The 144,179-nt window shown below is 40.5% G+C and overlaps 3 protein-coding genes across 3 annotated transcripts; 2 read left to right on the forward strand and 1 right to left on the reverse strand.

Moving 5' to 3' along the window:
* Positions 1 to 569: 569 nt before the first annotated feature.
* FAM3B (FAM3 metabolism regulating signaling molecule B) lies at positions 570 to 18,295 on the forward strand. The gene is made up of 8 exons (XM_032219329.1): positions 570 to 911; positions 6,762 to 6,890; positions 9,301 to 9,424; positions 9,786 to 9,844; positions 12,743 to 12,793; positions 14,835 to 14,922; positions 15,708 to 15,840; positions 16,376 to 18,295. Exons 1-8 carry the CDS (start codon positions 887 to 889, stop codon positions 16,466 to 16,468), a joined length of 702 nt encoding a protein of 233 aa, XP_032075220.1. The 5' UTR covers positions 570 to 886; the 3' UTR covers positions 16,469 to 18,295.
* A 1,902-nt stretch (positions 18,296 to 20,197) lies between these two features.
* MX1 (MX dynamin like GTPase 1) lies at positions 20,198 to 54,226 on the forward strand. The gene is made up of 15 exons (XM_032220376.1): positions 20,198 to 20,216; positions 21,873 to 21,904; positions 24,275 to 24,446; positions 25,664 to 25,752; positions 27,676 to 27,868; positions 29,266 to 29,403; positions 30,974 to 31,128; positions 37,227 to 37,365; positions 39,645 to 39,843; positions 40,202 to 40,280; positions 40,728 to 40,850; positions 45,418 to 45,586; positions 49,782 to 49,858; positions 50,165 to 50,386; positions 53,380 to 54,226. The coding sequence occupies exons 1-15, from the start codon at positions 20,198 to 20,200 to the stop codon at positions 53,608 to 53,610; spliced, it is 2,037 nt and encodes a 678-aa protein (XP_032076267.1). The 3' UTR covers positions 53,611 to 54,226.
* Positions 54,227 to 63,515: 9,289 nt separating this feature from the next.
* On the reverse strand, positions 63,516 to 100,266 carry TMPRSS2 (transmembrane serine protease 2). Its single transcript, XM_032220285.1, is given in 15 exon segments — positions 63,516 to 64,764; positions 66,124 to 66,276; positions 67,065 to 67,207; positions 67,950 to 68,045; positions 70,661 to 70,836; positions 72,123 to 72,297; positions 73,399 to 73,442; positions 73,936 to 73,992; positions 73,994 to 74,044; positions 75,331 to 75,460; positions 78,088 to 78,207; positions 78,683 to 78,766; positions 79,633 to 79,831; positions 80,138 to 80,194; positions 99,920 to 100,266. Coding segments are annotated over 14 exon segments (1,455 nt in total). The 5' UTR covers positions 80,153 to 80,194; positions 99,920 to 100,266; the 3' UTR covers positions 63,516 to 64,752.
* Positions 100,267 to 144,179: the final 43,913 nt, after the last annotated feature.

Here is a 144,179-nt window from a genome sequence, read left to right on the forward strand (position 1 = left end):
ACCCATCTGAAAGTTCCTATATAAAGTGCTGTCAGACAACAAATGTAGTTGTTGCTGGTTCGGGGGCTTGTCTTGCAATTTGCCTTGTTAACTGTTAGAATAAAGGTTGTTTTGTGGTACAACCTGCCTAGCTTCAGTTCCTTCCCACCTAGTTCTCCATACAGAGCATATATAGCATCAATACATTATAAAGAGTAAAATAAATTAGCTGAGTTTTACAAAACCATTAACAATCCTGTCTTATTTTTGTGCTATACTCTGGGTTTTTAAAAATTATTTGTTAAGAGAGAAGAAAAATACATATTCCAATATCTTCAAAGAAAATGTGCAGTAGAGAAGCCAGAGAAATCGTCAGCTAATGTTGTATGAGTTTATACATAGCAAGTTTTTTTGTTAACAGAATGAAGAAAAAGCTTCTAAATGTTTACCAAGAAGCAAACTGCAAGCCAGAATCTATGTTTGTATTGTAATCTGAAGACCACAAGCCCTGTCATACCAGCTGGCACTTCTTTCCAAAAGTTTAGAGTGCAACAATTTCCCTTTATTTGCTCAGTTTACTTTAGAACTTGTTTTCCAGGTAGAACAGCTTGGTTTAAAAGGTTTAAAAATTTCCCAGCTAGCTGATTATGCAACATTCAGACAGTTCATTTTCTATCAATCAGCCTTCCTTCTTCACCACTTCAGAGAACTGCCCTCCCTTTGCTCACCTTCAGTTGTAAGTTAGGGCGTGACTAGGCAGTAGCCAAGTGCAGCAGTAATATGCTCCCAGCATTTTGCTTCCAGCTAAGAGAAAAAAAAGTTATATTCTGCAGTAGGCTGAAATTGCTACCAAGATCTACAGCCACGTAAAGACAGTTTTGGAGAGTCCTACACATTTACAAAAACAATGCTGAGGTGGACCAACTGCAAGAGTGAGTATTTTTTATAAACCTTTTGCCAAAAGGTTTGCCAAAACCTTTCTCTTTTTCTTGTTATTCCAAGCAGCATTCTTAAGAGAGCTGACTTTGTTTGCTGTTTTGTTTTGGGATTTTTTTTTTACAATAGAGCTTCAGTGGGGCTTTTCCTCCATGTTTACTAATATATCAAATATATTACATACATATAAAGTAAAATGGCACCCATGTGGTGGAGCACAGGCACCAAACTTGTTTCTCAATTCATAACAATTGCAGCTCAGCCAAGAACTTAGAAGCAGTCTGATCATTTATCCAATTCAGAAAAAAATCATCTGTCTCTAAATGTACTATTATCTGCATGACAGAGAAACAGTTCTAATATATTCTGTGATATATTTTGTTTATAATTATAGAACATTCCTCCTTCAAACAGATTCTCTGGTTTTTATCATGACAATTTTTGTAAGAAAGGGAAGGGCTTGTTGCCCATCTCAAAATAGTATTTTTCAGTACTATAGAAATCAGTTCCCACTTACTGTGTCTTTTATGTCTAACAAAATATAGTACCTTTACTTCATACGCTTGGTTTAATAACACTAAACACAGTCCATAGAACATACTAGTACCTTATTTTTCCAAAATTTATTCAGATATCTGGTTGCTGTCAACGTCTACTATTCCTCCACAGCGGAACAAAATATTTTAAGCCAATGAACCTAATTTGGATGGGTCTTGAATGAGTAATAGTACAATGCAGAGTAAATTGAAAATAACTGCAGTTCCTCCACAGAGATGGGTATAGCATACAATTATATTTGAGGGTTCTGAGTACTATGCTCAGTGGTTTGAGCACGTTAGCTGTGAATGGTAGGATCTGTAGTTCAAGAAGGGTGCTTTGTCATGAAAGCTGTTGTAAAATGTTGAATGCTAAATTAATGGTGATAGGCTTAATAGTATGCTTGTGTTTTAACAAAAGAGATTAAAAAGGAAAGTGAGCCAGCCAGAAAGGAAGAAAGGGTACGGAATGTAATGCTATATACAATTTGCCCAAAGTCCGTTACACAAAATGCAATATAATATTCTCCTACAACCGAGGTTGTTGTTTTTAATGCCACGTAGAGATCAAGGTCTAGATTCTGACTATACTTTAAGCTATTAATAATATATTGTGCAGCCCAAATGGCTATTTTGTAGAACAACATACTTTTCATACTAATGTAGATAACTTGTCATGAGTCAATGTTCAATTATTGATTTTTATTTCTGCTGCACTACACACTCTTTAGACTGATAGCAGGGATTGGCCACTTCCTACAGGTTTAAAGTTCAATTTCACCACGAGGATGGGGGCTGAAAATAGTGACTTTTTGCTGGGGATACAGTGGCTTTTAAGGGTAGAAATGCAACCATTTCCTTATTCAATTTTCTGGTTTGTTTCAGGTACCCCTTTCTCTTCCTTGCTCACTCCTCTTTCTCAGTTGCTTATCTTTCTGTTGCTTTTTCATTATCTTCTCTGTTCCTCAATCTATCCCTTGCTTGCTTGGTTTGTTTCTTTGTTTTTGCTCTTCTCTTTTTTCATTTCTGTCTTTGCTTGTTTTCTCTCACACAGTCTCTCTTGTGGCTTCCCAACAACTGATGGCTGTTAAGAGGCTCTGGTGGCTTCCCTTCCCTTCATTTCAGCCAGCATCATTCTGCCACATGAGATTACTAGTTTCATTTGGATAGGGGTCAAGCAGTAATTCTGTTTTGGTGCTTTGCAGATTGCCAGTCTGGCATTCAAGGCAGCCAGATATCTCATGTGTTTGGTGACCAAGCCCAAAGAAATTGCCAGGAACTAAGGGTGGCAGGGGGAGGAGACTAGGTGCTTGTAAACTGCCAAAGGCAGCCAACAGGAACTAGAAATTACTCCATTCCTAACTATATCATAGTTATTGAAGCATCAGAAATCAGGCATAAAACAAAACTTCTGTCATGAAATGATGGAGAATACCATTTTAACATTGAGAAATGCAAACTGTCTGCTAGAGATGAGGGAAATGTTATGACACACAGCCCTGTATTTAAAGAATGGCTGCTAATCATCTTCAAGGGATAGTTGTGGGGAGATGTGTAGGGAATAATGTTTGCCCACTCAAAAAATAGAAGATAGAAGGCCAGAGACATAGGAGAAAACAGCTCTGAAGTCTCAAGCTGCTATGTAGCCCCTTCAGGTTTTTCCACACTCTTTAGACTATTTAGACACTCTTAATAGGCTTGAAGAAGAGAAAGATACTGAGTTGTATATGTACCCAATATATTACCTACCCACACTTGGTGCCATTATTTACACATTGATAGGTAGAAGGGAATGAAGGTGGGGTTGGCGTCTATGCTTGGAAAAACCAGCTGTAGCCAGAAAGCCTCCCACTTTCCCAAAGCTCAGCATAGCTGATGCTTTTTGCCAAAGGACCCAGTAACTTAAGAAATGGGCTCATTTATTCATTCACAATTACATGCAAGCAATCATGCCAGCATTCTAGCTGCCTAGTTAATTGAACTATATCCTGGCATTTCCAGGAATGTGCTGATGTCAAGAGGCAGCCTCACCCCAGCCTACAAAAGAAAAAGCTAAGATTGTGGATGGGCTTAATAGAAGAGAAGCAGATAAGAAAATGGCAATCAGGTGGAAGCAGTTTCTTAAGACTGAAAGCTAATATAGACAGGCAACATGACTATCAGCCAACTGTCAGGACCATAAGCTTTTAGAATGCTCAGAAACAACACTCCTTAACTGCGGAGTTTGGATACAACCAAAAAATAAGCAACCACATTGAGGCAACATTTCATCTCAGTCAGTACAAGAACTTTTGGAGGAAGGCAGAAGTTATATGAAGGATGGAATAAAGATCAATAGTCTGTTGATGGGAAAGATGTGTGCCACAATAAAACATTGTGTACAGATTTGTTATGCCGTTAAATTAAGGTGACCAAATTTTAACATTGGTAAAGAGGGACACCATTGACCGGGGGGGGGGGGGGGTGTTCTTGATTAAAAATTTTAAAAAAAGATTTTAAAAAATCTTATCCTTCAAATTGTCTTCTGATAACATTATGGACAACAGGAACTAGAAATTACTCCATTCCTGTTTATACACTGGCAGATTATACTGTTTACATGTTATTCAGTCTCTTTTTTAAAACGGCCCGGGAGCCGCCCAAAGCCTTCCTGCCCACCACCGTTTGGAAGGCTTCGGGTGGCTCCTGGGTGGCGGGTGTCCGGGCGGGAAGAGCCGGTGAGAGGGTGGCAGTGGCATCTTCAGCAGCAGAGCAGAGGCGCAGCAGCGCCAGCAGCCAGGCAGCCTCCATCGGGCAGATGGAGATTAAAAGCGGGGCAGCTGCTGGGGCTTCGGCTGCTCCTAGCTCCTGCGCCACTTGTTGGCTGCCCTTCGCTGCCCTTGCATTGGAGACGGCCGGGATGCAGTAGGGCGCTTGTAGAGGATCTGGAACCTTTAAAAAAAATGACCGATCGGGATTTTTATTTACAAAAAAATGCTGGATTCCTTGAATGCCCACGCATGTGCGCAATGCAGCTAGGCGTGGGGAGCTCCGGGTCGTGCATGCTTGGGATGACCCGGCCATGGAGGGGTAGTGGCAGCAAGCCAGGCGGGCAACCCACTTGCTGATGGACGCGGCAGGGGCCCATGGCTGGCTGGGAGCAGAGCCAGCCACTGCTGCAGGGATCGGGTGCTGCTGGGTCCCTGCGGTGGCAGCAGCAGTTCCCAGTTGGGACCGGGTGCCCTTAGCGTAGCAACCCCACATTGCTCATAATCTTGCGGCTCCGCGTGAAAGGGCTGAACGTGGAGTCTAGTGCTTGGCAGCGTGCAGCTGCCGCGCAGCGTCCAGCCCCACAGGCCGCCCTCCCGGCGCACAGCCACTAGTCTATAGACAAAGATAGACCTGGAAAAATGAGTGAAAATGTTTGCAAGAGGAAGCCACGTGGTGGAGCCAAAAAAGGGGCGGGGCACCCTTTCTACAAATATCGGGACTTTTTAAAAACGCCATGGGATGCGGGACAAATTATTAAAAATCATGACTGTCCCGCCACAAGCGGGAGGTCTGGTCACCTTACGTTAAATCTCAAATCCTTGGAAGCAAAGAAACCTTACAATGAGCACAAGGCAGAAGTGGGTTTCTGCAGGTTCACCCTGGATCGGGCAAACTGGTAGTGGCAACAGCAGGAGGCTCGGCCCACCCACCCGGATGTTTCTGCTCGTGCGCAAACCGGTAGTAAAATAAATTGTAATCCATTACTAGCACCAGGCTTAATTAATGCAAAACAAAACCAAAGATCTGAGTTGGTGATTCCGCGGTATGTTTGTGCAGCTATTGAAAATTTTTTGGCCTTTAAAAAAAAAATATTTTCATTTCATGTGTAAAACAATTTTCTGATTGATACATAGACTGTATCAGGTGTGGGTTTCTACTGGTTCGGACCAGTTTTGCCGAACCGGTAGTAGTTTGGCGGCCTGAGTCGCTGGAACTGGCAGTGACCCAGACCTGCCATACCCAAAACCAGTTCTCCTACAGAGGTGCCATCTTGTTTTTTGCTTCTGCGCATGCCCAGAGTGATTTTAGTTGTACTGTGCATGCGTGCATAGCATGCATGAAGTGCACACAACACGTCCCTGAGTGAACCAGCAGTAGTCTCTGCCACAACCCACCCCTGGTATGTTTCTTAATTGACATCTCATTCAGTATTGGCTCAAAACATATAACGAAAATTTAAAAAAAGTATTTATGATGGATTGAAGAGGGAGGTGGTGTAAAGACCATGATGATGTGGCAGTTTCCCAGGAAGGAGGAAGCACATTTCAAGAAGGGCAAAGAGGCAACACAAACCAGAGCTGGATGCAAGAAAGAGATTTAGGATAGCTACTCCCTAGAACCATCCAGGGGTAAAATAGTATAGGCTTATTCTGGCAAGATTTTGTCTATATAGTATGAGCAAATAAAGAACTGAACTTTGGCTGGATTGTTCTATGTATGTCAATCTTGGAGTACGCCTGACAACAGCTTGCACTGTCACTAACAGCTTTGCGTATGTGTGTTGATTTTTTAGACGTTGACTTTAGTAGCGTCACAGTTTGATAATTTCTTTTTTTATGATTTTTCAGAACAATAAAAAATTAAGACCTTCATGATTCACACATTTATTATAGTAGAAACTTTGTTAATCTCTTACTTAATTCATTGTTGTGACTAGTCTCAAAAATATGAATAATTTACTGCTTTACACCTAGCTGACTTTAACATTTTGACTACTATCACAGCCCTGTTTGATGTTAAGTCTGTTTTAACTGAGAGGATACCAGCTCCACTTGCTCAGTTCCCACATTTTATATTTCAACTGCTTGGAAACTTTGGTTTTAAAAGGCCTTATGGGCATTATCTCTTTTTATTAACTAAAACTAGCATTCTAAGTATTTTATTCAGGAGCAAGAGTATAACTCTATACATAAAAGAACATTATGCTACATTTTTTAGACTTGGCCTAGATTCACATATTCACTTTTTCATATATTCAACTTTTTCACAAGAAAGTTAATAAAATGAATGCATATCTAATCAGATTGCTTGGAGCCTACATACAGCTATGTTAAATTTATTGTTTAAATCAGTTAAACAATATATGCTAATTTAAGATATTTTATACATTCTCTGCTTATAATTTAGCATACCAATAATAATAGAATACGTATTATATATCATATGCAATAGATTACAATTACATATCATTCAATATAATCATTCATCAATTAATTGCCTTTTTTTTTCTTTTTGCCTTATATGGGGTTTTTTTTAGCCTGTTTTGTTCTATTTTTTCAGATTTTATTAAATTTGGAGGTTTTATCCTTGCATCAGTCTGCGCCTGGTATTTGGGGACAATATTGGCATATCTCATACCTCAAGCATCAACATTTGACCAGTTGCTTCCAGAAAAGCCAAAAATTTCTAGTAAGTGATCACATTTTCAACATATGTTCAGGACGCACTCAGTTTTCATTTTTGCATCTACCAAAAAATGACTGTGTTCTTTTACGTTACCTAAGATTTGAATGGCTGGAATATGGATTTATGTAGGTTCGTTGTCTCCTTTTGTTTCTGAAATCTTTGAGCATTGTCTGCCACATATGCAATTCATGTTTAGTTAAAGCAAACAGATGTATAGACATAGCGTTACCCACCTTAGCTGTATTTCATTGGATGCACCTTCTCAAGGGCAAGATGCAGCAGGAAATGGAAGATAAAGGCAGGAAATGCATTTTTGCAGCTGTTGCAGCTTAACAACACTATATAATTTATATTCTTGCTAGTTTTTGATTTGCCAGGTAGCGCTTTGTTTTGCTAAAGGGGAACTTATACTTTTTAGTAAACCCACCCTGCAATGTCCAAATCCAAAGAATGTAAAATCAAGATAGCTGAAACAGTGCAGTTAAAGCTCCAATTTTGCACTGTAGCCATCTTGATTTTTGCAGTTGGGTAACAGCATGAATATTTAGGGTGGGGGGAGAATTAAATTGTAGGTGTGAGGAATACATAGTTTTCCTGGGAAGACAACAAGATAAAAAGATAAGGAAATAAATATTTATCCAAAAAGTTAAATAATTTTTTTAAAAAAAAATGTCAGTAGACAAATATTAACATTAATTGTTGAAAAGATAGAGATAAAGATTGATCAGCTGAAAATGTTCAAGAAAAATCTAAAATAAAATAAAAACTTGTGGCCCACTATCAGATAGCAATGTTAGGTATTTGAAATTAAAACTGTGAATAACAGGGCAATTTCTCAGAGAAAATTACAGTCTCCAGAATAACTTGTACTGATAAATAAGAATGTAAGACCATGAGATTTTCCATTACACAAAAAACATTCATTAAGAATCTTAGTTAAGATACTGAAATAAAATCATTTTGAAGCAAAGATCGACTTTGTTTTGAGAAACTATATGCCATGATATCTGTATCAGCTCTTGGAAATTACTTACCGTATATACTCGAGTATAGGCCGACCCGAATATAAGCCGAGGCACCTAATTTTACCACAAAAAACTGGAAAAGTTATTGACTCGAGTATAAGCCTAGGGTGGGAAATGCAGCAGCTACCGGTAAATTTCAAAAATAAAAATAGATACCAATAATGTTTTTGAATATTTATTTCAAAGAAAAACAGTAAACTAGCGGTGTATTCAATGAAATACTTCACTCACCTCATGATGCTGATGTCCCGCTGTGATGATAATGTCCCGTGCAGCCGCGGGAGCGATGTCCCGCCTCCTATGACACACGGCACAGTGATTCCTATCATTGGATCACTGTACCAGAGGAGGTGGGACATCGCTATGTGGCTGCTTGCCATAACAAGGAGGAGGTGGGACATCGTTGCAGAGCGGCAGGAGGGGGAGGAAGGGGAATCGTAAGACAGCCCTGCATTACATTAGAACGTGAGGAGGGGGGATGGTGCGGTGCGCGCTGCGCGGCAAACTGACACAGAGGGAGGGGAAACTCACAGGGGCACTGGGCCATTCACGAGTGTCACCCAGCGGCATGGCCCCGCCCCCTTTTCTCCTCCATTTCGGGCAAATTTTTCACTGACTCGAGTATAAGCCGAGGCAGCTTTTTTCAGCCCAAAAAGTGGGCTGAAAAACTAGGCTTATACTCGAGTATATACAGTAACTAGACTTTCTTCTATGCAATCTCTTCCAAACTTAGTTCCTCAGGTGTTTTAACAGTGTATTAATCACACCCATTTACTTTGATTTTTCCCAATCTTTCCCTGAATCACAGACTTATTGAGCTAGTATCCAAAATATCACAGACTTATTGAGCTGTATCCAAAATATGATACATTAGGAATTGGATATGAATTTCCATCCTGTTGAAAATTGTGTTGTTTTCCAAATTTTCTACATAGCACAGTTTGGTTTAAACCTCTACTGATCTTTATTCTGCTGCTTGCTATATTTCTGTAAATATATTTCCATCATTTCCTACAGTCTTCCAGCAATGTCTGGAGAGATGATCCAATTTTATCTTATCTTACCAAAGGTTCCATAATATATGACATCTCTATTTTATGTTTTTAATTTTTTTTAAATGTCTATTTCTTCTTTATGTTTAGAATCAATATGATTTTCTTTACAGTTCAATCACTGGTGTATTAAGTTCTAGTTGTTATATTGCACCAATAAAAATGTAAACATAATTATAGTGTCAAGATCTTGACCAATGAGGCTTTTCAAAAAGATCTACAATAATGAAAATAAAATATTGTGCAAACAAATTAATCTCTTGTTTATACTGTATCTATTAAGAATCAATTGCAAATGTGTGGCCTCCAAGATTACTTCTCTGTTCTCTATTATAGTGCCAGCCCCCAAAAGACAGAAATGTGACCACTGGTCTCCGTGTTCGCCTGGAAATTATGCTTATCGCATGCTCAGTGGAGGTGGGAAGGAGAGATTTCCCAAAATCTGTTTTGAAGATAAATTGTAAGTATTTAAGGCCATGTTGACATTGCAAATAACTAAGATACTTTGACATTCAGTAGCTATTCTCACTATGAATTCTGGAAGATAAAATCCCAGCTCTTTAGAAAGGAGATCAGAGGTAGAGCTTTATGATTCCTATACCAATGATTATTAAACCATAGTTTTAAAAAATTATGAGAATTTCATCTAGACAAGACTTTCAGAGCAAAACCTTTCTTTAAATTCATGTGATTCTGAAATTTCCATCACTCTATTAAAATAATTATCTAAAATATGAAGTCAGACAACAATTAACTTGCTATAATTGATAATATAGGAAAAGGTTTCTTATATTGATACTGCATATTTATTTCAATTTCAGACTCATAAGTGAACAATATGGAAATGCTGGGAGAGGAATAAATATTGCAATTGTAGACTGTAAGTAAAAAACCTATAACCTAAGAACTATAAGCAAATTCATGCAAGCTGTCACTACCACATGTTTTCTTCACTTCCCAAACTTCCAACTTTCTAAAGGTGTGAGATGTGCAAAGGCATTTCAGAAAGAAGAGAAATGTATTTCATTGACAGATACCATTAAATATATGTTTCTTTCATTAAAAAAAAACTAGAGCTTCTAGGGGAGGTGTGGTGATTTGATGACGGTTCTGCAAAAGCAGAACCAAAGGTTACAGCAAAAACCAAGAAACCAGTGAGTAGATCAGTTCTTTGGAACTTTTCTGGATAGAGAATGGGAGATCATCCACATTTGATCTGCACAGTTGTTCCCCGTGAAGAGACTGTAGGACAAGAGTTTTCTGTAGATTTGAGTGATCAGGGAGGCAACAGGATCTCCCAAACTCTGGTACAGACTTTTAAAAGATACTAAATTTGCAAATTTCACTTTGTAATCTCTTTCATAAATTGCTCCTTAATTACTTCTAAGGTATTAGAGGTTTTTTTGGAATGACAAGCTTGAAAACATTGAATGAGTCTGCCTTTAATCATGAGTGAAAGAAAGCTTCAATTATAAGCTTGATAATTTAAAAAATCTGAAATAAGCAGCAAAAAAACGGAAAAGATTTTGATCTTATAAATGGATTAAGGGTTCATGTAAAATTAGAATATTGAAACTTTTTTGACTTTGGAATTAATTATAAAGTACAAACAGCTTCTTGTGGGAAATAGATTATGTTTTGGTTTTTACAAGTTACAGCATAGATAAGTAGTTCCATGGTTTTAAAAAGGAGGAGCTAAAGGTTTTAGATAGAGGAAAAATATACAAACCTATAAATTAATGCAAAACCTGATAACAATTAAAAAAACTGATGGAGACTTTTGAAAAATGGAATGAGAAAATGGTAGCCATGATAGCAACAATGTCAGTAATAATATCTGCTTCTAGGGAGACTTTGTCCAAAAGATGTGAAGAAATGTTAGTTGTAGAATAATCTGATATTTTCTGATAAGATAGAGATTGTATTAAAAGAGGATTCATAACTGATATGCCAATACAATGATTTAGAAAAAGATAGTTCATTAGATCTATAAAAAATACTGGCTGAGAATTGAGAAGTTAAAAAGAAAATACAATTGACACACCAAGAGAATGACCTGGATGGTGGTTGGTTTTTTTCTACTGGATTTACAAAGAAAGCTTGTTAAACCTTGGAAGAACATTTTGCAATGGGACAAAGAAGGAATGAAGGAGAAATCAAATCTTATGACAATATTAGAATGAACAAAATATTAAGCATGTTAGAAGTAAAAGGAAGAATAAAAAGTTGTTCTTTTGATCAAGATTAAAAGAAGATACCGTGGTAGAATGTAGTCTGATTCCCAGGAGGAAGCAGCTGCATTCAAGAAGGCAAATAACAAACAAACAGCAAAGTATAGATAGTTTGGTCAGGAAAAAGAGAGTTAAGAAGGTTTCTCCCTAGCTGGTGGACATGTGATAAAGCAAATACATTTTGGAGTAAGATTCATATTATAATATAGAAAATTCTTAAAATGAAAATAAAAACAAAACCAGAAACTTTTCTTTTGGGTTTAATGGAAAAAAACTCGGAGAAAATTTTTGGAACTTTGATCTTATATATGTTGACAGCGGCAAGACTATCATATGCATAAAAATGGAAGGACCCTTCAATTCCCACTGTGGACAAATGGCTACAGAAGCTGATGGAGTTGACAGAAATGGCTTAAATTGACTGTTTTGGTTAAAGAAAAGAATATAAGTACCTTTGTTTCCACCTGGGTTTTACTGATTAGATTGATATGTTTTTATAGAAATGGCTAGTTTATATTATTATTGAAAAACAAAAAGTTGTGGTTTGATGTTAATGCTTTTTTTTTTACTATAACAGAGAGTGAGAAGTCAATGTTTCTTCTTTTCTTTTCCACAGTTTCTCTTCACTTTTCTCTCCCCCCCCCCGTGTCTTCCTATTTACTTTTGTATTTTATATTTTATCTTATAACCTAATAAAAATGGTAAACTAAAAGAAGTCCCCTTCCTAGCACTCCTCTGAGTATATCTGTAGTAATGCAAATAGTTGTTTTAGTTTGGCACAGTTTCTGTCTATAGGTGAGGAGCGATAAAGGAAACTGTTCAGGGATAATTCTAGGTGTCTTTCTTGATTGTTGAGACCTGACAGATATGTGCTCTATAATGCAGGAATCTATATAAAAATAAGGTAGACTAGGGACAAGGAACACATGACAAAAGATATATCATAGTGCAAACTCTACCCCTTATATACTGTACTAAGTTCTGACATTATGACATAATGAATAGGTCATTGTAACAGCATGAGGCACACTTTACCATTTTATGTGCTTGTCAACTCTGATTTTGTGTGTTTTGTGTATTGGGATAATGTCTGAACACCATATCCAAATGTAAACCTTTTTTCTGGTGATTGCACTAGTTATTGTGAACTGCCCTTAAAGGTTTGTTCATCAAAGGACTTGTATTTGATAAATAATAACAGTGCCAAGTGTATTTTAGTCAGACTATATATATCAGTTAGATTTTTCCATTGTTAGAGCCAAGTGGAAGATCAGCAAAATTAATACTTTGCCAACACAGGAATTGAATAACTTCTTATTAAGGTTTTCTACCAGCTCATATAAAGAAACTAAATATTTGGTTTGCAGCTTTTTGAATGTAACACTAAAATAGTTTTCGCCTCTTCCCCACACCGTTCCAAGTTGGATGAGGGGAGGTTAACTGAAGCATCATGTTACTAGCTGAGATGAGATGGCTTTGCTCCTGACTCTTTGTATTTCTCACCAGTTTATTTATATATACACATATATACATATTGTTTCTTTTAGATAAGACTGGAAAAGTTGCTGCTACAAATTATTTTGACATGTGGGAAGGAGGTAAGAAGCTTAGCTCATGTTTAGCATCAGCTTATGAGTCCAATATCTCTGTGATGAAGTACATCTGAATGATTCATGTATCATGTATTACATCTGCAACCATTTACTTTTGGTCATGATCATGGATATTTAATTTGGAGTGTTTCCTGACCATATAATCATATAAGTAACCTGCTTTACTTATGGGATATCATCATCATCATTTACTTGTAAACTGTTTTTTCTATATAGGAAAGAGATTAGTGGATTCCCGTTCACTCCCTACCCAGGGTCAGGAAATCTACCAATTGCTTCTCTGGCCTCATTACTGAGGCAAATAGAACAGATGATTGGGGCGAGCAAATTTTCCTGGCACTATTTTCCTAGGTGTACTTTCAGTGCTAATGTCCTCTCCATTAAAGAGCTCTGAGGAGGAAAATAGAAGGGTACTCACCATTTATTTCTGTACATTTGAATAGGAGCCCATGTTCCAATATATCCCAGAATGGAGCTTACTAAGCAGTGGAAACCAAGTTCACACAAGTTTTTTTCCACACTATAAAAATGAGTTGATTGGGGGGGGGGGATCAATCAGGTGTTTCGTACAGATGTAAAACTGGCCAGAGTTCAAATATTCTAAGTGGAAATAAATTGATTTCAAAATCCAGTTTGCAAACATGTTGAGGATAAATATGCTAGCCATTGTCCACATGCTAATTGGCTGTTTATTTGTGAAAAAGACATGAGAATTATTTTATGATAATACAGCACAACTAGCTATTAAAATATTATGGGCATTTTTAATAGAGCACATAAACATTATTTTCTACCAAGCAGATATTAGTCTCAATATGTTGAAAGGCAGAGAAGCGAGGAACAGGAAGAACAGAATATTGCAATGATTTTGAGCAGACTGTTTAAACTATTCTAAATTTTCTGGTAGTTGTTTGGATGTTTAACTAAAATTCCATTTTAGAAAGTATTTCCTCTGTTACTCCTTTGCCTTCAGCAGAAAAGAATTGGATGGAATGGAATATCTCTATCAATGTTATTGTTATTTTAAATTACCCACAGCTTTCCATTGTTTACAACAGGAGTAAAAACCATTTTGGTGGCCAGGGGTGTACATGAGTGGTGAGAAAGGTAAAAACAAGTCAAGGGATATGACACCTTGATCAAAACCTCTGCCCTCATTATGTGTGCAAACTTAATAAAAAGAGCAAAGATTCAATTCTGCCCGTCATCTTCAATTTTTATTACCTAAGGCACTCATGCGGCCAAAGGCCACATTTATCATTTGGGCTTAACTGAATATTTCAAAGTGAGGTGGAATGGTATGACACACATGGACATGGCTGAGGGTCTGAAAAACATCAGGTTTTATGTGGGTTTTAAAACTGTAAGCTGCCTATTTTATGGCTTACAGTACAGTATAAAGTTGATGTATTTGTCAACTGACAATAGGAGGTTCTCTAGGGAAAAGTGATTTGCTGAGGTAGCTCCTATCCAATGTTCTTGCCTAGCCTTTTAAAGTAATATCAATATTCTTAATGATATTGCGCTTTAATATTGTTATTTTATTGTTTTATGTATGCTGCCCAGAATCACTTTCTCTGAGATGGGTTGACCATATAAAAATGATTTATGAATAAATAAAAATTAGTGTAAGTGTTTTTGGGCAGGAAAGGGAGGAGCAATGACAAAAAATGGATTGTGATATCCCATCACAAGTGTATGAATCATGGTATTAGGTCCAACATTGGGATGTAAATAGAAAAAACTTGGGGCTACATTAAGCCATAATTACACATCTTTTGTCTTTTTTTGTTATTGTTATTGGTACTGAAAATATATGAAAACAAGGCCTCTCACCCATCTGTGATTTAGAGAGTATCCAAATTATCTGGAGCAGAACTACAGGCTGTGCAAGAGAAAGGAGAGGTTGCTTTTCTATCTGTGGAAATGGAAATGTGATGTCTTGGATCTCATTTCTCAGAAAGAAATATAATTGAGGCTTCATTTATAATGTATTTCTCTAAGGGTTTTCCCCTCACACCAACAGAATTCTCTGGACCAATGACAGATTTTATTAGCGAAGCTCCACAGAAATCTCTAATCTTTATGGTGACCCATGATGATGGAAGTACAAAGTAAGTAAAAGATTTACTTCTATTCAGTCTTACAAACTTACAAATACACAAAAATGATCATTTTTTTTATCAGTTTTACTCTCCAGTGTTGCCAAATACACATTGCTATGGATTTTCTGTCATAATTATGGTAGAAGCTTGTTTCTAACACAATTTTGTAATCTTTTAAACACTGCCTTTTTCTCCAAAGCCATTGCTTCAAATGGATATCTAAGACTTCCCATTTTTAAATAGTACTGACATTGTATAGTAAATTCCACAGAGATGTTTACTACATCTCCATTCACTACAAGGTTACTAACCATAGTATTTTAATTGGGTAATGTTATTAATAATGTTATTTTATTATGTAAAAAGTGTTAATATTCCAAATTATTTCTTGTATATTTTTTGTTGTATCCTTTATAATTTTTCTCATTTGCACAAGTTTGAAGGAAGGAGTTAAAAGAATGAAGCACTTGAGCTTCATGATTTCATATTTCTTGAATTTGAAAGTCTCCTATAGATCTGATGCTAGATTATAGATTGTAATATTTGATCAGGGTTTTCAAGCTGGGTTTCCTCCATACTTGTTGATTCCATGACACTAACAATTCTCAACTATAATGACCACATTTGGACAGAGTCAGTTTTGAGTAAAGCTATCCTACAACTTCTTTCTGGCCCTAGATAATCAGAAGGTGGCTCTGCCATATATATAAGCAGGAATATACGTCATAATAGCTGCTGATTTTCCTTTTGAATCACAAAAGGCCACATTCAAATTATTCTCTTATTTCTTCCAGGTTAAAACAGGACAGTAAAAAAGCAATAGCAGAATTGGGAAGTGAAGAAATATGGAACTTGAAGTTTAGGTCAGGCTGGGTGTTTTTAGCTGCAAAAGGTTTTAAATTACCAAAAAATATACAAAAGGAAAAGGTAAGAATTGTTTAAACTAATAACCTCCAGAGTACAATCCTGTGATTTTTGCATGTGATAGATGAGCCAATAATGTGAAAAAATGATTTTTAATTAATGTGTCTGTTTCCTTAACTGCCATTGAGTTTTACTTAGATCAGGCTATCAGACAGAATGATAAACTTCCAGCACCTCTGAGGGCCAGATTATCCTATCCAACACGTAGGTCCTGTTTACAAGCAGTCTCTTTTTTCCTCTATGGGTGGGATTAACAATGATATTCCTCAGAAAAGCACGACTGGGTTCTTGTTTTGTTTTGTTTTGAACAAATCAGTAATTGAAAAATCTGTGTGGAAAAACCTGTCCTCACAGTCTGTCTCCCCAAAAACAGTTAATGTGGGAATTTGATTTAATATATTTATCAGAAAGATATTTTTGTAGGGTGTTTTAAAGCTATTCTGTGTTTTTAGTTTAGTAAATAATAGAAATATTTCCTTTCTTAATGTATTATAAAGCCATACACTGAATTACAATTTGTATGTATCTTTTTAAACAGATAATTCATTCTGACAATAGTAAGAATCGATACAATGGATGGCCAGCTGAAATCCAGATTGAAGGCTGTATTCCAAGAAACCTAACAAGCTGAATTCTAATATTTGCAAAATAGCACACTGCACATTTATTTATATGGCACTATTTGCTCCAAAAAGCTGGCTGTCTAAAGCTGCGGACAAAAAAAATATTCTGGATAAAATCTATTTGAAACACTGGATTCAATTGCAGAGTTGATTTTTATCATGAAGAGTAAATAATTAGAGACACGTCCCCTTCCCCCACATCTGCTCCGTCTTCTCCTTTCAGGATATTGGGTTGCAACACCTATCATTTCCAGCCACCACAAAAGAGCTGGAATTTTTTAAAATTATGATCTCAGTCATCTGACACACCAAGCTTGGAAAAGGTGAAAAAGAAAAGTATTTTCCTATTGATGTTTTATGTTGTCACTTAGAAAAGCAATGTATTGAAAGCAAAGTAATGCCCCACCAATGTGTATTTGTAAAATTGCTCTCTCTGTGTGTGTATATGCCAGAAAGCTCACTAGAGCTAAAAGTGGCCCACCCATGCACCCAGAATCAGTACCTGTGGTTTATGAGATAGTACAAAAGTATGCCCAGGTAATTTGCCCTGTCCCAAATACTAGATCTCTACCATGAAACAAGATGAGGGCTAGTACTTTCCTGACAGCTTTCCGGTGGTGCAAAGAAATATGATGGATTTTCTAATGGTGGGGAAAATATTCACCAACTGCTGCCCCAACATAATCAGATTTTGGGGGGGGGGGGCGTTTTAAACAGATCATTAGAACTCTGGGTTTAGCATCTGTCAGAACCTGATCTGCAGGGTAAATGGAGGCTTTTTTTGTTTTTCCTGATTTACCCCCAAATCATTACTAGGTGATGATTGATCATTGACGAGATGATGAAGCATTCCATCCCATCCAACAAACTACCTTTCTCTTTCTTGGTTTCTTGCTAAAACTCTTTGCTCTCCTGGTTTTCTTCCAGGAAAAGGAAAAGAAAGTGTGACTTTTGCTCACTTATCTCTCTCCCTGTCTTGTTCTTTCTGTTTGGATTCCTCTGTTTCTCTCATATTCTGTCTCTCTGGAGCTCTGTCAAAAGCAACACATCCATCTGTGGGAGGAACTCAAAGGCAGGCAAATAGTGCAAGTAGTGTTGTGCTATTGCAATGCAAGTTCTGGCCTTTTGATGTGCACTGTGAGATTGCATGCACTTATCGAATATGTAGAGTTTATATTGCAATAGTGCAACACTGCTTTTGTCATTTGATGGTAAAACTGTGTGAATGCCCTCTGGGTCTCATTTACATTTTATCATTTGCTCTATTGCTTTGCCTCACTCTCTCTTTTGCTCATTTGCTCTTTTACTTGTTCTCTTTCTCACTATCTTGGTTACTCTATCTAAAAACAGCTGCTAGCTGGCCCTCTGATAAATAGTGACAGGCAGACTCCCCCCACTTTTTTTTAGCTTGACTTCCCTGCTGCTCCCTAACCTTAATGCAGTAAAAATGGTAGCCCTGGCCACTTTGAAAAATATTAGACTTGCATTATTCCAAATGCATGTAAATAGCATTTTTAAAGGAATAAATATTTAAATTAATTTAAATAATTTGCCAAGGGAATTCCCACTTACTCTTTTGAAAATTTCAGAGGCAGTTACCAGGACAGAAAAGTATGGATTGGTATACTGCAACAATAGGCAGCTAAGAGGAGCTGGACAGATTCCAGCCCTGACTGTGTCAATATCATAGTTGTTGCCAAAGCACCCCAAGTCATGGTAGCAAGGATTGGGTAGGGAGAAGATGGAAAACATCACATCATTTCAAATGAATGTGCAATGAGGAAACCTCTGTGATGAAGTAGGAATGAGACACAGCTGAATCATAAGGTATAACAAGCAATAAATAACCTTAAGTAATAATTACTGAAACATCTTTAAGCTGCATTTAAAGAACATCTAGATGCATCCCCAATTTAGCAATCAACAAATCAACAATGAAGCTAGTTTAGAAATCACTTTTTAAAAAATCACTATGTTTTAGTGCCCTCTTCTCACGCCTAGTTATAAGAACCTTTCATGACCACTGTTCCCTCTAAGGTGCGCGGCTGCGCGGCCGCACACGTTGCAAGAAAACCCTGCGCAGCAGTTTCTATCTGCCGCGCAGAGATTTCTGTAAAGGAAATGTGTGGAAGTCCTTTGCAGGAGGCTACAACTGGATCCGGCAGTGCTGTTGGAGGAGGAGGAGGCGAACCAGCCTGTCACCGCCGGCCACCGCCAACCCCGCCACTCTTCCCACCCCCTTCCCAGCCCCACAGTCCAGCGGTCGCAGCAGAAACAGCCCCGGGTCTCCGCTGCTGCTCCCCGCATTTTCTGGATGGGGATCCCTTGGAGAGGGGATTCCTTCCTGCGAGACCCTGTCCAGAAAATGCGGGGAGCGGCAGCGGAGACCCAGGGCTGCTTCTGCTGCGACCGCTGGACTGTGGGGCTGGGAAGGGGGCGGGAAGAGCAGCGGGGCTGGCGGTGGCCGGCGGTGGCAGGCTGGTTCGCCTCCTCCTTCTCCAACAGCACTGCCGGATTTCTGCCCAACGCTGCGGGGGCGCCAGCGGGAGCTTTGATGGCTTCACCTCAGCCGCAGCGCTGGGCAGCAAATGTGTTGGTGCTGTTGGAGGAGGAGGCGGAGGCAGCAGCAATAGCACCTGAGGACAGGACAAGAAGCAATGGAAACTTGTCAGAAGGAGACTCAAGCTGGAAATAAGGAGAAATCTGACAGTAAGAACAATTAAAATCAATGGAATCTTAATTCATTTGCTACAGGTTTTCAAAAGACTGGACGGCCATTTGTCTCAGATGATATAAAGACTCCTGCCTTGGACAAGGGGCTGGACTAGAAGACCTCCAGTATCCCTTCTGATTCTATGATTTTTAAAACCACAAGCTTTTTACAGCTCGCTTGCAACTTTACCAAATTTAATTCAGCCATTTCCTTTTGTTATTAAATGGGTATTGCTAGTTCAATGCACATGCGCTCCACTTTTAAGATGCTGAAAAAATCCCCATGACCTGCAACAAAATTCATTCTTCCACTCTTATCTTGCCCTAACTTCTGATAGGTTCCTGAAATATAGATCTATAAAATTTAGTGAAAATATTTCTATCTATTTTAATACAGACTCGTAAAACAGATTGGGACAAATGACATTAGTGCTCTGGGATAATAGCAGGTTTACTCTATTTGGATTTTCAGATAAAAGGTATCTTTGGGGCTAAGTTCTAACAATGTAGTTCTCTAATGTAACTATGAAACAGTCCAAATATATAATTCCCCTCAGGGAGGAATTCTGGGAGTTGAAGTACACAAGTCTTAAAGCTGTCACGTTTGAAGACCCCTGGGGTTTTTTTTCCCTAAAGGGTTAGGGGTGCAAGGGTCTTGTAACAACAGCTTTAAGACTTGCGTGCTTCAAATGCCAGACTTTCTGAGCCAACATTTTGGTTGCTAAGCAGGAGCGTTGTTAAGTGATACTGATATTATATAACACTTTTAATTAAGCGGGTACCTTGAATAAACATAACTTTGAGTTATAATACTGATTTCGTTGTTGTCTTAGGTGACATCTGTGAAAAAAATTCAGGTGCTCAGGCATGAAAATGTGCCGCTCAAACACTATACTTTTCTGCTCACACTGAAAAAAAATTAGAGGGAACATTGTTCATGACATCACAGTATGCTACAATATTTAATATATGCATTGCTTTAAATATGGTAAGAAGTGGTGCAGTGTCCTAGAGATGGAGTTGTCATGTCACAATCAGGAGACTGTGAGTTTGATCCTATGCAAAGGCAGATATTTCTCTGGGCACAATGAGAATATATCTGCTGTGAACTCCACATTGATGACAGGAAGGGCATCCAGCCAGTAAACACTCAACTCCATTCTGTTGCCCCAACTCCACCCCATGCAAGGGATTATTGTGGGGGGGATTAAAAGCAAAAAAACTGTTTTAAATATGTTAAGAACAATAAACTATTCATGTTCAAATTCTATTTTGTCATACATTTACTTGCGACTATCATATACAATTGATGCTAACTCAACTCCATTCTGTTGCCCCAACTCCACCCCATGCAAGGGATTATTGAGGGGGGGGGGAATTAAAAGCAAAAAAAACTGTTTTAGATATGTTAAGAACAATAAACTATTCATGTTCAAATTCTATTTTGTCATACATTTACTTGCAACTATCATATACAATTGATGCTAACAGTATTTTGAGAAGTGGCAGAATGACTTTAGGATCTTTGTAGTATTCTACTTGGTAGGATTTGGACATGAATCCCTAGCCCAATAGACTTTGGCTACATAGTAGAAATACCATATTTTTGGAGTATAAGATGCTCTGACATATAAGACTCACCTAGCTTTTGGGGAGGAAAACAAGGGGGGGGGGAATCTGCCTCTGCCTCCCAACAATTTGCCTCCTTGCAGCAAACAGCAAACAGTACAGAAGATATACATTGTGGTGTTACATTTCAGACTATACTTGTACAGATGCTGTTAAAATTGATGTGGCTTTCTGGAAGTATACATTATTCTCTGCTACTTAAAATAATATACAATAGCACGGCCTCTTCAGATCAAGCATTTATTTTAAAAAGCTGCTTCATTTTGTTAAATTGTCTAGAACAATAATAAAGCAGTCTTTAAAAATTAAGTTTAATAATTTGAACATTCTATAGCCATTTATAGTTATTGAATTACCTCCTTGCAGCAAACAACAAACAGCCTGTTTCAGTTTAGCCTGATTAGAAGAAAAAAAATATCTGCCTCTGCCTCCCAGCAATTTGCTTACTTGCAGCACTTTCCATTTCAATTTCATCACAGGCCTACTGATCACCAGCTATTTCAGGCTGCAGGGATTGCTATAGCCTATTGCCACCTCCGGAAACCCCTTTTCTCTGTTTCCTGCTAAGAGGTAAATTGCTGGGAGGCAGAGGCCAAAGGGTGGGGGCCAGTGGGTAGGCGGGGCTACATTTGGTGTATAAGATACACCCAAATGTTGTGGGGGGAGGTGTATCTTATACTCCAAAAAATATGGTAATTACATTAGTCATCAATGGGTTGTAGGAGTGACAAGAAAACAATTCATTTGAATGCGTTTTAGACTTCTAAATCAGAATAAATTTGACTGATTGCAATTACTTCTCCCTTTATGCCAGTTTTTGTCAGAATTTCTTTTGGAAAAGTCAGAGCTGGTTACAGTGGAATACATGTAGTCCTCACTTAATAACTGCAACTGGAACCAGCAACTCCTTCAATAAACTTTATGGTTATTAAGTGGAACATCACAAGACCACAGCAGATTTACTATGCAAGTTTAGCTGCAGTTGTTAAACAAAACACATTGTTAAGCACAATGTAAGATCACAACTTGCAAATTACTGCCAGCTTCTCCATTGATTTTTCTTGCATGCAGCTATCAGTGAAGCTTACAAATCTTGTGAACAGGTGAGTATGTGGACACAGCAGCCATTATAAATGCATGCTGGTTGCAAAGTACTCATACTGTGGGATACTGGGATATTGTGATGGGTGCAGATTTGAGGACCTACTTTTTCCTTTCCATCATAACTTTGGTCTCTGAATGAGCAGTTGGTAATTAAGAACTGCCATCTGTCAGAAATGATGTAGGGTCTCCTGCCTGGGCGGGGTGGTGGTGGTTGGACTAGATGACCTACGAGGTCCTTTCCAACTCTGTTAATCTGGCAATTATCTGTATTGACTGTACATCTGAAAATTAGGCTAGATAGAGATCTGCCCACAATAATGCCAAAATGATTGTAGTAAAAGTGCACTGTGATGTCACAACAACAGTTTCAACTTTTTGAATTTTCATTGTAACATTGTGTGAAAGTATCACTGACGTAAATTTTTCAGCATATGTTGATACATTTCATTATGTTTGTGGCCCCCACCTAATCCATAAGGGTGTTGTTTGGCACATGTCTAGAATAAGATCAGCTTTCACAGCAAAAGAATTTTTTTTAAACAGTAGGTAAAGCAAGACGAGTTTATAGACCAGGGAGTTGAGCAGAAGCTCCTCCAAAGGTTTGATGGATTTGTTTAAAATCTGATAGCCAAATCTGGCCCTTGGTTCTTCCTTGCTTCTTCCTTGGTTCACCTTCCCAATAAGTAACAGAGTCAGAAGGTCTTTTAAAAGCACCTCATTAGAGTACCCTGATAAAGTAGGATCTCCCCATGAAAAGGGAGAACCCCGAGGCCCATCTTACACTCCTTTTTATACCTAACACAACAAAGAAAAGGCAAGAAGAAAGTTGATTGGATAGGATAAAAGTTTACATAGGAAATCAGTTACATGTAGTCAAACATGTTTACATCTCATAATATTGCACAGGTGCATTAAAATGAGATCTGATGTCAGAAGGGGCATAAAGTGTAAGGAAAAAAGTTGTTAAAAGCTGTTCCTACATTCCAGTCTGTCATGAGCCCGAACATTTTAAGAGAGAAAACTAGTCAAATTAACATCTTAAGTAACTATGTCAGTTAACAAATTACAGAATCTCCTGGCCACGTGATTTTTGGATCTCTACCGTGCATGTGTGGGGGCAGGGGACATGCGGGAGATGCATGCACATGTGTGTAGGTGGGGGGGTCGCATGCGCATGCGAGGGGCAGGGGGGAGAGCAGGTTTGTTGCACCCCCCACAGCCCATTTTTGGTCCCAGGAGGCTTCAGGAAAGCCTGCTGGGCCCAAAATGGGGCACGGGGTGTGTGTGTCATGCATGCATGCATGGAGGGGTGCACAGGGGGTACATACACATTGCATCGTGGCTATGTGCACACACATGCACGCACTGTTGCACGTGCATGCTTTTGGCATGTGCCGACAAAAAGGTTAGCCATCACTGGACTAGAAGATGAACTACTGGAGAGAGCCAATGGACTACTGGAACTAAAATATTAATTATGCCTCTTTAAGAATTCATGGTGGACTAAACAAATGTCGTTCCCAAGTTGGGTCTGAACCTGTTGCTGAGGCCGATGAAGGACAGAAACATGAGGTGCAGCTTTTGTTTTCTTTTATTGGAGCGCTCCAAGAAAAGGGGTTCTGGCCAAAATGCCAAGAGCCCAGAATAAAGGATTAAGAAAGCTTTATAGATTTTCACTAAAGCAGAAGGCGAAACGAGGCAGAATAATGAGAAATATCATTTAATAAACATTTTAGTAATGATCTCATGATTTGTTCTATTGGCCTGTAGTCATCCCTATTCCCAAACCTTGGCTAATGAATGCTCAAGGTGTTACCCAATATACATTCTATTTACTCCAGGCCATTTCTGTTCCTAACCTTTAACTAAGCTATGCAGGATGTCTAACTCTTTGTTACTGTTATCAGTCCTCAAACCACCTACAATTGCTACAAGTGTTACACTGCATATTCTCTATGAATAAGCATTCTTTGTTCTTGCCAGACAGACTCCACGAATACCGGCTTCAAGGTCTCCTTTCAAGTGTATGCCATAACCTTGCTTTGTCCTAGCAGCCAGTCCATCACAAACTGCTCCTTTATTATTTTCACACTTCTTAATATTTAATCATTTGCTGTATTTACCTTTAGCAGTTTTTTAAACACTTTTAGAAAATACTAAACATGTGGAAAGCAAAGAAGGGGTCCTTTATTGCTAATCCTTTTGAGAGAAGGTGATTATCATTGGAGTTGAGATCGTGGGGGGGCGGGGGAGTGGTTTTGTGGTTTTGTTTTTCCCCTTCTTCGCAAGATCTCGGAAATTGATTGACATCAGCAGTCGGAAACGAAACTCGTCCTTGAAGGGAGCGAGCCCTGTTTCTCGGGAAATAGAAAGCTCTCGCTATTGTTGATTTCTTTCGTTTCGGGAGTAAGTTTCGATTTCCCTTCACCGAGAAACTGAACGGGAGGAGTCAGTCCTGTGCTGCCGATCCCGTAGTCTTCGCCCGAACTGCTCTGGGAAAGCGTCGTCTTTCTCCGACGCTCCCAGCCCCGAGCCTGAAAGGTAAGAGCGTACAGTATGAAAGAGTTTTCAAATGGCACGATTTTTCCTAGCGTTGATAGTCTCGTTCCTGGCGGAATGTAGTTCGTTTCAGTGGAGGGAATTAAATAAGACTGTCGGAGGAGTCCTAATTAACTAGGTACTTTGGGAGCCAGGGAAGGGGGTCGGGCATAATATGCTCCGAAGTGTTTGAATAAGGAGAAAAGAAAGAGAGTCCCGAAGTTGCTGGGTTTTCCCCACTGATGAGCGCAGAGATCCTTGGAGCATCAGGAACCAGACTGAATTCCCAACTAATCACTGACTTTGCAGATTGTAGAAAGGACTGCTGTGCAAGCTACGTGTCTTGTAAAACCATGGTTTGCTCAATAAATCACAATATTTCATTTCACAGAACAAGCTAAGGTAGAACCGTAGATCAAAAGTCACAGCGGTGGAGCTTACTTAGAATTAAATGTGCGAACTTTTTGGTAGTGTATAAGAGTTTCTGCTTGATCTTGAAAGCAGCAAATGGACTTTCGGAGTGGAGTTGGAGGGAAAAAATAGCAAGAAGTAAATAAATTAGAGATATATAAATGGATGGATGGATGGATGGATGGATAGATAGAATTAGATAAATTACTGATAGAGAGAGAGAGAGAGAGAGAGAGAGAGAGAGAGAGATGATGTAAATAAATTAGCGATGGATGGATGAATGATGATGTAAATAAATTAGCAGGAAGGCAGGGATTCAAGCCGTTTGAAAATAAATTATAATCTCATATAAATTGCAAGTCTGAGGATGCTTGCCTGCCATTAAATTATTGCCTGCCATTTAATTGAATGTAAGAAGGGGAAGCTGTCAGTAGGACCAATGGTTTGGAGGTGCTTTTTAGCACTTCTAAAGACATTCTTCAGAGTCCTTGTGTTGTGGCTTGTAGCTGCTTAGTTCAACAAAGATGCTTTTAGTGAAGAGAAGTTTTTAACAGGTTAGCACCACACCTGTTTTTTAGTTTGAGGCAATGTACTATTTATGCCACAATTATTGACAGATGTTTATTTAATGTTTTGATAATGCAATTTACTCTGCTAGCATACTTTCTAATTTATAATCAGCTGCTGATAAAAGCAGTTAAAAGTGGACATCAAAACCACAGAATTGTTAAGGATCAAGTGAGGATGTCACTGATATCATTGCCAAGCATGGCAGCATCTTTTATGAACTAACAATACTTTTATTCCAGGACATTTTTTTTGCTGCAGAGACACTGCAAAGTCTGCCATGAAGAAATCCAGAAATACTGAATATTCTCCGAATAAAAGGTTCAAAAAGGTACTGCTATGTCATATGTCCAGATTATATTTTATGTTGTCAATTAGGCATGAAAGTTGGTTGGGTGATTTTTGGGGCAGTTGCTCTCATTCAGCCCAAATTACACTCCCAAGGTTCTTGTCATGGGGGAAATTGGATATGACAGCAGTAGGTCTACATAGTACTTTAATATATATACAATACAATAGCAGAGTTGGAAGGGACATTGGAAGTCTTCTAGTCCAACTCCCTGACTAGGCAGGAAACCCTATATCCTTTCAGACAAATGGCTATCCAACATCTTCCAGTGTTGGGGCATTCACAACTTCTGGAGGCAAGTTGTTCCACGATTAATTGTTCTAACGGTCAGGAAATTTCTCCTCAGTTCTAAGTTGCTTCTCTCCTTGATTAGTTTCCACCCATTGCTTCTTGTTCTACCCACAGGTGCCTTAGAGAATAGTTTGACTCCCTCTTCTTTGTGGCAGCCACTGAGATATTGGAACACTGCTATAATGTCTCCCCTAGTCCTTCTTTTCATTAAACTAGACATACCTAGACATGTATATATGTATAAAATCATATTTGGGGAAAAAAACAACCCTAAGACACTAAAGACAGCAAAGCTATACCTTGGCACTAAATGGAAAATCACATGACCATAATAGATTTATTTCCCCTTGGGTGATTAAGTGAAGGGCTGTGGTTGCTAAGCAAAAAATCACATGACCATGACATGATTTTATTTATATGTTCACTATTAATTCTGCTTGTCCGTGGCACGACAAAACCGCGCGGAGATTAAATCGCGTCACTAAAGCTGTGACGTCATCACCGCGTGTCATCACCGCCGCAACAACAGCGCGGTGACAGAAGGGCGTTCTACATGCTTCGTTCTTTGCTTCCAAAGGTAGCCCTCCTCCTCCAGCTGACAGCGGCAGCGGGCACGGGGCAAAGCGGGCGGGAAGGGTCCAGCACAGCTGCGGGGGGGCAGCAGGAAGCCTGCGGGAGGGCTGAGTGGGGCCGCCGACGCCGGTGGCGGAGGAGGACGCAGCAGCGGCGGCGGCTGAGGCTCTCCCAGGGCCGGTGAAGCAGGCTTGCCCAGTGGAGGCAGGCCACCCTCTTCTTCCTCAACAACATCTCCTTGGACAGGTGGCGGCCACTGCCGGGCAAGCCCGCTTCGCCGGCCCCGGGAGAGCCTCAGCCACCGTTGCTGCCGCGTCCTCCTCCATTGCCGGCGTCGGCGGCCCCGCTCGGGCTTCCTGCTGCCCCCCGCGGCTGAGCTGGACCCTTCCCACGGGCTGCTGCTGCTGGGCAGCCCGCTTTGCCCCGTGCCCGCTGCCGCTGTCAGCTGGAGGAGGAGGGCTACCTTTGGAGGCAAAGAACGAAGCATGTAGAACGCCCTTCTGTCGCCGCACTGTTGTCGCGGCGGTAGGGTCATTTTTTTCTTAGCGCTTCAGACGCCGCGGATTTGCCTCCGTGCTTATGTCGGCGCGGATAAGGGCATCACGGTTTTCTGGTGGAACCCTGCTTGTCACAAGCCAGTTGCAAAGCATACAGATGGCAATCACATGACCATGGGGTGCTGTAGTGGTTGTAAATGCCAAGTTGTGTTCTTTTTTTGCATTGCCGTAACTTTGAACAGTTGCTACCCAAGGCAGTCAGAATCCAAGGACTATCTGTACCTTTCTTCTCAGTCATCAACTTAACTTCCTAAACAGGAATCTGTACATCAACTGAATTGACAAGAGTTATTTTTATGAAGGAAAAGAAAACTAAGGTCCAATCGTGAAGGTTTTTTTAAAGTTCATTACCTCTTCTATATTAGTAATTCTTTTCACGGGAAATTCAGTTCCAGCTCATTTGGGATGAGATTTCCAAATTAAGGAAAGGTAAATTCCAAGATCAATAGAGGAGGCAACTTTGTATTTTGTTTTGTTTCCTTAGGAGGCAGAAAATAATTTGTGTAGCCACTATGAAGAGAAGGTCCGTCCCTGCATTGACCTCATTGATTCACTGAGAGCCCTTGGAGTGGAAAAGGACTTGGCGCTGCCGGCAATTGCTGTGATTGGAGATCAGAGCTCTGGAAAAAGTTCCGTGCTAGAGGCCTTGTCTGGAGTTGCCCTTCCTAGAGGCAGTGGTGAGAATTTTCCCAAAGCTTTTCTTTGAATGCAAACAGATTTTCCCAGCCAGTACTCTTCTGATATGTTGGCCTATATGTCTTATTGCTGTACCTGGGAGAATAGGGTTTATAGTTCATCTTGAGAACCACCTGCTGTAGACAGGTTTACAATTGGAATGAAGCTTTTGAGAGATGCTCAGTTAGCTTTGTGAACTTCAGGAGCCTAGAACAAATGTGAACTTCCATATTTTTCTAATCAAAACATGTACCCTATTTTTTGGTGTATAAGACACACTTCCCCCCTCCCTCAAATGTGGGTGGAAATGTCTGTGCGTCTTATACAGCAAAAGTTGCCAAAACCCTGCCCGCCCACCATCCCCCCACCCTTCGGCCTCTGCCCCCCAGCAATTTGGCTCCTTGCAGCAAACAGCCTGGTCAGCTTCAGCACAGCCTAATTTAGCATGAGCAGCTGATTGATGGTTGGATCTGCCTCCCCAAATACTGCCAATCAGTTGTTCCAGGCAGGGATCGCCACCATCCACTGCTGCCGCCTATCACCACCACCTATCGCCACCTCCACACACACCATTTTCAGCCTCCGTGCATCCCATTTTTGGCCTTAGTATACCCTATTTTCGGCCTCTGCGCATCCCATTTTTGGCCAACTTCAGGTGGTGGGGATAGGTGGCAGTGGCAGCGCCCCTTGTCTGTAATGGGCCAAAAACGTGATGCACAGAGGCCAAAAATGGGGCATGTGGAGGGAAAACAGGACGTGCGGACGCTGAAAATGAGGCATGCAGCGGCAACAGTGGCAGTAGGCAGTGGCGATCCCCGCAGCCTGGAACAGGTGATCGGTGGTATTCTGGGAGGCAGATCCAACTGGCAATCAGCTGTTCATGCTAAAGCAACTGTGCTGAAGCTGACCAGGGTGTTTGCTGTTTGTTGCAAGGACGCAAATTGCTGGGAGGCAGAAGCAGATTTTTTTCTTGTTTTCCTGCCCAAAAGCTAGGTATGTCTTATACTCCAAAAAATACAGTAAATCAGGCCATTCTCTACTTATTTTCCTTCTTATTTTCATATTAGCTTCAACTGAATCCAAATCAGTTTGTGCTAATTTTCCAAATCTCATGGCTTCTGTGTGTATTAAAAAGAACTGTAATCATATCCCAAGATAGTTACTACCTAGCACAAAGCCGAATGTAATTCAAAATAGATTGAAATTTTAAATTTTAAAATAAAAACTATGCAAATTAAAAATGTTAAAACTATGCAAAAACAAAAAACACCAGAAACCAAGAAATGGACAGCACAATATTTAGTTGTGATTTTTCTTTCTGCTTCTGTTCTTATGTTGTTAAATATCTGATAAAATAGATGATATCTATAAAATTAAGAAAAATATTTTAACATTGCAGGGATTGTTACCAGATGCCCCTTGGAGCTCAAGATGAAAAAAAATAATAAAAATGAAGAATGGAAGGGGAAAATGGTGTATCTAGAAACAGAGGTGGAACTGAAAGATCCATCAGAGGTGGAAGATGCAGTTAGGAGAGGTAACATTCAGTAACAATAGAAAGGGTTTTATTTTCCTTTAAACGATCAGTATATATAGAATTTTAGCTTGCAATAGCTCTGTAATTGCAGTTGTAATTGTAATTGAAGGATAGAAATACAGTGGTTTCACTTCTAAATGTATTTTTGCTTGCATTTGATATTTGATTTTAATTCCCTTGACTTTTAATCTAAATATTTAATCATGTTTACTGCTGTTAGAAATTTCAAATCGTATTACATTTTCACAATCTTACTTTAAAATGTTCACTGAGAAAAGAAAGGGGAGGTATATATTTCTTTTCTACTCTCATGTTGTAAATTCTGCTTCACAGCCATGAGAGTATAAGTAATGCTTGACTCATGACAGACAACCATACTTCTATGGTTGAACATGCCACAAATTTGTTTTTTATGTCCAGAAACATCTGTGGGTCCACATAAGCATTTTCTTTTCTTTTCAAAATTAAAGATAGGTGCCATTCAGCTTTGGTTTGAAAATGGGTTGTTTAAAAAAAAAGTGCAAAGATCACTCTGGATTAAAAAGTAATCTGGAAAGCTCATGGGAGTGTCAGGAAAAATTTTCAGTCTGCCCTTGAATTCTGTTGTTTTTTTAAAAAAAATATTTTTGGCACTATTTTCTAACTAGTAGTCCCCATAGTGGCATCTCTTTTGCACCAATACCCATGTACATTTTTAGATTTTCAGAAGTTCCTACAAAATCAATCAGGTTGCCTGTGCTGCAATCATTTTTCCCTTGAAAACATTTGCTTTGAGAATGGGGTTGGGTGGGGTTAGGAAGTAACAGATTCTAGTCTATGAAATTTTTAAAATGTAAAATGAGAGATTACCAAGATTGAAATTGAGAGGATTAGAGTCAAGTTTAATCAAGCTGCCAAAAGCATGCTTAGATTGTGAGAGAGTTGTGACAGAGTATACATTTGATTAATAAATAGTTTAGATAGAATATTTTGATGTTCTATCCATTTTAGAAGATATGTTACTTTCCTTGTGTCATTCCTTTTAATTGTAGTACAATTATCCTTTGTTTTTGATTCTGCTTTTTCATTGGCCAGGCACTAATATCCTGGTTTTCAACAATAAATTAAGCTAGAGTATATTTCAGTCTTGCTATGAATCATGATAAAATAAATGCTAGCTAATATTGCTTTCCCAAATTGTTCTGTGTAGATAATCTCATTATAGCTATGAAAACAGAAGTAATACTGCAGATAAAGCTAGCATAGTAAGGAGGCCCCTCTACTAATATTTATTAAATACTTGCACAACTTTCCAGCTTGGTTTTTTAAAAATATAGTATTGCATTATCTATGTATCACATTATAAAATTTAAAAGGTCTGTGTTAGGAAATGATTTTAGCATCGTTACATTTGAATACACAGAAGTACCTACAAACTTAAAACTATTATAGGAAACAAGCCTGTTAAAAAATATATGTGTCTGTTTTCTTCAGAGGTCTTTTAGAACAAATGGTGGTTTGGTAAAACTGCTCTATATAAGGAGTTTCCCATAACTGAGTCTGTTGCTTTGTTTTGCCTCATACAACATAGCCCAGAATGCAATAGCTGGCGAAGGACTGAGTATTAGCGACAAATTAATTTCCCTGGAAATTAGTTCTCCAAATGTTCCAGATCTCACCTTAATTGATCTTCCAGGAATTACAAGAGTGGCAGTAGGTAATCAACCACAAGACATTGGCAATCAGGTAAAATAAAAAAGATTTTATAGAGTGATAGGTATCTGATTATAAACTGAATTAGGGACATGAAGATATGACAGCATTGTTTACTACTAATTTCTGTTAGTGAGATGTACATGTAATTCTGCATTACTGATTGCCTCATTTAGTTACCATTTGCAGTTACGTGATCACCATTTGTGTGCTTTGCAACTGGCTTATGACAAGCATAATTAATAGAGATGCAGAAGTAAAACAATTAAGTTGTGTTCATGTGATGTTTCACTTAGTGATTGTTCAGACAGACCAAATCAGAATCAAGGTTTTTAAGTGTTTGTGATCACATGAATTTCTGTTTAATGATGGTGGTGCTTAATGACTGAGTTACCTGTCCCAGTTGTGGTCCCTAAGTGAGGACTATCTATAGAATTTATCTTTCCTTTGGTTGATCTTTATTCAATAAATGGATTCCAGAAATTATGTTAAATTCATGCTGTCTATTTAATGCATCTTGAAATGCCAGTGGAACTGAATAATATCTCCAACCTAGTAATCATGATATCCAGATAGCAATAGTAATAAGACTTATATACCACTTCATAGTACTTTTACAGCTCTCTCTAAGTGGTTTACAGAATCAACATATTGCCTCCAACAATCTGGGTCCTCATTTTACCTACCTTGGAAGGCTGAGTCAACCTTGAGCCAGTGAGATTAGAACTGCTGAACTGCAGCTAGCAGTCAACTGAAGTAGCCTGCAGTGCTGCACTCTAACCACTGCACCACCTCGGCTCTTATACACATATGGAACCCTAGTGTTCCCCTGCTTAAGCTTACTGCTCTTGATATATAAGCCTCTGGACAGAGGATTCTCAATATCTGGATAAAGTGGACAGGCACATTGTTGCTCCTTCATAGATATTGAATGCTCCACATAGAAGCAGCATCTGAAATATAATTTGGTGGGAGGGGGTTAAAATAAGTTGCAGATTATGTGCTATACATTACATAATACTTTCATAATACACAATAATTTTATGTATAGTTATTGTGGTGGTCTCTCATGAGGAATAAGACACTCAGGCAAGATGTCTCGGGATGAGAGCTCAGAACTGATTCTGTGACTCTCTTTTATTAGCACATTCATTAGCATACAATGTTATCACTTAGGCGGCCAGAGTTGCCTATGGCCAGTTATTTTTAGGATTCATTCATCCTGTTTTCCACATTCCCATGTGCTTTCATTGTTTCGTGTACACTATGGCACATCCTGTGGGAGCATTTTTCTGTCATTATTCCCACATCTCCTTTTTTATATTCTCAACGGAGACCTCCTCTAAGTTCAGACGGGCCTCGGTTTCCATGGCCAGAGCGTCCGCCCTATTAGAGGGAAAGAGAGTTTTGCACACTTGTAGCAGGGATGGGATGCATTGGATACAACAACAAAGTAACACCAGCAATACAATGATGGTTATTATCACAGGAATCAGTGATCTCAACCAGGAACCATCAGGTAGCCAGGACCACAAAGCCCCCCATAAGTCGATGGTACCAGAACCATCACTATGCAGGGCGTTGTTACATACCAAGGATTCCATTTTTTCCACTGTGGCAGAAATATTAGGTTAATTATCATGAATGTACATACAACAATGTGAATGAATCAAAGCACAAACACCACCTTTTGCAGCCAAAATAATATCCAAAGCAAAACGATTCTGCAATGTTACACTACGTATTTCCCCCAGTTCCTGATTAATTAATTTTAGAGCAGTAATAGTTTCATTAAACATAACAACAGTCGAATTATTTAACAAATGCAAAACTCTATAATTCATTGCAACATCTAGTGGAGGGAGAACACCTCTAGAAAATTGAGTCCAGGATGATCCTCCCAATGTCAGGGGGGATTCGGAGAAGGTGTCTCATTTATTTCGAATTCTTCCACTAGGTAATTCTTTCATAGCATATATAGCCAGGGCCAACAATCCCAACGTACATACGCCTTTGCCAATTTCGTGGAGTCTGTCGGTAAGCCCTTCTACCACATATGAGCCACATATTAGGTATGTCATAAGTTCCTTTTTTCGAGGAGTTGGCAAACTGTACCATGGCCTGCATTTGACTGCAAGCCCAGTATTTATTGACTCCATCTGGCGCTGTTGTATTGATGGCATTACAACAAGTAGCCAATCCATTCCACGGAATCAGAGTCTTGCTGGAAAAACAGTAATGAGCAGGTTCCTGCACACGGGTGGCTACAGCATATGTGATGTCGAGCAAACTTTGCGTTCTAGGCCAGGTAGCTTCTTTCCATCCTGTTTCATTAAAGGGAATAGCGTGTAACACCATGCCACCTTTGCTATCAGCCGGGATATGTAAGCAAATCCAACAATTAGTTAAATTAAAAAGGTGTGAAACCTTCTTTAAGTCCTGTAAATAAGAATTGGGACCCCAAGCCCCCAAGTCATGTGTACTACACCAAGAGAACATCAGCAGGCACCATGTAAGGCCGAACACAGCGAGCAGGTGTCCAGATAATTTCACCATGGTCTTCAACTGCGGCGTAACCACGGCCCCAAGTAATGAGGGAGGCAGGACCTTTCCAGGACGGGTCCGGCAGACTTCGGTAGTACACTTCTGGATGTGGAGTGTCTGCGGGAGAAGCAGAAAAATGCCTGCTGGCAGCCTTGAGACCCGGGGTGCCAGTAACATTAAGAAAGTTGAGAGTGTAAAGAGTAAGATTTAAAACATTTTGTATTCCAGGTAAGCCGGGGTTATTTTCCCCTTTATTTTTGGAGTGTGCAGCAAGAGCAGTTTTCAAAGTTTGATTAGCTCATTCCACAATGGCTTGACCAGTGGAGTTATAAGGAATACCAAATTTATGTTTGTTTGTTGTTTGTTGTTTGTTTATTAACATTTGTAGGCCGCCCTTTTCCCTGAGGGGACTCAGGGCGGCTCACATAAAATCAGGGAGGGGAAGTACAAACAGTGACATAGACACATATAATAAAAGTAATAAGCAACATACATTCATCATTCGGGAGGGGCAACTATCCTTGTCCCCAGGCCTGACGGGCTAGCCAGTTCTTGAGGGCTGTGCGGAAGGCCTGGACGGTGGTGATAATGGATAATGGACCAGCGATGGCAAAACGCCGCAAAGGCGGAACTAGTGTAAGCCGGGCCATTATAAGTTTTCAACTCTGTTGGGTTACCCAAAATACAGAAAGTCCGAATGCAATAATTAATAACATGTTTGGTGGCCTCGCCCCATTGGGGGGTGGCCATAATAAAGCCTGAATGGGTGTCAATGGAAACATGTAAATATTTCTAAGGGGCAAATGGCAAATATTGAGTCACGTCCATTTGTCACAATTGACAACTTTGCGTCCCCCGAGGGTTGACACCTTGGGGAACTGTATGTGCTTGAAGGCTACAGGTAGGACATTGTTGAATAATAGCTGATGCCTCCTGAGCTGAAAGAGAAAATTGTTTCATAAGAGCTTTTTTATTCTGATGAAAATAGGCATGACTATCCCATGGAGTAACCGGGGAAAGGACTAAAATGGAGGAGGCTGCAGAAGCAGCTCCATCCGCCCGGGCATTGCCCTCTTGAAGCATGCCCAGAAAAGGCAAGTGGCTACGAATATGGGCGGGGAAGGAGGGACAAACACGACGTTGCAAAAGGAGTTGAAGGGTAAGAAAAAGGCTCAGGAGAGAGTTGTCCAAAGAGGGAGAAACATAGGAATTAGGCAAAGAAATAAGAACACAATACACATAAAGGCTATCCAAAATCAAATTAAAGGGTAAATGGGGAAAAGTCTGAAAAGCCAAAATCGTAGCGGCAAGTTCAGCACGTTGAGCAGAGGATTGAGGCGGGGTGATTTTTGTGTGCCAGGATCCATCCTGTTGCCACACACAAGAACCATATGTTTTTCCCCCATCCACAAAAAGCGTCAACGTATCTAAGAGAGGGGAGGTTACCAAGGAAGTAGACAGGGAAAGGGGAACGTTGAGGAAAAGTTGGAAACGGGGATCAGAAGGTAAATGACAAGACACAAAACCTGATCAATCTGCCAAGGAAAGTTGTAAGACATCAGATGTGGCCAAGAGGGGTTCCCAAACAGTAAGAGAAATGGGGACATACAAACCAGCAAGATCAAAACCAATAAGGCATTTAGCTCGAAAGCAGGCTTTATTTATTAAAAGAGCCATTAAATGAGGCTGGGAACTGATAGACTTACGTGGGTATGAGGGAGGTGTAACCATTCTACAATGTAAACTTTTTTGTCATGGCATTGTATAAGCACCCCAGTGGGTAATGGAGGAGTAGCAAAGATTGCCAATGAGAGTGGGTGGTCTGGTAGAGCTTGATCCACCCAACGGGTGGTCATTGCCTCATTTATTAAACTAAACACTTGCTCCTGGGCTGGAGTAAGAATTACAATAGAAGAGGGGCCTAAAGGTCCCTTTAATGCCATAAATAATGGGCCTAATTGCGAGGTGGTAAGAGCCAAAAAGGGTCTTACAAAATTGATGGTGCCTAAAATTTGCTGCAAGCCAACCAAAGTCAAAGGCAAGGCTATTTTGATGGAGGGTACTACTGGAGATGAGTATGAGGCCAAAACCTTATGGCCTAAGTAGGAAAAAGGTTCATGGGTCTGAATCTTATCTGGGGCTACTTGAAGACCAAACGTGGCCAATAATGTAACAAGCTCCAATAGCACAAATTGTACTGTACCCTTTGGGCCAGGAGCCGCAACCAAAATGACATCCATATAATGGTAAACCAAAAAAGTAGGATGAGATTTACGGAAAGGTTGTAATGCAAAATCCACAAAAGCCTGACACATAGTAGACCTATTAAGCATTCCCTTTTGTACTCGGACTCAAACATCACATACTGGGTTCCATTAAGCAACATCCGAGCCAAATCTTTCCAATCCTGCGGTAGCAGTTGATAGGCACCCACTAGAGAATTAAGAAGTCCTCTGGAGTAGTGACTGGTAATTCCATAATCCTTTACCGCAGTTTTTAATTCTTTAATCATTACCAGAGGCACGGGTTCCCACTCAAAAACAATACCTGCTTGTGTATTTTGGTATGTGACTGGAAACAACTCAGTATCCTGCAAATCGGAGACATCGAAACCTCCTTTTATTGCTTTTTGATAAGCTCCTCTAATAATTCCTGGCTGTTGGGCGTGGCCAGAGGGGCTGTCAGCAGTAGTCTGACAGCACGCGGGTTGGGAAAGACCCTCAGGAGCCGTGGGTTGGCAAACCCGTATGTCTGGAGCAGGAATTGTTAACATAACAGACGTTGTTGGATAAGGAGGTGGATTCAACAACGGCTGAAGAGGGGATTCAGCATGTGTCTGAATCAATGTATAGGCAATTTTCCACAGACAAAGAACATCTGGGGGAGCCCTCGGAACTTGGTGGAGGACTGCGCCAATTTTCCTCCATGTCTCAGCTTTTAAGGAACCATGTTCCGGATAAGATGGACAGTTAGCCCAAACATAAGCAAGCAATTTGACAGCCTCTGATTTAGAGAGGGGCTTGGTAGTTTTTCGATCTTGGGTGCTTAAATATTTCTTCCTGCCTAATTGCCTAAGCTCTTCAACATGAACATTCTGAGCTGCAGACATTCCACCCCCCCATACTTACGAATTAGAGTCAGTCGCCAGCGACGTCGGGTGCACTGAGCCTATTCCAGGCGGTAAGCAGAGGGTTAGCAGGGACGTATCTGTCGGCACAGGATCACGTCAGGGTCACCACGTGTGGTGGTCTCTCATGAGGAATAAGACACTCAGGCAAGATGTCTCGGGATGAGAGCTCAGAACTGATTCTGTGACTCTCTTTTATTAGCACATTCATTAGCATACAATGTTATCACTTAGGCGGCCAGAGTTGCCTATGGCCAGTTATTTTTAGGATTCATTCATCCTGTTTTCCACATTCCCATGCACTTTCATTGTTTCGTGTACACTATGGCACATCCTGTGGGAGCATTTTTCTGTCATTCCCACAAGTTATGGAAGCCTTAATAGAATAAATTATTTCTTCTTTCCAGCTTCATTGAAAATCCTCTACCTTTGCCTGACATAAAATGCAATTTAATTACAGATCCTGAAATTAATTCAAAGTTATATTACCAAACAAGAAACCATAAATTTGGTTGTGGTTCCAAGTAATGTTGATATCGCTACTACAGAGGCATTGAAAATGGCTCAAACAGTAGATCCCGAAGGACAGAGAACACTTGGTAAGTTAATGAGATTAAAAAAATATTTTTTCTACTCATGAAATACAGTAGGATGCTATTGTAAAAGATTTTTTTAAATTGGAAATGTAAGTTGTTTCTTTTTTACTTTCTTAAAAGTTATTGAAAGTCTGGTTTTACTAACTTTCTGGTTAACGATGCAGTTGTTAAGAATGAAATATTGGTAGCTACATGTCTCTTCATTTCAACTTGTCATTAGAGTAAAGGGGTGACATGTTGATTACATGGGTTAGTTGGAGAAAGGAACTTCTACAGTTCCACTGAAGTTTGTGAGAGTCTGGAAACTTTTCAAGGATGTCTTAACAGAAGAAGGCAGACGGTTCCCATAATAAAGAGAACTTGTTTACATGGTCTATGTGGAAGCATGGGGATTGGGATGGGAATTCATTGTTTAATACTGTGAACTGGTGCCTGAGAATTTCAGAGTTAGTTTTACTTTGCCATTATCATGCAATGTATTCAATAAACAATAAGCTTTTCAGAAATGACATAATCCCAGACTTTTGTTGGGGATACTCAAGCTGCATGTTGACAGCTATATATTTCATATATGCTTATATAGATTATCCTGAAATTACAACCATTTGTTTAGTGAATGCTTGAAGTTCATTTTTCTTTATCTATTTAAAACATTTACATAGCTGCCTCCTTATAACCAGCAAACCTCCCAGCAAAAGGTTAAAAGAGCATAAAAGCATATTAAAATGATAAAAACCAACAACAACAAATAACAAAAACATGGGGCTAGGTCAAACCTGATGTGCAGTCACCTCATCTTATCCCAGCACTTAGGGCAGGGGTGTCAAACTCATATTTCATTGAGAGCTCTGCCAGCGAAAATGGGCTGTTTCCAGGGTGGCCCTGTGGGTCAGATCTAAGCACCCCAGGGGCTGGATCCAGCTCCCGGGCCTTGAGTTTGACACCCTGACCTAGGGGAAAAGCTAGGGCTTCAGAGGTTTACCAAAAGCTAGGAAGATAGAGGTCTGCCGAACTTACAGGAGGCAGAATGTTCCACAGGGCTGGGGCTTAGGCACCCTTCTGAGGTCCCACAAGATGGCAATATTTATGGGAAGGGACTAGGAGCGTGCCTACCCTATTTGTTCAGGTAGAACAGGTAGGTATCATTAGGGAAAGCTGGCCCTGCAGATAACCTGGCCCTGTGCCATACAGGGTGCTAAAGGTAATGACCAGCACTTTGAATTGCATTTAGAAAGAAAATGGAAATCAAAGTAGCCCACAGAACAAAGGTGTTATGTGAGCAAACCTAGCCTCTCCCTCCCCCCCCCAATTACTGTCTGTTGCTACAAGGGTATCTATTTTCTGAGTAGTACAAGAAGCTATGACATCATTGAAAAGAATGACTTATGACCAGTTCTCATATTTACAACCATTTCAGGGTCCACGTAGTCATGTGCTCAAAATTCAAACCCTTGTCAACTGGCATCTATTTACCACAGTTGCAGTGTCTTGGGGTCATATGATCAGTATTTGCAACCATCCCAGCCAGCTTCCAACATGTAAAGTCAAGGGGGGAAACCAGATTCACTTAATAAACATTGTAAAAAAGTGCTTTACATTATTAAAAAATATCAAATATTTGGGAATTTATTTTTTTTAAAAAAATAATGAATTATTCAAAATTTACTTTTTGAGTTGGAAAAGGAAAACAGCAAATATTACTAGAGGGAAAAAACTACTGTAGTGCTTAAAAGTTTGTGAACCCTTTTTAATTTTCAATATTTCTGTATACAGGTAGTCTTTGACTTATGGTCATTTAATGACCATTCAGAGTAACAGTGGCCTTGGAAACGGTGCTTTACAGCTGGTAAAGCTACTTGAAAGCCGACTTCTTCAACGCCAGCAGTGAGGAAAGGATTAATAGCTACTTGGTGGTGTGCGTGTTAAAGCAATAGCAGTTAGACTTATATACCGCTTCATAGGGCTTTCAGCCCTCTCTAAGCGGTTTACAGAGAGTCAGCACATTGCCCCCAACAATCTGGGTCCTCATTTTACCCACCTCGGAAGGATGGAAGGCTGAGTCAACCCTGAGCGGGTGAGATTTGAACTGCTGAACTGCTGATCTAGCAGTAGCCTGCAGTGCTGCATTTAACCACTGCGCCACCTTGGCTCTTGGAGTGTTTTGGGACACTCATTTTTTCAGACTGAATGTAGTTCAGGAATGAAGCAGCCTTCATTAGATTAAGCCCCTGCCTTTCTCAAGTAATCGGGCATGTCTTACCTTTCCATCAATTATTTCATAGGTATTCTAACCAAGCCTGATTTGATTGACGAAGGAACTGAGAATGAGACCGTTGATGTTGTCCGGAATCAAAGAGTGCCTCTGAAAAAGGGATACATGATTGTTAAATGTCGTGGGCAGAGCGACCTCACTAGTAAACTGAGCTTGGAGGATGCAATCAAGAAAGAGAGAGAATTTTTTGAAGAGCACAAGTTTTTCAGGTAGGATTTAGAAAATAATTCCTGAACATGATTTAGCAAAATGTGCTCCTTTATACACCATAGTTTGTGTGTGTCTCTATGAATATGCCTGTATGCAACCTAAAGTCTGGTGAAATTTTATGCGTGAACTGGGCAAAGATATTTTTCTCTCATGAACTTTAGCATTTTTAATTAGTGACGGATGCTTACTCCCCACTTTGCTTCAAATTACCATCAAATTATTTGACCTCATAACTTACTTATAGAGCATATAATCCAAGTCCATCTGAAAGACTTTGAGGAACACTGAGATGATACAAATGATAATTTCAATATTATTGAGTAACTCTTGAATTTTATTCACTCTGATCTCCCTCAGTCTTCTTTTGGAAGAAGGCAAAGCTACAATCCCATTTCTGGCAGAAAAACTTACACATGAGCTCACTGAGCACATTCAGGTAAGGAACTCTCAATTCATTTCAGGTTGAATAAGAAAGATATCCCTGTGCTACATGTGCAATTTCATACCATGACTATGATTGTACTGCATAGAGATGCATGCATCAGAATCCCAATTAGCTCTCTCTGTAGAAAGGATGAAGGTTTTGGTGGGCAAATTTGCATCCTACTCAAGCTGCATTCTTAAGTCAATACATAATGGCTATATATGCATGCATATTTCTGTCCCTAGGCATCTGATTCATACTGTAAGAGGGATTCTTAGGACCGTGTGTGTCTGTGTATGTGTAAATATTGTTATATCACTTGGCAGCTGCTAAAATTGGTAGCTTCCTACTGCAAAAAGTGGGATGGTTCTGTCAATCTACAGTATATTTAAAGTTTCTAAACTTGCATAGGATTACAATTTTACACCTTTCCTTTAGTTAATTTTGTTGTTATTGCAGAGATCACTGCCAACTTTAGAAGGTCAAATAGAAACCAGCCTCCAGAAAATGCATCAAAAACTTCAGAAGTATGGTGACGGTGTTCCTGAATCCTTGGAGGACAAGAAATATTTTTTTGTGGAAGTAAGGTTAATTATAGATTTAAAAAATAAAGGTAGATTTGAGTTTCTATCTGATCATAAAGCAAATTGTGTCCTTGTTAATTAGTCAGTATTGTTGCTAGGCATCTTCTGTTGTGTTAGATGTATAAAATGGCCAAATTACACAACTATCATCAGGAGCTTGTCACTGAGGTTTTTCAATCAGCTGATGAGTTGAGTGACAGGGAAATGGTTTATTATTTATCTTTGCTAATTAATAAAGAGAGCTGAAGATTTAGAGATGACTTGATAGAAATTGTGGCATAGTGAAATGAAGAAGCATTGATGAGTTATTAATGAAGCCACTTTTGGACTTTTTTGCGAGAAAAATGTAATTTTGATTTTGGGATTTAATGATTAGAATTATATGAGTAATATACATAATGTAGATATTGTTAGTTGGGGTATATGAGTTGAGTATGTTTTTTATCTACTGTATATCTATACGAAAAAAGTTAGAAGCTATTTTATCATTTTTTTCTTTTTTCAGTTTGTTTTTGCTTGCTACCTGATTCTTTTTTCTACTTTTATCTGCTTGTTTCCTTTTATTCATGTTTTTGAAACTTAATAAAATTATAAATACAAAATATAGTGTTAGAAATGCTAACCAGCCACTTACCCAGGGGTGAAATGCTACTAGTTCAGACTCTGGTTCACCCGAACTGGTATTTAAAAAATGCTACCATTCGGACAAACCGGTATTTCCACGATCAGCTGTGATGCACAATTTATATTAGCTAGAATCATTAGATTTCCTGCTTTCTAGCTAGTCTAAATCATAGAGCACAGCAGATTCCCCTGCCTCCTTTTCTACTTACCTTTGCAGACTCAGAAGGTTTTCAAAATGTTCCTCTTTTAGCGCTGCACGGGTGCACCTCAGGCACACATGAGCACAAAACATGCATGAATGCCAGTGGTGGGTTGCACGCAGCATGCCCTGGTACGGGCGTACTAGTGCCTGCTGGGAGCACCACGTACCATTCCGGTACGGTGCCCCAGAGGGCACACCCGCCCGCCCGCTCTCCTTACCGGTATTTGAGCTGATCAGGGCTTCCACGCATGGTGCATACAGCGCCTGTGCAATGCTCCACCAAACAGCTGGAGCATCGCAGAGGCATCGTGGGCAGTAAGTACGCAGTTGCATGCTGTGCATGTGTGTGCACATGTTCCGCACGTTCATGCGGTGGACGGTTGCAACGTGATCTGGAACCCACCACTGATGCACGTGTCCTCACTGAACCAGTAGCAGACTTCAGAGGATTTAACTGCTGCACTTACCTGCTTGCTAGCCTTATAGCAAAGCATCTGTTCAGTTCAGTTTCAGTTTATTAAATTTCTATGCCGCACTTTTCCCCGGAAGGGGACTCAGGGTGGCTCACAACCCAAACCGGGGAGGGGGATACAGACAAAAGATTTAAAAAACAACAACATAACAATATATAATTTAAAACTCACAACAGTCATACCATTCGAGATGGGGGCAACGGCTCTTTAGCCCCAGGCCTGTCGGAACAACCAGGTTTTAAGGGCTTTGCGGAAGGCCTGGAGGGTGGTGAGGGTTCGAATCTCCACGGGGAGTTCGTTCCAGAGGGTCGGAGCAGCCACAGAAAAGGCTCTCCTCCGGGTAGTCGCCAGTCGACACTGGCCGGCAGATGGGATTCGGAGGAGGCATAATCTGTGGGATCTGATCGGTCTAGTGGAGGTAATTGGCAGCAGGCGGTCTCTCAAGTACCCAGGTCCAATACCATGAAGGGCTTTATAAGTAACGACTAGCGCCTTGAAGCGTATCTGGAGACCAATAGGCAGCCAGTGCAGCTCGCGGAGGATAGGTGTTACGTGGGTAAACCGAGGTACACTCACGATCGCTCGCGCGGCTGCATTCTGGACAAGCTGAAGTCTCCAAATACTCTTCAAGGGCTGCCCCATGTAGAGCACGTTGCAGTAGTCCAGTCTAGAGGTCACAAGGGCATGAGTGACTAGTGAGGGCCTCCTGGTTCAGGTAGGGACGCAACTGGTGCACCAGGCGAACCTGGGCAAATGCCCCCCTGGTCACAGCCGACAAGTGGTGTTCAAGAGTCAGCTGTGGGTCCAGGAGGACTCCCAAGTTGCGAACCCTGTCTGAGGGGCATACTGTTTGACCCCCCAGCCTGAGAGATGGAACACTTGGCCAATTAGTAGGAGGGAAACACACCAGCCACTCGGTCTTATCTGGATTGAGTACAAGCTTGTTAAGCCCCATCCAGTCCCTAACAGCCTCGAGCACATCACGTCAACCGCTTCATTGAGTTGGCACAGGGCGGACAGATACAGCTGCGTATCGTCCGCATACTGATGGTATTTTATCCCGTGCCGTCGAATGATCTCACCCAGCGGCTTCATGTAGATATTAAACAGGAGGGGTGACAGGACCGAACCCTGTGGCACCCCATAATTCAGGGGCCTAGGGGTCGATCTCTGCCCTCCGACTAACACCGACTGCAACCTGTCCGAGAGGTAAGAGGAGAACCACCGTAAGACAGTGCCTCCCACTCCCACCTCCCTCAGTCGTCGCAGAACGATACCATGGTCGATGGTATCGAAGGCCGCTGAGAGGTCAAGGAGCACTAGGACGGAGGCATGACCTCCATCCCTGGCTCTCCAGAGATCATCGATCAATGCGACCAAAGCGGTTTCCGTGCTGTAGCCAGGCCTAAATCCCGACTGGAAGGGATCTAGATAATCGGTTTCCTCCAAGGACCGCCAGAGTTGAAAGGCTACCACTTTCTCAACAACCTTCCCCACAAAGGGGAGGTTGGAGACTGGACGATAGTTGTTTAGGACGGCTGGATCCAAAGATGGCTTCTTCAGAAGGGGTCTCACCACCGCCGCCTTTAAAGCGGGGGGGAAGAACCCCTCCCAAAGGGAGGCGGTAACAACCGCCTGGATCCAGCCCCGTGTCACCTCCCTGCTGTTCTCAACCAGCCAGGAGGGGCATGGGTCCAGTACACATGTGGAGGCACTTACAGCTCCCATGGCCTTGTCCACGTCCTCAGGGGTAACAGCTTGAAAATCAATCCAGTGATGTCCTTCCAGATTCTCCCCTGGTGCCTCGGCTGGTTCTGCGCAATTGGAGTCCAGGTCCATCCGAAGCTGAGCTACTTTATCCGCGAGAAATTGGACGTAATCCTCAGCTCTGCCCTGCAAAGGATCGCCCGTATCCCTCCTATTTAGGAGGGAACGGGTTATCCTAAACAGGGCGGCTGGGCGTGACTCAGCGGAAGCAATCAGAGAGGCAATGTGTCTTCTTTTAGTCGTCCTAATTGCCCGGAGACTTCCCGACCTCTACGACTTCCCGACCTATTCTAATTCCTTCAGGCCTGATCTTTCAGAACTTTCTCTTAGTGGATCCTTAGTTTTAACGTGAGTAGAAGCTTGAATTTTGGATATGCTTTTATTGCTACACATTCAGGTAGGCTTGTTAGTATGAGAGGTTCTATATATATTTTTTTGTGTAAGTTTTATTGAACATCTGTAAGAAAGAAGATTAAAAACTAATACAAAGTAATATAAAGTAGGAAAAAAATCTAAGAGCTAAAAGTGCTAGAAAGAGGGGTAGGAAAAAAAGGTACAAAGAAGTAGCTGTCAATCTTCTTTACAACAGTTGCTAAGTACAATAATAAATTTACTATGTAATTACAATCTAACTTTCTTCTTTTTGAAATATATCCTTTAATCATTAAAATTATAAATCATAACTTGATTTTTTTCTGTTTTATGCAAAAAAGCCATAAGGGATTTCCAGTCAGCAATAAACATAGATATTTTTTCTCTGATCAGTCAATTTAGCCATCTCAGCAAGGCATATATTTTCCTATTGTTCAATCTGTATATGGGTAATCCTCAATTTACAACCACAATTGAGCCCAAACCTTCTGTTGTTAAGTGAGATATTTGTTAACTGAGTTTTGCCCCATTTTACGACCTTTACATTTGTTAAGTGAATCACTGCAGTTGTTAAATTCGTAACATGATTGTTAACTGAATCTGGATTCCCTATTAACTTTGCTTGTCAAAAGGTTGCAAAAGGTGATTACATACCTTGGGACATAGGTATGACGTGCGTGGATTGCGAACCGGTAGTGAAAAAGGCAGCAACCCGCCCCTGACCCCAATTGAAAGTACAAGTCACTTATGGAGCCTATATGATGCAACTGTGTAAAATTAGAGAGTTTAGAATTACTTTGCTTGTTTTGTGAGATAAACTATGAGAAGGAACATTAGGATACAGTCTTTCCTTGGGGCTATCTGAAGTCTGTGGAAGGTTTTGGTCCACAGACTTACCTAATTCCTTCGCTGCTGAAGTTCCATAAAGCAATAGAAATACTTCTTTTTCATTGGTATTTGATAATCAGAGATGGGGAAGTTGCTGTGGGACATACGTTGATTTTTATACATTGAATTGTTCGGGTTGAATTTGTGGGATGTTGAGTATTATTTCAATATGATGTTTTACACTAACATTTTAGATTTTAGAATTTTCATGTGAGTGATACAGATGTTTGTAAAATAAAGTAAAAAACTATTTTGCAGTAAATCATACAGGAATTGGGAATTTTGAGTATATATCCCGTGGCAGAGAACTTCCAGGGTTTGTCAATTTCAAAACTTTTGAGAACTCTATAAGATGGCAAATCAAACAACTAGAAGATCCAGCAATTGTAGTGTTGAAAGAAGTTGCAGGTAAGTTCTAACTCTCATGTTCTCATTTGCATGAAGTACTTTTGTGAATGACTCTTTAAGAATATTTTGTCCAGTAGTTGCAGTTTTTGGTGTGCACTGTTTAATACAAAAATAGTTTAAATAAGCCCTACTGAATATGGTGATGCAAAATCTAGTTGCTTTGGGCGGGGGGGATTAGGACTGTGAAGCAGAACCTGGGGTATCTCAGTGAATGGTGAGAGGTCTTGGGAGGCCAGAAGCAGGTGTGCTTGTGCCTGTACTATGGTCTTCCCCATCCCTCAGATGCCCCATATTCCAGTTAAGAACCTGTACATTCATTTAACAAACACATTGGGGGGGGGAGCAGGGATGGGGACTCGTTAAGTGTCTCCATCTTGAATTCCTACTGTAATGGGAAGGCTCCATTAAGGTCGTAACTGAAGAATTACCTATAGTTAAGAACAGTCATCTGAAGTGAACAGGTGGTTCCACAAAAATACTCCCTTTCTAACAACCGTCTCAGTCAGGCGGAAAGCCAGTAACCTATATAATAATTGCACCTGAAAAGGAAAGGAAAAACATGAAAATTCCCTAAAGATTTAGGGGCTATCAAGTCTCTACGATTTAGAGTCGGTGTTAAATTGAATGTGTTAGAACATTTTTGAATATTGTATTTTATGATTTTGTACAGAAGCATAACTCTTTATTCAGCATAGTTTATAACTATACCTATCCTATAACTACCGTATATACTCGAGTATAAGCCGAGTTTTTCAGCCCACTTTTTGGGCTGAAAAAAGCCGCCTCGGCTTATACTCGAGTCTACAACTGGATCCGGCAGTGCTGTTGCCTGTTGGAGGAGGAGGAGGCGAACCAGCCTGCCACCGCCGGCCACCGCCACCCCGCCGCTCTTCCCGCCCCCTTCCAAGCCCCACAGTCCAGCGGACGCAGCAGAAGCAGCCCCGGGGCTCCGCTGCCGCTCCCTGCATTTTGTGGACGGGGTCTCGCAGGAAGGAATCCCCTCTCCAAGGGATCCCTGTCCAGAAAATGCGGGGAGCGGCAGCGGAGCCCTGGGGCTGCTTCTGCTCCGTCCGCTCCTCTCTGCTCTCCTGTCGCCAGCTGGTGGGGCTGACCCTGATCCATAAACACTGCCGAATTCAGCCTTGGAGCGAGCGAGCGAGCGAAGCAGTGGGAGGGGGAAAGGATCCCTGTGAAAGCCCTGCGGCCAAGGAGCGCTGCCTGCTTTTAAAGAAAACCTGGAAGGGGAAGAGGGCGGGTTTTTTCCCCCCTCCCTTTTCTTTTCGTTCCCGTGGCTCAGCCTCTCCTTTCCTTGGGGCCGCTGACCTAGGAACCGCATACCAGCAGTTTTTTCAGGCTGCTCCCAGATGGGAAGGGAGGGGGATTGTAAACCCCTTCCACACTCTGGCTCCTTTTCTTTCCTCCAGAGTTCGGGCTCTCTTTCTTTCTTTCTTTGAAAGAGAAGCCCAAATTAGCCAAAGGGGGGAAAGTGAGCGAGCGAGCGAAGCAGTGGGAGGGGGAAAGGTCCCTGTGAAGCCCTGCGGCCAAGGAGCGCTGCCTGCTTTTAAAGAAAACCTGGAAGGGGAAGAGGGCGGGTTTTTTCCCCTCAGTTGTGAGGGCAATGCTGCTCGCGACTTTCCCCTAAATGTTGGAGAAAACTTTTCACCGCTGTCCTCCTCAGCTCATTTGGGAAGGACGATTGTAACAGGTTGAGATTTCCTTTCAAAACAAAACAAAACCAACCCCTCCCCCGGTCCCAATGTTTCAAACAACCCCCTTTCCTGCTGGGAAGAGCCCAGCCAACCCCCCGTCCCTTCCCATTCGAAAGGGAAGCTCGTATCACCTTCTAGAGAAAGTGGCAAATGCCCTCCGTGACTTCCTTGGTTTTTCTCCGGGCTCTGCTCTTCGGCATTGCCCTTGGGGAAAACTGCCGCGGTTTGTTTCCTTGAATATATTAACAGGCGCGTGGAAAGCAACTAAGCCAAGGAGCGTACGTAGTCCAGCCAAGTGAGTCTAGTTTCCTGGGGTCCCTTGCTCGCTCGCTTTCCCCCCTTTGGCTAATTTGGGCTTCTCTTTCAAAGAAAGAAAAAAAGAAAGAAAGAAAGAGAGCCTGAACTCTGGAAGAGGAGGAGCCAGGGTGTAGAAGGGGTTTACAATCCCCCTCCCTTCCCATCTGGGAGCAGCCTGAAAAACTGCTGCCGCGCCACGCCTGCGCCCCAAACAGAGCTGGGTCCAATCAGCCTTTTCCCCCCTTTTTATGCCCTGTCTCAGTGCTGCTTGCACTCTTGTATTTTCCCCTTCCTCTTACGTGCCCTCCTTGGTGCAGCGGGCTAACGCTGGTGAAAGGAGTGGGGTGGACACAACTGGTAAATTATAAACCACAGATTTTAATCCTATTTAATTTTTAATGGTATCAAATTTAGCTATAAAGAAGAGAGAAAGAAAGAGGGAGTGTGTGCACAGGAGTGTGGATTTTCTAAAAACCCCATTGAATCCAGAGGAGGGAAGAAAGAAAGAAAGAAGAAGTGTGTGCACAGGAGTGTGGATTTTCTAAAAATCCCATTGAATCCAGAGGAGGGAAGAGAGAAACGACAGCTCTGATGGTGATGACTGTGAACTCAGTGATGATGACAATGTCTATGCTGATAACCTCACACTAGCTAATGCTGAAGCTCTGTTTGGACATACAGATGATGGGGAGGAATCCAGTTTTGAAGGATTTTAACTCTTATGTTTTAGCTTGGTTGCTGAATGAGCTAAGGTTTTTGTACATTTAAAGTTATTGTTGATACCATATTGTTTTTATTGACCCTCTTTTCCACTTACAGAGCTAGTTATTTATTTATAAATAAATAATATTTATTTATTTATTCAAAAACATTATTGGTATCTATTTTTATTTTTGAAATTTACCGGTAGCTGCTGCATTTCCCACCCTAGGCTTATACTCGAGTCAATAACTTTTCCAGCTTTTTGGGGTAAAATTAGGTGCCTTGGCTTATATTCGGGTCGGCTTATACTCGAGTATATACGGTATGTTGAATACTGTCCTGTGATAGATAGGTAGACAGACAGACAGACAGACAGACAGACTTAAATCCTGGGCAGTCACTTATTCAGCACTGGGGTTGAGATGGGATGGACAATAATTAAAACTGTCAACTAACGGGAAAATGAAAATAATCAATATAGCCTAGTTTATTATTGTTCTTGTTGAGGTTGTTGTTACTGTTGTTATTGTTGTTATTATTTCTTACACACTGTAAGGAGAAAACAGGATTGCTCTATATAAAACAAGAGACTGCATTGACTTCCTTATATGTATATGTTTCTTCTTTCTAAGTGAAATTGGGATGGCTTGCTCTTCAGGCTTCCCGAAATAAAGAAAGAAGAACAAGCCATCCCATCTTTCTTTATTTTGGGAAGCCTGAAGAGCAGTTGATTTTGAAATCAACAATATGGAAAAGGGAAGAAATAGAGAAACAAAGCACTTAATGGAGAGGGCAAATGTTGAAAATGAAAAAGCTATGATGAAAGGTGGCAAGTGACCAGAGGCAAGGCTGTTGTTCCTGTACCTGCTAGCATGTCCAAAATGCATCTCTGATAATATAACAAGCCATATGACTTCTGCTCCAAAATAGCTAATAGCAAATTATTATTGATTTTGCATGCCTTGAAATTGGGTTGGTATAAGATTAAGCCAATGTCAGGTAACCAGTCAGGAAGATTGAGACAGGCTTGACAGGGCATTATAAGGCTGCTTTTAGTTATGATTGGACCTAGGATTGAGAAGACACAGGTCTCTCAATAGCTTAATATGGACAGTTCTTGGTTTTGACATAGGAACACTGGCATGTCTTTAACTTAAAATGTAAGATGTATAGTTAGTAAATCACTTTTACATTAAAACTATATTGTACAAAATTGTTCAGATTTTTCCATGGTCCCTCTCTGAAACATGTTTTATATAATATAGTGGATTTAAATAGAAATCTGCAGGAAAAAAAACTTTGTTTCATGCCTAATATCACATACTTCTCCTGATTTTAATATTTATTTATTATGATTAAAGGTGGTGTAAAGACTTTAATCCCAATATCCAAGTGTTGAATATCCAGTTATTATATGGTGTATGATTGGGATCTGCCTATATTTTTAGTTGACCCTGTCATTAAATTGTTCCCTCTTTTTTTTCCAGAACTTGTGCGGAAGGCATTTATTGGACTTGCTATCCAACACTTCAGTAGTTTCTGTGCTCTCTGCAAAGTTGCTCAGGTAATTATTAGCCATAGTTGCAATGAATTTCACAAATTATAGCCATATAGTTTAAAGTGAAAATAATAAAGCACTATAATAAACAAATTCATTATTTTGGAAGATTTAATGGATCACTGTCCACTTCAGATATAGTTGTGTATAATGAGAATAACTCTCTATTTATGTCCTAACATAAACCCTATAATAAATTCTCTGTAGATCTAGCAAAAAAAAAGAAGAAAAACCATAATAGAATACCTAAGGAACCATATAATTGTTGTAATCCCACAAATGTGTCAAACTGTGTTTTTTTTTGTTATGCAGAACAATATTGAAGATTTAAAGCTCACACAAGAAGAGAAAGCAAAAAATACGATATACACTCAGTTTAAACTTGAAAATGTGGTATACTGCCAGGACTCTGTTTATAGTGAAGATTTGAGAACAGTAAGAGAGACAAAAATCACACCAGTTCCTTATTTAGCTGATTTTACAGAAAAGTGCTCAATAGAGGAAATGCTTTACCACATGACTGCCTACTATAAAGTAAGTTCAATATTTTGTGAGTGATTTCTCTCTATTTTTAAATCCCCTTTGTGTGTTTCATTTACTTAGCCATTAATAGTATAATTTAGTAATTTTTAAAATGTATCACCTTCCCTGAGGATATATCTATGGGTCTCAAAATTCAATACTTATTATTAAATATTTCACTGAAATAAAATCTATATTTTTACTTTTATTAAGATATCCTTCCTTTACAGGTTTAAGTGAGCAAAAATACAAAGGTTTCATAAAAGTAGTTAGGGTGCAGTATTTGCACGATCAAATCATTAGCACAGGTCTAAGCAGGGCTAGTAAATGTCAGTCTAACACGTCCATATGTATCATATGACAACCTGTGGACATAGAAATATGTTGATTTATGCACAGAAACATATACCATATTTTTCAGAGTATAAGACGCACCAAGATTTTGAAGTGGCAAGTTACAATTTTTACACTCTGCAAAACTCCTCAAAATGGCCTGTTTTTCATGAAAATGGGCCCATTTGTGTCAAAAAGGGGCATGCATAACCTTTAGGAGCCTTGTAGAGTACTCCTGGCGGCTGCACCCCCCCCCCCAAAATTGAGCAAAAAAATGGGCCCTTTTTGCAAAAAACGACCCATTTTTTGTCAATCCCACTACTGTACCACATGCACACATACATACTAATATAGTGTAGCAATAACCAAGAACTGCTTTACTTGGAGCTCCTGATATGGGTGGAATGCTGCAAAGACACAGGATTTCAGCTTTTGAGGTTCTCTTCAGGTTAAATTACATTTTTATGCCACAATTTTTCCAGACACTAAAATACAGAGTGTGATGAGGAGAAGTATTTGAGCTATGGGAAATAATTCTTCCCCTCTGTTGAGACTCTATTTGGAATGCTGTTGGTGCTGGGTACCAGAGTTCAAAACAAACCATGGTGAATTAGAGCAAGGTCAGAGGGGGCTACCAATACAGGAGTGTGTCTGAAACTAGAGCTCTACGAGGAACATCAAATGATATTTGGGTATGTTTAAGGTAAAAAGGTAAAGGTTCCCTCACACATATGTGCTAGTTGTTCCTGACTCTAGTGCTCATCTTTGTTTCAAAGCTGCAGAGCCAGTGTTGTCCAAATACGTCTCCATGGTCATGTGGCCGGCATGACTAAACACCAAAGGCACATGAAATGCTGTTACCTTCCCACCAAAGATGGTCTCTATTTCTCTGTATTTTTACAAGCTTTCAAACTGGTAGGTTTGCAGAAGCTGGGACAAGTAATGGGAGCTCATTCCGTTATGCAGTGCTAGGGATTCGAACCACCGAACTGCCAACCTTTCTGATCGACAAGCCTCTTGGGCATGTTTACCCAACAACAACAAAATATGTTTACCCAGAGGGACATGCTGGCTCAGTGTCTAAGATGCTGAGCTTGTCAATCAGAAAGGTCAACAATTCGGCGGTTCAAATCCCTAGCACCGCGTAATGGAGTGAGCTCCTGTTACTTGTCCCAGCTTCTGCCAACCTAGCAGTTTGAAAGCATGTAAAAATGCAAGTAGAAAAATAGGAACCATCTTTGGTGGGAAGGTAACAGCATTCCATGCTCCTTCGGCATTTAGTCATGCTGGCCACATGACCACGGAGATGTCTTTGGACAGTGCTGCCTCTTCAGCTTTGAAACAGAGATGAGCACTGCCCCCTAGAGTCAGGAACAACTAGTACATATGTGTGAGGGGAACCTTTACCTATGTTTACCCCTAAACAACAAAAAACAATTGAAGAAAAATGTAATAATCTTTAACTGTCTGTAGAGAACATTTAAAGACAAAAGGAGCTCTACAATCTTTATATCTGCTGACAAAAACTTGCTGTGATCCATCCACTTCAGGAAAGTCCATGTAAACAAAATTGCAGCTTCTGTAAAAGTGGTACTTATAGCAATAGCACATAGACTTATATACCAAAGCTATAAAGGCTTCCTCTCTAAGTGGTTTACAGAGTCAGCCTATTGCCCCCAACAATCTGGGTCCTCATTTTACCGACCTTGGAAGGGCGGAAGGCTGAGTCAACCTTCAGCCGATGAGACCTGAACTGCCAAACTGCTGGCAGCCGGTGATCAGCAAAACTACCTTGCAGTACTGCATTCTAACCACTGCACCACCGTGGCTCTCATTTATAAATAGGATTTTAAAACATTGGGGGGGGGCTTTCTCTACCCCTCAGTATAGAAATATTGTTAAATACATTCCATATTTGCAATTTTGAAGCTGCAAGATTGCAGGGCATTTTAATGAGTATCTGCAAGAGCATTGCAGAAACTTGAGTATAACTTCCTGTTCTCTATTAAAGAGTTGAATATGGGAGAGTATAGGTAGTCCTTGACTTATGACCACAACTGTTTTGTTAAGTGAGGCAGTTGTTAAATGATTTATGATCATAATTTCTGTTGTTAAGTGAGGCAGTTATCAAGTGACTCACACCCAATTTTATGACTTTTGCCATGGTTGTTAAGCAAATCACTGCAGTTGTTAAGTGAATCACACAGTCATTAAGTGAATCCGGCTTCCCCTATTGACTTTGCTTGCCAAAAGCTAGCCGGGAACATCACAAATGGAACATCACCTTATATGACCCCAGGGCATTACAATTGTTGTAAGTACAAGCCGATTGCCAAATTTTGATCACATGACTGTGGGGATCCTGGGTTGGTTCTGTGAGGATTTCATCAGTGCCATTGAAACTTTGAATGGTCACTAAACAAACGGTTGTCAATTGTACACTAAGCAAAAGGTTGTATCTTCTGGTAGGCCTGTGCGGGGGTGGTAATAGGCATCTCCCAACAGAAACAGCTTGATTTTCATTTTGTGATATGGTACAAATTCATAGGGGACAAGGCTTTAGTTTAGTATAAACCTTAACATACTTGTGGGGAGATATTATGGGATATTGATATGTCTCCAGCCATTTATATTACCCTGGTATAATTTTCCCCCCTTAACTTTGTTTTCAGAGTGTAAAAGTCCGGCTTGGTACTCAGATTCCTATGATCATACAGTTATACATGTTCAGGGATTTTGCTGAGAAGTTACAGAATGCAATGATGCAGCTTTTGCAAAACGGAGATCAGCTGGAAGTTCTCTTTCATGAGGGAAAGGATGTTGTCAACATAAGAAATTCTTTAAAAGAAAGAATCCAACGACTTCATAAAGCTCGACTACTTTTGAAAAAGTTCTTTATTTAAATGGGATGGCTAATATTTATGTATAAAACTTCTGATAGCAGCTCTGCTTCTGTTAGATAAGTGTATTAAGGGCATTTGTAACTTACGTTTAATGTTTGTAAAATTATTCAGTGATGCTGCTCAACTTCAGTAGTGCATTTAGAACCACAATTGGCAAAGAAAACGGAAGAGAATTGTATTTGCCACTTTACATGCACATTATAAATCACTGTTAGATACTGTGGACCTTTCCCTGCTATTGAGTCAAAATGCTATCTGTCCATGTGCTACAGCTATACTAGCATAATGTCCATTGTCCCCAATGGCAATGCCTAATAACACTGTCTTCAGCACATTCCCATCATTTTTACACTCCTCCTTAGGTGTAGTCTATATACTGTATTGTAACCTAAGCTAAAGAAAAGGTAAAAGAGAGAGAGAATTAATTCATAAACTATTTAGGGTTTTTCATCCTTTTCCTTTATATAGGCAACAAATATTGATAAGCTCCTTCATGTAAATGGGAGGTGAAACAGAGATGGGATGTGGAAAAATATTGGTTCCATCAGAGGTGGTATTCAGCCAGTTGTGACCGGTTCTGGTGAACTGGTAGCAGAAATTTTGAGTAGTTCGGAGAACTGGTAAATGCCACCTCTGACTGGCCCTGCCCCCAATCTATTCACTGCCTCCCAAGACCCAGCTGATCGGAGTCCCAGCTGATCGGCTGGGTCTTCTTCTGTTGCTCTGCACAGGAGAACGGAGCTGGAAAGAAGGTTAATGGGGTGGGGAGGAAATGAATTTTACAGTATCCTTCCCCCAAAAGTGGGATAGAATGTGAGATTGTACAGTATCCTTCCCCTGGAGTGAGGTGGAAATGAAGATTTTATAGTATCCTTCCCCCCAGAAGTGGGGAGGGAATGGGGATTTTGCAGTATCCTTTTGCTGCCATGCCCACCACACCATGCCCACAAAACCAGTAGTAAAATTTTTTGAATCCCACCACTGGGTTCCATCATCCAACTTTGGAGCAGCCTCCCACTTCAAATTCAAAGGGCCCCACCCAGGGGTGGGTTCGCACCGGTTCGTGCGAACCAGTTCATCGGTGAACCTGGAAGTAATTAACTTCCGGAACGCTGGTACCACTCCTGGCCCCTGTTGCTGGGTGCCTGCAGGGTTTTTCTTTTTAAAAAACGCCTCTCCGGATGATCTTGAAAACCTGCAAGGTTGCTTTGGAAGGGGACAGATGGGCAGCATTTCCCCCTGCCCCCCTCTCTGGGTGCCTGCAGCCTTAAAGCAAGCGTTTGCACAGTAAAGAAAATCTCACGAGCGAGAGAAGTTCTTAATTGCTTTTACTGTGAAGTTGTGGAAGCTTCCGAGGCTGCAGGCAACCAGGGATGGGGTGGGGGGAATGCTGCCTGTCTTCCTCCTCCCAAAGCAACCTCGCAGGTTTTCAAGATCGTCTGCAGAGGCGTTTTAAAAAAGAAAACGGTCTTGGGAGGGGGAATGGGCTGCATTCAGAGGAGCTGGCGCTTGGGGCGCCCTGAAACAACGCAGCCCCGCCGCCTCGTTCTACTCAGCAAGCGGGGACATCCCGTCTGTGCCCGCTTCTGCTGTCGCCACCTCCGCTCCCAAATGCAACTGTCAGCTGCGAGCAGGTGTCTGAAGCTGCTGCTTGCAGTCATTTAGGGCTGCAGATAGATTGTGCCTGTAGTGGGAAGCTCTTCTCCCTGTGAGAGCTCCTCTCCAGCACTCCTAGTTTGGTAACATCAGTGCTAGAAGGGAGTGGGGTTGGGGGGGAAGGAGGAGAAAGTTAGGAAAAAAAGAAAAAGATAAGGAGGGAGAGGACTGTGTGGTCCTTTGGTGTTCTCTGAACGTGGTAGTTTTTAATTATTTTAGGGAAATTTTATTTATTTATTTATTTATTGTTTATAGAATGTTTATTACAAGAAATGTTATTCCTTTTTGCAAATGTTTTATTTGTGATGCAATATGTTGCTTTTAAGTGTTCAGACCAGTTTTATGTGTCTCAAAGTGGCTGCTTTTCTATGGGCAGGCCAGGTTTGTTGCAAGGCAGTGTGTTTCATCCTCCTTGTTTAGGTAATTCTGAGGTGGTTGATGGTTCTGTGAGCGCCTGTCCTTTATAATTTACCACATTGCCTTGATGGTTTTTATTCCAGTGACTTTGTCTTTCCTGTTCTTAGGCTTAGGAAAAAAAACCTGGTTTCATTGGCAGTCTTTTGGGGGGGGGGGATTTTTATTTTTTTTGGTGTTTTCCTAGCACTGTCATAGGGTGTGGGTGTGGGTGGGTGTGTAATGTCCTGCAGTTATCTACGCATTAATAATAATCTAGTAATATTAATAATATCTAGTAATTAATAATATCTAGTAATAACATCGACTTGGCCACTCCCACCAGGTCACATGGGTGACAGGCCACTCCCATCCAGTCACATGGGTGGCAAGCCACTCCCATCCGGTCACATGGGCAGCAAGCCACTCCCACAAAGGAGGCCACGCCCACAGAGTAGGTTCGAACAATTTTTGAAACCCATCCCTGGCCCCACCCCTTTCTAGCCTTCCTGAAGACCATAAAGATCTGGCTCTTCCTCAAGCATTGGGTTAGGTCGGAGGACATTGAGCAAGGAGGTTGATGTGGTGTCTAGTAGAAAGGGTTCATTTCATTTTATTCTGCTTTATTGTGAGCCACCTAGGATCACTATGTAAGGCAGATGGCCATATAAGTAGTTTAAATAAATAAACTATTAACCCAACCATTTAAATTACTTGTTATGCTAGTTAACCACTATGTCATTTCATATTTATCAAGTTCTGGAAAATGGATTATTTCATGAGGCACTGTGTTCTTGTATTTTAAAACAGAGTAGCAGAAGGGCAACAGGTAATGCTGACCTGAGACTGAAGGGAAGTTGGTGTATCTATTACCTGAAAGGGCAATTAGTATATCTGTGGTACAATCTGCCACTGCTCATCTCTATGTGATGACTGGTGAAGCATAGCATATTATGCAACCTGGGAGAAAATGCTACTTTTAACACTGGTATAGCTAAGAATGTCTTAACACTCACTCACTCATAGTATTGGAACTACTTGAAGCCAATATCATGAGGGGAAAGCACACTGCTGAGTCGTGCATGAATCGCAGAACCACTGGAGAAGGGCCGTAAGTTTTCATTTCTTCATAATAGATATATCCACAAGGTTGCATTATCTGCCCTAATGCATAATCTGATTTCTAAATGAAAGTATAGTAGATTATTACATTTTCTTCTTAATCTTCAGGATCTAAATTTTTTAGCTTATAGCTGGGGAAATAAATACGTAGTCGAAATGTCAATGAAGACTCAATCAATCAGGCCAAAAATATTTAAAAAGTTAAATCAGGGCAGCTAGACCAAAGTATAACTGATTTAATCTTTTAAAATCTAGGCTAAGCAGGTCAACAGGGTTCAGGTGAAACAGAATGCTGCTGTTCTCTACTTGCTTCTCTGAGGAGTCCTATTGACTTCAGTGGATCCTATCAGTACTCACATGTAGGAGTTTAAGTTACATTTGATTAGCGGATCAGCAACAATATCATTCTAGTTCTATTTACTAAATTTTATTAAGTTTCATTATAAGATCAAAATGTAGAAGGAACAAAATTAAAAAAAGGAAAAAGTACAAAGACAGAAAAGAAATGACGTCCAACTTTTTTTCTGTGCAATACTGTAGGTTGCAAAAATAATTTTAAAAAAAATCTCAATGGTTTCAGTGCCCCCTTCAGGTTGCTTGTATTCTATAATGTCACCTTAGCTCTAGTACCGCTCTGTACCTCTGATATCTCATTGCAAAAACTTACTATATGGAATGACATTTAAAGTTCATTACTGTCCTCAGATTGATAATGAAAATTCATACAGGATGAAACATTAAGCAGAATTCAATGACAAAAATCACAGATTGACATTACACCTGAGAGATGTGCTTAGGAACATATGAACATTCCAAATCAATCTTCTTTGTAATTTGAATTTGTTTATTTTAATGAGCATTCCAGTAAGATCTGCAACATACTTCCACCAAGTTTTACCTGGAACTAAACAATTTTGAAGTGGACCGAGGAATTACGAGGCAGGAGGCGCCTGAGGTAAAGTAAACAGCTTTATTGCAACAGAGGTAACAACACAACTAGTAAGTAGTGATTCAGCACCTCACCCTGCTTGACAGCTATTTATATGGAGCTGTCAAGCAGGGCAACCAATAGGCGCGCATCTGACAGCCCGCGCTCAGCCAGCCGTACCTTAGCCAATCAGGCACGGCTTGGCTGTTGCCGGCTGTCAGTCGTAAGCGTGAGGACAAAACAAATTTCTTCCATGAAATGTGCTTATTCCAGTGAAAAATAAAACCTGTACATTCATCTCATTTAAGGTTACATGAGGAGAACAAAAATAAAATACACTATGTTGAAATTGTGGAGACTTTGTAATATGCTTTGTAATTCTGAAAAGTGCATATAGAGTAGATGGTATGTATCAATAGTTCTCAAGCTGTGGTCCACGGACCCCTGGGGGGGGGCATGATGTCATCACAGGGGATCCGCAGGCTTGAAAAAAATGATTTACATCTTAAGTCTTGGGGGTCCATGGCCACAAAAAGGTATTTAAAGGGGGTCCATGGTGAAAAGGTTGAGAACCACTGGTGTATATAATTTATCATTAGCATAGTAAAAACACAGCCAGAAGTAGTCCATTTATATGACAATAAAGTGAATTAAATATGATATAATGGGAATGGCTTTGCTTGATATGGATGTGTAACTGTGATATAACTTTGTAACCAGTCAGCAATTCTTTTTGTTTTCTGTAGTAAATTGTATAAAAATAGCGCTGCTAGATTTCTGGTGTGCTCGTTGGGTGTGAAACCCAGAGGTTTCTCCCTCTTCTTCTTCAATATAGAAATAAAGTTTGTCTTTCCTAAGTCTTGTGTGGACATTGACTTCTTCGCAACAGGTTACTCTAAGTAGCCAGGCTTTTGGCCAACTGGGAATATGCACAATTATCCTTCAGATGTCCCAGCTGAATGTTGAGAACTGGAGCATAGGAAATGCACATGTTATACATATCAACCCAACATGTATTCTGCTGCGCATGTGCAAAGGAATATGTCTGCGGAGCTTCTCGCTCCGGCACTTTTGCGGGAAAAAATACCAAAAGAAGGAGAAACCGCCCCCGAAATTGAACGAGAGATAGACCAGGGCACGAGTGATCTCTTGGGGGGTTTGGTGCTGGCAGCGGACTAGAGAGATATCGCTCTCAAAGGCTGCCTTTTAAGAAAAACGCCGATGCTGTTTGGGGGGCCACCCGGAAGACCGCCGCGCCCAGCTGATCCGAGAAGCACTTTGAAGACGCCGCTCTCGGGTGCCGTTTGGAAGGCATTGCAGCCCACTTGGTTTGGAGATGTTGGGTATATGTTTGGGGTGCTTTTACGACCCTGGCTGGCCTGAGAGGCCTCGATTTTCTTCCTCTGCTGGCTGGAGACTTCCCCCCCTCCCTCTGCTATTTCTCTCTTCCACGTCGGCTTCTCTGGTCGCTGTGGCCGTTTAGAAAACCACGAATCTCCCTTTTTTTCGGTGCGGCTTGGGTAGCTGGACCTCTAACACCAAAGCAGCCAGGCTCCCACTGCAGTTCTCTCAGCCGGTGAGGGAAGAGGCTCCTGTAGGAGAACGAACTCCAGGGGGCCCGAAGAAGCAAACAGCTGGGTCGCCGTTTGGGCGGCCCTCGTATGATGCCTTTGGGTGACATTTCTCAGCTTTTTCGGCATTTTCAGCTGCGCCTTCCCGACCTTGAGGACTGTGAGGAGTTCTTAGAATTGCACTGGACTATCCATCTTTTCTCTTCCAGGGAGAAGGCGGTCAGCCGGGGACAGCACTGGGAGAGAATGGGAGGTCGTTACCATCGCTATTATTGCACCCCCCCTTCCTCTCCCCTTGGTCTGGCCTCTCCTGTTAGTGCATTCTCTCCCCCACTGGGCCCTCGCCATTGTAGGGCCTTTTACTGTGTGAGACTTGACTCCTTCCTGAGAGTGGCTTTTGGACATTTTGGATTGTATTTTCATCTGCCCTCTTATCTGCACTTCCACCTGCACTTCCATCTATTATGTCCATCACTGCCTGATGCCGCCTCGGACCTGCTACCACAGACAGCACCACTATTGGACGAGTGGAGGGCACTTACAGTTTGCAAGAAGGCCCTCCCTCTCCCTCAACCACTCTGGACTTTCTTTGGACTTTCCCAGAATTTGCAACCTTTTAAGTAACTGCGCAACTTCCCTTCTTTTCTTTTCCTCTCTTTTTCTTTTTTCTTTTCTTTCTTCCTTTGTATGGGATATGCATATTGGACTTAATTCTCATTAACAGAGATGAATGATAGAAAGGTGTTGAAGCTATACAACCTTGGGGCAAGTGATCATACTTGAGAGACCGCCTTCTGCCGATTACCTCCTTCGACCGATAAGATCGCACAGACTGGGCCTCCCTCCGAATCCCATCTGCCAGTCAATGTCAACTGGCAACTACACGAGGAGAGCCTTTTCTGTTGCAGCTCCGACCCTGTGGAACGATCTCCCCGTCGAGATACGCACCCTCACCACCGTCCAGGCCTTCCGCGCAGCCCTCAAGACCTGGCTCTCCCAACAGGCCTGGGGATAAGTCTCTAATTTGCCCCACCCGAGTGTTGAATGTTGAATGCAAGTTGTGTTTTTATTATTTTATTTTGTTTGTATATTGTTTATTTTGATTTGCACCCCCTCCCTGGTGATTGTAAGCCGCCCTGAGTCCCCTCAGGGAAAAGGGTGGCCTATAAACCCAAATAAAATGAGAAAATGAGTGTTAAAGCAAAGGAGGAACATAATCAAAACAGGTACAGGAATTGCAAATTCTGTGGTCAGTGTGACTTGTGGACTTGGCAGGCTTGTAATTGGAGCTGCACAGTGGCTAGAAGCACTGTGGCTGCCTTGTAATTAGCCTTAATTAAGCCATTTCCTCTCAACCATTCCACCCTGTCCAAATCCGCAACCTGAGAATAATAACACTGACTAAGCAAATGGCAACCAGAGAATTTTAAGTGGCAACCAGGGAGAAGACTTTCCTTTAAATGAAGCTCTGGAGTCACAGAACATCCTCCCTGGGTAATTAAGGGTTTTATCTTTAATGTAGAAGGTCAGGGGCCCTTCATCTGAACATTTATATGAATGATGCTGTCTTTATTGTGCATTCTGGTTTGATATAATTTTTACCCCATTTACTACAATATCTATTTTTAAAGCTTTTGTTTATGTGAGAACCAAGTATAAATAATACTGGGAACTTTAAACATAGAATAGCAAGAAGTTTCAAATATTCATTCATTTGTTCATTTGTATAGCCGTCCATTTTGAATTGTAATATAATAAAGATGAAGTTAGACACATAGACAGACAGAGGACGGATTGATGGATGATAGCAGTGACATGCAGTAAGGTTAGGCAAGTGAGGCACAAGCCGCACCTCTCATCATGAAAAGAAAACAAATGTAAAAGGAAAAAATAAATTAAATGCTTGTATCAGTATTTATCTACTGATCTGTACCATAAAGTTATTTTCCATTTAACTTCATCAGTTTTACATTATTTGTATTAAAATTGCAGAATTTTCACATTTACGTTCAACTAGTCAGGCGAGAGCTTGTGGTGAGGCTGCAGCAAGCTCAGCCCCTCAGGCGAGAGCTGAGGTGAGGCTAAGCTAGCTGCTGCCTCACCATGGATGACTCTGCTTAACTGTTTTACATGATCTGTAATGAGATTGTATTGCTGTCTCTCTGTATGTCACTTTGAATAGTTTAGCTGATGTATATAATGTAAAATGGAGTGTTTTTTGTCAACAACTATGTGTAGAACGTGTTTGTTGTGCTGAGCGATCATAAAACGCCTAAAAAGTCAGACTAGGTGAGGCATGCAGTTCTCCTGACTCATAGTAGTAGGCGCTTGTACTTCCTGTGACTCAGCGGCAGCAGAGTAAATGACAGCCACAGAGCACGGCGACATCAAGGATGACTTTCTTCCTTGACTGTGATCGCCATCGAGACAGAGACTTTTAAAACTAAAAGAAGACAATGAAAAATTCTACCAACAAGTTATAGATGCTTTTGTTCAGAAGGAGCGGCGGATGGACTTCATTTATAAGTAAAGGTAAGACCCATAATAACTTCAATTTTTTCAATTAAATGTGCTTTTTTGTGTGCTACAGTATGTGTAAAGAATGCTGATATGAGAGTTTAAACATAACCCGTTAACTGCTGCCAATCAAATATTGGATAAGATAATTTGTAGGATTTTAATGTTTGTAAATCTGATTGTGATGACGTCAGTGCCTCACCAGCCATAAATCTCACCGCACGTCACTGGATGATAGATGATAGGTAGGTAGGTAGGTAGGTCTGCCAAGGGAAGATGTTGCATACTGCAGGAGCAACTAAGGAAAAACCTTGTCTTCTGGTCCCTGCCAGCTGACACTCTTTGGCTGGTGGGATCTGCAGCATGCACACTCTGCTCAATCTGGTTGAATAGGTAGAGACTCTTGGAAAAAGGCAATCCCTCCAGTATAAGAATAGCTAGAAATAAAGAGTTTATGAAGGCCTTTGAACCCTCTAGAACAGTGATTGCAAACCATAATGCAATGCCCCCCCGCAGGTCCCTCCACCTGCGTATGTGTATGACCTCCATTTTGGTGCTAGCAGATAGATAGTGCGCCCCCCCCACCCCCCTTTGATGTTAGCAGGCCCCCTTGAAGCCTCCTGGGACCAAAAATGATGGGGGTTGTGGTGCACACCTCCACCCCCCAATGTGTACATGACCCTCCCATACATGTGCACACAACCCCCCCACCCCCACACACGCATGCATGTCTCCCAGCAGAGACCTGGAAATCAATTGGCCAGTGGGAAGCATGCACGCATGCGCAGTGGAACTGACCTGGATGTTGGCTCGCATGCCCAGAGATGACTCCGTGTGCCACCTGTGGCATGCTATGCCATAGGTTCGCCATCACGACTCTTGAGGTTTTCATATCTAGGTTCCCTTCATGTGTGTTGAACAGCAACCTCCCATTACTCACCTCAGGCAGCATCACTAGTTGCCCTTTTCATTGGGAAGAGTTTTACAAGAGTTGAAATCCAAAGTGCCTTCCACCCACAAAAGCCTATTGAAATGTTGAATGTGCATTTGTATGTGTATGTGCATTTGGTATGTAAGCATACCAAATGTTCAGTAATATTTAGTTTTTGTTTTAAAAACATTTTTAAGTACTATGTTGAAACATGTTACTTGAACTGAAGAGAGAGCATCACTTTTGTCCAAACAAAAAGCAGAGAATGTTATTATACAATCTGTAGGAGGCAAACATCCATCTGGAAGAAGTTCAGTCCTAGATTTCTTGTCTGGAGTCTCCCCTGCTATTCCCATGTCTGTGCAAGCATGACTACCACTGGAAATATGGGAGGCAAGACTATCCCTATCCTTGGATCTGGAGACAGTATAGTCATCTCTGTCAGCAAGTCATCACTGATGTTGGAACAGAACTGACGAATCTGGGATGAAGCATGTTTTTGACCCTGTTCTTAACATCATTTAAAATATACAATTTGCTGAAATTTTTATGCATATATTTTGTTTATTCATCTTTATTCACTCTCCTTGTTCAGTTCTCAGTCATTTCAGGGAATATCTACACTACATTAAAGAAAGAAAGAAAGAAAGAAAGAAAGAAAGAAAGAAAGAAAAGGAAAGAAAGAAAAGGAAAGAAAGAAAAGGAAAGAAAGAAAAGGAAAGAAGGAAAGAAAGACTACAAGTCATACTGTATTTGTAAAAATATTTATTTTTCAAATACTTTGTAGATTAGACAAAGAATGCTGTACTTCATTTTTGAAACTTAAAAAATCCAAATATTTACTAACTGAAATTGCGGTGATAATTAATAATTATGCATGATTTACATTGATTTCACTTTATTGAAATACATTTAATGTTTTCAATAACCATTTCAATGGCACTTCATTGTATAAAAGTATTGCACTTCCAAAACTTGAAGTGAATTTTCCCACCAACAGATATATTTGAAAAAGTGCATTTCAATAGCAGCATAATTAGTTATGTCCAAATCATAGGACTCATAGAATTAAAATTTTACTACTGCAATAGCAGCCTTTCTTAACTGCAAACAGGATTTGTAAGAAAAAAAACAGACCAATACATTTTCCTAACCCATTCCAATTTTGTTACTGTTTTACAAAATGAGTAGAACTGACAGATTCAATTCAGTAATGTAATGCACCTTCACAAATAACTCTATTCTCTGCTATTGTTTTTCAGGTTCAGCAGCTGAGGAGGACCTATCTAGCACATCCACTACCACAGCAGGAGAATTATTGACATTTTAGAATACTTATTTTGTTCATATCTGCATCAAAGATATGTGCCTAGAAATTAGCATTTCTTTTTCTAGAATAAACTGATTTTGAATCTATCTATAGCATTTGGAAGAGACTATAATTCAAATTATATAGTTTCAGAATCATTACCTATGGGATAATAAAAATAATGAATACTTGAATACAAAAGATGCATAGTAATATTCATAAGAAAAAATCTTTCACACCTTATATCAAAATATTCATGTGGTTCTTTCTCATTTTTAAAAAAATGGGCCATCCAGCAGCCCAGATATACTCAACATTAATATCCTAAATATTAAACATCACTTATAAAAAATTGAGGTGCTGCATTTGATTTCAAAAGCAAAAACATAATTTATAATTTACAAACATTATTTTTAACTTTAAAATGAATGCCAACTGGTAGAGAATCTTCAGAAATAAAGGAAACCAACAACTAGTTGGTAAAAAGAAGGTGTTCGCCTTTGATTGTTAACATCAGATTCAAGAAATCAGGTTCTTCAACTGCTTGATATGGAACAAGATGGTCCAAATGGAACCAGTTTGCAAACATTCCCATTACAGTCTGCATATGAAGTGTTAAGGACTCAGAACTCATTTTGAAAGCATAACCAACGATTTAGAAGGAACAAAAGGATTTGTTCACACCCTTGATCAAAGTGAGCCAAAGGAAGCAGTATCATCTGTTTGCCCTGTTAAGAAAAAGAAATAAGGAAGCATATTTAAGAGATTCCTTTCCAAAAATAGTCAGTTTCAGGATTGGTGACATATTCAAGGAGACAATTGGAATTATAATAAGTCATGAACATCCAGCAAAATGAAGGGCCTTTTATATCCAGATATATGAACATATTTCAGCCTTGGATGTATGAACACAGAGCCATCATTTCTACATGGAATTTTAACTCCTGGTTATAATGTTTAAATCATAACCATTATAGGCAGTAGAAAAGAGTATATTTGTATGTATGTGCATGCATACCAGTGGTGGGGATTCAAAATATTTTTAGTGCCGGTTCTGTGGGCATGGCTTGGTGGCATGGCAGGGGAAGGCTATTGCAAAATCCCCATTCTCTCCCACCCCATTAACCTGCTTTCCAGCTTCCGTTCTCCTGTTCAGGCAACAACAGAAGATCGGCTGGGAGGCAGCAGGGGCGGGGCCAGCCTATTTTGCTGGTTCACCGAACTACTCAAAATTTCCGCTACCATTCTCCAGAACTGACTGAATACCACCTCTGATGTGTACAGGCACCCTCAAGTCAATGTTGACTTCTGGCAACTGCCTGGACTAGTCCTTTATTTTTCTTGGCAAGGTTTCAGAAATGGTTTGCCATTGCTTCCTGCCTACGGCTGTGAGAAGTGACTGGCACTAGCCTAAAGTCACTTAGTGAGTTTTGTGGCGTAAGACAAGATTAGAATTCAAAGTCTCAATAGTTTCAGGCCTGTAGCCTTAACATTACACCAACTCGCTTCCCAACTTATGGTCATGTAATTGTCCATTGACAAAATTTATGTGATAAATGAAGTCAAAGGATCACATGCCAGGAAGAGGCCACATGTCAGAGAAACTGACAAATTTAATTCCTAGAGGTGGAAAGGAAGATACCAACATTTTATGGGTTTTAATATGCATGCACTTATATTTTGCCACAATAAATTAAAATAAAGTTACAGACACAGGTATAGGCATGGATATATCACTATGCAAGGACACGAATGGGAAGATATAAAGCCTGAGAAAGAGTAGCCAGACCTAGGTACCCAAAGTAAGTTCTAATTTTTGGTTAGGGAAAGTCAGCAGATAATTCTCTTGATCTTTTTCTCTAATGAGAAAGCATGGGAAAAGAAAAGTGTGAATGAGAGCAAATAGGACAAGGCAAGCAGTTGTACAAATTGCATGGAATTAAAAAATATCTTCCTCTAGACCAGCATTTTTCACCACCAAGTTTAAGATAGGTGGATTCAGATCTTTCAGTTATTATGTCATGCTTAAGAAATGAAAAACCATGAAAAGCATGTTATATGCTCTACCACATATTAGACAAGTTACCTGCATATTTCGGTAAATCCATTCTGTGAACATAGTAATGTTACCATAAACTCCAGGTCTATATTGAGTAGCACAGCCTGTTCCCCAACTTGTGTCACCCACTAGCCACCACAACATATTCTTCATGGTTACCAATGGACCACCACTATCACCCTAAAACAAAACACAAGGCATAAACATATTGTAGTATTTCTGTTTCAATGAATTGAATAAATATCCTATCTGAGGAGGTATAGGTGGTAAGAATCTGAAAATATTTCCAACTAAAATATTACAAATTAAAAAGCATTTATCAAAGGAGGCTGGGTATATATAATGAAAGGCTATCTCCTGAGTTTAGGGCAAAGATTACATGGAATGCAAAATAAATGACTGATGAAATTAATCTATATTAATAAATTATTAAGGAGAACTAAATATCAAGTGCAAGTTTCTAATCTGAAGTGGCTGAGGCTGCAGACTCTTCCAAGTAAACATTTCTACTGTAAATTGCTGAAAGACTTTTGTTGAATGACATGTCGCAAGAGGTCTTACCTCCAAATAATTAAGAATAAAAAAGCAAGATATAGACAGGAAGCTATAAAGAGGGTAGGAAATATGTTTTATATTGGCATCCATTATATTATTATTATTTATTTTTGAAGTATGCATTCTCTTAATTGTAGTAAGCTGTAACTCTTAAGGCATCCTTACTTCCTCAGCTGAGTATGATCACTGTTCGTGAGGCTGGAGCAAGAATTGTAAGATACCCAGAGATAACAGACAATAGCAATAAGAGAATTGTTACATGGATTGTTTTTTAAGTTTTTCTAATGTTCTGACTAAGAATTGTAGCCTCCCTATTTTTTATTAATGCCTACCTATTTTGAACTGTCTTATCTTGCATCTCATTACATGCCTTTGCAAACTAATATTAAAGTGCTTCACATTTCATAAGTTACCTGACAAGAATCCACCATTCCTTGTAAGTAGCCAGCACATATCATAGTAGGCAAAACAATTCCATTATAGATATATCTTCCATTACATATAGATGAGTCTATCAGAGGTACAGTTGCTGCATTCAGATCCATTGAAGTATTACCTGCAGTTGGAGAAAGACCCAAGAATTACATATGAAAAGGCAAATACTAAATTTTCTCAAAAAACTATCCACAATGATGAAAAGTTCCTGGGCAAGACACATCTTGTTTTAATTTTCCTATATATTTTATTGTTGTCCATTTTAGCCCATTCTTCTTATTTTTTTTAAAAGCAAAGTTGTTTAACGTATGTGGGCTCATTCACAGAAATATATGTGAAAATGTAAGTTGGTCATCAGTAGTTATAGATATTTCAGTTGATTTTGATGTGATTCACACTGGATCAACATTTCCCAACTTTTCCACATTAAGAACTAAGCATTTCCTTCCCCTTCTCCCTCATCCCATGTGTGAAAATATACGTAAGTACTTGAGATTGGATTGTATGAAGTTTCATGAGCTTAGTTTTGGAAATGATTACAAATTCCTCAGAAACATTGATATTTAAATTTTAATACACTTCACACATCCACTTATTTGAATTAAGCATGAAATATGTCAGGCACAAGGAGCTTAAGATCTTGTAAATGTAGCCAATTCATTTCCCCATATCATATCCCAGCATGGACTCCTCACTATTTTATGATGCTTAGAACCCTCAGTTAACTCTCTGCCTTAAACTATTTCAAAGAGTTCAAGAACATGGTGGTGTGATAATTTTTTAATGGAAAGAAAACGCCAGCTCCATAATACCAAAGAACTGGTAATAATTAACAATGAAGTTTTAATAGCAGTTCATTTTACCTCCTTGGTATTTAGCTCCCCATCCAGATATCCAACACTGTTGGTTAGTCTCAAACATCATTCCAGCATTGGGCAAACAAACTGGTCGTATAAAATCTTTGAAGCAAGGACATGTTGTTAATCAGTAACTATGACAAAAACCAGAACTTGATAGGAAACCTTTATAATTCTAAACCTGAAGATTGTAAAGTACAGTCTTGGGCATTTTAGATACACTAAAGCTCCCACAGACAAGGAATTTAGGGTTGTCTAATGTCATATCAGCAATTATACCGGCTCACTCAGAAACAGACTGCTGTGCATCGATATGTACAGTATACTAATGGAATTCCAAAAGCAGCCAAAAGCATCCCAAAACAAATTCTAAAATTTGCAGACTGTCAGACAAAGCTGCTGGTCAATGAGATGAATGCCTATAAACTACTGCCATCTCCCAATCCTCCAACTGACAGTGTGGCTTGATGGACACAACTGGGAAAGATCAGTCCCCTTCTCTTCTTCTCCATAAGAAAAGTCAGACCTCCATTTTTATCGAAAATTAAATCCTAGGCAACAAATATTTTACTAGCAATTAAGTTGGTTTTACAAAACAGAACTTTTAAATTTGGGAGCCCTCAACCTTTTCTTGGTTAAACAATATGAAAGGAAAGTAGCCAAATAAGAAATTTGCTCCCCTTTTCTTCAAAGGATCAAGCTCTCATAAGTAATATTTTATTGGTGACTCCCAAATTAGTTTAATACTATTATAATCTTAACAACTTTCACATTTCATTGTGTTAAGATCCTCTATATCATAACCGCCTATAATGCATTCTTACATATTTGTTGGGAGTGCTTTAACAGAGATTCTGGCATTGAGATCAAGTGACCAATGGAGGGACCTGATGGTTAAAATTATGGAATGCCAAGTCTACAAGCTTCCTGGTCACTTATGTTGTTGGGAAACAAAAAATCAACCTTAACTTTCTACAAAGACCAATACATAATATCTTCTCACATATCTATACATACAATTAATTAAAATTAATATGGAATAAATCTGTCCGCCTCCCTCCCATCATAAGTAGTCTCTGTGTTGTGACCTGTCAGCGGAATCAGATGAGGAGGAGGCGTGGAAGTCAGGGTGAGAATCAAGGCAATCTGAGAGGTCCGAGGGGGAAGAGGGAATGAAGCTGTCAGAGATAGAAACAGAGGCAGAGCTTGGGCCATTCATCAGCCCTCAGATGGAGAGTCAAGAGGTCTGGAGGTGGCTGATGAGGAAGAGGAGGAACAGCTGGGTCCAATGTCTGACACGTGGATGCACAGAAGGCAGAGAAGAAGAGACCAGTGGGAAGCTATGGGACAGTCCTTGGGATGGAAGAGCCACTGCGGCTAGCGAAACCCCACCCTAGCTCTGAGGATAAAAGACAGGGGGCAGAAATGAATAGGTGTGGCAGACAACTATTCACCTCCCTGCTGGTCAGCCATTGATAGCCTGACTTCAGAATCCTGTTTGGAAATTATCAGAATTCTTCTTGAAATGAGAGAGAGAGTGAGTGAGTGAGAGTGTGCGTGTTTGTGTGTGTGTGTGAGAGAGAGAGAGAAAGAGAGTGTGTGTGTGTGAGTGTGTGTGTGTGTGTGTGTGTGTGTGTGTGTGTGAGAGAGAGAGAGAGAGAGAGAGAGATGAAATATGAATTAAATGTTTTCCTTTGGTTGCTTTTCTTATCACAATCAATTAAGAAAGAAAAGATGGCAAAGCCACCCAACGGCTTCATATTAAACAAGGCAAAATAACCAATATGTTAGAATAATCCATCTTGAAGCTCTCTCTTTGCTTATATGGGGAAAAAATGGGAAAACATCCGAATCCAGAGATTATGGTAGAAATTTCAAGGCTGCCAGTATTTTCATAGCTGCATTGGTGAGATATCTGTTTAGATATGCTGGAAGGAGAGCAGAAAGGGAGAGAAGAGGGACTCCTGGTGTGTTGGGGCCATTTCAAAGGGAAAAGGAGCGAGTGTCACTTTCCATAGGACTTAGAGATTTGTTAGCCTGCTGTGAGAGAGACAGGGCTGCTGGTACTCCTAATAAAAGGCATGTTTAGTTAAATACAGAGGGCTTGTCATTCTTTGGGAGCCGGGTCACAACATTGTATCTGCACAACAGTTACACAGTTACTTAAACGTCATAAATCCACTAATCATAAAAATAATTAGGGTGCACTCTCAATATTATCAACTATTGCAGAATGTAATTGAAATAAATGTGCATCATTTTGGTCAAGATTTTATGCTGGATGTTTTCAAAGCAAGATACATCTTATTAATTTAATAAGAATACTGAGGAAAGTACTATAACAAATAACATCTAATGAATTGTTTATATATTTCTAAAGATGGGAACAAAGATAATTCTTACCATGACATAAAAATTATATATAATTTTTTTACAATTTTCTTGCAGACACAAATTGAATTATCCTGTGACATACCATCATAACATGCTCATCAGACTACATCTATCTAATCCAGCCTAAAATCTTTTATGAACATTAACTATGGACAAAAAAACTAAACAAAAATAAATCACATTTTACTTTACAAAGTACAGCAAATTACTTTGACTTGTTTTATTTAATGTAATAAGAGTTTCATGCTATGTTGATTTCCACAGCATAATTGAGTTTCTAATAGTGAGATTTATAACTTTTCATCAAGGAAATAAGTACGTACCATTAAAACTTAGAGGAGATTGTAGCTTCATAAGAGCAACATCGTTATTTTTGGAAGTTGAATCATAGTTGGGATGAGATATTATTCTGGCTACTCTAAATCCCCTTGAAGGAATCATTTCTAGCTGTTTCAGAATCCCTGCATAAACCTTCCAGTAGGATGGATCGGAATGTTTCCTAAAACCAGAATGCAGGTCAGGAGTTATGTTCTAAACACAACCTATTACTGCCCTATCAGTAACAAATGTCAAGTGATTAAGAACCTATAATATATCCAAGTTAGAATTTGAGATATAGGTAACCACAATGAACTTCCTAAAAAATTTAAGCCTTTGGAGAATATGGATAACCCATGAAGAGGAGAAAGGAGACAGTTGAGGCAATATTTAATCAAAAGGGGATATGATTTTATGGATATTTTCTAAGAAGCATTACAAATTTTTATTTCAGTAGATTTGGGCAAGTAAATTATTTATTAAATTTACATGCTATCCATATTTCCAATAAGGCAACACAGGTACATGTCCTTCATTCAAAATTTAAAAAAAACACAATTTCATCCAGACATTAAAGGCTATGAAACAAAGATATATGTTTAATCCTACCACTCTTTAATATATACTCCAATTAAAACTTTCTAAAGAGTCAACACCATGCATTCAACCTAAATGACGGCCACTTCCCAATTCTAATGTATGTCAATGATGCAGTACTTCTCTCCCTGTCCTATATAGATATGAAGTGATGATGCTACCTAGTTTGGGTAGTGAAACATCTGCAAGGATACAACCAAGCTTGGAGAGCACTAAAGACCCCTCATTTCATCCCTGAATTACAAATATTCTCCTTATTGATTGTTAAATGATAAATCGTAAGTTGAGGACTACCCATGTTTCCCTGAAAATAAAACTGGGTCTTATATTTATCTTTGGTCCAAAAGACCCATTAGTACTTATTTGGGGGGAATATCTTATCAGGACCCCTGCAGCCAGGCCACTCACACCCCGCCATCTGCTTCACCTTGTAGCAGTGGCATAGGCAGCAGCAGCCCCGTCGAGCAGGAGGCCGCACCCACTCTGTCCCACCATCTGGTTGCTCGAGCTGAAGCAGGTGGTGCGTTGTGGGTGGCCTGGCTGGGGATCCTGAGGTGTGTGGTACACGTGGGAAAGTTCCATTACCACCTGCCTCGCCTCATTTTGTGGTGCCTGCTCCGCTGCAACGGGTAACCAGACGGCATGGATGGGCTCTTAACTGGGGCTTATTTTGGGGGTAGAGCTTATATTAGGCGTACTCTAAAAATATGCTAGGGCTTATTTTTTGTTTGGGTCTTATTTTCAGAAAAATACAGTATCTATAATTTAAGTTGCAGCTAAAGTATAAAATCACAAATTATACTCTCTTTTTGCAGAATAGTGTTGAAATAATTTTTTTAAAAGTTCTGGGAGAAATTGTTTAGAACTTACCCTTCTACACAATGAGCTGCTGTTACTATCCATTCAGGGGTGATAATAGATCCTCCACAGAGATGAGTTTTCTGGATATGAAGGCTGACTTGCCACGGCCATTCTCCAGATAATGCAGCATTTCCACCCACAATTCTGTTTCTGGGACTCGTACGTTTATATGAAAGGCCACACTCTTGTAAAACATAATTAAGAAAAAAATGATCTTCTTCTAGGTACTAATTCCTGATTTCCCTATGTCTTATTTTGTATCAACAAAAATGTCAATATTCCTATTCTATCTTTTGGTGGAAGAATACATGAAATATCAATTGTAACATTTTAAAAATACAGTTACAGCACCTTTAGTTTGATTATATATATGGATGCCTTTTATTTTAGTTCAGGCAGGTATTTTCATTTCAGAAGTGTGGAAGAACAGTACCATGTTTCCCTGAAAATAACTCCTAAGCAGAAAATAGGCCCTAGACTAATTTTTAGCATGCTCCTAATATAAGCCTACCCCCAAAATAAGCCCCAATTAATGTCATCATCAGCTAGGGGTGGGTGGGCCTGGCCCGCACTGGAGATGGTGAGGGCACAGAGGCCAACTTACCTGGCAGCAGCCACAGCCCATACAGTGCAGGTAAGTTGATTACTTGTACAAGCAGAGGGAGAGATGGGGAGAGGCACACAATCCAGATGCACAGGATGAGCTGTGGGAAAGCTGAAAGATGGTGGGATGGAGTGGGCGGGTGGCTGTAGGAGCTTCATCTTCATGAATCTCAGCTTTCCTGCAGCTCATGCAGCGCCTTCCCCTGCCTCTGCCTCCGCCCTCTGCTTGGGCAGGTATACAACTCACCTACTCTGCACGGGCTATGTAACCGAGTGCTCTGAACAAGGGGCGGCGGGCTGAAGCAGGATGCCATTGGTCCCCACACACTCACCATTTGTTGTGCTCACGCTGGGCGCGGGGCAGCCATGCTAATCACCCTGATATCATGTTTCTCTGAAAATAAGCCCTAGTGCTTATTTTGGAGCCCAAAAATATAAGACCAGGTCTTATTTTCGGCAAAACATGGTAGTTTATTTTTATTTGGGGAACCACGGCTTCATATGGCAGCCATAAAAATGAAGTCTCAGAATCTCCTAGTGATGAGTACATTTTGTCTAAACCTCAACCCAAATCTGCATAATTTATAACTACATTTTTCTAAAGTTAATCACAACAAAAACAACATCTATCCAAGTAAAAAAAACAATTATTTAAATACTTAAATAGAGTTATAATACTTACCTATGCATCGCAGGGATACCACTTGCTTTGATGGACACAACTTGCTGTAGCACAAAGAAATCAAATGAAATTTGAATATATGAACTTATTGAGTATATATATTTACGTAGGCTTTTCATATTTGTCCTCAGTGGATGGGAACCATATGATGTAATCTACACATACATACAGTAATAATAACACAAGATTTGGAACAATGTCAAATAGTGTATGAATATAGTTAATAAAGGTAGATAAATGTATTGATTTCTCCTAACTTATCAGAAGATTCTTTCCTGGCAGGGTACCAATTGTATGAAATCTCCTAATCAGTCCACCTATGGATTTGTATTCATTCAAGCCCTATGCCACGAATTCAATATATATTGTGGATTCCAAATAGCACAGGTGTAAACATAAAGGGGAATCCGGATTAATTTCATCACAGGTTTTTAGTTCCACTCCCATTTTGGAATTCTAAAATTTTACTTTCCCTCACACCCCCTCTCTCTATAACATAACATAATTTATATGTATAAAAACAATAAACACGCACACCTGCTGTACAATTTCTTATACAGTCTATGTCGTCCAGCACTAGTATTGACCCTCAAATGTTTGTAGACCAGTGATAGCTGGAATTGCCGTGCTGCTGAAATAGGGTTTTCCTGCCAAAAATATAAAAATCAGTTAAATATGTCAAATCTCAACAAACTTCTAATTTCACCAAAATTGTAGGGCTTGAAAGAGGCGCCGCATGAGAGCCGCCTGGAATTAAAGTGGCGGCCCCGCCAGACGCCCGTGCGCCATTAGAAGTGTTCCGAGCCCAAATTTAGACTTCCTCGGCTGTTTGCTTCTGAAAATGGACGCCCTTGAATCTGTATACTGAGCGTGACACCCCTGCTGACCCAGGGATAGGACAGACAGCTCCCGGCCTGCGGAGGGGAGGGTGATCGCCCCACAGGGCTCTCCCCAACCGCGCGAGGCAGAATACTGTCTCTGGGGCCCCAGTAGTAAAATTCTTCAATTAGCCAATTTTTAGAATGAATTTAAAAAGAATTTAAAATCCCCAATTAGCCAAAACATCAAATTTAAACGAACCAAAGGAACAATTCCTTACCTAAATCCACTCAAACCAGTGCTTGGACCAAAAGACTGAGAGGAAACTGGGCAAGAACAGAAGGCAGGAGTAAGAAGTTTGCTCTCAGTCTTTGGACCAATCAGGCTTTGAGAATACCCACACGTGACCACTCCCTCTCTTCCACTGGAAAATTGTGCATTCTGTTTCTAGAATCAAACTTCCTCAATACATGCCAAAGTGAAAGAAACATATATTTGCAGCCTTTTAATCCAACACTGTAAAGTCCCTTTAAAGATTTTATGTATTTTGAGCGTAACTAAACTTTTAGTCTTTCAGCCAGCATATCAATGTTTGAGTGTAGAACTTCATTTTTTTGCACAGTGGCTAAACAAAACTACTTTTTCCTCTGTAATATCTGGAAATAAATTTGTAAGCTCGGTTCATTTACATTAAAGTACTCATAAATATAGTAAGGAAATCCTTTCCCAAAATAATGTACTTTAAAAATAGTCAGCATTTTTTAATGTCAGAGCTGTGCCATGATAAAAATTTTCTTTGCTCCTTAGCAGTATCAAATATAGAGGCAAGTGGTACAACTCTTATTCCAGATTCTTCTTGGATGTCTGCCACTTATCATGGCTTAAAGGGTAGGATGAAGGTAATAGGATCCTGACTTTTTGAGGTGAAAGCAATAAGGTAATGAGTCTAACCAACACAATAATTTAAACGGGGCAGTGGGGAACAGATGCATCTGCTAAACATTTAGTGGTACTCAGCTAAGGAATTTAAATTTTCTTAATATATTTCTCAATAGTAATTTATTCCCTTTATATTATTGCAAAAGAGTGAAGAAAATTCAGTATGTTTCTTACGAGTCATATCCCAAGTCTTCACATGCAGTCTTTCCATGTTTATTATTCCAATCATCATAGCATATAGAGTACCAATCTTTGTTTTCGGATGAATAGACTTCCAAGAGAAATTCTGGTCCATAAAGTCTAACTACAATAATAAAAATGAAGGAATGATGTTAAAAATGAATAACCATGATGCTAATGTTTTTGGAAGTTTTAGAACCATGCCAATATATAAATAATTGACATGTCTATGGAGATTGTCATCATCCAGGTCATAGTGCCCCTAAGGTGCTTTTTCCAAAAGGCAACTGGACTTTCTTGGTTTTTCCTTTGAAAATGTTTTGCTTCTCATCAAGGAAGAACTGAAGAAGCTTCTTGGATGAAAAGTGCAATGTTTTCAAAGAAAAAAACAAGAAAGTCCAGTTGCCTTTTGGAAAAAGCACCTTTGGGACAAAATAATTTATAGTTTCTACATATTCAAAGAGTTATATGCATCTATAATTTTGTTTCGATGAACATAGACCTGTCTTTTTTTTTTTTTGCACCACTACCATCTGCCAATCATACTAAGCTTATGAAAGAGGAACAAGGAAATTGCTGAAACACCCTTGTTCCTCCATAAAAAAAGAGAAAAATGCTGCCAGAGGCTTATTTGGAAAACCTCAGGGCAGGACATCTGTTGTCATTTCAGCATGCAGAAGGTAGGGATTGCTTATGGCTGACAGTAGTTATGGGCACCTAATAATAATGAATTATATTTTTACAAATATACATATAGTTCTCATTCAAACATAATATATAAATAGTTAATCAAGTGCTTATATTTACCATTTTAAAAACACCAGATTACATCAATGTTTAATCATGCCTAAGTATTATTCTATTTCTTGTGAATCATTTTTGCAGCCACACAGTATATTCATATCGACTCAAAATGGAAAATAAGATAAATGTATTTCTTAGTGCAAGGTATATTAGATTAAGCTAGCATTCTAGAACAGGGGTACCCAACTCCCGGGCCACAGCCTGTTCGGAACCAGGCCACAGACGTGGCCTGCTGCAGTTCCACTTATGTGTGCAGAGGCAAATGGGCACACGTGAAGCTTCATTTGTGCAAGCAGTGCATGTGCACTTGCCACCATTTGCACAGGACCATCTCCTCTCCCCACCACCAATCTGTAAAGCCAGAAAGGTTGGGGACTGCTGTTCTAAAACACAGATCATGTGATTGCATCCATTCCTGAAAACGTAAAAGCTATGGGCCTCCTGCCACCCATCTTTTACCTAATGATCAAATTCTTATACCAGTAATATGGACTATAATCTCCATTTTGAATTAGAAATATTATGACTGAAGAATTCAGTTAAATTTTCAGATTGGCTAGCTTGCTTCTTCCTTAGTGCTACATTTTTAATGGGTTACAGCTGAAGTCCTTGGCAATAAGATAGTTCAATATATAGTAAAAAGCACTTTTGCTAAACATGTTTGGATCCTGCTGTTGCAGATGTTGAGGTTCATGAATATTTACCTCTATGAAAGAATTGAACATTAAAAATATGTGGCAAATTTTTTATTGAAAGTATGGATTAAATCTGAAGTAGTTATGGTACTTTAAATTTGTAATGATTATTTTATGGGGATTTTTTTTGATTTCAGGCAGAATTTTGATTGCCTAATTCTCAGCAGTGATTTCCTAATGCTCAACAGAAGCATCTCTTAATGAATTAATATAGACCAAATGTTTCAAAAGATAACCTGAGATGCTTTTTCTTTTGAGAGAAATAGTGCTGAACTAAACCTACAGTGTATATGTCTAAAAGATTACAAGAATACTTTTAACAGATAAAATCATTTACCGTATATTCCTGATATATGAACTAAAGAATTGGAATATCTGATAATGGATTATTAGTGGTCACTTGTTTTAAAGAATGTTAAATTAGTCTCATTAGACATAAGACTGAAACTAATTCATACGAAGATTTTACTTTGAGTTTATTAGATGCTCCAAAAATTAAGTCCTTGCACTTCTCTGAAACAAACATAATACAGATAGTCCTCAACATATGACCACAATTGAGCCCAAAATCATGTTGTTAACTATGACATTTGTTAAGTGAGTTTTGCCCCATTTATGATCTTTCTTGCAACAGTTGTTAACTGAATCACTGCAGCTGATAAGTTAGTAAATCGGTTGTTAGATGTATCTAGCTTCCCCATTGATTTTGCTTGTCAAAAGGTTGCAAAAGACAATCACATGACCTTGGGACACAACAATGGTCATATGTATGAACCAGTTGCCATGCATAGGAATTTTGATCACATTATTTTGGGGATGCTATAAAGCTCGTAAGTAAGAAAAACGGTCATAAATCACTTTTTTCAGTGCTATTGTAACTTTGAACTGTTATAAATTGAGGACTGCCTGTAATCTTTACAGACTCTAAGATATCCATACAATTAACATGCAAAGGTGCTACAGCTGGAAGCTGGAATCAGGTTATTACTGGCTGAAAATATAGCGAGACTATATTTTCCTATGTTTGTAGGCCTTCCACAGCTAATCCTGCAGATTCTGAATAGAGCGAGAAATCAGGATGAGATAAACTGTACTATTGCAAAGTTTCTTGAAAAACTCAGTAGCTGCTATCCATGAGATTAGGTTCGCTGCAGAATTAACTTGCTAGATATAATTAGGTTGTGGGTGGTTTTAAGGGGGGAGATTTATAGGCAAAGTTTCGAAGTCAGAAAACGTCATTATTCATTCTTACCACAACGAGTTTCATCTTCACCATTAGGGCAATCTTTTATTCCATTACACCATTGAGATGGCAATACACACACTCTGAGTGAACCACATTGTATCTTGGAGCCAAAACAACTATCTGTCACTATAAAGAAATGTAGAAACATGATGAGATCACAAAAATAAATCAGCAAAGCCATTGTTTAAAATGTGTATTCTATTTTAAGGACTATCATAAAAATAGTACCTTAAGCACATTCTAGTATCAGTTCCATTGGATTTTAGATGAGATCTTAACACAGTGAAAAAAGATTAGGAAGTTTTGTCATCTGAATTTTTTAAAAATTTTTTTAATGGAGGTAAGTCATTGTTATTCTCAGAAATAGAATAATTTACATAATTATGCTAAATAATTTCACCAAAAATGTTATTATAGTGCCATTAGAATCAAACTGTTTCTAACTTCAAAATCTATAAAGCAAGATAGGATAATGTAATGGCATAAAAGACTCAACACCACCGCCATACAATTTAAGCAGATCATAATTCTAAAAGGACACACAGTGATAGGTACAGCCATGTCAAAATGTTGTATAATCAAAGCTTTTATGCATTCTTACCAAAATACCAGATGAGAAAAGCAGAAACTCCAGCTCCTATTATTAGTACACTAATTGATAGGAAATACAGTGCCCTTTTGGTTCCTGTAGTTAAAGAGGAAAAAAATGTGCCCATGTAATTTTAAAGGAAGTTTGTTTCTAAACATACCATCAGTTTACTAAACGTCTAATAATGGCTTTAAATTCCATTATTAACTAAATATGAACATGTTTTGAAATAGTTTCAGAAGGATTCCCTAAACTGTGCCTCCATATTGCTACTTGTTACATTAACCATAGCACTCTTTTAGCTGTTTTCTAGTGAACCTGAGCCTGGTTTCCAACAAACAATGGTGTCCATTTACCAGTCTTTCTGGGAGACTTTGTAAGCCATCCAGTGTCACTTTGGATAGTGGGACAGACATCAGATTAATTAATTAATTAATTAATTAAATACATAGACACATACATACATTTACAATGCTGTTAACAAACAGTTATTTTTGTCCTTGGTTAGCTCTCACTGAACCTCTGGAGAAATAACTTTAACATGACGCACTGGCGCTGCTCTTTGTTTGTTCAGATTACTTTGCTACATGCCCTGCCACAACTGCAAACAAATTCTCTACAGTCAACCTGCGTAGAACTCACACCCAAGGTCTTTTTGGAAACTAAACTGGAAAATCTACCCCATAAGCATTTCTTTTCCTTATTAGCAATAAAATAAAATAAATGACATAAATTTATTTCTTTTAATAAGAAAAAAAAATCTTATTAGCCAAGGCAACTTGAAGATCAGGGTCGGCAAACTCATCAATTACTTACTTTGTACTGTTGCAATAGTAGGATCCTAATCATATAAAATATATCTGAAACATACGACTCAACCAAAGTACTCTTAAAACATACCCAAATTGGGCCTAATTTGCATCAAAACATTTTTAAAAAAATAAAAGGGAAGCAAAGCTTACTTGGTGTACATTTTGCAGATTTTGTCTGTAAAACTGGTACTGGGATTGACTGTTGAGTAGAAACTCTTGGAACATAATGAGGCACTGATGAAGGATAATATGTAGGCGTGTAATGAGGATACATATTATAATCTCTGGTAAATCTTGGAGGAACATTTTCTGTTTGGTATGCATAGTTTTCATAATATGGAGCTGGCCTCTAAATAATCACAACAGAAAGACAAACAGAAAATAAGCAGTTGTAAGCTCCTATAACCCAGCAGTTCTACATAAAACCTCTAAACTAAAAACCAGAAGTCCTAAAAGCTGTTGCTTGCAAAAGTTTATTCCTTTAAATAAAAAGTGTTGACCTGTAAAGGTCAGATTCCTTCTGAATTTTGGCTACTACAGACTAACCCAGCATTCCTCCCAAGGTAACTAACTAATACTTGAGAAATCTTTCCCCATAAACAGGTACACCTTTACCAACCACTGCAATAGCATACTTTTGAGACCACTCACTTACCAAGTTAGATGCCATCTTGATTTTCGGCAACTGGATTATGGCAAGTTTGTTATAAACCTATGAAAACAGGAAAAGGTTTTCTATTTTTGTTTTTATTTAAAAATGAAAATTTAAATTACCGAGCCCTTATTTTAGTAAGACTATTCATCAGATTCCAGCACACATACAAAGGTAACCAAATATGTGGCTATTGGGAAAAATACTATTTCTATAAAAGCTCAATGCCTGCCACAAACCCTGGATTAGATTTCATGCAGAGATTTGTCTCTTAACAAACATAAAAATGGAACATTTACTATTTTGCTGATAATGTATGCATACCACTCAGTAACAGAGCTGTTAGACTGTCTCCTAACCGAACATTAAACATTTGAATTGCAATAAAATAGCAATGCAGCAGTTACATAAAGATAGTTTAAAGCAGTGGTAGTCAACCTGGTCCCTACCGCCCACTAGTGGGCGTTCCAGCTTTCATGGTGGGCGGTACGGGTTTTGTCCGATACTGAAGCACATTCCTTTTTCAAATTTAATTGACTTCCCTACTTTATAAATCACCATTACTGTGGAACCGGTGGGCGGTTAGAAAATTTTACTACTAACAGAGATACAAAAGTGGGCGGTAGGTATAAAAAGGTTGACTACCCCTGGTTTAAAGCAAAGAGCAGCTTAACGAATGGAGAAAGGAAAATATTAACTGGCATTAAGGGAAAGAACACAACTGTGTGTCCCTGGGGGAGATCCCATGGGAGGAGAGTTCTGAGAATTTGCCAAGGAACAACTGTGTAATTAAATACTGCACACACTTGCAACTATGTAATTAATTCTGGAGTATCTGGCAGTGGCAAAATTGATCAGAAAAGCAGACAAAAGATACATATTTTGTTATTAGCCTTTGTGTTTAATCTAAATACAGAAATGGCTATATTAAATTGGGAATAATTGCAATGATCAGTGATGGCAGTGAATATTCTTATTTTATCTTGTGGGATAAGCACTAAAATTAAAGGAGGCCCCTTTTTATGTCCAATCAGCTCTTACTCACAGATGTAGTTCAATTTCATTAAGCGGCTGAAGCATCAGTATCTTATCTAAGCAACATTTGGCAAAACTTTGCTTCTGTTATAAAATCTGGTGATAAAATATAAATGCTATCCATTGCTGGTGGTTGTATTTTTTTTTGTACTCGTTTTATGCTTTCCTTTTTTCTGTTTGTTACATAAAGTCTAAAAAAATACATCAACCACTGCATATTAACAAGAGGCCATAAAAATAAAAATGTAGCAACGCAAGAAGCAGATGCAGTTGGTAACAATAGCAACTATGAGCTCAAATCGCAGCCACAGAGATTTCTGCATGAGTGTTCCTTATTAGCAATAGCAATAGCAGTTAGACTTATATACCGCTTCATAGGGCTTTCAGCCCTCTCTAAGCAGTTTACAGAGTCAGCATATCTCCCCCAAAGTCTGGGTCCTCATTTCACCTACCTCGGAAGGATGGAAGGCTGAGTCAACCTTGAGCCGGTGAGATTTGAACCGCTGAACTGCAGATAACAGTCAGCTGAAGTGGCCTGCAGTACTGCACCCTAACCACTGCTCCATCCTGGAATGACTAAATTTAAAGGTTCAATATCTTGGATATTTGGGGTCCATTTTTCTTTTCAGACAAAGCCTGGAGTAAGATAGGGGCTCTGAGGAGCATCAGGTTTGGAAACAATAATTGCTGGAAACAATAATTGTAAACTACAATATTTTGAAATGACAACAATAACTAACAATAACAGGAAAGGATAATGTAATCAGTTGTAATGACTATTCAACAAAGCCAAATAAAACAAGCAAATATGGCAGTTACTCAAAGAAACAAGAGAAGATGCTGTGTACTAGTGCTGAATGCTAGGAACCTATGGGCCAAAATGAGAGAACTGGAATGCCTGATCTTAGATGATAGGATCAATGGTGGGCATAACAGAAACCTGATGGATTTGAGAAAATCAGTGGGCATGGTTCTTTCTGGTTATAAACCTTATAGGACAGACAGGAAAGGATGTAGTGGGAGGTCTTGTCTTCTAGGTAAGAGACCAGTGAATCAAGTTATCAGGTAGTCACATATAGAAAACATACTAGGCTTTATCGATAAATGGAATCTACCCTTTTATTTCAAGGCCCTTAAGTTTATGAGGGACTTTATCAAAAGTTTTTTCTTCCTTTTCAGAATCTAAGTAGACAGGTCTACTAGCTTGCCTTTATCTATATGTTTAATTAACACCCCAAAAAACTAATACATTAGTTAGACAGAATTTAGTTAAGCCAAGTTGGGTAAACGTGAACAAGGCCTATATCTCTAAATGTTTAGTAATTTTATCTTTAACAGCAGTTTCCACCATCTTCACCAGAACAGATATTAAGCTGACTGGCTTCCCCATGAGTCTTTTCTTTAAAATTGTAGTTACATTAGCCACCTTCCAGTTCTCAGCTATAGAAGCAGAGTATAGAGCAGAGGGGTCAAACTTGCAGTATCACAGCGACATCATATGATGTATTGAGACTTTTCCCCCCTTTGCTAAACCGGGCATGGGTGTGGGCAGCACATGATGCATCCGGTCCGCGGGCCACAAGTTTGACTGCCCTGGTGTAGAGAATTGAAGATCCACAACCTTAGCTTTAAGTTCGTTAATAACACTTGGGGGATGCTATCAGGGCCTGAAGTTTTATATTCTCATGCAGATAACTAGTAAGCAATAGGAAACTAGGAGTAGGAGTAAATGAACATTTCTCATAATGATGGGATGTAACTCCCCTGGGGTTGTGTCCTAATTCCAGTGGTTTTTAATGTATTTATGAATGATCTGGAATTTTGTATGATTAGTAGAATAGCCAAAACTGATGACATAGATTGCTCAGACTGGTAAAAACAGTAAGGGATTCTGAAGAGTTCCAAATGGATTATTTTCACATTAGGAGAACGAACATCAAAATAGAAGATGCCATTCAACATGAACAAATTGTAATGATGCACTTGGCACCAAAAATCCTAATTACTGATACAAACTAATGGGATCAAACCTAACAGTGACTGATGAACAAAGATATCTTAGATTAATGGTAAACTGTTCAATAGCACATAATTCAACCTTAGAATTTACTACAAGATGTATCAGGTTGTTTGGATTAAAAGTTTTTTTAGATCAATTCATGAAAATCAAGAACTGTAATTTGACTGCCTCAAAAGGCCATCTTTTGGGAGATTAGAGGGCCTCCTTGTGTAGTTGATTGGCCAAGTAAAACAGATTGCAGATTAGATGGGATAGAGACCAGATCCAGCAGGACACTGCTTATGGTCTTATGTGGAGCTGGTACAACACTGAAAACATTAGTATTCAGGGAAATGTAGCTTATTTATTTTTACACTCCTATGGCAGAACATATGGTTTATAAGAATTATATAATTCAGCTTTGCTTGCTACAATATGTTGAAAATTTTAAAAAAACCTACAGAACAACTCAATCCCTTCAATGGTACTCTGCAACTTCATAGCACATCTAATAATCCAGAAGTTTGATTCAGATAAATACAGACATATTGAATGTGCTTATTCAGAAGTGTTAGTGTTCAGTGGAACTTATTCAAGATAAGTATGCATAAGATTAATTTCAAATGTATCCAAGAAGAAAACTGCAATAAAATTTGCCTGACAAGCTTGTTCTCCTACCTCCATTTGCTCAAGACTAATTCTCACTTAACTCAATAACAATTCCTTATTTAATGGATTATATGACATATACTACATTGCCCTTTCCTGAAAGTAATTAAAAAAGAAGCAATGTATGTTGTAAGTCTATAAGTTCTTCCTTTCTTATAAATGCATTTTCTACATAATATTGTACACATTGCTCTCAAGTTTCTCTGAATCAGATTTCAAATTGGTGTAATAGGAGTTTCTAAGAGTCTTTGTCATGTCCTGCTAATTCACAAATAATTTGCATGCTGAAAACCAGATCTTTTTAGATACTCTTCTTTTGAGTCAGGCACATGTATTCAGATCAGTAATTTACAGCTTGAACTATATAACCGGAATGTTAAGAACATACAAGGAAGTAGAAATCAATACCAACCCAGTGAAATGATTGACACAAGCAGCACGTCTGAAGGAAAATCAAAATAACATCCTAATACAACTGCAGTGTTGCTATTTTAGGGTCATGTGATGAAATTCATTGACCATACAGATTCCAAGGGCTATTGTTATAATTAGGATAATTCCAGGTAGAGATTTATTGATCTAGTCTGTAATTTCAATACATACCATGTCTCCCCATAAATAAGACAGGGTCTTATTTTCTTTTGACCCCCGAATTAAGAGCTTGGCCTTATTTTTGGAGAGGTCTTATTATTTTTGAGGTGCAGGAGCTGGCGAGCATGGTCACCTCATGGCTGCTGCTGTGTTGCAATATTTTTGAGGAGGGCTTATTTAGGGGGAGGACTTATTTTAACACATGCCCTCAAAAGCCCAATTGGGCTTATTATCCGGGGAGGTCTTATTTTCAGGGAAACAGGGTAACATACTGTTTTTTTCTAGTGAATGTTTTTCAGCATATCTTTTGTCCTTAGACATTTCTCCCCCTACCTTTTAAAAAAATATTTCTGACTCAAAGAAACATTGGAAAGAAATAATGGAAAGGGACTCTGCCATTTACCAGCATGGTAATTCTCCAAACATTCAACAGGCAGAGCCAAATGTGATATTGCACAAGAAGCCAGCAAAGGAAAGATCAAGTATGAAAAGTGGCTATATCTCTTCAAAGACTGTGGAGGAAAAAAGTCCACCCAAACCTCCTTCACCCATGTCTATGGGAAAGCAGGTGGGCTTTCAATCACAACTCAGAGCTGACAGTATGTAGTCCACCCTCTACTTGCTTTACATACAGTCGAAAGAGTTCAATTTTTTACATATCAGGACATAGCAAAAATCATTTGGTCCTTAGCAGTTCTTAAAACTAGATAAATACAACCTCAGATGAACAACAACACATGACATATTATACCATGTCATCATTTATTTTACAAAAAAAGGCTGTTTTTCCCCTTTGTGTAAAGACAGATGCAAAAAATGAGTTAAGTAGTTCTGCTTGTCACCTTCTTGCCACTTTCTCCCAGCAATGGATCAATTGTTTCCTTGACTTTTTTCTTTTTAACATGTTGAAAGAAGCTTTTTTATTTTTTACTTTTGTCACAAGCCTTTGTTCATTGCGTGCCTTAGCTTTCCTCACTTCATCTTTACAGACTCGGGCTATTTGCTGGTTTTCTGCCTTAGTTATTTGCTCCTCTTTCCACTTTTTATATTTGTCCTTTTTGTCTTTCAATCTGTCAGAGAGTTCTTTATGCAGCCATGCTGGTTTGTTTTGAAAGCTGTTATTTTTTTCTTCATTGGTATTGTGCTAGACTGGGCTTTTATAATCTTACTTTTCAAAAATTCCCAAGCTTCTTAAGTTGTATTCCCCTTGAGAATTCTCATCCATGGAATCCTTCCCAAGCTCTCTCTAAGTTTATTGAAATTAGCTCTCTTAAAGTCCAAGACTCTAATTTGACTTTGTTTTTCTACTTGTGCTTGCATAATGTTGAATTACAATATTGCATGATTTAGTTTAGTTTAGTTTATTTGGATTTATAGGCCGCCCTTTTCCCTGAGGGGACTCAGGGCGGCTTACAATCATTAGGGGGGGGTGAAATTCAAAACAAACAATATGTGCACAAAATAAGTAAAATAATAAAAACACAACTTGCATTCAACATTCACACTCGGGTGGGGCAAATCGAAGACTTATCCCCAGGCCTGTTGGGATAGCCAGGTCTTAAGGGCTGCGCGGAAGGCCTGGACGGTGGTGAGGGTGCGTATCTCAACGGGGAGATCGTTCCACAGGGTCGGAGCTGCAACAGAAAAGGCTCTCCTCCGTGTAGTCGCCAGTCGGCATTGACTGGCAGATGGAATTCGGAGGAGGCCCAGTCTGTGCGATCTTATCGGTCGAAGGGAGGTAATCGGCAGAAGGCGGTCTCTCAAGTATGATCACTTGTCCCCAAGGTTTGTATAGCTTCAACACCTTCTATCATTTCATCTCTGTTAATGAGAATTAAGTCCAATATGGCTGATCTCATTTCCTTCTCTACTTTTTGGGAAACAAAGTTGTCTGCTAGGTTTATTAAGAACCTGTTGAATCTTCCAGTTAGTGCAGAGTTTGTTTCCCAGTTGATGTCAGGGTAGTTAAAATCCCCCATTACTATTGTGATGGGCTTTCTACATACCTTAGTTAGTTGACTGGTAAAAAGTTCATCTATTTCCTCTGTTTCGTTGGGTGGCCTATAGTATAGACCTATGACAATGTCATTTCCCTCTCTTTAATATTGACCCAAATGCATTCAAGATAATTTTCATTATTGTTGTGCTCTATTTTTGTAGAGATGTAGTTATTTCTTATATATAGTGCAACTCACCTCCTCTTTTATTTGATCTATTTCTTTTAAATAATTTTAATCCCTCTAGTTCTTTGTTCCATTTATGGGTTTCATCCCACCAAGTTTCCGTAATGGCAACAACATCATATCTGCCCTCATTTACTTGAATTTGGATTTCACCCTGTTTATTCCTCATACTCTGTGCATTGGTGTATTGACATTTGAGTCCATTTCGATTGACCCTGGATTTACATAATCTGTGTTGTGCCTGATTGCCCTTACTTTCTTGCCACTTTTATACCTTTACACCTTAATACTTTGACTATCTTCTAGAGATAGTTCACCTTGCTGATGATCAATTAATCACCTGACTGCTGCTTAGCCTTTCACACATATGGAAACAGTAATGATGTAGTTACTTTTTTACACATGGCTTCTCCATTTTGGCTTCCTTTGTGTAAAATAAATGACGACATAGTTTAATATGTCATGTGTGGTTGTATTTACCTACTTTTAAGAACTGCTAAGGACCAGATGGTTTTTACTATGTCCTGATACAAAAAAACCATAGAACTCAGAGGGTATACTTACTTTTTCACATGACTATAAGCACAACACAGCATAGAGGAGACCCAGAGATGCAATGTATTATTTTAATACACACACAAGCGCGCACACACACACGCACAAAAACATAGAGGTCTCCTACAAAAAAAGTCACTCTGCAATTTTTCTTATATTTGATTAAATGTAGATTATGAGCAAATACATATCTTGAGCCAAAGGCTAACAACAGATACCATGTTACCTGACTATTCATGCTGTAATGGATTCTATTTGAGCTGAGGATGCCATAACATATAAAGATAAATCCCTTTTCTAACACTAATTACAGTAATACTATCCTAAGCCTTAGACTACAGCACTCAAAGCTACCTTTGAAGAATTTCTCACCTATCAACACTACCTCTTATTTATCTGAGACAGTAGTATTAGTATTAGTATTTATTAAACTTGTATGCCGCCCTATTCCCAGAACAAACACATGGGGAAGGGGCAATACAAAAACGAACAAGACAAACAGAATACAGAGACAGATTAAAAATACAACAAACACAGCAATTCAAGTGGGGCCAGGAACTCAACAGCCCCAGGCCTGCCGGAACAGCCAGGTCTTGACAGCTATGCGGAAAGCCTGAAGGGTGGTGAGGGTCCTAATCTCCATGGGGAGATCGTTCCAGAGGGCCGGAGCAGCCACAGAAAAGGCCCTCCCCCGGGTGGTCGACAGTCGACACTGGCTAGCTGATGGTATCCGGAGGAGGCCTAATCTGTGGGATCTAATTGGTCATAGGGAGGTAATTGGCAGGAGGCGGTCCCTCAAGTACACAGGTCCGATACCATGTAGGGCTTTAAAAGTAACAACTAGCACCTTGAAACGCGTCCGGAGTCCAATAGGCAGCCAGTGCAGCTCGTGGAGGATAGGTGTAACGTGGGTGTACCAAGGTGCACCCACAATCGCTCGCGCGGCTGCATTCTGGACAAGCTGAAGTCTCCGAATGCTCTTCAAGGGCTGCCCCATGTAGAGCGCATTACAGTGTTATATCATAAATTCTTCAAATGGGTCAAACGGCTTTCAGCTCTTCCAGTAGATCAAGACAAAAAGCAAATACAAGGATTACAGGAATCCTCATCTATTGTTGTAGGATGCAATAACAGTATCTTGAAAACCTGTCCTAATTTCTCTCTGCTCATTTGCTCCTAACAGAATTGTTCTTTTTCTTCTCTCAATGGTTCATCTACCCATATCTCAAAGTTATCCCTAAATTTATTTAATATTAGTCACATATTTCATTTGGGCATGAGGAACAATTTACATTGGACTACACAGCTCCTGTACCATAACGGAAAGCATACATTCCTGCTAAAAAAAAATAGAAATCATTTTCACATTTTAAAATAGCTTTCCATATTCAGTATCCAAATATACAATTTGCAGGTTTGAGCCAAATTAGGCTCAAACCTGCAGGTAGAAGACGACTCAGGGTAAATGAAAAGGGTAAAGCAATATTTCACTACTCCAGAACGGCTGTCATTGTTTCAAGAGGTGGAACTCCGGTATCTTTTTTCTTTTACTAGTTTAAAAAAAATCATGTTTAGGATTAAAAATTGTGCCATATGGCAGAGTAAGCTGCTGTCATCCAGTGCAAGTATACTGCAATCAGATTTATTTAATCTTTGAAGAATTTTGGAAGGAAAGGACAAAAAATGAAAAACCAATTCATAGGACATTATTTGAAAGGACAAGATCAAGATTGTTTAAAGTAAAAAGAAAGTGTACAAAGTTGATTTACTTGATAGGGTAATCTGGTAATCATTTTGGACTTTTGGTGATCAGGACTGAAACAAGGCTTTATGAATTTGTTATAGATAATGGGATATGGGAAGAGAAAGTGTTAAGTTACTAAAATAGTTTGTATTTGTGATGAAGGGAGTACCGTATATACTCGAGTATAAGCCGACCCGAATATAAGCCGAGGCACCTAATTTTACCCCAAAAAGCTGGAAAAGTTATTGACTCGAGTATAAGCCTAGGGTGGGAAATGCAGCAGCTACCGGTAAATTTCAAAAATAAAAATAGATACCAATAATGTTTTTGAATATTTATTTCAAAGAAAAAATAGTAAACTAGCTCTGTAAGATAAATAAAGATATGAAATTAATCAAGTATTGCATTTATTTTTCAAAATGAATGTACAATTTTTTTTGTATTATTTAAGTTTTGTACCCCATCAAGGTATTCAAAGCAGTTAACAGATTTTTTTAAAATTGAAATCTACTTAAAAACTGGTGTTAATTTAATTCAAAAAGCCTGGCTAAAAAGCAATAGCAATAGCAATAGCAATAGCAGTAGACTTATATACCGCTTCATAGGCCTTTCAGGCCTCTCTAAGCGGTTTACAGAGAGTCAGCATATTGCCCCCAACAATCTGGGTCCTCATTTTACCCACCTCGGAAGGATGGAAGGCTGAGTCAACCCTGAGCCGGTGAGATTTGAACCGCTGACCTGCTGATCTAGCAGTAGCCTGCAGTGCTGCATTTAACCACTGCGCCACCTTGGCTCTTGGCTCTAAAAAGGGAATTATCCTTTTCTAAAACCAAAAAAGAAAGAAGAACTGCCACAGGATTGTATTCCATAGTATTTAATCAATGCATAGCTTTCAAATGTAATCCAAATTATATATCTAAACAACATTATAAATCATTTAAATATCAGAAGATTCGAGCATTGTTTTTTCTGATCTCTTGGCAGAAAGAATTTGTACTGGCATTTTATGGAATTTAAAATGATTAAGTCCATGACACAAATTGCACAATAGGAAATCCAGGCCAGAATGCATTTAACTCATTGTATCACCAGGGACTAGAATTTAGCAGGCCCAGGAAAAAAAAGTACCGTAGGTAAAGCCACTTTATAGCTAAATTTGATACCATTAAAAATTAAATAGGATTAAAATCTGTGGTTTATAATTTACCAGTTGTGTCCACCCCACTCCTTTCACCGGCGTTAGCCCGCTGCACCATGGGGGGCACGTAAGAGGAAGGGGAAAATACAAGAGTGGCCACAGCTAAGCACGCGGCAACCTCGACGTCTAAGTGGGCAAGTTCACAGCATGCGCGCCCGCACGTCTGAGACAGGGCATAAAAAGGGAAAAAAAGGCTGATTGGACCCAGCTCTGTTTGGGGCGCAGGCGTGGCGCGGAGGACTTTCTTCCAACCAGCGGAACCCCCTGGCGCAATTGGGCTACGATCGGCGGCCGTCCCTGCTACAATCCACGCCGCCTGCCGCATCAGCGGAATCTACCGTAGGTAATTCAAGAGATCTTAATTTTGACAGCGTTGTTGGGATCTGCGGTGAAGAAATTACTTTAATCAGTGAGGTAAAGTTCTTTCTTTCGCTCGCCCGAGCTCTGATGAGGGGGAAAGAGAGGACTTTTCTTACACCTGCATCAGAGCTGCGGGGGGGGGGGGGGGAGAAAGGACTTTACCTCACTGATTAAAGTAATTTCTTCACCGCAGAGCCCAACAATGCTGTCAAGATTAAGATTTCTTGAATTACGGTAGATTCTGCTGATGCGGCAGGCGGCGTGGATTGTAGCAGGGACAGCTGCCGATCGCAGCCTGGCTGGGTTGGCAGGGACGGGCGGAGGGGACGCCCAGCAGTTTTTCAGGCTGCTCCCAGATGGGAAGGGAGGGGGATTGTAAACACCTTCTACACCCTGGCTCCTCCTCTTCCAGAGTTCAGGCTCTCTTTCTTTCTTTCTTTTTTTCTTTCTTTGAAAGAGAAGCCCAAATTAGCCAAAGGGGGGAAAGCGAGCGAGCAAGGGACCCCAGGAAACTAGACTCGCTTGGCTGGACTACGTACGCTCCTTGGCTTAGTTGCTTTCCGCGCGCCTGTTAATATATTCACGGAAACAAACCGCGGCAGTTTTCCCCAAGGGCAATGCCGAAGAGCAGAGCCCGGAGAGAAACCAAGGAAGTCACGGAGGGCATTTGCCACTTTCTCTAGAAGGTGATACGAGCTTCCCTTTCGAAAGGGAAGGGACGGGGGGTTGGCTGGGCTCTTCCCAGCAGGAAAGGGGGTTGTTTGAAACATTGGGACCGGGGGAGGGGTTGGTTTTGTTTTGTTTTGAAAGGAAATCTCGACCTGTTACAATCGTCCTTCCCAAATGAGCCGAGGAGGACAGCGGCGAAAAGTTTTCTCCAACATTTAGGGGAAAGTCGCGAGCAGCATTGCCCTCACAACTGAGGGGAATAACACCTTTCCACTGGGGATCGTGGCCACCTTTCAGAAACTGAGCGCAGTTTTGCGCCCGGTATTCTTGGAAGAGGTCCCGTTGGAGCCAGAGGGGTTTTTATACGAAGAAAGGAACTGCAAACAGTAAACGTGACGGCCCCAAGGAAAGGAGAGGCTGAGCCACAGGAACGAAAAGAAAAAGGGAGGGGGAAAAAACCCACCCTCTTCCCCTTCCAGGTTTTCTTAAAAAGCAGGCAGCGCTCCTTGGCCGCAGGGCTTCACAGGGACCTTTCCCCCTCCCACTGCTTCGCTCGCTCGCTCGCTTTCCCCCCTTTGGCTAATTTGGGCTTCTCTTTCAAAGAAAGAAAGAAAGAGAGCCTGAACTCTGGAAGAGGAGGAGCCAGGGTGTGGAAGGGGTTTACAATCCCCCTCCCTTCCCATCTGGGAGCAGCCTGAAAAAACTGCTGGGAGGTATGTGGTTCCTAGGTCAGCGGCGCGTGGGATCAAACTAGGAAGAAACTGGAGGTGGGGGGGAGCAGTTCGAGAGACTATGGAGAATATGGACTTCAGAGGCGGACCAGAAAGAGGTCCCGACAAAGATCCGAGGCTGAATTCGGCAGTGTTTATGGATCAGGGTCAGCCCCACCAGCTGGCGACAGGAGAGCAGAGAGGAGCGGACGGAGCAGAAGCAGCCCCAGGGCTCCGCTGCCGCTCCCCGCATTTTCTGGATGGGGATCCCTTGGAGAGGGGATTCCTTCCTGCGAGACCCCGTCCAGAAAATGCAGGGAGCGGCAGCGGAGCCCCGGGGCTGCTTCTGCTGTGTCCGCTGGACTGTGGGGCTTGGAAGGGGGCGGGAAGAGCGGCGGGGCTGGCGGTGGCCGGCAGTGGCAGGCTGGTTCGCCTCCTCCTCCTCCAACAGGCAACAGCACTGCCGGATCCAGTTGTAGACTCGAGTATAAGCCGAGGCGGCTTTTTTCAGCCCAAAAAGTGGGCTGAAAAACTCGGCTTATACTCGAGTATATACGGTAGTTATTTCTTTATATATTTCTTTTCTTTTTCCTTACTATATTTTTATTCTGCACTTATTTCTTTTTTTCCCTTTTACTTTATATTAGTTTTTATCTTTTTAAATGATGTTGCAATTTATACTAAAGTTACTATTAGTATAGTATCAAATGAGTCAGGTACGTTTTGGATTTAGGAAAAGTATTTGCTTAAGTCAGTCCGGGCTTGTTGGGGTTACATTTGGTTACTGCTCTTGAGCCAATAATCGGGGAAGTCATATACAGTTCAGCTTTGTAATATTGAGGGAAGAAGTGTGAACCTTCTCATCAGCATCAAATAAGAAAATGTAAATAATTGCAGATGCTTTGAGCATTGTTCTTTGTCAGGGTTCAGAACTTTGTTATGTCAAGTTGTTTTGTAGCCCACTGTCAGTATCATTAAAAATGCATTTGCTCTATGCGTACCTTAAAGGCTATCCACTTGGAAAGGTATTCCCCCTCCATTCCTAGCCCCCCCCCTCCAAAAATGTCTAAATATAGAAATACAGGAAGATAAGAGCCTTAGTTTGCCAATACATCCACTTAATTAGAAGTTTCTTATATTTTATGTTAGGGTTACATAAAATAATTAAATTACCTATACTACTACCATACTAAGACCAAAATTCCAACTCTGCTTCTCAGGTAAGATATCAATTGAGGCCTCCTGGTTCAAAATAGTTTTTTAAAAAAAATTTTTTTTTAATTTTCAGACAAACACAGACACACAAGACATATAACATAAAAACCTCTTCAATTACACACAGTGTGTCGATTGGTTACAAAGTCTTTCTGTGTCCTTTCCTTGGTCCTCACTTGAATTTTATCAAAATTCACATATTGACAATCAAGATATCTTTGTATACATTGTTATTATGCTTCCACCTATTCTAAGTCTTTCAATCATTTTTGCATTGATAACATTCTCTAATAGTTTCCAATTCTATGTATTTTTCCCATTATTAGTATCATCAATCTAATATACATGTATACAAATTGTTATAATTATTTAACATCCATTATGCCCAGCTATTATTACATCCTTTCAACATAAGGCATATTAAATTTAAAGTAAGTTTATATTATAACATTTTATTACATTATCCTGAAATCATCCAATGATATTATATCTTTATAATCTATTCTATTTAGAATTGTTTATCTTTTATAAAAAGGCTTTTCAACGTCATCTCCATGATCCTCACATACAGTTTGTATAAGATTTCATATTATCAATCTAGTATATATACAGGTGAAACTTAAAAAATTAGAATATCGTGGAAAAGTTCATTTATTTCAGTAATGCAACTTAAAAAGTGAAACTAATATATGAGATAAAACTCATTACATGCAAAGCAAGATAGTTCAAGCCGTGATTTGTCATTATTGTGATGATTATGGCGTACAGCTCATGAAAACCCCAAATCTATCATTTCAGAAAATTAGAATATTACCTGCAAACAATAAAACAAGGATTGTACATAGAACAATATCCGACCTCTGATAAGCATGCATATGTACTCAGTACTTGGTTTGGGGCCCTTTTGCAGCAATTACTGCTTAATGCGGCGTGGCATGGAAGCTATCAGCCTGTGGCGCTGCTGAGGTATTATGGAAGACCAGGATGCTTCAATAGCAACCTTCAGCTCTTCTGCATTGTTCGGTCTCATGTTTCTCATCTTTCTCTTGGCAATGCCCCATAGATTCTCTATGGGGTTCAGGTCAGGCGAGTTTGCTGGCCAATCAAGCACAGTAACTTAACAGTCATTGAACCAGGTTTTGATGCTTTTGGCAGTGTGGGCAGCTGAAAAATGAAGTCAGCATCTGCAGAAGGAAGCATGAAGTGCTCCAAAATCTCCTGGGAGATGGCTGCGTTTACCCTGGTCTTAATGAAGCACAGTGGTCCAAGGTCCTGTTGCTCAGTGGTCCAAAGTCCTCTTTTCTGATGAGAGCAACTTTTGCATCTCATTTGGAAATCAAGGACCCAGAGTATGAAGGAAGAATCGAGAGGCCAATCAAGCACAGTAATCCCATGGTCATTGAACCAGTTTTTGGTGCTTTTGGCAAAAGTTGCTCTCATCAGAAAAGAGGACTTTGGACCAAGTTTTCTTGATAAGTGTTATGTGGACTTCTCTTAAGAACTTATTGTTCATTGCATTTCTTCTAAGAATTCGAAACCCTTTATCTGCTCTTTTTATCAGCTTCACTTTTGTTATCATTAGTGCTTTTGCCGAGATTTCTCTCATTATTTCTGCAAAAAAATTTCTCCTTTCTTCATCTATTTTCTGACATCCGAAATGAAGATGTCATTAATTTCTCCTTTGCGTATTTCACACTTGTCATTTCCCTCCACTCTCAGTTTGTTGTCAGTGTCAACAATTTTCTTATCACTTTCATACCGAAAACATGACAGGGTCTTATATTTTTTTGACCCATGAAATATGGCCTTGGGCTTATTAAAGGGGAGGGATTATTGTTTTTGGGTTGCTGGGCAGCTGCTCCCTTGAGACCAGGCTCCCGAAGAGCCAGGCACAGCCTCAGGGTCGAATGGCTGTGTTGCGCTGTTGCAGCAACACAGCAGCCATGAGGTGACCACACTCACGAGCAGCCGCCTGGCAGCCCCCCTTTCCAGCCGGGCACAGCGCCACTGACTGATCTAGCGGTACCCGGAAGGCACCAAGCAATGCGAGTGCCTGTTCGCCGCCCTCCGCCTCCCACGGCTCGACGCCTTCGGAATGCCCCTAGGTGAATGAATGGGGCTCTGCATGGCTGGAGAGGGTGGTTGCGCAAGCAGCTTTTCCGCTCCCTGCTCACGCGACTCACAGGTTCACAATGCCCTTGGCTAATTCTACAGTACCTGCAGAGCCAGGGCATCTCTGCTGCTGGCGCTGCCTGCCGCTTGGGGTTTTTTTTTCGGCTTTCAAAGCACTGAGGATGGATGCCACTCTGGGAGGACACTCTATAGTTGTGGGCTGCAGAGCGTACAACCATAGAGCATACTCCCAGAATGGCATCTGTCCTCCATTGCAGCTTCCAAAGCACGGAAGTAGGATACTGCTCTGGGAGTACGCTCTATGGTTGTACGCTATCATAGAGCATATTTCCAGAGCGGCATGCATCCTCCATGCTTTGAAAGCTGAAAAAAACAAAACCAAGTGGGGTTTATTTATTTTCTTCTGTCTTCAATTTTATTTTAAATTCCAATTCTTTTGGGTTTTCCCTTCTCTAATAATAAAAATTTTCTCACCAATTTGACACACTCCTGTACTGCTTTTGTTTCAGGGGCTTGTCCCAACCTAGCCATTTTGGTTGCTTCTCTTGTAGCTGGCAAAAAGAGCATTCTCCTGAATCAATCAGGGGCGTTGCAATGCCCCTAAGATCAGTAGGACATGCTCTTCTCTATCACTGTTCCTTCAGAACAGTGAAGGACGTCCAGAAACAGAGATATCGACAGCAATCCTGGAGATCCAAGATTGCATGTTGTGTCGTTGCGATGTCAAGCCTCGCCTCCAAAATAGTTTTTAAACTATTAATTATTTTTTAAGCTTTAATTCTAGTTGCAAAGTTAGGAAGAAAAGTTGCCTACTTTAGTATTAGGTTACAGGATACTTTTGAACATTACCCTAGACAAACAGAAAGGTTGCATGTTTGGAAAAAATGCTATCTATATGTATTAGATGTTAGATGTAAGCAATTTATAATCAGACTATTGGCCAGCATCTGGGGGGGCGGGGGGAATCAGTAGATGTATTAACAAAGGAATGTCTAAAGATGATCATAAATATGGAAACATCCTAAACAATAGGGATGAGGTACGTTCTTAATAAAAAGAGCAGTAAATTGCATTCTGACTTGGTTTTGAGTCATTCACCTGCCAGCATGTACATAAGGCCTGTTAATATTCCCCTTTTACTTTACTCAGACATTTGGATTGAGGAAAACAATTCAATACTCTGCAACGTATATTTCTCTTTACTTCCCTTTCCTGGCAGTTAGTAACTTCTTACTAGATATATTTCAGAACCGGACCAAACGCAATACATTTTTCCGCATAAGGAACGAACATGTGTTAGTCAACTGGACAAGAAGCTGAAGCTGGCTTCAGCGCTGGCAATGGACTTGTATATCCTGCTGTAGCTGACAGCAGTAGTTTAACTGCATGAACTGCATAGATTATATGTGTGTAGCTCTAGTATTGTTCCCCAGTAATTGCTGCTCAAGACACTCATCTCACTCAGTCTAACATCAGAATCCAACATATTCCAGTTTTTACAGCTTTTTCTTATGGCACATTTTCCCCCCTCAGTACCAAATAGATTCTAGGGACATGGAAAAAAGATACTTTCATGTTCTAATGTTTCCTAGAATGGGTCAATTTGAATAACTGGGGGAGGCAGAAGCAGTGGGTAGCAATTGAACGTTTTTCAGGCCAAGATATTCTTCTGGAAACACAAATCATCATTCTTGAAGCACATGGATTAGCCTCTTCTACCCTCTTGCACATTCCTAATGAATATACCGTATACTATATAATTTAACTATGTTTACTTAGCAATAGGTTACTCCCATGTAAAGTGGACATAAGATCAAGTCTCAGGTGTCAGTTAAGACTGACACTTGAAATTTAATTTTATGTATACTTTACACTGAAACATGTCCACACTGAAATTTGCTTTTCAATTTATCTGTATAAATAATATTGGGAGACATATTTATCACAAATATAAATTTTTACAGGGCATTGGGGTTTTTAGCTTTTAAAAAACAATGTAAAATACCAGTTAGGTTCTCCTTGAACTACACACAGTGATTTTTGTACTCATATTATTTCTGAACTGCACAGAGACTCATAAAGCACACCCAGGTGACATGGCAAATTTATACAGGACTTCTTCCTCCTTGGTCAGTATTTGAACTTCCTTCACAATGGCCTGCACTCATATTCCCTTTCCCTTTTCTTGAAAAACTCACCAACATTTTTCTGGAAGATTATCTGATCTTTAAGACATCGTAAGAAAAGAGCCCATCTTCTGACCAACACATTTTTAAAGGCTCAAGCTTCTGTAAACAACTGCTCACAACTACAACTGTTGATGAAGTTTAGACCTTTCAAGAAAAAAATAGTTTGTAGGCAGTCTTCTGATGTTTGATCTTTCAGAACCAGTTTTAAGAACAGTACATTGGGGACATGCTAGGAAAATTAAAACAGCTTCTTTCCTCCATTTATCTAACTCCAGTAGATCAGAATCCTTTTTCACAAGAAACAATGCCTGAAGCCAGTTCAGTGTTAACAATTATCTCCAAAGGGAGATAAGATAAAAGTAGTTGACTATCTCAGATATAGGATCTTTCAACTAGCATACAGTTGATGGTTGTTCCCCTTAAATTAGCATTTACCTAGGTGATGTTGGAAGGACTTCACATACCAATGCCACTTTAAAGTAAACCAAGTAAAATACATGGACCTTATGGGAATGGTGGGAAGTGGGGGAAATACATAGCTTTGCTAACACTATTTAGTATATTTGATAAGTACTAAAACAATTGTGCAGTCACAGTCTGTTGCTCAGCAGTATATATAGAAGATTCTGGAGCGAGCACAGAAACACAAATTATTTTCTACCTGTACAACAGTAATTCACGAAACAGTTGGAAATCCCAGCTTGCTTAAAAACAGCAAGCTGAGATTTTTACTTTCTAAAATTAATGAAGATTCCCTAACCTTTCCCCCCAGGCAAGCTTAAATGGCAGGTCTTCTCTTTATCAAATGTGGTTGGCTTCTTAAGTATGATATTGCTAAGGAAGTGCCACATTCACAACAAAAGAACAATAAAGTAGGAAGAGAACTAGTAAGATATAATATATCACTCTCCAGTTCTCATAACTGTGACGCAGTAGTCCATATTCAGGGGCATTTCAAGCAGATACCAATAAGCAATGGTATATTCTTCAAACATTACATATGTCAATGCAAAACTCAATTTTCACAAACTCACTTGGCTCTAATTTCCAAGTATTTTAGAGAAACACTACCGGTAGTGAGAGGAAGGTGGATGATCTTAGCAGAGACTTGCCTTTTAATTTATTTTAAAAACACTTTCTTTGAGTAAGCTGATTAATGAACTTGGGCCAAATACTAAAATACAGCCTGAAAAACCTCCAAAACTTGGTTTCAACATGCAATTCAGCCCTGAGAATATTTCCCACTTCCACAAATCAGGGAGAGAGGTTTTTTCCCAACCCGATCCATGATTCGGATACATTAAAAAAAAATTAAATTTATTCACATAAAAGAATGGAAAATTGCAATTTATATTATGAATAGTCCTGTCTTCAGACTCTTGTTTATTTTAGTTGCATGAAATTCTAAAAATAAAATATAAACAAACAAAAAGTAATGCATGGAATTTTTTAAATAAAAATTATAATATGCATATAAATTCAATCAATATTTGTATTGAAAACCCACCCTTTTTTGTGGCTCAAAAATCATTGTTTAAAACCAGTAGTTTCAATCTGCGTCCCACTACTGGCTGGGACATAGAATCAATTTAAATACAAATAGTTTGTAGAATGAAACTTACACAACTTTTTGAAGAAACATAAAATTATGGTTAGAAAACAAATATGCTAGTGCCAGCAGAGTCCAGTTCACTGGCTAGGGTTAAGGGGAACCGAGGCTCTATGCCCCCAAAGAACCCTGATTCATCTTTAGTTAGCAACTAGCTAAGTTTGCATGAAATATGCAGAGCCAAAAAAGATGTAAGCACATTTTTAGCCTGGTATGCTGTGGAAAGTAAATCTCTGTAGTTAGTGTACTGCTTAAGGTATCGCCAGTATGCTGCTCTAAAAAGAAGACAGAAATCATTGTCCCTTCAGATGAAGATACTGAATAATGGAAACTACTGAGGAAGTTCACATTTGAACAGATTAGTCCAGTTCACTTCGTCTATCCTATAGTGGAGAATACTTCAGCACACTTTCAGCTCCTGCCAAACAAGTACTGTAGAGTATATACAAGGCTGGTTCCAAACCATTCAAAGAAAAACAACAGGTGCTTGCACTGAAGTCTCTGAATGTTTTATGACTACCAAAGAGAGGGAAGGGGGCGGATATTTTAATTACATGGTTTAAAAAAAACACGACACTAGCATCCTTCTCCTTAAATTAAGTAAATCAGAAAGCGACTTGTGCTAACTTCATCTCGCCAATTTCATTTCTCTCGCCAAGGCAAGTGCAGTCTTGGATAGAAGCGAATGACTAGACAAAACAATTTCCTTTATAAAAGAGTAGTTTGAGGGCTGAAGAATGCCCGTGTCCCGAAGACAACAGAAAGCGAGATCACCGACTGGACTCCTTGGCATCCCCAGCTTTCCGGCAAAAAAGGGAAAGCTGGAAAAGGGATGAAAGTCAGGCGGGAAGGAAGAGAAAAGCGCGCCGCCGTCGCCTCTCTCCAGCCAAGCAGGCCCTCTTTCCTAAACCGAGCCCAGGACTTACCTAAGAGCAAGGGATGCGCGGCGCGGAGGGGTTCTCCAGAAGCCTTCGCTGCGCGTCCCCGACTCCCTGTCGCTCACTTTCAGCCGGCCGCCGGCAGATGCGCACGCTCTCCTTCCAGGGGGAGCGAATGCGCTACCCGGGCGCCACCCGCACCGAGTAGCGCCCTTTCCGGAGGTGCGAGGAAACGCGGCGCAAGTCGCTGCCGAGTGAAATCAGATAGCGCCAGGTTGTTCCGCTAGGCTTCGGGAGCGCTTGTGTTGCGGCTGTGCAAAAGGCCCTCCCCTTTAACGCTTAACATTGCCAGGCGGGCCCAACCTGCTATTATTCACCTTTAGAAAAAGAGAGAAGTGCCGGGAACGCAGCGCTCGCTGGACAGATTCAGAGTACTCGCGGGCGGAGTTTCAAACTGCAACACAATGCACGCCTTACCTGGAAGTAAACTCCGTTAAAGGCAGGCAGGTAGGGCTTACTTCTGAGTAGACGTAACCAAACATCGTGCCGAAACTAGCTACCCAGCGATTTGCTTTCCAGTAAGCGTAGTTTCTACAAACAAGGAAACAGGCAGGGAATCTAAGCAGGAAGAACAGCTTATTAAATCATTATATTGCCTTTGTTAATCAGCTGACTGGTGTAGGAACACAGGTGGTGCTCGACTTACAACAGTTCATTTAGTGACCGTTCAAAGTTACAACAGCACGGAAAAATGACTTATGACCGTTTTTTCACACTTGGCAAGACCATTGCAGCATTCCCATGGTCACATGATCAAAATTCAGATAGCAGCAGTTAGCAATAGCAGTTAGACTTATATACCGCTTCATAGGGCTTTCAGCCCTCTCTAAGTGGTTCACAGAGTCAGCATATTGCCCCCACAGTCTGGGTCCTCATTTCACCCACCTCGGAAGGATGGAAGGCTGAGTCAACCAACTGCAGATAACAGTCAGCTGAAGTGGCCTGCAGTACTGCACCCTAACCACTGCACCACCTCGGCTCTTGTCTGGCAACTGGTTGGTTTTTATGATGGTTCCAGCTTCCCAGGGTCATGGGATCACCTTTTGCGATCTGACAAGCAAAGTCAATGGGGAATCCAGATTTACTTAAGAAATGCAATGATTCACTTAACAATGGTGGCAGTTGTAAAAGGAGGCAAACTCATTTAACTAATGTTTCACTTAGCAACATAAATTTTGGGCTCAATTGTGGTCATATCTCAAGATCTATCTGTAGTTGGTTATCATCAGCAAATTCTGGGAATCATCTTTAATAAAGTAGTTGTCACAATATCTTTATAATTGGTTTCTCTCTGACCCTTCTTCAATTTATAATTCTTCTTGGAAATCTATGTAACATATCAACAACAGTTATCTGCCCAAATTTACACGGAAGGGTACATCAACGGGAGGGGCTGTGTTTGTATACCATGTTAAGCTAATCAGTGCATGTCCTGGGAATCAGCTTTCATGAGGCCACTGATGAAAGGAACAGTAACCCACAAAGCTAATTTTAAGGTGTTTTGTGCAAGTCCACAAGCTCTAACATTGAGGTTTTCTAACTTTATGTGACATACATTCATAAGCTGGAAAAGTCAAAATGCTGGGGAACCTTCACCTGTTAACTCTCTGTTACACAGTTGATCAAAATCAAGATTTTCTTCCCTTAGACAGAAATCCTAACAGTGTTAGCCAAACAGTAAGGTCCAACACATACATGGGATCTTTCTTTGTAAAAAGAACTGTTTTCCCCACAATACCCTAAATCAGGGGTGTCAAACTCAAGGCGCACGGGCCAGATCTGACCTCCATGAAGTCAGATCCAGCCCACATGGCCATCCTGGAAACTCTAAGGGGCTGCCTCCCATCACTTTAGCCCGGCCCACGCCATACCGACGTGTGCGCGCGCACACACAAAGTTGGAGGTGGGCCAAGTCCCCCCCCCCCGGTCCCCGGAGGACAACCACAATGCTGATCCGGCCCTCAATGAAATCGAGTTTGACACCCCTGCCCTAAATTGTAAAGTGATCATATATTAATTTAACACGATGGATGAACTCAGCCCCCGTGATTGCTTTATAATTCATGCAAACCCAGGAAATTGATTTGACTGACAAATGGTTTCATTAATCAGAGATGGCATGTTATTTGTGATATGCATGAAAAAATATGCATGTCGGAAAGGGAATTTTCCTTCAGGCGATCAGGTTCTTATGACCTGCAATCATATCTTTGAGATCAAAGGATATGATGTTGATTTCTAGGCAAATTTAATCTCTGAGACATTATTGCTCTTTAATTTCAATCAATGCTAAAGTATATTAATTTGTAAAAATTGTTTCAAGATCATCAATTCCCTGCTTGATGCAGTTTTTGCAAAGCAGAATACAGCTATAGCCAAGAAGGCATGTAGCAGGCAAGATGTTGGACTGGGACTGGGATGGGAGATCAAAATTAGCCATGTAATCTCACTTGGTGTTTTGGGGTGAGTCACTATCTCTCAACTGAAAAATAGGCTATCGTTGGGCAGAAAGTGGAACTGGAAGACAGAATGGACCTCTTGAGCTCTTGAATGAAAGGCAAAAGATAATGAATGAATGAAAAGCATTTCTGGTAAAAAATGCATTTTATTCTGTTGATTTTTAAAGCACTTCCAGATCTTTCTTAAATATAGTAATAGCAGATGGCAACATCCCATCTGCTAACACCCAACTCTGAATTGCCTTGAAAAGCTAAGAAAAGTGGTATCTGCTTAATATTTAGATGACACTCTACTAGGAAATCCCTGAAGTAGAAAGCTGAAGTAAAAAAAAAAACCTATGTAAATATATTCATATAATCACCAGGACCTTGTTCAAATAGCACTTTGAGTGTATTATGAAATATGAAAAGAATAATTTTGAGGAAGTATCTTTGAATAAGCTGGCAATATTCATACAGTAAGTCACATGTTTTTTTAAGCAAGGATACTTTCCTCATCCTAACTCAATGTAAATAAGCTGCTTTTTTTAAATTCATGAAGCCCATTTATTCCTGTTCTTTCATGATTAGGTTAATGAAGTAAGAAACTATAACTGCATGTTATGTTCCAAACTAGAAACTTGGTTCATTGCTTCCAAATAAATTAATATTTACAAAGCAACAGATGTCTTGGTATTTGGCTTGACATCTAGGCTTATTAGGCACAACAAACTAAAGTTCTGAGTTTGGATGTAACATGCAGCTAACAATACATAATTTGATTACCTACTTATGTTATAAAAAAGAACTACAATATATGCGTTGTATCCAGGGGTGCCCGCGAACCGGTTGGTCGGCGAACCCGGAAGTAAGTAACTTCCGGGAACGGCGAAGGGCCCACTCGCCCGCCCGCGCTCCTTACCGGTCTTTGAAGGCTTCTGCGCTTCCACGCAGGCGCATGGCACATACAGCGCCTGCGCGAGTCTCCGCAAGCAGCTGGAGCATTGCGCAGGCCCTACGACACATGCGTGAACTGCGCACGTGCACGAGGACACCGCCGGCCCCGTTCCAACCGAACCGGTTGGAACGGGATTAGCAACCCACCCCTGGTTGTATCCTACTTGTATCTAGGAAAGGCACTCAGCCCAAAAAATTGTGTTACCATTAAGTGTATGAATAGCAATTATTTCTATATGATACCAAAATTACTTTCCTTTTTGTTTTACAATGACCTCAGATTCAATCTAGCCAACATGTTTTGGGAATGTTTATATAACATTGGAAGTACCTTAGGAGATCCCACACAAATATACATTACAAATTTACTGTAATCACTAAATGTTACATTTTGATGCCCCAGATAATGCCTATCATTTTATGTAAAACATTCAGATAAATAAATGTTTTTAAAAAGCAATCAATTGATTAAACAAACATGCTATTGCTTACCTAGAAATTTCCTGTCTGAAGTCAGTGTGGAGATATTAACTTGTCGCACACTTTATACTTGTATGGATATTTATTTATGTCAGAACTAGTAAATGTATGAACTTTCAAATATTGCTGAGCCACTGTTATGAGTAAACTCAGCCCACTTAGCAATGATGAGGAAACTGAGAATTATAGGTTAGCAACATGGGTGGATGAGATATTAGCTATCTCCAAGTAGTATGATGTGTTCTGCAGATCTGGGGAACCTCGGAGGAAATCATGCATCCTATGGACACTTACTAATAAATACACTTAGCAAATCTGTGGAAATTAATTCTAAAGAACCATGTGCAGGTAGACCTCGACCCACGACCACAATTGAGACCAAAATTTCTGTTGTTATGTCAGACATTTATTACGTGCGTTTTCCCCCATTTTATGATCTTTCTTGCCACAATTGTTGAGTGAATCACTGCAGTTGATAAGTTAGTAACCAAGTTGTTAAGTGAATCTGGCTTCCTCATTGAGTTTGCTTGTCAAAGGTTTATAAAAGGTGATCACATGACCCTGTGTAGTAACTCCGGTGGACACGTGACCATACTGGTTCTATGATTGGCAGCACCATCTTGATTTTATGTTCTGCACATGCACAGAACAATCTTCATTTAAAAAATGTAATTTTTATTAGTTTTTTAATGTTGTGCGCATGCCCAGATCATTTTAAATGAAAATGTGCACATGCATGGAGCTCATTTTTTTTTACTACCAAACCGGTATTAATGGCGGCCAAAACCCACTCCTGATTTAAAAGCCCCAGCTAAATCCTTTTTGATTTTACTCAGGACTTTTTTTTCACTTTATTCAGCAATTAATAATTAACAGAATTGTTAATGCATGATTCACATTAAGTATTTTAAAGTGACATTGTCTAAACTAGTTTACTCAAACTAGAACATATATCTAATGTTCTCACGTGTCTGGGAGTGGAAGATGATGTTAATGGCTTTGTACTCTTGTTTCTAAACAGGAACTAGATGAAGTGATGAGGTCACCTTAAAAATATCTAAGCAAAAAGGTCAGAGAGGAGACATACATTGGTGTCATTCAGAATACTCTCATGACATTATAACTTCAAAATAATAGACAAGCACTTAACTAACTCTGGCTATCTTTTTATAAGAAATTTGAATATGTTTGAATTAAATGGCCAGGAATGCCAGATTGAAATGGGATAAGGATAATCTCATTGCCAGTTAAAAGGATCACAGGCAAGGAAATCTGCAAATCATGAAGTAATGTGATTGTATCACTATACAAATTCCATCTAATCCTATATATTTTAATTCAGAAATGGAGGCGATCTATACTCTTAAATAGAATGAAGCGTCTTCCAGGACCTGAAATAGATGTGCTGATGAACAGCTACAAGTTATTTAATTTGGTGGAGCTCTATTTTTGCTGCCAGACAGATTTTCTGCTTCATTTGTTAAACTCATTTTGATTATTGAAGCATAAGACTACAGCCTTTATTCTCTTTGGAATTAAATGAAAAAAAGTGTTCTGTAACATGAAGAACTCTAGCAGGTGAAGTTTTCCCCCCAGACACATAGACTGATGTGATATGCTCAGTGTCATGAAAGAACAATGAAAATTGATATCACATATATTAAAGTTTAAAAATATCATACAACTCTCTAGAATGTTGCAATAAGTAATAAAGCTAGTCTTCTAGATTTTTTTCCTACCAACATCAATTTAGTCGTCCTGCTATCTGCTTTGCAATTTTTAAATAAGGAACAGAATCTTGGTAAAAGAACAATAGATTCTATATTCTGCCAAATCAGCATTATTTCCTTTTATAATGATTTCCACATTCTTCACATTCTTAAATAGGCCCATAGACAAGAGCACTCCTGGGTATATATGTCTTCCAGTGTGAGCCTTATCAATAATTTCCTTTATGAAGAAGGGATATTGAACCAAAAATAATTCAATCTTCTGGCTGATTATTTGATGTGACCCCAACATGATCAGTTACAGAATTATTTCATTCCTGGTCCATGCCCCAAAAAGATTTATTCTGGCCTTTCATATTAACATTGATATTCATTCCCTGAACTATAGGCTTAAAATGCCTCAAATGGCATTTTTATCTGGAGATCTCCCACTTTTCAGAGATTTGTTTGGCATTTATCCTGAAATCATTCTGGAAGGTGATTAAAATACTTGCATAGGTCTTTGAAGGTTCTGGGCAGTTTTTTTTGTTTTGTGTGTTTGACTAATTGCTAATTCTTGGTAACTGCTGGACAATGTCTGAAATTCTCTTGACAAGATTTCAGAAGTGGGCTACCACCAGGGGTGGGTTTCAACCGGTTTGCGGCGGTCCCCGCGAACCGGTTGGTCGGCGAACCCGGAAGTAAGTAACTTCCGGGAACGGTGAAGGGCCCACTCGCCCGCCCGCGCTCCTTACCGGTCTTTGAAGGCTTCTGCGCTTCCACACAGGCGCATGGCACATACAGCGCCTGCGCGAGTCTCCACGAGCAGCTGGAGCATCGCGCAGGCCCTACGACGCATGCGTGAACTGCGCACATGCATGAGGACGCCGCCGGCCCCAACCGAACCAGTTGGAACGGGATTAGCAACCCACCCCTGGCTACCACCCAGAGAGAATGATTAGCCCAAGGTCACCAGCTAGCTTTGTGCCAAGGGTGGGAGTAGATGTCAGGGTCTCCCAGTTTCTAGGCTGATGCCTTAACCACTATATTGTATGAAGCCCCCCCTGCCCCCGAGAATGAAATATTTTGGGGGGTATTACAAGAGGCAGACTATTATATTTCCCCAAAAGGAGAAATGGAGAAAAATCTTAACAAAGTCAGAAAGTCTTCTCAACAGCCTCCAGCAGATGCCTGAAGTCTTTAGAGATGGATATTCTGTGCCCATTAAGAAAGATTGGGCCAATCTATTCACAAACGAAACACTTTCAGTTCCAGATGATGGGATTAAGAAGGACAGGACAGTACTTTTAGGGCATAATAGGATTAACCCACAACCATTAGAACAGCAAAGCTCAGGACATTGCACAATCCCCTAGCAGTATCTCAGAACCAGTGGTGGGTTTCAAAATTTTTTAGAACCTCTTCTGTAGGTATGGCCTGCTTTGTGGGAGTGGCTTGCCAGCCATGTGACTGAGTGGGAGTAGCTTGGCAGTCATGTGACAGGGTGGCCATGGTCAACTAATAAAATGTGGTGAAACTCACTTAACAATGCTCTTGCTTAGCAACCAAAATATTGGCTCAGAAACTCTGGCATTTGAAGCAGGCAAGTCTTAAAGCTGTCAAGTTACAAGGCCCTTGAACCCCTAACCCTTTAGAAAAAAACCCCCAGGGGTGTTCAAACTTGACAGCTTTAAGACTTGTGGACTTCAACTCCCAGAATTCCTCCTCTCACTCTTCATCTTGATGATGTGCGAAGGGCAGGGGGAGGGAACTGGAACCGGTTCTAAACGGCACTGTAGGTTTGTGGGACCTCTTCTATAGAAGAGGTTAGAACTGGCAGGAACCCACCCCTGCTCAGACCCCTATAAAAGCCATGTACTTATTGAACCAATTTGTCAGCTGTCCCAGAACTACATGGTGTTATTGGTTCTGCACATAATAAACCTTTTTCCTTGCAGCCAATCAGCCTTCCATTGTTATTTCCAGTCCCTTTTTTTGGCTTGGAACTGGACCAGATTTTTCTTCCAATAATATCAAAATGTGTGTTTGTATAATCTCATTACATAAACACTGGAGTTTAATTAATGAGTTTTCATTTTGTTATCGCTGTGTTTATTTTATATTCATTGTGTTTGAATAATGTTACATTTCCTAGTTATAGTGGCAGATTTCCTAATTTTATCTGTCCCAAAACTTTTATACAATCAGTTTTATTGAAATAACTCCAAATTCTGGTATTACAGCTTATTAAACAAAATAGACTAAAAGGGAGAGTGCCCCTAAAATGAGTAGTTCCTTGTATATTGTAATCAACCCTTGCTTTTCAAAACTATAGTTTTTACAAGCAAGCCATATTAGCCTGTTTTCATATTAATCTAAGGCAAAACAAACCATATTACACCCAGGTTAGTGTAACCTATATATGATTATATTGTAAATTCAAGGAAATGTTCTACCTATTCAAAATTGCAAAGTTAAACTGTTTATTCAAAACGATAGAGATCTTTGATTTCTTGTTCATTCATATACAGGTGAAACTCGAAAAATTAGAATATCGTGCAAAAGTTCATTTATTTAAGTAACGCAACTTAAAAGGTGAAACTAATATATAAGATAGACTCATTACATGCAAAATAAGTTAGTTCAAGTCGTGATTTGTCATAATTGTGATGATTGTGGCGTACAGCTCACAAAAACCCCAAATCCACAATCTCAGAAAATTAGAATATTACATGCAATCAATAAAACAAGGATTATACATAGAACAATATCGGACCTCTGAAAAGTATAAGCATTCAGTACTTGGTTTGGGCCCCTTTTGCAGCAATTACTGCCTCAATGCGGCATGGCATGGAAGCTATCAGCCTGTGGCACTGCTGAAGACGGCATGATGCTTCAATAGCGGCCTTCAGCTCTTCTGCATTGTTCGGTCTCATCTTTCTCTTGCAGTACCCCATAGATTCTCTATGGGGTTTAGGTCAGGCGAGTTTGCGGCCAATCAAGCACAGTAATCCCATAGTCATGAACCAGGTTTTGGTGCTTTTGGCACTGTGGGCAGTGCTGTAATGCCATAATCTCACAATTATGACAAATCACGGCTTGCACTATCTTGCTTGCATGTAATGAGTCTATCTCATATATTAGTTTCCCATTTTAAGTTGCATACTGAAATAAATGAACTTTTGCATGATATTCTAATTTCCGAGTTTCACCTGTATATAGAATGTTTAAAAGATGTTGCAATAATCCTAGAGAAGATTAATTAGATATGCTAATGTATATAATGTGGGACTAATCTCTCCCTCTGGTTATTTTTTTCCTACATCTTTAATGACACATGTTCTCTCTGTTTGGACTTGCACAAAATATTTATTCAAGTATTAAGTCAATGAAATGTAATTATAGGGGATGTATTATATTCATAGATGTAATTTAATATACAAAGAGTATTTTCCCAATTGTAAGCATTTGTATTTACCAACTATTGCTCTAGAATTATAGCTACAATTATAAATAATTTCCTGACCTGGTTCATATGGCTATATATTAATTATGTTTAAGGTAGCACAGTGTAACTATGAATTCAACCTAAGACTTAACTTAATTAAGGCACTATGTATCTTCCAGACCTGGGAACAGGCTGTGTGGCTTCCAGGTCCACCCTTTAGATGTAGTTGTTGGGGCAGAAGCATAATAAAATGATTGTTTCCAGCCATGGAATCTCAACTGCTTCCAGCTCTATTTTCACTTCCATTTTTCTAGTTGGCAAAACACCAAAACAAGTGAGAAAGATTTAGTCTTATCCCTCCCATACAAAGTTGGTCCATGGTTGTTTCTTTTCTAACAAAACCAGCAGATAAACAAATTAGGAAACATCATCCAGAAATGGCAGCCAGGAAACTATGATTGTCTTTGGTTCATAATTCATGGTGTGGAAGATAAACCAGATGGCCTTCATGGAAATTTGTAGGAACTGTTATCTAGGCAAAAGGACAAAACGTTTTAGGTCTAGAAGAATGAGATAATATATAGAAGTGGATCAGGCAGACACTTCTGTAATTCGCTGGATTATAAAAGGGAAGAGGAAGAGACTTGCAAGATTCTGTTATTGTAATTAATTTAAGTAAATGTAATAGCCTTCCTCTGCAGTTGATTTTCTACTGAGTGCAGCTGAACATGGCATGCCATGTTAAATTCTCTTATCTATTGATTCATACATTGTGCTGTTCTAAGAGTAAACAATTGTTTCTTAGTCAGAATGCTCCTAATACTTAATAGTGGAGGCTGCTATGTGTGGGATAATGACATAAAATGAATAATTTGTGACACACTTCGTTTAGATAGGATTTGATGGATTCTGGATCTTTGCAAAGGGAAGTTTGACTTGCGAATGTGAATTAAACTATGCTTAGTCTTTTCTAAGCCTTACCCTACAATTTTTGTATGTTCTTGCATCAAGAAACATTTAATGCTTTTAATCAAAGTAGGTCCTGAGACCTATAAATTGTGATTTAGAGGCAAAGAGCTCCATTTTCTATTTATATGCTAAGTCATAATGCTTATGTTTATGTAGCATGCTTAGCTATGATGTGTTTTGTTTATTTGTGATTCAGGGCATTGTGTAACCCTAAACATCATGCATTTGCAAACCATTTTTGTGCAATATGTGAATTGTGAAGCTGCTTATGAAGTGTAATTGTAATTGTATTTGAATGCAATAGTTTACAAGGAAACACAAACATTTACTTGTTTATATGTTCTGTGGTACAATAAACACATAAGAATAAAGTATACACACTTTAAAAATAAACAAAATTATTAAACTTTCTTACAAAAACGCATGATTGTGATTTTTGAAGTCATGGGATTTAAGAATACCCTACTGAATTACAGATCTATCTGTTCTTTTCTAAAATTTACATGCAAAATTATTTTCAGTTGAAACCAAGTATAGTTCAGATTACTGTGTAGGAAGTTAGCACCTACCCTCCTCTCCTAGAAAAAGGAAATATCCTGGGAAATATTAAGAAGGCAGAATATTTTTCCCTGGATCAAAAATGAGAAACATGTTTTTAGGGAGGAAACAGACTCACTCTTAATAGCCCCCACTTTCCTTAATGGGCCATTAAAAAGCCTGAACCAGTCTATTCTGCATAACAAAGACCCCTTCCCTTGAACTCCAGGGTGATGGGATTAAAGCATGATAGTATTAGCCCTTTACTCATCTCACCACAGGGCACCTGGGAAGAAGCAATGCTCAACCAAACTTGGACTCAAGACAGCCTACAGAGTTGCCCCTGCATGCCCCATGGGAGTCTGACAACCATTCAGAATACATTTCTTACATAGGAATAGGAAACAGAGAGGTGGAGCCAAACAGAGTATAAAAACTCTAGCAAGCCCCTTCCTTTCTCTCTTTTCTTCTTCACCTAACATCTTGAAGCATGCAATCACCTTTTCTGTTCAGGACCTTAAGTCATGTGGTGCAGTCCACCATTAAATCATCGTTGCAAGCAGCCTCCATGTTTCCAGTGTCTTTTTCCCCACTTGGAGCTGAACCCAGAAGGACATTTCTTCCAACAACTGTTTTTGTTAAAATGAATTTTTGTATGCATTTTGTTGACATTACTAACACTGCCAGTATAATAAAAACCTGAGTTGTATAAGACTCAAATGATCATTTAACTCTACTGTACAGGAAATTTAATAAAGATTCGGTACTGATGTCACTGATATAGTTTACTAGGTTTGACTCACAATGGGAAATGATAATGGAAAATCCAGTTTCATAGGTCATTTAAAACCACATAGGCAAAGTAAATTGACTTTTGATCAAATAAGATATTTCAGTCCCATTGCTCAGAGAATATTGCTATTTTAAACTGTTTTCTTTTATTATGTGTTCGTTATGTGTCTTTTTTTTTCTTTTTCTTTTTTGTAAGCTGCCCGGAGTCCTTCGGGATTGGGCGGCATATAAATTTTATTAATAAATAAATAAATAAATAAATAAATAAGTGTTCTTGTAAGTTCTTTCAAGACATATTTACTGTGAAGTAAACCCATTGATTTCCTTTCAAGAGTGATCACATTTTATGCTCATTGACATTATTGGAACTAGTAAAAGGCTTTGTCAAAGATGTTATATGTTTGTTTCTTATTAATATTTAATCGGCTGTTGGAGCTTGTGAGGGAAAGATGTAAGAAGGTTTGTCCATTCAGCAATCTTAATCTACTTGTTTCTCAGGCTGAATCCAACAGGGAAATAGAATAACAATTCCTGCCTAAAATTCAACCATTTCTATAATATTGGTAATTATGCCAACTAAATATTCTGTTCAGACAGTATTACAAGAGCCCAAATGACAAGAATTCTATCAGTTTCTCCTTCTTGCCCTTTTTTTCAGCAGGAATGGATCAAAATGTCCATAGCTTTTTTGCAAGATTGATAAATCTATTTAAAACACGTAGGGATGTATGGAAAACATTTTAAAATATGAAATATATGATCTCAACACATGCCCCGCAGAAGGAACATAACTGCTGCTTCCTTTACTAGTATGAACAGTAAATAGTTACTACTTACTATTTAGTTCATAGTTACTATTCATGAATAGTAAATAGTTGCTATTTATTTAATAGGTACTATTCTTGCCAGTAACGGAAGCAGAAATTATGTTCCTTCTAGGAAGCATGTTGAGGCCATATATTTCATATTTAACAACATTTTCAAATGTCCCCACCTGTTTTAAATAAATAGTTAACAACCTTACAGAAAACTATGGACAGTTTTGCCCATTCCTGCTGTAATCTGGGCAAGAAAAGGAGACTGGTAGAATTCTATCAATCTTATCCCAGTATATCAGTACTCGGGAAAGGGGATAATGCTTTTTTATCCATTCCACCATTTTGTGGTTCCGTCAGTCTATATAGGGAAAAGTCCAGCAATTAATCCTCGGTTAGGAACCACGAATGCCTGAACTGTTCAGAGTTGATCTAAACCCGTGATGGCGAACCTATGGCGCACATGCCCAAAGTGGCATGCAGACCCATGTCATCTGGCAGATGCGTTGTCATCTATTCCTCTTCCGGGTTTCTGGCACGCATGTGCACGCAACGATCAGCTGGCCTCCCTACTTGTGGCAGTGCCAGAAACTGGAAGAGCTGGTCTTCCATTTTCCAGTGTGAGCATGCATGCCAGCCAGCTGATCAGCGCGCATGCATGCACACCAGTAACCAGAAGACTAGCTGGCTGGTGCGCATGCACATGCCAGAAACCAGAAGTTCATTTTTTGGTGCACACATGCCCCCTAGGCAGCTCCTCTTCCAGGTTGCAGCACTCAGTGCCATAAAGGTTTGCCATCACTGATCTAAACCCACACAGTTTTACAGGTTTTTTTTTTACACAGTGTAAGGGAGGCAGAGATAAAAACCACTAACTGATAAGACAGATGGTAACAAAATTTTACCTCAAGAAAATAAGTTAGCAAAAGAAAGAGAATGAAATAACCCTGCTATTGTGGCCCAACAGCGGCCAGCGGATCTGGCAGCAGATTCAGACAGTGATGAGGTTGGGGAGAAATATGTGACAGTCCTGGAGTTTGGGGAAGGCCTTGACGAGTGCTCTGCATCAGAGGTAGAGCTGGGGTCAGGGCCATCTGACAATTATCAGCTGCCTTCAGAGTCGGACATCAGTGGGGTAGAGGAACAGCTGGAGCCTGTTGCCAGTGTATGCATGTGCAGAGCTGCCAGGAGAAGGGAACAGCTAAGGAACAAGATTTGACTCAGAAGTAAAGCCACAGGTGGATGGCAAATGGTCCCTCCCATAGAGAATAAAGAGGAGCAAAAGGGGAGGGGAGTTTGCCGAAGACAATTAGTTCAATTCATTAGAATGGAGATCTATTCCTGACATCTTGCCAAGTATTGTCTGATACAGAGTGGTGTTTGGAAGATATCGGACTGGCAGCTCTCCAAGCCCGCTAAAGGTCTGTAGTTGTGAAATCTCTTGGAAGACTGTTGGCTGGGACTTTGCTGGAGAGGAATTCACTTTAAACTAAATAAAAGGGGGTTTATCGGGAAGAGGAGTCAACTTTGTGCTTTTGGGAAGCGTAGGTGAGAACACCTGCCTTGATTTTGCATGATATATGAAAAAACAGTAGAAAACTGCAAGCTTTCAAGATTATGCTGCAACCTACAACAATAAGATAGAATTCCAATAGTCTTTGTGGGGTCTTGTTCCCAATCTGGCATACTTCAAAGGCTGACACAAGGATAGAGGCAGTCCAATTAAGACTGTTCTCTACTATGGGAAACGATTCATCCTTTCCAACATTACCTTCAGCAGCGGAGATGCTCTTGGGACTTGTAATTTCACACAAACTAGGTTTTTGATTGCTTGGAGCTAATATAGTAAAGTAAGTAATTGAGTGTTGAATGAGCATTTAGAGAAACTCACTTTGAAATCTCCATTCAACCATAAGCGTCTTTGGTAGTTTGGTATTAGTTTCTTGAAGCTATTTTACTTTTTTAGGTTGTTATGTGGATATTATACATTTTGCTTTGACCTGCTATAGGAATGGTGGGATTAAATTATTATTAATAACTATAGACTGCACTTGGGAAGGAGGGCTTAATGTCTTTGACTGATTTTCCCATAATCTTTATCCCAAAAGCCAGGATACCAGATCCTTGGAGCCTTGAGGTTTTAGCCACTGTTATCAAATAACAAGCTTGTCAGCCATCTTTGTTCATGATATAATTATGGATGAGAGGGCAGACCTTCTGTTACCAAAACCAATGTGGAAAAGAATAGGGAGTTCTCTTAGGTGCTGCTTGGAGTGTCCAAGTACGGGTTAACATCAGCTTGCTGCCCAAGGACTGAGTTTAATATTTTTGTAGCTCTGCCTCCTGCTCTCCTCAGAGGCTCAGTTTCAAAAAACTCAGTCACCCTACAGGATGCGTTTTGGGGAGATCCAGCCCTTGTGCAACAAGCTGGTTCCCCTAGTCAGTATAGTGTAGCTCCTAGGATTTTATTTTTACTGTGGTTAGTTAGCTTAGACCTTCTGTTTTCCCCTTTAATTTCTCCTCCGTTGTAATTCGGCTTTTTGTTCACTTTAAATTCAGCTGTTTGGCACGAGGCAAGCTTCCTGGAGTGAGGCTGCCTTTCTCTATTGTAAAGGCTCCTGGTTGCCATGGGGAGGCTAGTTAGCTGCTGCTAACGAGCCCAGGGGATGGATAGGAGGTAGGGTCCCCAGCGCGGAGCATTAGGCTGTCCTGCTTCCCCCAGTGTTGCTCCAGGCACACGTGCGCGTTGCAGCCGCCATTTTGAATCCAATTTTGGCACGCTTTTTCTCTGAGGCTCTGACCATTACTGCGCTGCCTGTCCTCACTCGCAGATCGCCATGGAGAGCACTTAATGCAATGTTTTCTGGCTTCAATCCAGCCATTCTCCCTTGCTAAAGTGCAGATCTGCAGGCTTCTGGCCTTTCTGAGACATTTCTGCAGCTGTTACTCTTCTGAGACATATGATGGAGCAGCAGGTGGAACAACAAGCTGGGCCCACCTCTTCCAAATGCAGCAGGCCCAATCCTGCTGCCAAAGGCGAGGGGGTGGGGTGTCCAACCAAGGGAAAGCAACCCAGAGTCAGCAAGGCCTCTAAGGCAGATGAGAAACTTGCTGAAAGACGCCAGAAGGCACTTGAAAAGGCTTCCTCTGAAGCTGAGCTAGTTCTGCCTCAGGCCCAGGAGCTCCAGTTGTCCAAATCCATGCAGGATGTGGTGGCACGTGCAATCTCTCAGGGTATTTTGGATGGGATCCAGCAGTTGGCCATTAAATTACCCTTTGCCACTGCAATTGCCTCCCCTGCTCCCAGGGACCCTGGCAGTTCCAACAAGCCTCGTGCCACTTGCTCTCAGGAGCCCCCGGTTAGGGAGGATCCCTGGCCCCTACTGGGATCAGTGAAGTATCGATGGGGAGGAGGTGGAGCAAGATGCTCCGGACCTCTCAGAAGATGAGAATTCCACCCCTGAAGCGCCTGCCTCTTCGGGTCTTTTCAACCCCTCCATGTTTAGGGCTATCCTAACCAAGGCTAGGGTGGCGGCATCCCAAATGGTTCTACCAGCGCCAGCTGAGAAGGCGCCTTCGGCTCAGGGTACCAAGGACACCATTGGGCCCCAGGACCCAGGTGTGGGACTTTTCAAGGAGGCTTCCCCTCCTCTGGATCTGGTCCCAGCTCCTCAGCTGTTTTTAGACATCATTCAGTGTCAATGGGCCCAGCCGGGCACCATGGCCAATCCTAGTGGTACGGACAAGAAGCTCTATTCCATGGAGGCCCCTCTGGAGGAGTTGCTTAAGCTTCCCCAGGTAGATGATCCCATTGTCTTCCTCACATCTAATTCCGCCCTTCCGGCTGATTTACTGGAGGGCTTAAAGGCGGAAGACAAGAGGGCAGAGTTGGACTCCCATAAGACCCACCAGGCCACAGCATGGGCCATGAAGGCTTCGGCGTCCTCCTCATATTTTGGTAGAGCGGCTCTGTTCTGGTTACGTAAGTTGTTGGCCGGCCTCCCTGCGGGTGATACCAGAGCTAGGCAGGACATTAATAAAATCATAGTGGCCGTAGAATATTCTGCCGATGCCTCCCTTGCCACCACCAGGTTCTCTTCTAGAGCACTGGCCTCCAATGTAACTTCACGCCATCTCTATGGCTTTGCCACTGGCAGGCGGACATGAAAGCCAAATGGAAACTAGCTTCTGCTCTGTTTAAGGGAGGAAAATTGTTTGGAGAGGCCTTGGACCCCTTTCTAATGGAGTCCAAGGGCAAGTGCAAGGTTCTGCCCCCTGTCACCAAGAAGCCGGACCGCAAGGGGCAGCCCTTTCGCCGCAGTCCTTTCTAAGCCCTGAGCCTTCCACCTCCTCGAGGGGGGGACAATCGGTCCTACCCTCAGTCCCAGGACCGCTCCCAGGACAAATCCTCCTTCAGAGATAGGAACAGACAGCAGGGCTTCCGCAAACCATTCCACAGGGGTATTCCAACCATCCCTTCCGGAAGTCGAGGTGACCGTCAGCGGGATCCTCCCATTGGTGGCCGTCTCCAGCTTTACACCAACCAGTGGGAGGAGACCATGATGGTCACCTGGATTCTGAACATGGTCTATCATGGCTTGACCCTGGAATTCCTTTCCTTTCCTCCAAGGACCTTTGTCCATTCCCCCACTCCCAGGTCGGCCCACAAGTTCCAGCTCATGAGGGCAGAGATAGATCACTTGTTAGAGATAGCAGCTATAGAGAAGGTTCCCAAGGGCCAGGAGGGCAGGGGTTTCTACTCCATCCTGTTTCTGGTTCCCAAATCCTCCGGGGGGTAAGGGCAATACTGGACCTCAAGACACTCAACAAGCATCTGGCGTACAAGCACTTCAAGATGCAGTCCCTTCAGACCATCCTGGGCTGCGTCAGGCAAGACGACCTCTTGACCTCGATAGATCTGAAGGAGGCGTATCTGCATGTTCTGATCCACCCAGTGCATCGCGAGTTCCTGAGGTTCCAGTTTGCCAACCAGCACTTCCAGTACAGGGCTGTCCTCTTCGGGCTATCATCGGCCCCTCGGACCTTCACCAAGCTGCTAGCCGCCATCGCTGCGCATCTACGATCTATCCTGGTAAGACTCGAATGCTACCTGGACGACATCCTCATACACTTGTCGTCCAGGGGGCAGGCCCAGAGAGACCTGGAACCACCATCCGAGTCCTCCAACTACACGGGTTCTCGGTCAACCTCGCCAAGACCCATCTGACCCCAACCTGCAGAATTCAACACCTCAGCACGGTGATTGACTCCAGGGACTGCAAGATCTTCCTCACACAGGAGAGAATAGACAGTATCAGGTCTCTGGTGAGGTCCATCCGGTCGGCGAGGTCGGCATCGGTAGTTTCCCTCTCCCACCTGCTGGGGAAACTCGTGTCGTGCATCTCAGTGGTTCCATGGGCACGACTGCATACGTGAGAGCTCCAGTGGTTTCTGCTGCCGCTCCAGAGGCGCAAGGCCAGCAACTCCAAGGGGAGAGTGTGTCTACCTCCAAAGGTTCTACAATCCCTCAGGTGGTGGCAGACGGACGCTCTTCTGAAGGGCTGCTGCTTCAAGGAACCGGAGCGCCTGGTCGTAACGACAGACGCCAGCCTCTTCGGCTGGGGCGCTCACCTCCAGACTCAGTGGTCCAGGGCCGGTGGTCACAGGCAGAGCTCGCCCACAACATCAACTAGGTGAAGCTCCGGGCCACCAGGCTAGCCATGCACCATTTCCACAGCCAGATCGAGGGCCATAACGTGCTGATCCTAACAGACAACATCGCCACAAAGGGGCATATCAACCATCAGGGCAGCACGCGGTATCTGGCCCTGATGTCAGAAGCAGAGGCGCTAGGCCACTGGGCAGAAAGGTTCCTGACCTCCCTCTGGGCAGACCACATTTCGGGGGAGGACAATGTGACGGCAGACTTGTTGAGCAGGACCACCATCCAGAGCTCATAATGGTGTCTTCATCCAGCCTTATTCCGCCAGCTGGCGTGGAGGTTCAGCTGCCTGCAGGTCGACTTGTTCGTGACTTGAGCCAACACCCAGGTTCCCTGGTACTTCACCAGTTTCCGTTGCCGCGGGGCAGAGGGGACGGATGCTCTTCGGTCATCGTGGCCACCAGGACTCTTGTACACGTTTCCGCCTCTTCCTCTGATTCCCTTGGTGCTCAGGAAGATCATGTCAGAGAGAGCGGAAGTGCTGCTTGTAGCACCCCACTGGCCCAGGAGGTCCTGGTTCACCGATCTGGTCAGTTTGTCTGTCGGTCAACCTTGACGCATACCTCAGTATCAGATCTCCCTCAGCCAAAGGGCCGTTCATCACCCAGAGCCCCAGTGGCTGCAGCTGGCCATCTGGTACTTGAGGGGGACATCCTGAGACTCAGCAGGTTCTCCGACAAAGTCACCTGTACCATCCAGGCTTCCAGGCGGCCCTCCACTGTCAGAATCTATGAGGCTACTTGGGCTTCCTTCTCTTGCTGGTGCGACACTCATCAGATTGTGGCCTCTTCTGACACCATTCCGCAGATCCTGGACTTCCTGCAGGTGGGTTTGGACAAAGGCCTCTCCTCTAACACCCTCAGGAGTCAGACTGTGGCTCTGGCCACCATCCTGTCCACGGACTCTCAATTACCACTTACCAGATACCCGCAGGTCCGTAGCTTCCTCAAGGGAGCTACCAATATCTGTCCTCCTGTCATCCACAGGTACCCAACCTGGGACTTGTCGGTCATGCTACAAGTTCTGTCCCCACTTCCCTTTGAACCGTTTCGAACCATTGGTCTCCGACATCTGACCATTAAAATGGCCTTCCTGGTTGCCATCACCTTGGCCCGCAGGATATCCGAGATGGCCGCCCTCTTGGTCAGGGGTGACCTTTGCATTGTGCATTCGGACAGAGTAGTCCTCAGATTGGACCCAGCCTTTGTGCCAAAAGTTAACAGCGTTTTCCATAGGTCACAGGAAATTGTTCTCCCAGCCTTTGTCCGGGCCCCAGACATCCAAGAGAGCAGCAGTGGCATAAGCTTGATGTCCGTCGAGCGGTCTGTATTTACATGAAACGGATGGCTTCCTTCTGCAAATTGGAGAGATTCTTCATATCTTTCCAACCAGTCTCTATGGGCAGGAAAGTCACCTCCTCCACCATAGGACGATGGATACGTGCTTACATCAAGATAGCCTATGAACAGTAGGCCAGGCCGGTCCCTCCTTGCATCACAGCGCACTCAACGAGGAGCGCCACAACTTCGGCTGCGTGGCCTATGCAAGCATCCATTGAGGAGATATGTCAAGCCACTACGTGGTCCAGTCCATCTCCATTCATCAAGAATTACAGACGATGTCTTTGCCTCTGTTGAAGCATCCTTTGGGAGAAGAGTTCTGCAGCAGGTCATCGCGACTCCCGCGGGCTTGGGCAATTCTTCTTCCCTCCCTGGGACATAGCTTTGGCATGTCCCGTGCTTGGACACTTCAAGCAGCACCTAGGAGAATGACCGTTGGCTTACCTGAATGGTCATTCTCTAGGCGCTGCGGGAGTGTCCAACCTCGCCCGAATAAGTGCCTGCGGGGTTGTGTACTCCAGTGGGGGACATTCTGCATCTCCATCTACGACCTTTTTGGACTCTCTTTCATTTTTTGAAACTGAGCCTCTCAGGAGACCAGGAGGCGGAGCTACAAAAATATTAAACTCAGTCCTTGGGCAGCAAGCTGATGTTAACCCATGCTTGGACACTCCCACAGCGCCTAGAGAATGACCATTCAGGTAAGCCAATGGTCATTACTATTTTAATGATCCGCCAATTAATTTCAGAGTTGGCATTAGCTGCAGTCTTGGAGGTTGAGTTGTCCTGAATAAGATTCTATGGCATCAGGAAATGCTTCTCTGCAGATTAGCAGATGTGAGGCCTTGTTTGTATGGTTAAACGCAGGGAAGCAGCTAGGGTTGTGGCTGTGTATCATTTCCCAGAATGCACAGCAGCAACTCCAAGGTCTACTGAACCTAATTGCTGGGATAGCTGTGAAGTTTCCAAATGGATGTTGGTGAATAGAATAAAATGACAGAGTTGGAAGGGACCTTGGAGGTCTTCTAGTCAAACCCCCTGCTTAGGCAGGAATGCCTACACCACTTCAGACAGAATGGTTATCCAACATCTTCTTAAAAACTTCCAGTGTTGGGGCATTCAAAACCTCTGGAGGCAAGCTGTTCCACTGATTAATTGTTATAACTGTCAGGAAATTTCTCCTCAGTTCTAAATTGCTTCTCTCCTTGATTAGTTTCTACCCATTGCTTCTTGTCCTATCCTCAGATGCTTTGGAGAATAGTTTGACTCCCTCTTCTTTGTGGCAGTCCCTGAGATATTGGAACACTGCTATCATGTCTCCCCTAGTCCTTCTTTTCATTAAACTAGACATACCCAGTTCCTGCAACCGTTCTTCATATGTTTTAGCCTTTAGTCCCCTAATCATCTTTGTTGTTCTCTGCACTCTTTCTGGAGTCTCAACCTCTTTTTTACATCATGGTGACTAAAACTGAATTCAGTATTCCAAGTGTGGCCTTATCAAGGCATTATAAAGTGGTATTAGTACTTCATATGATCTTGATTCTATCCCTCTGTTTATGCAGCCTAGAACTGTGTTGGCTTTTAGGCAGTTGTTGCACATGACTGGCTCATATTTAAATGGTTGTCCACTGGGACTCCAAGATCCCTCTCACAGTTACTATTATTGAGCAAGGTCACCACTTATACTGTACCTATGCATTTTGTTTTTCTTGCCTAAATGTAGAACCTTACTTTTCACCATTGAATTTCATTTTGTTAGATAGCGCCCAATGTTCAAGTCTGTCAAGAGCCTTCTATATCTTAAGCATATCTTCTGGAGTGTTGGATATTCCTGCTAGCTTGCTGTCATCTGCAAATTTGATAAGTTCCCCATCTATCCCCTCATCCAAATCATTGATGAAGACTGTTTGACCAAAGCACTACACTGCAACAAATATCTTTTTTTTAAAAAAAAATTGTCTAAGGAAAACTCTTGCATCTGATGCCTTAGCCTGCTATATATTTTTGACCAGCTAATGTTTATTTTTATTAGTATAACAAAAATTATTATGTGCTGCCCACTGATATGGTGCAGTAGTAGGATTCAAATAATTTAACAACCGGTTCTCTGCCCTAATGATTTTTTCCAACAACCAGTTCACCAAACTGCTCAGAAAGTTAACAACTGGTTCTCCCAAAGTGGTGCGAACTGGCTGAATCCCACCATTGGATAAGTAGCAATATGTAAATGAGTGAAAGAATTTTTTTTTTAATAAGCATTATATCAATGGTGGGTTCCTACTGGTTTGGCCGAACCAGTAGTAGTTTGGTGGCCTGGGGTGCTGGAACCGGCAGCGCCCCCGAACTGGTTCTCCGGGTGCCAGCTATCTTGTTTTTTTGCTTCTGCGCATGTGCAGAGCAATTTTTATTGCAATGTGCATGCGCGCGCAGTGCACCCATGAGCAAACCAGCAATAGTGACTGCCGGAACCCAGGCCTGCATTATATCCCAGTAGATGTCGATAGAAATGCTTTGTATACTTTGTGTGAATGCTCCTGAATAATTAGGCTGATGTTAGCAGTAAATGATCGTTAACTTAAGGCTTCATTATTTATGAATGTGATAAACCTCCTATTTTTCTACAGTTTTCTTTAGCAGAGTGACAACTAGCATGGAAATGAGTCACACCAGGTACAAACCACACCACATTGTGTAGAAAATAAGCTCCATGGAACTCCATGATATTTACAAGAAAAACTGCAATCCTGTCCTCACATTCTTGAGAACAAGGCATTTAATAATTACTGTAAAATATCTATGTATTTTTCAGGATTTATTTCTCAATAACTTGGATGAGATTGTTCTCTAGGGCTGCAAATCTAAACACATTTATTAGGAACCATACTTCACTGAATACACTAAAATTACATATGTCTATGTGCATGTTTTTACTCAGTGAATAGCTTTTGCAAATTCAAAAGCCAGTACATGGTTTTGTAAACATAACGTTGGCCTGGTAAATATACTGCTATAATAGTTTTTGGATTTAACTTTATGTAAACAGCCCGTGAAAGCCAGTTTGGGGTAGAGCCCAAACTAGAGCCGAGGTGGCGCAGTGGTTAAATGCAGCACTGCAGGCTACTTCAGCTGACTGCAGTTCTGCAGTTCGGCTGTTCAAATCTCACCGGCTCAAGGTTGACTCAGCCTTCCATCCTTCCGAGGTGGATAAAATGAGGACCCGGGTTGTTGTTGGGGGCAATATGCTGACTCTGTAAACCGCTTAGAGAGGGCTGAAAGCCCTATGAAGCGGTATATAAGTCTAACTGCTATTGCTAGTGGTTAAGGCATCATGCTAGAAACTGAGAGATCATGAGTTGTAGTCCCACCCTACACACAAAACTTTGTACCAGTTACTTGCTCGCCTCTAGGAAGGAAACAATGACAAACCTGTTTTGAAATACCTTGCCAAGAAAACTCAAGAATTTGTTCAGACAGTGTCCTAGAATTGGACATGATTGAAAAGGGGGAAAAAAGCCAGCACAAACTACATATATTTAGTAAATGTGTTTTCTGGAACATTTTTTTAAACAATAGGAGTGCAATAGCCAGTATGCTAACACTCCTTTCCTCTAAGACAGAACAAAAATAGGTAAACATTTTTTATATATCTGATCCCAACAATTCTACAACTTTCAGGGTCAATTCAAAGGCATAAAGGCATAAACCTAAAAATATTGCTTAATTTGCTTTTCATTTGCATTAGTGCCAAGATCTTAGATCTTATATATTTTATTTCTTACATTTTCCAATTTGAAAAATACCTGTCAACAAGTTTTATATAATTCTAAAGAAGGACCTATTCTAGTGCAATATTTGAGTGGTTGGATTCCATTGCCAAATATGCGCACTTCCACAACTTGCCATATCACGAGACGACGTTTATATGCAGTTGCCCCAACCATTGAAGATACTGCTCACGTTTTCTTCGACTGTCAGCTATAGCCTTAGACACTTAACACCCTGTCTGGGAAAAAGTAGCCTACAGGGAACTGAATTACAGATTAGTTTATTTACTCCTGGGCTCTAATTGTAAGCATAACTGGCAAATTCTGTATTAAAAAGCAGTTGAGCTAACAATTGGACTGCCCTACAAGGGAGATTCACTTATTTGATTGTTGACTCTTTGTATAATCACTTATGTATTTTACCTTCCCTTAATTTTATTCTGGAACTAGACTATGTATTGTATTGTATCGTATTGTATCGTATTGTATCGTATTGTATCGTATTGTATCGTATTGTATCATATCGTACCATATCGTATCATACCATATCGTATCATATTGTTTTATTTATTATTTTATTTTTTCATTTTTACCTTACAGATAAGATTGCAAGACTAATCAATGAATAAACTATTCTACCAAGGTAGAAACTATTCTATTCTCCTCTTACATGTTAATGAAGATCATTATAGTTCAGCTCAGTATCATACTCTGCCAAGAAGATTGTGCCAATGAGGGTTTGGGATCCTCAGCATTCATAATAATTATGGAGCAGTTGATATCCAGGAGAGATTAAAGAACAAAATGGACATGTGGTAGGGGATGCATCTGTGACATAAAACTAACAAAATATCAAGTAGAGCACTTTCATCACTTACTAGATGTATTATGATCAAATCTTCACAAGCAACAGTCAGCATTATTAGATGATTTGATATATCAATGAGATGACTCGGAGTAAGATTGCAAATAGTGGAGCCAGAGCAAAAAAAGCAAATGCAGAAATTACAGACAGAATCAATTACATATATATATGTGTGTGTGTGTATGTATGTATGTGTGTGTGTATATATATATATATTTTCTTGAATTTCTTTTTAACCATGGCAATCAATCCCTGGGGTTTTTATATGTCAGTCTAACTTGCTCTGCCAATCTTGTTCCCATTAATATGGAAATTAAGTTAAACAACCACTAAGAAAAAGGACCTTCTGGCAATGAAAACCATCTGAATCATAGAGCGGGGCTGTTAACATAAGAACAAATTTGTTTCTGCAATTAAGTTTTCTGGAGTGTAGGTAGTAGGGTGGAGGCATAAGAGAGACAGAAAGATGAGAGTTACATTGTTAATGCTAAGCTACATCAACATAACAGTGAGAGATCTCCTATTTGTTACCTTCTGTCAAAATCATAAAAATCAATATACAGATGAAACATATGTAGCGGTGCAAGGTACAACTTCTTCTTTTCCTAACATATATTTACATTTCAATTTATTGATTGTTTATGTGCCATCAAATTGTTTTTGACTCTTGGAGACCACATATCAATAGATAGATATATTTTCTTCATGATAATGTATTCCTAATGGTGCATTCATTGCCACTCCAACTCAGTCCCATTCATCTTGCTGCTGGTCATCCCCATCCTCTTTTTGCTTCCAATTTTTCCAGCCTTAGAGACTTTTCCAGAATGCTGGGTCTTTGCATAATGTATCCAAAATTAAGTCTGGTCATTTGTGCCCAGAGTGAGAATTTCGGATTGTTGGCTGTCCATGATATTCTCAGGTGTCTTCTCCAGTATCACAAATCAAAAGTGTCAGTATTTTTCCTGTCCTACTTATTTAAATTCCAACTTTCATAGAGTATAACAGGGACTATCATGGTTTGCATGATGGCGATCTTTGTAGAAATAGATATGTCAGGGCATTTAAATATCTTTCCTAAGATTTTTATGGCTGCTGAATCAAGTGCTAGTCTGCAGTGTATTACCTAAGGGCTTGTTTCTTTACTGATCCTAAAAGGCAGAAGCTCACTTTAACATCTTCGTTGTCCATTCTAATTAACATTTCAATTACCCTTTTGTAGTTTCTGTGGCTGTCTCCCTCCTGCTTCATATAAAAAATTTCTCCAGGCATTGCGTTATTTGGGGTGTTGGTAAATTCTGCTCCCACTTTAGTGGGGCCCTGATTGTGTTGGCATTCATTCTTTTCTCTGAAGGACAAAACATTACAAAGTGGGGAAATTACTATAGCTTCCCTATTTAAGTTTACTATAATACATGAGGCAATTCATTAATTTTAATATTATTAGCAAACCAAGTAACATTCAGTGAAACACAATTTTAATTTTTATATTAAGATGGTCTACATGTTCTCTAATTTCTGTTGCCTAAGAAAACCAAAGCCAGTATCACTAGCTTTTTACCATTCAGGAAAATGGGCAATGTGGATGTTATCAGAAGTAGCATGTTACTTTTAACAAACTAATATAAAAGAAAGATAAAAAAGCAGGAAGTGCAAGAAGTGGCTTTGATATTTTTCATAGCAGTTCTAAGTACAAACATATTTAACCTATCTCTCTAAAGTAACATCTTATTCTTATTCTTTCTATAACCTATCTTGCTAATCATCAAAATCGTAATCACAAATCATTTTTCATTTTTATGGGGGGGAAAAGTCCATAAGAGGACTAATAGTCACTAATAAATGTAGATAATGTCTTTTCTCTAATAAAAGATTTCAATTTTTCTATTTCAGCCAAATTTGTCAACTTTACCAACCATTCCTCCATGGTGGATAGCATTGAATCTTTCCTCTTTGCATATAATAATCTCCCTGCAATAATGATATATTGAAATATAGATAATCCTAGATTTACAACAGTTTGTTTAGTGACCATTCAAAATTACAATAGCACCAAAAAATGTGACTTGTCACCATTTTTCACAGTTACAACCTTTCCAGCATCCCCATGATCATCTGATCAAGATTCAGTTACTTTTCTGGATAAATTCTCTGGCATTATGTACCAATTATACATCATATTATTTTATTTTTTCTTTGAGATCGTAGCACAATGTAAATTTTAACTTTTTAAGTACATATTTTCCCAACATGATAGCATGTTCCTACCTGTCCTTTTTTTATAGCATAAGCAGAGCTGGAATGTTAGCATTTTCCTTAAGCTGATATAAATCAAATTAAATGAAAGTGGACCCATACACTAAATAGCAATTTAACAATAGATTTGAGGAGGTACAACTGGAGAAATGAAGGATGGAAGAGTGTTTTATACCCTAGTTTCTTCATACAGAGAACCTGAATCATAGGTTTGCAATGGACCTCCACAAGCTAAGACAAGCCAACAAAAACTATATGAGCCATTATCCAACCATGCCTTCCTTTAATTTATTGCCTCTCTCACTCCTAATATACATAGTTTCAGCACAACTGTACAACAAGGAAGGACTTGATGAAAGCATCTCCTAAAGTGGTCTGGTGTTCCACCTTCATCATAATAATTATTTTCCATACAAAATGTGCTGTTCCATCCTTTGCCCAGGAAAAGGAATGGCATCTATAATCCACCTACCATATCTTTCAAAATACAAAACTTAAGAAGGGGCTGAAGTTGATCTTCCCAATTTGCTGTACTCTGAATGTATTAGAACTTCTGTTCCTAAAATTCTTATGCTAGCAGGAAACTGTAGTGTAAACACTTCTCTTTGCCTGTTCAAGATGTTAAGGAGCTAGTGGCTAAGAAGGGAGTAAGTATTAGCATAAATTCTTCAAAACAAAATCCTCCATAATTTGTAACATAGTTTTAGCGTACCTTTTTTTTTCTTTTGCTACTTGAGCTGTTTTAAGCATTTGAGAATTAATTAGGACATTTTAAGGAAAGTTAAACTGGACTTTATATTTATCTAATAAAGGGCAGTCTGGTGTTCTTAATAAGTAAGGGCATTGGCAAAATGCTAATAATTTATTACAGCATGATTTGAAATGAAAAAGAAATTAGATCCTGGACTATGTTTTCTTTTTGTGCTGTGTACAGTCTTTTAAAATAAATCGTTAAAAATCTCATATAAAAGAATTTAAGATTACCATTTTTTATAAGGAATAGTTTGTTGTCAGCATTTTTTCACTGGAAAAATTAATCTTGGCTAATGGCTTTATTTTTCCTCTCTTTCTTTTCACAAGTGTGTGTATGTGTGTGTGTTTGTTCACACTCTTGTTTGTTTGGGTAATGGAGTTGGAGTTGGAGTTTATTCGATTTGTAAGTTGCCTTATTCCCCGAGGGGACTCAGGGCGGCTGAACAAAAACCAAGGGAAGGGAAACAAATACAGAAAAGTAAGACAAAACAGGGCAACAATACAAACGATTTAAAAAACATAGCAAGCACAGCAAATTTGAGTAAGGGGGGAACTCAACCCCAGGCTTGCTGGGACAGCCAGGTCTTAACGGCTGTCCGGAAGGCCTGAAGGGTGGCGAGGGTCCAAATCTCCATGGGGAGCTCGTTCCAAAGGGCCGGAGCAGCCACAGAGAAGGCCCTCCTCCGGGTGGTCGACAGCCGGCATTGGCCGGCAGATGGAATTTGGAGGAGGCCTAATCTGTGGGATCTAATGGGTCTATGGGAGGTAATTGGCAGGAGGCGGTCTCTCAAGTACCCAGGCCCAATACCATGTAGGGCTTTATAAGTGACAACTAGCACCTTGAAGCGTATCCGGAGACCAATAGGTAGCCAGTGCAGCTCGGGGAGGATAGGTGTAACAGTGCAGTAGTCCAGTCTTGAGGTCACAAGGGCATGAGTGACTGTTGTAAGGTCCTCCCGGTTCAGGTAGGGACACAATTGGTGCACCAGGCGAACCTGGGCAAATGCCCCCCTGGTCACAGCTGACAAATGGTGTTCTAAAGTCAGCTGTGGGTCCACGAGGACTCCCAAATTGCGAACCCTGTCTGAGGGGCATATAATTTCACCCCCCAGCCTGAGAGATGGAATACCTAGCCAATTTGTGGGAGGAAAAAACACAAGCCACTCGGTCTTGTCAGGATTGAGAGCCAGCCTGTTCACCCCCATCCAGACCCTCACATCCTCCAGGCACTGACACATCACGTCAACCGCTTCACTGAGCTGGCACGGGGTGGACAGATACAATTGAGTATCGTCCGCATACTGGTGGTATTTTATCCCGTGCCGTTGGATGATCTCTCCCAGCGGCTTCATGTAAATATTAAACAGGAGCGGGGACAGGACCGACCCCTGCGACACCCCATAATTAAGGGGCCTAGGGGTCGACCTCTGTCCTCCAACCAACACCGACTGCGACCTGCCCGAGAGGTAGGAGGAGAACCACCGAAAAACAGTGCCTCCCACCCCCACCTCTCGCAACCGCCGCAGCAGGATACCATGGTCGATGGTATCGAAGGCCGCTGAGAGGTCCAGGAGAACCAGAACGGAGGCCCCGCCCCCGTCTTTGGCTCTCCAGAGATCATCGGCCAGTGCGACCAAAGCAGTTTCCGTGCTGTAGCCAGGCCTGAAACCAGATTGGAAGGCGTCTAGATAATCAGTTTCTTCCAAGGACTGCTGGAGCTGAGAGGCCACCACTTTCTCAACAACCTTCCCAACAAAGGGGAGGTTGGAGACTGGACGGTAGTTATTTAAAACAGCTGGATCCAAGGACGGTCTCTTCAGTAGGGGTCTCACCACCGCCTCCTTTAAAGGGGGGGAAAGGACCCTTCCCAGAGAGACGCGGTCACTATCGCCTGGATCCAGCCCCATGTCACCTCCCTGCTGTTCGCAACCAGCCAGGAGGGACACGGGTCCAGCACACATGTGGAGGCACTCACTGCTCCGATGGCCTTGTCCACTTCCTCAGGAGTAACAGACTGGAAATCAATCCAACAATGTCGATCAAGACCCTCCCCCGGTACCTCGGCTGGCTCTGTGCAATTGGAGTCCAGGTTTGCCCGAAGCCGAGCAACTTTATCCGCGAGAAATTGGATGAACTCCTCAGCCTTACCCTGTAGGGGAGTGCCCGTATCTCTCCCTTTAAGGAGGGAGCGGGCTATCCTAAACAAGGCGGCTGGGCGTGACTCAGCGGAAGCAATCAGAGCGGCAATATGAGTTCTTTTTGACGTCCGAATTGCCCGGAGGTAGGCTCTGATGCAGGATTTTAACAGTGCTTGGTCTGACTCGGACTTACTGGATCTCCAGTGGCGCTCTAGGCGTTTCTTTTGGTGCTTCATCTCCCGGAGTTCCTCAGTAAACCAAGGAGCCCTCTGGGATCCACTGCCTCGGATTGGCCGTAAAGGCGCAATCCGGTTGAGGGCCCCTGCCGCCGCCGAGTTCCAAGCAGCGACCAGAATCCCAACCGAATCGCGGGCGAGAATATCAGGTATAATGCCAAGCGCCGTCTGAAAGCCCATAGGGTCCATAAGGCGCCTGGGGTGGAACCACCTAATCGGTTCCTCCTCCCTACAGTGGGGGATTGGCCTCCGAAAGTCAAGCCTCAGTAGGCAATGGTCCGACCACGACAGGGGCAAGATCTCAATACCCCTCAGACCAACTCCACTGCTCCGAGAGGAATACAAGGTCAAGTGTGTGACCTGCCGAGTGGGTCGGATCCCGAATTACTTGGGTCAAGCCCATGGCTGTCATGGAAGCCATGAACTCCTGCGCCCCATCAGAGTGCTCGCCAAGCGAAGGCAAGTTGAAATCCCCAGCACCATAAGCCTGGGGAACTCAACTGCCAGCTTGGCTACTGATTCTAGGAGCGAGGGGAGAGCTGCTGCAACGCTGTTGGGAGGCAGGTATGTTAGCAGCAAGCCCACGTGACCCCCCCCAGGGTCCAACTTCACCAGCAAGGACTCACGACAAGCTCCGGAGCAGGGATCCTATGAGGAACTACAGACTCTCGGATAACCAGGGCCACTCCCCCACCCCTTCTCTGGGGTCGCGGCTGGTGAAGCACCTGAAAACCCTCTGGGCACATCTCGGTGAGGGGGACTCCTCCCTCCGGGCCCAGCCAGGTTTCAGTAATACATGCCAGGTCTGCCCCCTCGTCTAAAATTAAGTCCCAGATGAGGGGAGCTTTATGAACCACAGACCTGGCATTTAGCAACAGCAGCCTGAGACCAGGGCCCTGACTACTCATGCCATCTGGCCTTGGAGTGGGACTAATAGGGCCAGAAGGAGGGATCTCTGTAACATAGCGAACCCTCCTTCCCCGGTAATAGCTCGCTCTAAAGTCCCCGCCATATCTGGCCCTCCCAGTTAAGACCGTAATGCTCCAGCCCACTCCCGTGTCCATAAGCCCCCCACCCTCCCCCAAAGCTATCGACATCCCTGGCAAGCCCTTCGAACCATACATTCTAAGGCTGGGGGTTAAACCAGGCCCCCCTAACACTTCTGCAGAGCACTCAGTGTAGGAGGTACCCGGTTATGGTCCCAGCCTTCTCAGACGTACTGACTCATACAAACAAACACTCCCCCATGACAATTTAAAAAACACAAATACAGCTATATGATAAAAGTGGGTACATACATACAGCACAATCACACCTCAAGCACTCAGCATACGTTAAAAATGCATGGAGCAATGCGATAGTGCACTATCAAACAGTGTTGTAAAGATGGAGAGAGAACTGCTCCGCTCCTCTCCCTCCTCTATGCCCCGGAGAGACATCCACGGCCAACAGACCAAAAGTCGATAGTGTACACGGCAGTCGTACGTGGGAAAGGTAAGGCATAAAAGTCTGATGTTCGCAGGTAGCAACCGTTCAGTCTTACCCCTCTTAAAGTCCAAAGGAAGGTCAGTGGACCACGTGCACAGCAGCCTTTTTCCTAAGATTAAATAAGGTCCATAGTCTGGGGGGCCAAAGTCTGAAACTGGCCTGAGCAGTTCTAGGAGGGGGGGGGAGAGAGCGCTGATTTTTTCGAAACCAAGTCCTCGCCCTTACGGCCGCCATCCTCTATCGCTCCTAATCCCAACCCAACCCCAACCCTACTCTTAAACCTAATCACTAAAACTAATCTAATCTAACACTAACCTACACCCTAATCCCCACCCAATCTTAGCCCAGCACCAAACCTAATCTAATCAATACTAATCCTACATTAATCCGGCCCTAGCCCAACCCTAACTCCATCTCAAGCCCTGACCCTAGCCCTAAGTCCTGCCATCAACAGTCCCTCCTGCCCCCCGGGTGCAACCAACCGTTGCCCTCGTAACTATTTCTACACTATATCTAACTATCTAACTATCTACCTATATCTACCTATGCCTATAACTAACTATATCTATTTCTTATCTAACTCTATCTAACTAACCAGAGCAATGGCAGGCGGCAGACGGGCGGGGGAGAGCAGATGTTCCGGGCAGGGCATCGGACATAGGCCAAGGCAGAGATAGACAGAGACTCTTGACCTTTCACAAGTTTTAGTGCCTTGATTCAGGTTGCCACAATGTAATACAAAGATGGCACCGTCTCTTGCAATTCCCTATTGATTCAGAGTTGAAACTGCCAATCTTTCTCAATCCCACTCTCTTATCCAATCTTGCTATTCCTTTAACATAGTACACCAAGTATCTGCCCCAACTAGCAAATCAGAGAAAGAGACCAACTGCAGAAATTGTGGTCGTTTCATCACTGGACTCAGACGGGACCTTGAAATAGACCTAGATAATTTGTATTGAGTCAAATACTGGCATGTGTTTAGCATCCAGTGAGAGATACACAATTGGAAGACTATTTGGCACCAGCCAAGTTGGTATAGCTACTATACATTTCTCACCTAGCACTATCTCTGTGTGTTATTGACTCTATCATGACTCATGACTGCATTACTCCATATTAATTACATTGTAACAATGAATAGGGACCAGTAGTCACCAAATTTCCTGATTTAGCTCTATTATTAATTTAACTGGCACATTGCTTGTGCTTCCCATTATAGATAAGATCACAGTTAAAAAAAACTAAAATGGAATGAACATGAAAACAGCAGAATTTGAACAAACATGAATGCTGCACACAAAATAATACTAATTACTATATGAGAATGACAGATAAAGGTAAGTCTCAAATACATTAAATCAGGCATCAATTCATGCTATTAAACTCTGTGTTCAGTTTTACTCTGCATTTTTGTGCAGACCACTTCCATTATTTCCATAGATGAAATGTTTGATTAGTTTCACATGACAAGCATCTCTACCTCCCAAGTTTTCTAAATTCAGTCTACATTTGAGATTATTTAGTTTGTTTCAATTATATTAAGTTCTATTTGTAAATTTCAGTGTAAGAAAGAGCTTCATTACATATTTGTGGTACAACAGAGCTCCAAGAATGCCACAAGCAAAATGGCACTCACCCTCCTGGCTAAAAGCTGAGCCCAGAGAACTATCAGCTAATCAGTGCTCTTTGCCAATTACATTTCATAATCTCAGTTCCCTGTTTAAACACACATCCTTCTTTCTCTTTATAATGAGGTAAAAGAATGAATTGTTCTCTTACTCTGTCTCTCTTGTGCACACACAGGCATAAGTTCCTAACAATGTCAGCAGGTTGTTGATGGGATTATAGGAGGTGATAAAAACCCCAAACCTTTTCCATTGGAATTAGCATGAACACTTTGATCATGGTGGGAGAAGCAGCTGCCTGATTCCCCTTTTGAGGAGATGGGGGAGACCTGGAGGCATTGTTTTTTGTTTTTTGTTTGTTCGCTTTGCAGTCTTGTCCTCTAGAATAGCCTCCTGAAAAGTGCACTTGAATGCAATTCTGGTTGCCTTTCAGAAGTTTCTTAAAATGGAGTTTTTCTAGAGAGTGTTTGAGGCTAATTGCCTTTCGGGGTATAAATTTGTCTATTTTGGGCTGTTGGTCTTTATTTTAAATATTTTATTGTGATTGTTTATTGTTAGGAGTTGCGGAGAGTCTATGTATGATTGCAGCAAGGTATAAATGTGAATTGAAAACCAACATCCTGACAGAAAATAACCATGAGCTATTTTGTTATTGCTACTCCCAAATCTCAACATACACAAGTCCATGTAGTTGTCAAACTCAACATATATTTCTTCATTTTTTATTCATTTATTTACGGTTATTGCTAATCAGTCACATTTGGCCTTTTATGACCCAATGAACATCTTTTTGCCAATATTTCTGTTAATAATTGTTTCTTTGAATTCTTGTAACTCTTTCTTGTGTCATCAGTGATATTATCTAGCTTTCTTTCTTCTGTTGCCCTACTTTTCCAAACACTCATGCATTTCCATTTTGTGTCCAATATATCTAGCTTCATTGAAAGTCTTTCCAGACAGCAATCTGGCTTTACTTTATCACGGTTGTTCTTGCAGTCAAAGTATTCTTAACAATGTTCTCCAACGTTACAATACAAAGATATATGTTTGTTTACATAATTATTCCTAAACTTCCAATTTCAGTGGCTCTATATTGCTAGATATTGCTATTTTTCATAAAAATAGTGAAAATGTGGAGCCAGGCTTGAGCGGGCAAGGAGGATGCCTAAGGGTATAAGGCACAACAGAGTGGGAAGCAGGCCCAGCTGGGGGGAAGTAGATGGAGTGAGGCAGGATGGGGAAAAGATAGGCAGTGAGGGCAGTGCAGCATCCCTGTGGTTGGTTGTAAGACAGGTGGATTGGCAAGGCTTGGATTGTGAACACATGACTACATTGCACTGCAGCCGCTGTACCTTTAGGTAAAGGACTTAAGTCACTTCATTTGGCACCACCATAATTTATTTATTTATTGGAATTTGTCAAACAAAAATGAGAACAAGAATACAAGAATAATGGTTTTAAATGGTTGCTAAACAAATGATTGTAACTTGAGAACTATTTGTAGTCAGAAGGCCCGCATACTAAGGAGAAGGAAGGATTAAGCACCATCTACTTCCTTCTACTCTTTTTCTTCTCTCTAAAGTCTTTTATCCCCAAGTTATTTGGAGAAAAAGTGAACTTGAGAACAAAAGGTGAAAATAATATGCACTGTTCCACCTTTTGAAATGAACTGTTATTGCAAAACAAAGCATTAAAGCTTTGCTGCCCAAGTTTATAGAAGCCAGAATTATTTTTACTCTGCAAGGTGATTTAAAGTTATTTTATTTCTTAGCCACCTATAAACAAGGAAGCATTACTTTACTAGTTCCTTCAGGAGTGCTGCAAAAAGAAAATAGTTTTAAACATTAAAAAGATTGTTTTGTTCATTCTGATAGGAAAATGAAAAGTTGAACTTGTTGACTGAACTTGAAAGATTAATAGATCAAAACTTTGAGCAATACTTCCACTTTGTCAGGTGATTATGAGCCTGTTACATGTTTTAACCATTAATATTTTTCAGTGACTACTGGTTTAACAAGTACTTCCCAGTGATAAGTGACAGGTCACATTTTTGTGGCAAGCAATGTAATCTATTTAAAGGAAGATGAAAAATGCCCTGTATTGTATTATGAAATGAATATAATACGATGGCCATTCTATTCACATGAGTTTGTGACTAAGTTCAATTGTACATTGGATTTCCAAATAAAAATGAACAGTATCAAACTGTGATGAAATAGAAAATGTGTGAATGTTCTGTTTCTGTTTTAATAGTAAATAAACTTAATTTACAATCAAATATCATTTGTTAGTTACACATTGCACACAATCAAAAGCAAAAGATAGCAACCTGGGTAGGCCCCTACAGTGAAGTGTAAAGGATTTAAGACCATTCTCTAAATTTAGATTCTCGGATCTTGCTTGTCTGTGTAATTGCTAGTTAGTTACTGCTGCCATTATGTCTTTCTGAGGGCACCTTATTTAATGTCCTCCCAATAACTCCAGTATGAGAAAGAGATTGATCTTTTACCCACTGGCAATTAAAATATAAGATTTTTTTTTAAAAAAAAAGAAATAATTTAATGCCATTTCTGGTTCTACAACATGGAATTGTGCAGCCATTTCTTTTTTGGGAAATAAATAAAGTGACCAGATTTTAAAATTGGTAAAGCAGGACACCATTGGCGGGTGGGGCGGGGTGGGGTGGGGCGGGGGTGTTCTTGATTAAAATTTTTGCCGCCTGGCGCTGAGGTGAAGCTGCCAAAGCTCCCGCCCATGGCAGCAGCGGTGCTTCCTCGCCCTCCACTCGGAGCACCTGAGCTGGGCACCGCGTTACCCCTGCCCTGCCTTCTCCTCCGCTGCCGTGCTTTTTTTTTTCCAAACTTCTGTTCTTTTTTTTTATTAGTTATACATTTTTTTAAGAGTAAAACATACAAATACAAATACAATTTTAAACATACAACCCACCCTCCCCTCCCCCCCCCCGCGGTGACAGTCATTCACAGCCCAACTTTTTTCTTTCCTTCCTCATTGTTAGGTCTCTAAGCCACATCTTCTCATTACAAAATTCAGGGATCTATTACAATACCCATGTTCACTTTTAACTTTCCCCATTTTAAGTCCCTGCTGTTCTCCTTGTCGCCCACATATACAATAAGTTCCAGTTAAGGTAATGTTCCGTTTCTCCTTTGTCCCTCAGCCAACCCGTCATTCTGTCCATTTCTGCACATTCATAGATCTTTTTAATTATAGCATCTTCCGACGGTATGGTAGTGGATTTCCAAAATTGTGCATAAGTTATTCTTGCGGCCACAATTATATGTAGGCTCAAATGCCATATTGAACTGCTCATGTTTTCTGGTTTAATGCTTAGTAGAAGGTTCTCGGGTCTCCATTCCATGTTTGCCCCGGTAACCTCTTTTAGCCATTTTTTAATCCTTTTCCAGTATTTCATGGCCTTGGTACAGGACCACCAAATATGGTAGAATGTGCCATCCTTTCTTCCACATTTCCAACACAATGGAGATAACCCAGGGAACATCTTGGCTAACCTCGTTGGGGGGAAGTGCCACCTATAAACCATCTTGTATATGTTTTCTTTGAATGCTGTAGATATTGTAAGTTTAATGGTCTTACTCCATAGATCCCATTTGCCCATTTCAATCTCATAGCCAAAGTTTCTCTCCCATGCTATTAGAAGGCTTTTATCCATCTCTTCATTAGCATCTTGGCAGGTCAAAAATTGATAAATCTTCGATAACATTTTCTTGTCTCCACCAAACAAAATCTTATCTAGCCCCTGAGGGTTTGGGTAGATCCCAAACCGTACCTTATTGCTTTTAAACCTGTTTCTAACCTGTAAATATTCCCACCATTCCAGATTCCTGCCCTGCTGCTCTAATTCCATCTTTGTTTTCATGTTGCCATCTTCTGTCATGATGTCTTCATATGTTATGTTTCTTGTCCAATTAAATACACTGGGATGCGTTAAGGCCTCTAATGGTGCCAACCAGCATGGAACCCTAAGATAGTATTTTTTCCTCATCTTTTCCCACACCCCCATCAAAATCTTCCGAATATAATGTCCCATGAAGTACCTATGGGGGTGTCTCTTTCTTGCCAGAGGGAGGCATGCCATCCCTGAGGGAGGTCATGTCCCTCTATAGCCAATAGGCGCCTTCTACTCAACATCACCCAATCCTTCACCCATGTCATAATTGCTGCATTATAATATGCTTCCCAGTTGGGTACTCCGAAGCCTCCCAGTTCTCTACGTTTTTGCAATATTTGGGCTTTAATTCATGCTTTCTTGCCTTGCCATATAAATCGAGCCACTATTGTCTCCAAAGATTTTAAAAAAAATTTGTCCAATTTAGTTGGTGCCGTTTGAAACAGAAACAAAAATTTTGGTAATACATATGTCTTGACTGTCGCAATCCTGCCCATCAAAGACAGTTGTTTACCACTCCAATTAGTCATATCTTTAGATACCTGCTGTAGCAATTTCATATAGTTATCTACCTTGATAGAGGAACATCTCTCCGTGAGCCAAATTCCCAAGTATTGTATTTTATGGGCCATGTTAATCCCTAACAGGCTTTGTACTTCCCTTTTCTGGTTCAGAGTCATATTCTTAATTAACAGTTTTGTCTTCTCTTTGTTTATACGTAGCCCCGCTATCCTACCGTACTCCTCTATTTTACGTAAAAGTTGTATCCCAGAAGCCATAGGATCCTCCAAGATAAAAACAAGGTCATCGGCGAAAGCCTGGACCTTAAATTCCTGAGCTTTAGCTCATAACCCTTTAATTTGTGTGTCACTCCTCACTATTCTAAGAAGGGGTTCTAATGTGAGGATATACAGTAGGGGGGATAACGGGCATCCTTGTCTTGTGCCTTTACCAATCTCAATATCACCCGCCTCTTCTCCATTTACCAATAATGTCGCGGTTTGTCGTACATAAATTGCCCGAATTGCATTTAAGAAGTTTTCTCCAAACTTCATATTTTCTAATTGTGACAACATAAAGTTCCAATTTACCTGATCAAAAGCCTTTTGTGCGTCAAGAAACATAAAGGCCACTTGTTTATCCCGCTGAGCTTCATAATATTCTAAGGCATCCAAAATAATTCTAACATTATCTTTCAAATGCTTTGACGGCAGGAAGCCGTTCTGATCAGGGTGTATAAATTTATTAAGGAAGAATTTAAGTCTATCTGCCAGTATAGCTGCAAAGATTTTATAATCCACATTCAAAAGTGAAATGGGCCTATAGTTTTTAATTTGGGTACGGTCAGCTCCAGCTTTAGGCAAAAGGGTTATATAGGCCTCAGCCCATGATTTCGGTGCGATAGAATCTGTCAAGACAGCATTAAATATTACTATCATCTCTTGTCCTAAGATTTCCAAAAAAGATTTATAGGTTTCAACTGGCAAACCATCTATGCCAGGAGTTTTGTTGTTTTCCATTTTTTTGACTGCCTTTTCTAATTCATCTATTGTTATCTTTTGGTTCAGTACCCCTTTTGCTTCATTTGAGATCTTGGGTAGATTTGCATTGTCTAAAAATTCCTTAATTTGGTCCTCAGAAATTTCTTCCCTACTATATAGTTGCTGAAAAAAACCTTGGATAATTTCCTGTTTCTCCCCCTTGGTTTCTACTAATTCCCCTTTACTATTCTGCAGTTGAGCTACACGTCTGCTCTCTCTTTCTTTTCAAAGTCTATAAGAGAGCCAACAACCCAGTTTTTTAGCATGCTCAAAAAAGTTTTGCTTAATCCCCCTAAGTTTCCAAGCAACATCCTCCTGGTCTAGAAGAGAGATCCCGTGCTTAATTCTAGCCATTTCTTCTTTTTTCCTATCATCTAGTGGGTTCTGTTGCAAGGCTTTTTCTACCACCTCCAGTTTAGCTACCCATTTTGCCCTCTCTTCTAATTTTTTCCTGTGTGTGCCTGTTGTATATTTAATAGCTAGGCCTCTCATATAAGCCTTGGCCGTATCCCAAAGTATTTGTGGAGTTACTCCTTTCCTATTTTCTTCAAAAAAAACCCTCATTTCCCTTTTAAACATTTGCTGAAATTCTTGTTCTTTCACTATCTCTGTATTCATCATCCACCTTCTCTTCCTCCCCTGCCTTACTCCTTTCCACACCAATAAGAGTGGATTATGATCGGCCCAGGTATTAACCTCAATTGCTGCTTCCTTAATCAAGTCCCCAATTCCTGGTGTCAACCAGGCCATGTCGATCCTAGAACAGGATTGATGTCTATGTGAAAAGAAAGTAAATTGTTGTTTCTGTGGGTGGAGTTCACACCATACATCCTTTAATTCATATTCCTCCCTCATGTCTTCAAAGGTTTTGGGGAGAACTCTCCTCCTTTCTCTTAATTTCCCCCCCTTTTGGATGTTTCCTGGGTTATAATCCATTGTCCTATCTGCCACCGCGTTATAATCACCCACCACACATATGTGGTCATAGCCTAACTCTGCAATTTTTAGATGCAACTTTCTAAAGAAAGTACTTTGGTTGTCATTCGGTGCGTATATGGCCACCAGCAAAATTTTATATCGACCAAATTTCAATTCAACCATTAAAAGTCTCCCCTCCCCATCAGTATACACCAATTTAGAATCGATATGGTCTTTAACATACAACACAATGCCCCTTTTCTTTTCATCTGCTAAACTTGTATACATTATACCCAGCCGGGGGTAATACAACACATTTTGCTGGTGGTTCACTATATGTTCTTCTTGCAGGCATGTCAAATCACAATTCTTTTTCCGTAGAGCATTCAGTATTTTATTTCTCTTTCTTAGTGAATTCAAACCATTTATATTTAAAGAAATTAAGCGGAGTTCATCCGCCATGTTTATTTGTGTAAGGCTTTGGATTTTGTTGTCTGCCTCATTTGCGGTCTCTCATGTCTGCTTTGTTTCTCATTTCCCCCTTTCTCATCTCCCGGGACACTATTCTTTCGCTCCTCTCCTCGGCTCTTGTTATCCAATTCTCCATCGTTATTCTGAGTTCCCCTCTTCAACTGGCTTTCCATAAAGTCTTGTGCATCTTGCAATGATTCAACCCGAAACCTCTGGCCTTGCCAGAGAAAAGATATCCCTTCTGGGAAGAGCCACCTATACATCACCTGAAGTTTCCTCAATTGTGTTGTTAGGTCCTGATATTTCTGCCTCCTTTCCCTCACTCTTCTTGGTATCTGTTTTAGTACTATCACCATTTCCTCCGCATACATGGTATTCTGGTCACGTGCCTTCTGGTAAATTTCTTCTCTCAGGGATCGTTTAGTAAACCTCACGTGCACTTCACTTGGCAGTTTCTGTCTCCTAGTATAGGAAGTATAGACTCTATATACGTCATCAATGTCACTCTGTATCGACAACTTACCTTTCTGGGTGATCCCTGCTATCATCTCAACCATAATTTCCTTCAGTTTCTCCCCTCTTTCCTCTGGAATATTTTGAAATCTGAGAAAGAAGGCTGACTTTTCTAATTCCAACATAGCAATCTCATCTTCCAACCTTCTATTAATATGTAGCTGCCTCATCTCCCACCTCGCCATATTCTCTTCACTTTCCTTCATTTTTACTCTAAATCTTGAATTTGACCCTCCTGTTTCTCCATTTTTGCCCAGATCTCCTTTTGCTGTGAATACAGCTGTTTCATTTCACCCCTCATGTCTCCCATTTCATTTTTAATGTCGGCCAGGGATTTTTCGGTGATCTCTTGATTCCTAGCCATATTATTTTGTATCGATAGCAAAGTTGTCTGTATATTTTGCAATGTGGGTGCCTTCTCTACCCCAGCCATATTGTCTAAAGTTCTGTGTATGCCGAGGTTTTTTGAGGAGCCATTGGGCCTTTTTTCCTGCTCCCGCCCCTCCGCTGCCTTCCTACTGGCTCCCGTGGCCTCAAGGCTCCTCAAAAGCACGGCGGGAGCTTTGGTGGCTTCACCTCAGCCAGGCAGCAAATCCGGCAGTGCTGTTAGAGGAGGAGGAGGCAGCAGCAGTTAGTCCGGTGGTGGCGGGGGCTTACCGTCATTCCAGTCGCCCCATGCTCATCACAACAAATCATTGCGGCTGCGCAGGAGTTGAAAAGTGCTGCACGGTGTTTTCTTGCCTTGGGAACAGTGGTCCCGCGGGAGAGTCTCCGGCCACTGCGCTCGCCTCACCTGCCGGCCCCCGAAGTGCGTGAGGGATGCTTTGGGGAAAGGCTCTGCTTCCAGACCCCACCGAGGGCCACACACATAGGTGGCTCTTTTTGGAGAGGCGGAGGCTTTCCCATGGCTTGTCCAGGTGGAAGTGGGGCTGTAAAGGCGAGCCGCTCCCCCGCCCATCCGCCCGCTCACTCGCTACACCCCGCCCATGCGAGCGGCAGCGGATGGGTGGGGGAATGAATGAGCGGCTTACTCGATCCCCACCCATCCGCTCGCTAACTCGCTACACCCAGCCCATGCAAGCGGCAGCGGATGGGCGGGGGAATGAATGAGTGGCTCACTCGCTCCCCGCCCATCCGCCCGCTCACTCGCTACACCCAGCCCATGCGAGCAGCAGCGGATGGGCGGGGGAATGAATGAGCGGCTCACTCGCTCCCCGCCCATCCGCTCGCTCACTCGCTACACTACCCCGTCCATGCGAGCGGCAGCGGATGGGCGGGGGAGCGAGCGAGAAGGCACCAAAATTAAAGTGGGATCTTTTGAGAACGCCCTGGGATGCAGGAAAAAATATGAAAAGGCGCGGCTGTCCCGCCAAATGCGGGACGTCTGGTCACCCTAGAAATAAATCAATCTTGCAGAAGATAAATAAAATCAAACTGTATTTAAAAAGAATTTCCCCAAAATAACATATATAAAACTTGATATGCAATTATATATGCAATTTTCTATGAATGAGCTAGACAAGAGCTCTGAGTCCAAATCAGATCTCAGCTTGCAAAAAGTTCATAAAAAGAAAACAAAGAATCTATGAAGCATTTTAAAATTATATTAAATAGCATTTAGATTTATGTATCACTTCATAGTGCATTACATCACTCTCTAAGCAGCTTACAGAATCAGTATATTGCCTCCAAAAATCTGGGTCCCCATCCACTGCTTGTGCAGATTAATAGGCACAAGATACAGTAAGACATAATTTATCTACGTTTATATTAACCAAATGATAAAAACATTTGAAACTTAATGTAGCCTTTGAATAAAATGAGTCTTCCAACATATAAATAACAAGAAAAGAATCAAGGAAACAGTCGGTCCATTAAAGAGAGAAGACAGTAAGGAAGTAACAGGCAGTAGAGAGAAAGCAGAGCTGCTTAACCCATTCTTTGCATCGGTCTTCACACAAAAAGAAACTATAGCCCAAAGTATCAAAAACATAACTGTAAAAGACAGACTAGAAAGAAAATTTAAATATGCAATAAAAATGGCAAGAGAACATCTGTCTGATCTTAGTGAATATAAATCACTGGGACTTGACAGATTACATTCCGGAGATCTTTTATTTTTTAATTAGGTTTTTTATTTTATTTTTAAATATACATCAATATCAATTCATGAGCAATGTGGTCCCTGGATATAATTCATTTTGATACAAACATCAATAATGATAATCATAATAAGTTATATTAATCAAAATTATATAATACTAGTATTAATATACATGGTTTTTTTAAAAAGTAGTTGTTCAATATTTCAATATTTTATTTCAATGCCAATAATGGTGTAAACATACTGTCAGGCCTGCAGTCATATTCCTTTTAGGATCTTTGGTCTGCCACATACTCTCTCTCTTTCTTTACTATGCTGTTTCATTAGTGGGGAATTGGGAGGGGGAATAGTAAGGAACAGAATGTGTTGTTGTCAAAATAAATCATTCCATTCTAGAAGCCCAAGATCATCTTTTGTCTCTGCACCTTTGCACCTGACCGAAACTAGATGGTTGGAAATGCCAGCGTGGCAGAGGAAGATTGGACCATGTGATGAACTTGTGGGTATGGGGGCAAGGTCTTGAACTTTCAACTGGGTGGAAAACCCAGGAAGCTTTCAGACTCGGGTTTTCCACAGATGTACTAACATGTCTCTCTTAATAAATTGGAACTTTGAGGAAAGCTCTGCCTTGAACTCTGATTTAATTTGGATGATATTTGGAACGCTGACATATACATGGTAATACCATCTTTCCCCCTCTAATCTTTTCCATCAAATTATTACTTATATTCTATTATATAAAAAGAGAGGGGAAAAATATGTCTGCTACTATCCTACCTATTTCTTATTTCTACTTCTATTCTAACTTCTAATCAGCTCAGTATTGCTAATCCTAATATTAATACACATTATATATTAATACACATTATATAAGGTTTTTCATTATTTAATTTTTCAAAGTCCCAATATGCCATTCAAGTATCAGTCTTTCCATTATGTAAACATACCTTATAATACCCTTTTTCAACCTCCAATCTTTCCATCTAACTATTGCTTCATATAAAAGTGTGTATTCTTATTTCTACCTCTATTCAAATTTCTAATCAGACCATCATTGTATTAGAAAAAAAGAAAATATATAATAATTCCTTTTTATCCATCATCTCTTGTCTGTTTTAATACTTCAGTTCTTATTTGTTTTTTGGCTTGCCTCCCATACACCTCTCTTGGATCTTTATCTCTATCAATATCTATATCTTCACCATTCAGACTGAATATTTCTCCTATCTCTATCCTCCTAAGTTGCCAGGTCTCCAGAATATCCATCCAAGCTCCAATCTCTATTTCAAAAGTATCTTCCCAGTTATCCGATTCCATTTTTAAATCTCTTAAAGTGCTTTTCCCTTGGTTCATTTCCTTAGTCATTATTATCTTAATCATCTTCTCCCCATCTTCTTGCTTTGTTTGCTGGTTTTTCCGTTCTGCCTTTTCTTCCGTTCTTTCTGCTATCTCCTCTCTTTCCTGGACTCATTGATCTTCATTCATCCTCAGTTGTAGAATATTCTATTTTCCCATATATGTACATTATGTACTTTATCTCTCTGTGATTCTTTTCCCTAGTACCCCTGATGCTTTGAAACATCAATGCCATTTCTCTTGAAATCTCACTCTTTCCCCCTGAGGGAGCACCTTGTCTTAATTTAATAAGTCCCACTCTTACACAAGTCCAAAAGCAATATATTTCAGTCCAATGTTACTCCTTAGAAAGTTCAGTAATCATAGTCCTTTGCATCTCATAATTAATAATCAATTCTATTTGAGTAGTCCAGGAAGCTTCTGCAGGTGAAAAGTCACTTTGCTTTACTTTACAGTCTTCCTTATTCTCATAATAGAGTCTCCAATAATCATAAAAATCCCGCTCTTACTCAAGTCCAAAAGCAATATATTTCAGTCCAATGTTACTACTCAGAAAATTCAGTAATCATAGTCCTTTACACCTCATAATTATTAATCAACTCCATTTAAGTAGTCCAGGAAGCTTCTGCAGGTCAAAAGTCACTTTGCTTTACTTTACAGTCTTCCTTATTCTCATAATAGAGTCTCCAATAATCATAAAGTAACTAGTTATAGAACAGTAAGTGTCGCCATAATCCTCCAGATGAATGTTATTTATTTTCTCCTCAAAAAGTTTTTCTAAGCTTATTGGGATCTGGTATATTCCATTCACCAGTAGATGGTGGCCTCAGCTTAGTTTTCAGGGTTGTTTAAGCTTTTATAGATTAAATCGATCCAAATTTAACACAGTTTAAATAGCATAGTCAGCTATTCAGGTAAATTCAAGTAGACAGTCCAGCATTTTTAATGCCTTTCCAAAACAATTCTTACTCAATTTAAAAGTCCAATTTTCTATGTTTTAAAGGGTCTTTAGCTTTTCTCCTCTTAGTTCCTTTCTTTCGGGTCTAGGATTTTTCTCTATATGGTAGTTTGCTGCTTTAAAA

This window comes from Thamnophis elegans, chromosome 6 (assembly GCF_009769535.1).
Source record: "Thamnophis elegans isolate rThaEle1 chromosome 6, rThaEle1.pri, whole genome shotgun sequence".
NCBI classification, from domain to species: domain Eukaryota; kingdom Metazoa; phylum Chordata; class Lepidosauria; order Squamata; family Colubridae; genus Thamnophis; species Thamnophis elegans.

Excerpts from the sequence above, each read along its gene's own strand:
- FAM3B (XM_032219329.1), top strand. The coding sequence starts at position 887 with ATGCTGAGGTGGACCAACTGCAAGA. Across the intron at positions 12,794-14,834 it reads TTTTGACATGTGGGAAGGAG|AATTCTCTGGACCAATGACA; the intron begins GTAAGAAGCTTA and ends TCACACCAACAG. Across the intron at positions 14,923-15,707 it reads CATGATGATGGAAGTACAAA|GTTAAAACAGGACAGTAAAA; the intron begins GTAAGTAAAAGA and ends TATTTCTTCCAG.
- MX1 (XM_032220376.1), top strand. Across the intron at positions 21,905-24,274 it reads CTTACAAATCTTGTGAACAG|AAAGCTCTCGCTATTGTTGA; the intron begins GTGAGTATGTGG and ends CTCGGGAAATAG. Across the intron at positions 27,869-29,265 it reads TGCCCTTCCTAGAGGCAGTG|GGATTGTTACCAGATGCCCC; the intron begins GTGAGAATTTTC and ends TTAACATTGCAG.